Source organism: Pteropus medius, unplaced genomic scaffold, assembly GCF_902729225.1.
Source record: "Pteropus medius unplaced genomic scaffold, Ma_sr-lr_union100, whole genome shotgun sequence".
Taxonomy (NCBI): domain Eukaryota; kingdom Metazoa; phylum Chordata; class Mammalia; order Chiroptera; family Pteropodidae; genus Pteropus; species Pteropus medius.
Window position 1 is genome coordinate 954,272 of NW_024345916.1, and position 144,179 is coordinate 1,098,450.

The following is a 144,179-nucleotide window of genomic DNA, read 5'->3' on the forward strand; positions in this document are numbered from 1 at the left end:
TTCCATCTTGACCTCTATGATCTTCATGCCTCCAGGTTCCTATTGTATCTTTTGAATTATTCTCACTGTCCCGGCTCCTTCCTCCATCCTTCAAATGTGGGTGTTTCATAGAATTTTATCCTACTTTTTAACGGAGTATTATTTTTAATTCTTTTTCAGTTCCAAAGAGTCATCTATTTTTGTATTTAAAAGACTTCTAAAATCCATATATATATATATTTTTTTCTAAATGTATATTTGAAGCTCATTATATTGGAATTTTATTTATTCGATTATTTAATTAATAACTGTTCTCCTGCAAGACCGTTGTGAGTGGGGGTTGTTTTTGTTTTCTCACCACTGGCCCTAGTTCTTGGCACAGAGTTATTAATAAATATTTTTAGATGAATAAATGTTCAGTGTTAATTTTTTTTTCTAAGAACTAGATCTTATTTTTCTGATTAACTACTGGGCATTTTCACTGGACATTCCTCTTAGCACCTCACACAAATTTGTTTAGTTTAACAAACATTTACTGAGTGTCTGCTGTGTGCTAACATGGTACAGGGACTGAGGATGTACCTACTGTAAAGAAATAAGAAGCACACTGTGTGCATATGTTTTTAATTAGTACGACCTGCTCATCAGTCTGGGATAAAAGTCACATATTTCATATCATTTATTTTTCTAATTACTTGCCTAGTTTAGGTTCTTATTGGGAATCCAGTATCTTTTCTTAAGCCTGCTTCTCTCACGTAATTTACCAAAAACCACAGGAGCTTACTCAGTGCAAAGAGGTTGTTGAACTTATTTGCAGATAAGAGAGGGAACTCAAGCTTCCTAGCAGTTTGTTGGCTAGACATTTGGCTACCAAAAACCTTTGACTGCTAGCTGGTATTGCAATTGCAAGCTGGCTTCCCTCAAGTCCCAAGCATGGTCATAGAGTGGCTAAAGCATGGACTTTCAATGTTTCTTTATTCTTGTACATTGTTCCAAAAGAATATGGGTAGTTTCCAGGAGACTGAATTGGGATGGGCTTCGTGGCTTAGTCATGTACTCTGCTGGAACCAGTTCTCTCTGTGGCCATGAGGCTCTGTTGTTGAACTAGTTTATCAGCCCAGACTTCCTATTCCACCTGAAGAATGAAACAGAACTTTCTCAGTCAATAAGAGAGTTTCTAATAATGTTAAACCACAAAAAGAAAGAGATTGAGATCTCAATCTTTCTTCCCTAGGAGGTTCTCCTAGGCAAACTTTCTCAGTATTGGTTTGGGCTAAGGCTATTTGGAGGAGTGGCCTTGTCAGGATGTCTTGTTATATACTTTCCCTGGTGCAATAGGTACTTAACTTTCCTTCCATTTGTATCAGTAAGAGATGTTTTCAAGTGACTCTTTCCTAAGCAAAGATGATCTATGTTTCTGGTGACTTGAGGTATTTACTTTGTCAGAGAAATAACTGGCAGTTTTTCTTTAAAAGAAATCTTAAGACCTGCCTCCCCAGACACCTTACTATACGTAATAGAACTGTATATGAAACAGTATGACAAAGGAGGAAGTGATTAACTTGGCAGGAGAGATGTAGGGGGAAGTGGTCAGAGAAGACAATTTGAAGTAGGAGACCATTAATGTCACCTTTTAAAGGATGAACTGATTGGAGTGAGGATGTTAGGGAAGGAAGGGATTGGTATGTCAGTTAGAAGAAATAGCATATTCAAGGGAAGACAGAAGAGGTGAACAGCAGTGTGTTCTTATCTCCTGAGGCAGAGGTAGAGTGCATCTATTGAAGGAGAAGAGTGGCAGGAATTCATAGAGGTAAGCAGAGCTTCTATCAGGTAAGTATCATCATCCTCTCAGGCACTCAAACAGGATATATCAGAGCCAATTGAAAATTTTTCTTCCCATTAAATAACAAAGTCGCCCAATCATCCAATTTAAATCTCTAGTCCTTTCCTTCACAGTTTGCTCTGCGCTGCCCTGACTCATTATTTCAAGGGTGTTCATACTGGTCTTTCCACCTGATGTTCTCTCCTTCTAGCCATCCTACACATGGCTACTAGCGTGGTCTTCCTTAAATAAAAGCCAGAGTTACTACCCATTCCCAAGCCTGTAATACTCCTTCTTTCATGCAGAATAAAATCGCACCTGGTTAATTTGGTGTTTTAGATCTTTCACAAGTTGACCTTCATGAAACATTTCAACCTTTTCTCTCATTTCACACCCTTCCTTGAACCTCTATCCACACCAGACTTAATCATCTTCCTGAATCCGCTTTGTACCTTCTTGTCTCTGTATCTTTGCTCCATTATACCTTCTGCTATCCCCCCTTTTTTTCTGTCTATTTTTTAAGGCATGGCCCAAATCATATCAGCTGTGTAAAAAATTGCCCCAAAATATAATGGCTTAAAACAATGATAAACATTTATTATCTTCCACAGTTTCTGAGAGTGAGGAATTTAGGAGTATCTTGGCTGAGCGGGCTGGCTCAGGATTGCTCTTGAGGATGTAGTCTGCGGCTTGACTGGCGATGGAAGAGCTGCTTCCAAGGCTGGCAAACCGGTGCTCACTCTTGGTGGAAGTCCTCAATTCTTCTCTGTGGCAGCTGGCCTCCCAAGAGACCAAATCAAAAGTGACAAGGCCTTTTATAATTTGGTCTCAGAAGTCATACAACATCATCTTTACCATACTACTCTTTTGGTCACACAGCCCAGCTCTGATGTGAGGGAGATTAAATAGGACATAAATGCCAGGAAGCAAGAATCACCAGGGACAGTGTTGGAGGCTAACACAATATCTCTTCAAGAGGCTTTCTAGATTCCCTAACTCCATATGCCCTTCTCTCTGTTCTCAATAGCTCAAATTCTTTAAAAATCAGAGCTCCTGCAGATCTCTCAATAAAAATCACATTTTTTCTTAAGTATTTACTATTAAAATGTGTAAACCTGAAAAATCGCTTTGGTTAATTATCAAGGGACATAGTGCTGAGAAACCTTGTTGTCAGAAGTCCTAGGTTTTCGGAAACACGGTTGTTTGGAGCTCATATTAGTGAGAATAGAAACTTCCTTTCTTGCCCAGGGGATGTAGGCTATCCAAGTCACTTTGACTTAGAGAAGCAGCCTTAACTTATAGTGCAGAGTTTCAGATGAGTAGCTTGGGGACATAATATTCTACATTAATCTTAAATTTGTGTTTCCAAGAAAACAGAACCCTGAGTCTGCTTCTCAATTCAGGTCTCATGTTAACCCCTTTACATATAGATCTGATGTGCTCTATTAAGTACTGTTTCATTTAGATTCTATCTAAACTCTTTCCTTTTCCTAATACTATAATGACCCCCATTTCTTCCCTTTTTGGAGACATGCCCACAGTTCCTCTGCTGAGTGGTATCCTTTGCTGCAGCAAGTTAATAAACCTAACTTTGTTAGGTTACAGGTCTGTATCTGGTAGTCTTTATCCAATGAGCTTTATGAATAGCTAAATTATTTGAGCTCATATTCACTAATTTCATTTTTTTTGGAATCCTCCATGCTTCTTGAACAAGGATACCTTTTAGAATATCTTTCCTCTGAACTATAGTCTACTTCCTAAATATATCTTTCCTCTGAAATGTATTTCCTAAGTAGACTTCATTTCGGACTAACCTTGCATTGTATTCCTTCACTGCTACAAACTCCAAGATGATTCGGTCACTTTCTCTCAAGGCTCCTAACACTTTTACATTACTATGCAATTTATTAGTGAATTAGTAATTTTCCCTCTTGCCCTCCTGAGCTACTTCTCTGGTCCTCTAGGATCCAGCTACAAAATCATCTGTGTCAAGCCTTAATTTAAAACTCAGGATAAAACTCAGCAGCTTCTTGCCTTGTTCTTATCTCTGAAATGGTACTTACCACATTTATAAACTTTCTCCATGTTTTTTTTTTTTTTTTTGGTTTCTACCAGCCTCTGGAGAATAGGGATTATAATATGTTCATCCTTGTAGACTCTGTGACAGGCGTACCTAAATGACCCAATTAATTATTAAGCGAGGTAATGAAATGTCTACATGGCAAATGGAAAAATCAGTAGAAGTTCTATTTTAACAAAATTAAAACTGTTGAACACTCCTACACACACATTATATATCTGGTTCTTGTGATTCTTGTCCTCAGTATTAGGCAACTACCAATTTATATTGAAAAAAAAAACACCTAGGAAACTAACATTTCGTGGACTACTTTAACGTGGGCTCCTTCAGAACACAGGCTAGTGTGTATATTATGCAAAATTTTATGTTCTGATACACTTTTCTCCAGCTCCCTCAACTGAAGAAAGGGACTAAGTCACTGTGCATATACCAGTTTTCTGCATCATTAGGGCCAGATAGGAAAGGAATGCTTAATCTGTAATGCCCTTCAGATTCTGGGAGTAAGGCCAGCTTTAATACAATGCACGACTGTTATTTCTGAATGTTCCTTTGCAAAGTACAGTTTCCCAAACTTTTTGTTTGATCAGATCCACAAAAATACATTTTATATCACTAGAGACACACGAATACAAAAAAACTGGAATATTTCAAAACGACTCCACTCTCAGATTTTCTATGGTGTTCTACTGCTCCCAATTCCATTAAAAAACAGAAAAGTGGTGGTCTCGATCTACCAAACTAATTTCAGAATCCCCTAAAAATTATAATTCATAGTTTGGGAAAACATTGGTTTGGAAAAAGGTTTTAGCTTTGTAGTCCTTCCCAGCGTCTCCCTACTCCTCTTCGGAGTTCCCTAAGGTTGCTTTCGTCTAAATGACTACAGCGCCCTGTTTTATGTAAATACTCCGTGATAGGGCCGTTCCCCTTTATCCTAGATGCCTTAAGAGGGTGGTAACGGCCCATCGCCGCGGGTGGAATGGCAGGTTCCACTAAGTTTCCCGTCCAGGCCAGGCCCACTTTTCCAGTTCTCGTGAAAACCAGGGTGTGTGTGTGCGCGCAGGTGGAAGCAGGGAGGAGGCAGGGACAGTGACCAGGCCTCAAAGGAGTGAGGAGGCCAGGAGTGAGGTTCCGGAGGTCGCCGCGCCCGCGTTCCCGGCGACCCTGCGGGGGGCCGCGCGTGCGCAGAGAGCGCCCAGCACTGTTCCGGCCTCCGTGGCGCCCGCGCGCGCTCCCGCGCGGCCAAATTCCGAGGTGGGCTTCGGTGCGCGGCCGGCGCGGCGATGCGCGCAGGGGGCGTTTCTGCGCGGCCGGCACCGCCCTCTCTCGGCGCTCTCTTCTCCTCCCAGTCTCCCCCGCGCTTCCTGCACTAAGACGGTCATAGCCGCGTCCCCTTTCTCCGCTCGCTCGCGCAGGCAGTGCCATGGCGGCCTTCAGCAAGTACTTGACGGCGCGGAACTCCTCGCTGGCGGGGGCCGCGCTCTTGCTGCTCTACCTGCTCCGTAAGCGGCGCCGCGCCCTCGGCCTGCACGGGTAAGAAGGCCGTGGCTGCGCCTCCTTCCCGGGCCCGAGCGGGCGCTTCCTGCGCGCTCTCCCCAGCCCGTCGCCCGGCAGACGGATTCCTTTGCCGCGTGGGGTCAAACGGAGAGCGGATTGGCCGCGGCCGCTGCCAGGCTCCAATGTCAGGGTGTCCCGTGTGCCCGTGGCGCCCGCGTCCCCCATACTCCCTGCGTCCCCGCCGGCCTAACCGGCCCTTTTCTTTGCCCAGGGAGTGCAAATCTTTTCTCCTGCGACCACAGGCAAACCTGTATTTCTGCCCCGAAGCTGTCGACCCCCTAACTTCTCCAAACCACCTCCTTTCTGTATCAACTTTTCGGGTGTGTTCTGGTTTGCCATCTCATCTCACAGACCTTGTATTTGCTTCGTGGACGTGTATGTGTAGATTGAGGATGGAGATTGGACTTCCCTGGGTGGAGGCTGTTTAAGTCATTGGGACGAGGTTTGGCACGATTCCCTAGTAGTTGCTGTTGAAAGTCGCGGGGATGGTTCATGTGAACTATTCAGGATCCACTTGGCAAAATTGCTTTCTAAAGTGGTGTCGGCTTGAAGTTGGTCAGTGAACGCCCTGGCATTTCATCCGCAGAGGCAGAATCGGTTCCCTTCCCTGGCTTTTTTGCAGGTGGAAGGTGTGTGTTTTAGGTGAGGATCAAGATCCTTTTTGATTACACTCCACTGCTTCCCCATCGAGAGAATTTTAGTGTTTAAATTTAACTTTGGGAGATTATAAGATTAGAGGAAGGGAGAGAGAGAATTGAGTTACTGTTGCAGGATTATAGACATAAGTTTATTTGCTGGGAGACACTTGGTTTCAGCAAACCATTGAGGTTACTTTCCAAGCATTCTTGCCAGTTATCTGATATTTCATATTAACTTGGCATACTACTTTCACGCATTTTATTTCATTTATATCTCTGGTCAGATAACTGTTGCCCTCTGTTTTTGATTTGCCTAAAATATCTAATTAGTCGTAGACTTTGGACTAGAACAGTGAGTGATAAGTGGCCTGACTTTCCTCGTAATTCTTATTAACCTTTTCCTAGCTTCTGTATCTTACTAGTAAGTCTGAAGCAATGGTCTTTCTCTTCCTTCCTAAATCCTTTTAACAAAGTTGAAAATGATTGGCATCTTTGTCCGAACGGTACAGTACCTATTCACTTTTCTTCTATTTAATTTGCCTTTAAAATGATTAATTCTGGAAAATACAAGCATTTTTTTCTCTTGGATTGTATGCTTTCTGAGCCCCCAATTGCAAATGGAAGTTGTCTGAGAATATGCCAACAGAAAATGGTAAATGCTGTAAAATAACTTTGAATTACATTTTTGCAGAGAAGTAGTTCAGTGCATAGAACAGGTGTTTTAGTATGGGGGAAGGGAACTTGAGCCCTTAAAGCTCTGGCTTCCTTTTACGATTTTTTTTTAAAAAATGCTTTTTTGGAGTATTACTTACGTATAGAAAAGTATACGTATCACAGTAGAGCTTGAAGAATTTTAACAAATGGAACTCAGCCGTGTTGTCAGCACTCAGATCTGCACCCAGGTAAGAACATTACCAGCATCCCAGAAACTCTTCATGTCCTTTTTTGTCACGGCTTAGGAGGGTACTGGTTTTCAAGACCATAGATTATTGACCATAGAAAAATTTTAAGCATAATCTATTGGGAAATAATGACAATCGTAACAAAACAGTATAGTAGAATCTAACTAGTTTTAAGTATTTATTATTGTAAAATACTTTAAAATCTTTTTGATAAACTTTTGTGGGAGAATGCCAATTATGAGAATAAACAAAGTTTAAATTACTGAGATAAAATAATTGAATTATTTAAAAACTTAATTCTTAAAAAAAGAATTATTTAAGAATGGTGTTCAGTCTGTCTTTGTACATGTTATACTTCCAGAATCTTATGAATATCTTTATAGTCACTATCTTTGGCTTCACAGTTTGAAGATTAAACAATTATGACTTTATATTTTACTGGCTTTTTGAGTGTCTGGTTACAGCTAATTAATTTTACTGTCTGGTGCTTAATTAGGAACACGTGGCTGCTCTGCCTTTTTTTGTCTATGCTGTTAACAGTAGGTTTGTCTTAGAAGATATTTCTTAGAATCAGGTAATAGAGCTAATAAAACCACTTTAAAAGTTACAATGTCACATTATTTCAAACATTAAGAGAATGAGTAATTTAGTGTTCTGAATTACTTTTTATTAGTTAATGCAGTTTTTTCACCCAGTTTGACTAATATTTTTGACTTTTTATTATGAAAATTACACATATGTAAAGTCAGCTGAATGGTATAATGAATTCCCTCTACACTTAACCCAATAAGTACCATCAACATTCTGCCAGTCTTGTTTTACTTATAGCTCCTTGCTCCCTACCCCTTATTTTTACAGGTTTTTAGGTAAAATTTGTAGGTGTTGAACTGTACAAATCTTGTTATATTTATTTTAAATAAATGTGTACAGCAGCGTAGCACACCCCTGTCATAAATTAGAACATTTTCATCTTCCCAGAAAGTTCTCTTTTATTAATTTCCTGCCATAACTGTACTTTTTTCACCTTAGTTTTGCCCGATCATATATCTTATTTTGTTCCTTACTTATGAGGAATAGCGGAATCTTTTTACTCATGGATAAAGGAGACCATGTGTTCAGTTCAAAGGAAGCACCCGTTTAGAATGTTGTATTACTGTGCTAGGTGCTATGGGATGAAGAGAGAGAGAGAGAGAGAGAGACAGAGAGACAGACAGACAGACAGACAGACAGAGAGAGCGCGCGCTCGCGCGCGTATTGTGTGTGTATGTATTGCATAGTCAATAAATATATGACTTTTTCAGAGTGCTTACATACTTGTTAGAAGAAATTTAAATGTAAATTACTTAAAATGTAAAGTGATGACAGAATGCAATGTATAGACAGATATGGCTTAGTTCTGAAAAAGGAAAGAATAATATATTTGGGGAGAGTTAGGGAAGACTTTATGAAGGGTGTGAGCTAAGCCTATAAAGAGGGCGGGAATGGATAAGTGAAGATGAATGTTATAGCAGCCTTTATTGGATTTTTGTTGCGTTTTATGATAAGAAAAGAAGCTTTGTTGTGCCCTTTTAATTCATTTTTTACTACTTCCAGAGCACTTTTTAAAGAAATACAAATATGATCATTTTATTCCTTCATTAAAATCTTTCAGCTATTCTAAAATACAAATTTCTTAGTATGAAAGGATGGTGTTCATGATCTGGTCCTTTACTATTACTTCTCCTACTCACCCAGCTGTGTGGAATTTTCTGAGTATGACAGGCTCTGCCCTGTCTGATGGTAATCACTGTCATCCTCAGCTCTTCTCTCCATCCTTTGATGTTTATTTTCTTTTAAGACACAGCTCAGTCAACACTTTATTTTAGGTGTTTTATGTCTTTTCCTGATCTCCAAACTGATGTTGTCCTCAGCTCTCTTACGGTAAGCTTTCCTCTACTCTAGTAGTTACCACTCTGTATTGTACTAGTTTATTTTCTTGGCTTCTGCCTACCTCATACTCTGAGTTTCTTGAGGGCATGGACTGAGTCATCTTTAAATTCCTCGCTTGAACATGTCACGGGATAGACACTCAGTAAGTGTTTATAGGGTGGACAAATGATGTGGGATAGTTGAAGAACTTGAAAGGATAATTGCCTGACAGGCAGTTTGAGATGTGGGACCAGTACAAACGTGAGTAAAGACATAATCTTCATAGAAGTAATAGTTGTATCCCTAAGGGTAAGGATATGAGCTGGGTATTGGTAAATCTGTGGGTCAGTTTTAGAAGACAGGGAAAAGGACCATTCTGCCTGCCAAAGTATTTTATAATTGAGAAACAACAACAACAACAAAAACCTCAAAGTAAAAACAGAATAAAGCAGTTTCTTTCCCTTCCCGTGAATGCTTGTCAGAGTTCAGATTTCTCTTCCTGGATTTCAGAGCTTTCCTCCATCTGGTCTCACCTTACCTGGCTAATCTTATATGCCACTGCCTGCCAACGAGTACTCTGTTCCAAATAGGTAAGTTTCTGCACTGTTCTCTGAACAGACCACACTCATTCCTGGTTTGGGAGCTTTATTCATGAGCCATACTTGGAATATCTATCTCTGTATCCTCTGTTCTTCAACTCTTATCCTTTAAGGATTAGGCCAGGGTCACCCTTCCATGAAATATTTAACAAATCTTGATGATCTAAATGATGATCACCTCCTTTTTAACCTTCTGAAGCATAAATTTAGGTACCTTCTTTGTTTTATTTATCAATTGCTTGACTGGGTGTGATCTAGCTGTCAGCCTTCAAGATGTGGCTAAGTCCACAAGCTCATGGGGTGATCCTTCATCCTTTTCAAAGCCCCAACCTATAGATGATGGGAACACAGTTTCCTCCCCCAAATATTTCAGAGGAGTTCAGAGAGCTTGTGTTTCTCTCAGACACCCTTATTTCACTTCTTTGCTTCTGCTCTATTTTCGATCCTACTTAACATCTTGTCTCTTGAACCTGCCTTTTTAGTATCTGCCTTAATTCTTCTAAAGCATCAGTCTCAAAGCAGATTTTGTAGTAGAGTTTTATTAAAAACTTGAGAGTAGTGGCAGGGATTAGATCTCAGCGTAGTGAACAGCTTAAAATGGAGACTTTTTTTATTTACAAGTTTTTAGACATGCCTACTGTTGGAATTTCTTGACTATTTTTCCCTGGGCCTCAGCGCTGCAGCCTGTTGCAGGGTCTCTTCTGTACTCGTTGGATGTTCTCATATCTCTAGCTTTCCTCCCTGCACTTTCTCTTCACTAACCTTTCTACAACTTTACTGCATACTTTTTCTTCCTGAGATCTGCTCCTTTAAAATCAAGCTCCAGAAGGGGCTGGTTTCACTTTTCTCAGTTTCACAGGCCCACTGAATGTTTCGCAAAGCACAGGTATGAATCAGGTGAGGGGTTGGAGCTGCATGAGACCCTTAGAATGAACCATGAATAGGTCATACAGGGGCTGACCTTGGCCTCATTTGGATCCTCACAGTAAAAGGAGATGCTTAAGCAACCATAAGTGAAGAGAGCCTTAAAGGATTTGTCAGGAAAAGCAGCTGTGTACTGGAATCAACTGATGTAGGTTGGGTCCAGAAGCAGTGTTCTCAGAACTGTGTAGCTGTGATCTACTGGTGGGGGGAACTGGGTACAGACTGTTTAATCACACTTCTCAGTTTTTGGCACATTAGCTTCATTGGCCAGGCATTCTGTTTCAGGGTTTTTTGCACCTGCTATTCCCCTACCTGGAATGCTCTTTTCTCAGATATCCACTTTGCTTATTCCCTCCCCTTTTATAATCTTTTACCAGACATCTCACAGTGAGACCTTCCATTGCCACTCAGTTTAAAAATAACATCCTCTAACACACACGCTCTGCCCACTTTCCTGGTTTTACTTTTTCCTTAGCACTTTTCACTATTAAATGTGATATTTATTTTTCATATTTATCTTATTTATTGTATGTCTCTGCTGCCAGCATGTAAGTTTCATGAGGGCAGGGATTTTGGTCTATTATTTCATTGTTATAGCCCTAGTAACTACAACTGTGGCTGGTATATAGTAGACACTCAAAAAATGTTGACTCTCAACTATGCAATATTCATTTCTTAGGGCTATGGTTACTGTTTTAAATAACATACTTTTCTTGCTACAAATGTAACAGTTGTCTCCTTAAGTGTATTATGAGCTCTTTTAAGAGTTGGGGCCCTTTTATATTCATGGGTGAAGCAAGTCTTAGAAATTTATAAAAATGGTATCATTATTATTTTTTTAACCTGCTTTTGACAGTTGAGTGGAAAACATTAAAGACAATTTAAAAAAATTAAAAGTCATCCATAATGTAATTACTATAACACATATTATTTTTATTACCTTTTATTCATTATTTACATGCACGCATTTTACATAGTTGTAATGTACATGTTTTGCGATTTTCACTTAAAACAGAAATCTTCCCTAGGCTTCTACTTGAACTTCATAAGTATTTCTTTAATATTGCTTCTGTAATTTTTTCCCTCTCTTTAATTCTCTGTCCCCGACTTCCACCCCTGACCCATGGATGTTGCCTTTTCCCCTTAAGAATTGGATCTCTGAAGGTGGGGCGTCTCCTCCCACACGCTTACTGGTGCACCCCGCATATGGTCCGTGGCTCCACACCTGGGATGTGAACCCAGGACTTGCTACGTGCAAAGCAGATGTGCTAACCACTACACTATTGAGCCACCCCTGCTTCTGTAATTTTTATAGATAATACTATATATGTTTGCGAATGAACATTTCTGTCTCTGCTGAATTATTTCCTCGGAGTAAATTGCCAGAAGTAGTAGTATTGAATAGAAGGTTATGAACTTCTCTTGTTTGTAGAAAGTGTGAACATTCTGGGCTACACAAATTACACATATTAGCTTTTAAGGGTTGTGACATAGAATACTGTGAATGAATGCTAATTTAATTCTCTAATCATTTTTATGGGGTGTTTTAGCTTTTTGGACTGCTTCAGAGGTATAAAATGTTGCAAGATTATTTTAAAATGCACGTTTTTATATACAGCATTTTGGTCTTCATTATGGAAGCAGCTTGGAATAGTATAAAACAGTCTTCAGAGTTAATTGTGGGTTCAAGTGTTTTTTTCAGCTGTTTGCTAGATCTGTGACCTTGGTTAATTTATTTAACCTCTTTGAGCCTCAGTTTTCTCATCTATAGAACAGAGATAATAGCATGTGCTTAATTCAGTAGTTGTGAGGCTTTAAAGGGAAAATATCTTAACTCAGTAGCTTGAACAATAAATGAAAGATGACTTCAGATCTCCCTGTGCTTGCTAAAGGAAAACTAAAAGGACAGCAAAATCCCATTGTTAGATTTTCAAAAACTATTGAGCCTTCCTAAAAATTTCCTCAAGTGTGCCCATGAAAATCTCCCTACAGAAGCCTTTTTGAATTGACAGAATCATTTACTTTCAGAGTTAGATAGTATTTAAGGTGCTTTTTTATGTGGCATGGTTTCAGGCCTCTCTATTTTTTCAGTTGTTGCTTCTTGAATATTATACTCTTTATTTCTCCACCTTTTAAGTATGGTCTGACTGACACAGTGGAATCTGCTTTTGTAAATCCTAAGCTTTTGTTAAAATAGGTGAAGTTCCATTCATTTTTATGACAATATTTTCACTCATATTTAGCTGACACAGTTGTTTTCCCTTCCTTTCCACTCCTCAACTTGTGTTGATTTTTTTTTTTTTTTTTTAAACCTAAGTGCAGGTATTTACATTTATCTTTGGGCACATTGCTTCCTTGAAATCTTTTTTGATCCTGTACCTTTAATTAGTATTCCTTCTGTTTGTTTTCCTAATAAGTTATTTACTGGACAGGACTAAATATAGAACAATGTAGTTGCACCGCTATAACTTTTCTATTAACAGACACCTTTTGGGTGTTGTGTTGGTTTTCATCTTTAACTTACCTAGCACCTTTCCTTCTGTTAATGACCTGGCATTCTGACAGTAGGGCGAGGCATCTGATCCATGTTGAGCTGGTCAGAGTCCTCCTTTGGCTTGTTTTTACTGGAATCCGTAGGGAAGGATCTTTCTTTTGGGCCATGAACTGTGAGACCCTAGAGCTGTTAGTGGCATTAGTCTCTTTTACATAGAAAAGGTGGAGAATCCTCAATTGGTCCATCAAATGCTTTGTAGCATAATAAACTAAGTTTACAGAATTTTCATGATTCCTTCAGAGAAGAGAATGAGTTTGGTCTGACATGACTTTATGGTGAACTCATGCTTGCTCCTAGAATTTACCACTTTCTTCTAAGCACCTGTGCCATACTGTCAGTTTAGATAAATAAGTTGTAATTTTTTTCTAAGATTAACATCAAACTTATTCATGACCCGATGAATGAAATCTAAGTTGTTGCAATGAAATATAAGTTCAAATTATAAAGAAAATAGGCTTTTTGTGATTTTCTTTAGAATTATATATGCCAAATTAAATTTTATGCAAACTGAGTACTGTATTTCTCTATTGTTATTTCTTTTGGAATGATTTTTATGGAATGTTAGAGCTGCTTACAAAAGGAATTTGTAGTCATTTTTATAAAAATTAGGCATTCGGCCTTTGCTTAAGAAGAGGCTTTCATCATAAAATTTTTTTAATGAGGAAATTACTTTTGTTTTAGGCATCTCTGTCAAGAATATAGCCTTTCATAAGCATAAAGATAAAGAGCTTTAGATAACTAATGGTTGTGCTCTTCATTGGGACCTATTACACATATTAAGATGGTTTGAAGGCCTTGTTAGGTAAAACTGTGGTGAATATGCTAAAGCTGTTTTTTAAAACATGCATTTGTTTTCCTCTTGCTAGATTAGCAGTCTTGAATGAATACAATTAATAAACTACAAAATTGAAAATAAAGCTCATTAAAGCATAATCAGCAAATTTGGTATCTGTGAATAGATGTAGCAATCTCACATACCAATATAATGTTACCATAGTAGTACACTTAAACAGATTATATAATATACTCTATGCTTAAGAAGTTATCTGTTGCAATTAAAAATAAATGCACCATGTGGAACGAGGCACCTTCTCTAGGTAAATAATAATTTAGTCATTTAATCAGCATGTTGTGTCTACATGTCACTAAAACATTTGTACACTTACATAAACCATGAAGTAAGCAACATGAAACATGGTGTCTCTTTAGAAGGAAAAAGTACGGTCCTATAAGGTAATCTTACTTTAGTGAATAGGACTAGACCTAAAAATTTGTTTTAAAATTAAATACTACTTTCATGCTTCATAGTTTTAAAATTAAATATTTTTGCTTTATTAAATATGCACTATGAAAAGTTTGAATACTAGAAAAAAGAAGGGACAAAACACCTATATCATGATTATTGTCACATGTCATTGATTCTAAGATGCACTTTTTTCACATTTAAATATCCTTTTTCACATTTCAGATTCTCCAAAATTAGGTTGCAATTTACAGCTGATGTATTTTAGCTTTAATTAATGTGGCATTAGCATATTGTTGCATTTTCTATGTGCTATGCATGTTTTTAACTTGCCTGTAAAAATACTACTTGTCAGATGGACCTAGAGGTTATTATGCTGAGTAAAATAAGTCAGAGAAAGATCAATACCATATGATTTCACTTACATGTGACATCTAAGGAACAAAAAAGAACAAACTAATCAAAAACAGACTCACAAATATAGAGGACAATCTGGTGATGGACAGAGGAGGGGGGTTTTGAGGAGCTGGGAGAATGGGATGAAAGGTTAAAGAAATACAAATTAATCATTGATAGATAGTCATGGAGATGGGGAACATGGCATAGGGAATGCAGTTAGCATTAATGTATTGGCTAGATGGAGAGAGGAGAGAAAGAGCAATCAGAGGGATCGTTTTATAAACTATGTAAATGTCTAACCAATGTACTGTATACTCGAAACTAATAAAGAAAAATACTACATTTCAGCTTACATCAAACTCAAATCTTCTGGCTCCAAATTCAGTGTTATTGTCATTCTTCAGTACATCTTAGAGGCAAATGTAAGTTACCGGGAAGGAAGAAAAGGTAGAATCAAGATCTTTTTCTCATTCCAGAACAAGGACTGGAGGGAGTAGTAGGTTGGCCTGGGAATCAATGAAACCACTCAAGGAAAGGAACCCAAAGATCATGCTCTAACTCAGAAAATGTTGAGTTCCTGCTCTGTGTCAGATGCTGGGTTTTAAAATGTTCACTATAGAAGTGAATAAGAGGTCTTATTCTCAAAAATTGCAGGATATGATGCAACGTACCTTACCTCAACATTTAGTGCTAGGTGCTGGGGACACAATGATAAATAAGATAGGTCTCTTTCATAAATGGATTTTAGAGTGGGAGAAGATATAAAACCTACTTCATGCTAGTTTGGGAAGATTAAAAATTAAATTTGACTGTTAAGAAACTCACAGACTAGTGAAAAAGAATCCTGTATCTTAACATTTCACACCAAATTTCTGATTTAAAAAAATCTGGTAATATTTTGTTTACAGTCTTGTTCTCCATTAACGTATGAATACGGTTTCGTTACATCGGGAAATTAGAATTAAGGAGTTTTCAACTATAGTGTTAATTTACTTTTCCCTCCCAATAACACCGGAGATGTGCTGCTTAGTAAAGAAGTGAATAGAATCTATGGCCATGCCACCCTGAACAAGCCCGATCCCGTCTGATCTCGGAAGCTAAGCAGAAGCAGGGTCGGGCCTGGTTAGTACTTGGACCAGGTGCTATAGGTGTAAAAAAAAAAAGATGAGTGGAGAGAGCAAGTATCAGACAGAATACAAGGTGTGATTTCATTTGTAAGTATCAAATAATTCCCAATTTAACAATTGATGGGTGAATACATTTCTGTATGTATTTTATCATTGATTCAACAAAATAGCTCCTTCTCTTCCCTCTATTAGAGAAAATAAGAAATGTGGTAGGAAGGAAACATAACATTTATCCAGTAGATTCTGTTGAAAGTTTGTTGTATGTCAGTAGGCTAGGCATTGAGATACCAAATTGAATGAACATTGTTTCTAACTCAAGTCATGTGGAAATACAAATACTTAGAAAGTTTATACAACTCAGTATGACTAGACCTGTGGTAGGAACAAAAATCTGTAGGAGGGATCACTGATTTGGGAATGTTTAATTCTTCAGGTTGTTACCTAGGGAGGTTTCACGTTTGTACCTGACCTTAAGAGATATATAGTGTTTTGCTAAGGAGTAAAAGGCATAGGTGGGGAAAACAGCATGAACAAAGGCATGGAGTTGATGGAGTTATGATTTGAGAAGAAGGAATTGCGAGGACAGGAAGTTGGAGACAATACTATTAACTGTTTATTGAGTACTTAATTTTAGGCGATGTTCTAAATAGTTTATTCCTCACAACAGTTTTTTTGAGATAGTTGTTTTATTATCTTCATTTTACCTGTGAGTAATCAGAGAGGTAAAAATAGTACCTGATTCTAAGAGATCTTAAGTTTGAATTAGCCACGTGGAAGATAATAGACAGAATAAAGCATTTTTATTAAATCTTTCAGTGGACTTAGATTCAAAGAACAGTCAAGAATTATTCAGGGATTAAAAAGTTTTATGTTAAATTCAAAGTGAAGTTAATTTTAAAATTTTATTATAGTGTATTAATATTAAAATATAGTCATGGTGAAATACTCTACAGTTTTTTTAAACCTTTTAATTTTATATTATATCACAAACAAGAAAACTGCATACAACACGTGTATAACTTAATGATTTTTTTTAAAAAACAAACAAAATACTCTTGTAACTACCACCCAGGTCAAGAAATAAATCTTTGCCATCCACTCTAGAAACCTTACACAGGCCCCTTCTCAATCATAGCCCCTTCCTTCTCTCCTTCTAGTAACTGCTATCCTAACTTCTACAGTAATTGTATCTTTGCAGTTCTTTATCATTTTGTCACCCAGATGTTCATTCATTAGTGCTGCAATTTAGCTACGTTTGTGTTTATTTGTTTAAGTCTCGTTCTGTATGACCCAATGCCATCTCCCCCCACCCCCCACCTTTTTTTGACAGTTTATATGTTGAAGCAACCAGGTATTTTGATTCCATAATCTGGATTATGTTATTGCATAATTTTTTTTGATTCTATATATTTCCTGTCAAGTGATAGTTGGATCTAAACACTTGATCAAGTTCGGATTTTGTGTTTGGATTTTGGACAAGAATACTTCCTAGGTGTTGATGTGGTCAAACCTCTAAGGGGTATATAATGTCTGGTTGTTCCTCTTTTTGTGAGTTTAGCAGCCACTGATGTTTGATGCCTAGATCAATGAATTTATTAGGGTTTGTAAAATGGTGATATTTGATTTCTGTTATTTCTTCACTTATAAGATGGATCGCTTCCATTAAAAGAAACTTTTCTTCATCTACTATTTGGTTCTCCAGTGGTACAGTTCAGTTAGGAAAGGCAGGGTAGATATTTGCTTCTTTAGTTCTCTCTTATTTTCTGATGGTGATCAATCTGTTCTTCTTAAGTGTCATTCTGAACCTATGGATTTACTACAAGTAAATAAATACTTAATGCTAACTATTTCATAGATGGTTTGGAGGAACCCTGTTTTGTGAATGCAGTGAATCTTATAAACAAAATATGAAAGTGCCTCAGTTATTATCTCTTGCATTGGTATTATTTTTATATAAACTTTAGAATCAGTGTACTGAGATTTTGATGAGGATCATTTCTAATCTCTATATCAATTTCTAATATTGGTTATATTGCCTTCTTTTTATTTTAATCAGTCTTGCTATGAGTTTGTAAAATGTGTTAATTTTGTCAAAAATCTAACTTAGTTTTGCTTTACCTAATTGTCAATTTTTTATTTCATTATTTGTTTGCTTTTATCTGTATTCTTTAATTTTTTGTACTTCAGTTAATTTTGTTGTTTTTTCTAATGTTCTGTGATTATACATTTTCAGCATTTTTTCTAATGTATAGCTTTAAGGTCATAAAGTTCTCTCTAAGCACTGCTTTAGCTGTATCCCTCAGGTTTTTTGATATGTAAATCTTATCATTTTTGCAAAAATATCAGTTGATGTGTGTATCATTCATTTCAAAATATTTTTTGATATCTTTGACCTATGACTTTTCACAAGCATAGCTCTCTATTTTTGTCAGTTACGTATAGTTGTATAACCACCCCAAGACTTAGTGGCTTAAAATAGCTATTTTGTCCCTTAATTCTGTGAGTGAGTGGGCAGTTCCTCTGCTGGTTTTGTCTGGGTTCCCTTGTTAGGATGCATCTACCAGAGGATTGGCTGCACTGGAAGAGTCATATATGGTAGTTGGTGCTAGCTGGAGGCTGGGGTTCCTTGGTTCTTATCTAAGTGACTTTTTATCCAGCAGACTAGACCAGTACCTCACATGGTAGTCTCAGGTCAGCATTTCAAGAGGTGAAGGTGAAAGCATAAACGCTTTCACCGCATTCTGTTGATTAGAACGAGTCACAGCCTGGCCCAGATTCAAGAATGGGAAAAATAGGTTACTCCTTTTTAGGAAGAACACAAAGAATTTGTCTCTATATTTAATCTACCACAATTTCCAAACATTTGGAAATTTTTCTTGTGTTTTTTTTCTTTTTGTTGTGGTTATAGAGTCTAGTTTCCTGTGTAGTTGATTATTTTTGATTATAGTCTGGACATTTTATTTAAAATTACTTGTAGGAATAATTTGGAGGCTTATAATAAACATACTTTACTTTTAAGAGGAAAGTTTGCTTCTTGAGATGTCTGGGAGCAATATCATTCAGGAAACAAACCAAGTTCTTTAAGAGTATGTTATAAAATTTTTAGTATAGCATCTTAATAAACAGATACAAGACTCAGATTTTGTATTTTTGTTCCCCAAAGGAGTTATATATTGATATATCCACATCATTGTCTTTCACATCAACCTCTCTACTCTTGAACTTCAAATCTAAATAATTTCAAAATCATCTTCTGGACAGCCCCCTGTAGTTATCTTACTGGGACTTGAGATTTAACACTTTCGCAATGAGTACAAATATAATTTCCTTGAATTCTTCTTCTACCTTTATTCTTTATTATGGTTAATGGAATTACTCTCCTCTGGTCACTCAGGGTACAAACTATGAGACCTGAGGAAAAAGATCTTTTGTCTTTCAGGGCATCAGTTTGGAGCTGAAGATTTCTAATACTTCCTCTATCTTTATGTAGTTCTTTAAGTTTTTGCTCCTCTCCTCTCATTTCCATATTCAGTTAGTTCCAGCTCTTAAATGTTTTCTCGCCCTGTCATTTTCTAGCAATTTTCCTGTGTCTTTCTTTCAAGTCCTATGCCCAGTATCTTTGTGCAAGTCTTCATCATCTCTGGGCCCTGATTGATATTGATGTGTGCATTCCAGGCCAACTCAGTCAAAACCATAATAGCAACTATTAGCTGTTTGCTAATGACTCCCCCAAACTCTAGTTCCCCCTTTTTTCCTGAGCTCTTGACTGAAATATCTGTTTTGTTTTGTTTATAAGGTATCTGGATCTGGATCTCCTGAAGCCATTTTAAACTGGACATGTCTTCATTTGAATTTACCTTTCTACCTCAAGTCTATTTTTTCAACTTCTCATTCTGAACATGGGCCCTAACTCAGAAAATGTATCTCTAGGGCCTAGAGATAATGGATCTAAAGATGCAGTCTTTAAGGGTCCTAAAGTTTTATGAGAATTTTTTAATTTTATGTTTTCATTTTGGTGATAAATTATAAATAAGTTAGTATAAGCACAGTCTAGGTCATCTGAATGACTACCATATTATTGACGATTTTTGTGCCTATATTTGTGTTCGGATTGTTGTTAAGTGATCATCTAAAGAGCCACGTGTATGGAAAACTAGTCTGCTGCTTTAAGAACCTACGTGAGGTTTAAGTGTAGTAACCTAAAACTATGAATGTTTCTAATACCTCCTCTATCTTTACATAGTTCTTTAAGTTTTTGCTCCTCTTCTTTCATTTCCATATTCAGTTAGTTCCAACTCTTATATGTTTTCTCGCCCTGTCATTTTCTAGCAATTTTAACTTTAGTACTCATACTGAATTATTTTGCCATTAATTTTTTTTGTAGTGATAATTACAGGTGAAAGGTGTTTTTATAGCATTTCTAAGAAACTGAAATAAAGAAGCTTTGGTTTGAAATCATGAAAATGACAGAGCTACAGAAATATACCACTTTAATTGTCACAGACTGGGAAAAGAATATAGAGCTTACATGTAGATTATGAGTTCAGGCCAAATGAAGGCCTTATAAGATGTCATGGTACACTCTGAACAGGGTATTTCTTGGAAACTTAAAGAGAGAAAATTGATGGAAGAGCTGACTGATCATGTGGCTCAGTGTGTATGTGTGTGTGTGTGTGGAGGGGGTGAGCTGTGTATGTGTTTATCTTTGCAGTGTATATATGTAGCAAACAAAATACTTATTTTCATGACCAGTTGCAGTATGTGGATCCCCATTTGTCTCTATAAATATCAACTTGTAACATTTATTAGTAGTAAGTGCTATGCATTTTCATAGAATATTTTAATTTTTAGAATTTTGTTTTGAGATGTACTAACAAATTAGCCCATCAACATTAATAAAGCAGTGATTTAAAACCAGTTCATTGTTTACAAAAGAAAATAATGAAGATTATAAAAAATTCTTGGACATCAACTGGAACATATAACACATAAATAATTCTTTCGCCTCTTACCCCAGCACTGGCGATTAGTTGTAGCAGTGTTTTCTTGCCTATCACTTTAAATGAAGATTCTGATTTTATTGACTTTAAAATTTTCACTTGTTTTTAAGTGATAAATTTTATTTTGCAGTGTATAAGAGCTATAAACAAAAATAATGTATACTTAATATTATGTTATACATATTTAAGGAAGTACCAGTTTAATTTAAGGCAACAGTGGAGTCTGTAAGAATTTTTTTTCTCCCCCTTCAGAATAGGTTCATACCGAATCTAGGAAATACTGGCCTAGAAAAATGAACCAAGTCAGAAAAACTTTAGGGTCAAAATTACTGTTCTTGTTAACTAAATTCTGATTAAAGTTTTCAGAATTGTGTTCTTTTTTTACTTAGTCTGAAAGCTCTAAAAATGTCTGTATTTTAATCTTTAGCAATTTCTTAAACACTTGGCAAAGTGTTTAAAATGAATTGTCTTATTCAGTTGTAAGAGTTTTTTATTTATTCTGAATAAAAGTTTTTTCTTGGATATGTATTTTGCAGATAATTTTTCTCCTAGTTGGTGGCTTATCTTTTAATTTTCTTAATTGTATCTTTTCAGAAGCAGACATTTTAAGTTTTGATGAAGTTCAGTTTATTGATTTTTTTCCCCCTAGTTTGTCCTATTTTATAAATCTTTAACTCAGGATTACTAAGATTTTCTCCTGTTTTCTTCTAGAAATTTCAAAGTTTTAGCTCTTTCATTTAGGCGTATGTTCCACTTCTAATTAATTTTGTGTAATAAGGGTTGAGGTTCATTTTTTTGCTTATGGCTATCCATTTAATCCAGCACAATTTGTTGAAAGAATATCCTTTCCGCATTGAATTACATTAACATCTTTGTTGTAAATCTATGGCTTTATATATGTGGGTCTGCTTTTGGACTTTTTTTCTTTCTTTCTTTTTTTAATCTATATTTGTACTTCAATATCAAACTCTTCATTACTATAGCTTTATGATAAACTTTGAAATCAAGTACAATTCCTCCAACTTTGTTCTTCTTTTTCAATTTAATTAATAAATTCAGTTTAATTTAATAAAATTTTCAAAATTTATTGATTATTGTAGTTCCTTTGCATTCACATATGGATTTTAGAATCTGCATGTCACTCTCAACAAACAAAGCCCGATAGGATTTTGATTGGGATTGCGTTGAATTTCTAAATCAGCTTGGGGATAATTGATGTCCTAATGATACTGAGTCTTCTAATCCATGAGCATGATATATCTCTGTCTAGTCTTTGATTTCTCTGCAATATGTTATAGTTTTCAGCCTGCAAGTCTTGCACATCTCCCCCCACCCCCAAGTTTATCCTTAAATATTTAATATTTTGATACTTTTGTAAAAGGTATGTTTAAAATTTCAATTTCCAATTGTTCTTTGCTCTTATATAGAAATACAGTTGATATTTATATATAGATGTTGTATCCTGGAACCTGGTTGAACTACTTAGCTTTTTATAGATTCCTTAGGATTTTGTATGTAGATGTTTATAGAGTATACAATAAAGATAGTTTTACTTCTTTCTTGCCATTCTATGTGCCTTTTATTTCTTTTTCTTATCTTATTGCACTGTATATATCCTCCAGTAACAATATTGAATAGAAGTGGTAAGAGTTGGCATCTTTGCCGTGTTCTAGATCTTAGAGTCTCAGTCTTTCATTAATAAGTATGATGGTAGTTATAGGTTTTTGTTGATGTCCTTTATCAGATTGAGGACCTTCCTTTTTATTCCTAATTTGATGAGAGTTTTTATGGTGAATAAATGTTGGATTTTGTCAAAGGCCTTTTCTGTATCTATTGATATGATCATACGGGTTTTCTTTTTTAAAAGAACTGTTAATATGATAAATTACATTTGGTTGATTTTTCAAATGTTAACTTGACCTTCCATTTCTTGGGTAAAACTCTCCTATAAATTTTATAAATTGTTGGTTATTGGTCTTGTCTTTCTTTTTTTGTAATGTCTTTGCCAAAGAAAAATAAGTTTGCACAAAGCACTTCTTGCAGTATACCAAAGTGCAGCCTACCAGAGTGCAAAGATTGTCTTGAAGGAAAACACTTGTGTCATTGTTTGAGTTGTGAACTGAACTCACCACTTTTTTTTTTTTGTGGAATGTCATTTTTACTTGAAAGAATGACTGAATAACTGTGGTTATTCAGCCTTGAATATTGCAGGCATTTTTTTGTAATGCCTTCAAAGAAAAGCAGCTGGCGATGTTTGTTGCTAATGTTACAATTTAAACTTTCAAGTGAATTAAAATTTGGAAAACTTGTCTCTGCCACTATGAGCCTGATAGTTCCCAGTGCTTAAGACTTTTTTGATGAGATTGGTGGCAATATTAACCAATGTAATTTTATAAAATATTGTATAATAAAATGTATTACATTTGGAAGGTCTACTACATAACTCTAAACCAGTATTTTTCAAATGACTAATGAACGATGTTAGAAAATTTTGCATGGGTAAAAGATCAATTGAAAATGTAATATGGACCAATGGATTTAATTATATAAGAGTACAAAAGTTCATTGATATGGTTTCAGACTGCATTGCAACAGTTTAGTATCACAGAAAAATATCCACGATTACTAAAATACACTTGTTTTACAACTACTTATCTATATTGCAACCGATAGAATGCAGCAGAATCATTTGAGAATCCAGTTGTCTTCCATTAAGCCAGACATTAATGAGCTTTGCCAAAATATGAAAACAATGCTACTTTTCTTACTAAATTGTTTTGTTTGGAAAATATCGCTATTTTTATAACATTTTATTTAATGGGTAATGTGTTTAATTGTCTTTAAATGAATAAATATTTTAAAAAGTTTCCGAGGTTGAATTTTCACATGATATTAAATATCCATAGATATAATACAATAAATAAAAGGTTTTTGGGATCCTGAGACCACAAGGTTTGAAAAATACTGATGTAGAATAGTGCCTAGTATTTAGTTAGCTATTAGTAAACGTTTGAATGATTCTTGACCCTGTCAATTTTATAATTTATCTATTTCTTTAGTAATGCATGTATTGATGTATATCTTTTCTTTGTACCTTTCTTTCATACTCTAGCAATGAAGTTGTTCTTCTAATCTTGTCCTGGTACTGTGATTCTCTTCCTTGCATCTACTCAGGTAGTGCTATTGGGCAGACAGTAAAAAGGATCGATGCGGGGACTGCTGTCATCTTTTGGAAAGTTTGGTGATTTATTGAGCAAGAAAAAAATAGATGAGCAGCTCCTGACAGAGCATGACATTGCTATTTATATAGACTGGTTATATAAGTGGCCATGATTTACATAGTCACAAAATTAGATTTAAAAATAGTTTCAATTGGTTATACCCTGAAATGTAACAACACAACTGATAATTAGTGACTGTTGTAGATACCTTGCCATTAGTGTATATGTCACAACACAACTGATAATTAGTGACTGTAACAGATACCTTGCCATTAGTGTATATGTCAGTAATATATTTTGAACATGTGAATACCTTTATTTTAATGTAATTAAATTGATCTTTTTGGTAATCAAAAGGAGTACGCAAAAGTAGAAGACATATCTTTGTCGTGGAACCTTTTCACTTTCATAGCATAAAAATCAAGAAAAGGAAAATACTGAGTTTTTGTTAGACTTGAGTCTGCCTACTAGTAGATCATGTTTCTGATATTAACTTCTCTCCAGTCTTTAGCATGACATTTCAAGTGAAAAAATATATATGATCCATTAAATGGAATTCTAGTATACTGCTCTATTTTATCCTAAGCAAGCTCTATATGTTTATATAGCTAATATCTTCAAAATTGAGAACGTCTGTGGAAAACATTTAAAAAATTCTTTAAAAAGAGAACTTTAGAAAGCCTTTTAAAAGGGGGTTCATAATTAACTCAGTGTGCATGAACATATATAAAAGGCATTTTCTGAAACAGTTTTGCAATCTCATAAAAATTTAAAAACAGATAAACAATTCTGTAATGCAATTGAGATTAGAAACAATAATAAACCTAAGCACTTTTAAAATAAGCATCAACTCTTACTGAACTGTAGTTAAGTTTGGCTTTCCAGCCTTATTTAGCGACCTAGTATTTTATTACTGAAATGTTCATTTTACAGATTGTGGAGCTAAATTAAGTGTTGAACATAAAAAGTTGAATATTATATTACCCCTATAGTAGAGATGGAGATATGCTACCCAGATTCCCCTCAAAAGAAGAGTTAGTTTGACCCTGAGGAGTACACATCTGGTAACACATTCTGCCCACACTTCCGGATCTGCCTTATCTGCAGAGCCACCTCCCTGACTTCCTTGGAACAGCAGGCATTTGTAGACTGCGCAAGGAAGATATATAAAGAATTGATCATTTCAGCCCATCACAGAGCATTCTGATGGACAATACTTGCTTCATAGCGTCCCACCTAATTGGCTGAAATTTTGGGCCTGTAATACAGTTTAAGTTCTACCCAAACTTGCTTTTGTCACCTTCTTTTCTCAGGTGTTGATCCGTAATAAACATATTGTATCCCAAACAGCACTTCACCTGTACTTTGGAGGAGCTGCCTGCAATAGCTTCTGATCTCATGGAACTAATTTTTTGGGAGGAAATATATGTTAAACAAGAGATTTAAAATGTGATCATAACATAGGGTGCTATGTAGTGTTATAAAAAGAACCTAAGCTTGGTCATTACACTGTTTAGGGTGATAGCCTGGATCAATAATCAAACCTGGGTTCAAGTGCTAGATTAACTTCTTGGAGTGGCATGAAACTTGAGTATGCTACTTCCTCTTTTCCAAGTTAGTTTTTTCATTTGTAACACAAGAATGACACAATGTCTCTCAACCATTAGGCAACTAACCTGGGATTGCTCACATGGCTAGGAAAAGATTCCCAGCATCAGGAGAGAGGATCCAATGCACAGACGTTTTCAAGCCCGTGTCTGTGTCATGTGGCCAATCCTTGATTCAAGGATGGAGAAAAAGACTCTACCTCTCCATGGGAGAATTTGCAAAATAAGTGTGTATGTATGTGTGTGTGTAAAAATGACCAACATAAGGCCTGATGCATGATAGTAATAGTTAACATTTATCTAGCACTTTCTGTAAATTGTATTTAGTAAGAGGCAGCTGGACTATGGTGTCTCTATGATCTGTAAAAGAAGAAATGTTTGGAGAATTTGTTCTATTTTGATATCTCAAAACAATTTTTATGTTCGGAACAATTTGCAAATAAAGCTTTTTCTTTTTTGTCTTTTTCCTGCAGTAAGAAAAGTGGAAAACCACCATTACAGAACAATGAGGTAAAATTTTAAATCATCTACTCTGGGATTTCATGCATTTATTTAATTTATTTCATTATGTAATTTTGAATTGGGATAAAATAGAATTTTTGAATCAGAAGGGAACTGAAATTTCATCTCCAGTCCACTACATATTATAGGAATTCTTCCTGAAGTAGGAATCCTTGATAGGTGTCTTTTAGGATTTACTTGAATCTCTGTTCATTTGATGGAGATACTACCTACCAGGTAGCTGTAACTGTATCAGTTCTAGTCCATGATGAGATTAATTCCCCCCTTTAGCTACTTAGTGATTTATTCTGTTTTGTCTTTTGTAGCAATACTACTAAAACAAGAAAATAGTTATATCTTCTGAGTCTTTTTTCCCATGCTAAGCAACCCTCATTTTTTCCCAAGTGTTTCTCATGTGGCATGGTTTCTGATCCCTTTTCAATTCTTTATAAATTCCTCTGGACTTATCCTACTCATTAGTTTCTCTACATATTGTGCTTAGAATAGAATGTAGTTGTCCAAAAGTGGTCTGACTAGCATGGAATATGTCAGCATTATTGCTAAAATTCAGCCTCAAATTGCTTTTACTTATTTAACCATAACTGCTATATACTTTAAGGAGAGTTCAAGGTAAATTATAACGTTTAGGTATCTTTCTGATGAACTAGTCAGTTGACAGATTCTCTACATCTGTATCATCATTGATTTTTCTATTTTTTTAAATAACAGCTTTATTGAGACACTATTTATATACCATAAAATCCACCCATTCAAATGTACAATTCAGTAATTTTAGTATATTTAGAGAGCGTGCGGCCATCACCACCTTCTATTTTTAGAAAATTTTCTTCTCCCTGCCAAAGAAATCCTGTACTCATTAGGAGTCACTCCTCATTATCCTCTCCTCCTGTGTCCTGGCAACCACTAACCTACTGTTTCTACTGATTGACTTGTTTTGGACGTTTCATGTAAATGGAATCATGTAATATGTGGCATTTTGTGACTTAGCCTGATGTTTTTAAGGTTCATTGTGTTGTTGCATGTATCAGTATTTCATTCTTTTTTATTGCCAGATAGTATTCCATTTTATAGATACACCACATTTTATTCATTCATCAGTTGAGGGAAATTTAGGTTATTTTCATTTTTTGGCTATTATGAATAATGCTACTATAAACATTTCATGTGTAAGTTTTTGTGTGGCCATAGGTTTTTATTTCTCTCAGATATATACCTAGGAGAGAATTGCTGGGTCATATGGTAACTCAGTCGATTTTAAATAAACATTAACATCTCCCTGTGAATGTTAGCTTAATTGGGTCTATACTATTAGTATGTTCTATAGTATGTCTGTATTCTTCAACTGTAGCAAAACCTGGTCTTTATTTCTCTATTAAGGCCACAATAATTTTGTAAGAAACATCAAATTTCTTGATTAATTTTTAAATTCACTTATTAGTCATTCTTTCAACAAATGTTAATTGAGCCTTTCATATATGGTTCTTAGGTCTGGGTACATAGCAGTTATAAAAATAAGTCCCTACTCTTGTGGAGCTTACATTGTACATGTCAGCTAATATAATAGTATAATCTCCTTAACAAAGAAGAAAATTAGAATTTGACATGACTTATTCTTAGATCGCTCATGCTGGTTTTTAGTAATTAGAGTCTCTTAAGTATTCCCCAATCCTCCATATTAATGTCTATTCTCTAACTCTCCTGGAGATTGACATCAAAATTGCTTTTCTTTAGTTTCCATAATCTTTTTTCCAGCCTTTGAAGAATGGGACAAGATGTGTTTTTCTATAGTTGGCATATCTCCATCTTCACAATATTTCATCTCTAAATGAGATCTGAGCAATCAAACTTTGGTTATCTTATTTATATCTATTGTCTGCATATTGTTATCTACAAGTTCTAGTACATCATTGAAACTAGTTAGTACAGCTAAATTCATTCACTCATTTTTTAAACTATTTTTTTTTACAAATTTTTTTTAGCAAATACTTATTTTCTGGTTGTATAGTATGAGCAAGATAAATTTAGGTTAATTAAAATGGTTGGCAAAAAAAGATATAAGACAGTATTCACACTGATACCACATTTGTAAAATTTATTGGAATGTACACATATACGTATATGCTAAAATGAAATCTGGTACTATATGTGCCAAATGTTAACAATTGATATCTCTAACTGGTAGATATAGGCTTCTTATTTTTGCTAATCAGAATTTTCTAATTTTTTCATTGACTATATTACTTAGGAGAGAAAGCAATTAAAAAGGAAATTTTTTTCATTGAAATTTTTTATAATCTTTGGTAGGTTGGGATGGGATGAGACAGTTTTCATAAGACATGAGATTTAAGGAGAAAAAGATATAATAGAATTAGTAAATAGTATAAAGAGACTACTTGATTTTAAAATATTCATTTAATTTTTGATGTAAATACATAATATAAAATTCAAAATACATAAAGGTGAACACTGTGTTGGGTTTGATATTTAGCATTCCATACATATTTTTATACTTTTGAGGTGTATGTATATATATCTCCATAAACAATGTAGCAGGAATTATTTTACATATTGACAATTTTTATAAATTGAATCATTGTGTGTATTATTCTACTTTTTTTCAGCATGTTTTATAGATCTATGTTGGTAACTGTAGATCATTAATTTAACTATATAGTATTCTGTTGTATGAATGTGAGCTGCTTCCTTTTTTACAATTGTGTAGAATTTTTATTGCATAAATTTACCATAATTTATATAATACTATTGATGTACATATAGGTTTTTAATTTTATGGTTTTATAAACAGTGTGCTATGGCCATGCCACCCTGAATGTCCCCGATCCCGTCTGATCTTGGAAGCTAAGTAGGGTCGGGCCTGATTAGTACTTGGATGGGAGACCACCTAGGAATTAAAGGTGCTGTAGATATATAAACAACAACAACAACAACAAAAAACAGTGTGCAAGTTTTTTTTTAATTTATGTGTTTAAGCACATGTGCAGAAATACCGAGAGAGTAAGTTCTTAAAAGTAAGTTTGGTGGGCTATTTTACATTTTATAGTCAGTATACATTTTACATTTTGATAGATACTATATAATAGTTGTACCAGTTTACAGTTTTCTTCAGCAATATACAGGAATGCTTACATTCTTGTCAGCACCATATGGTCTTTTATTTTATTTGCTATTTTAAACATTTTTTTCAGTCAATTCTAGTTCATCTCACCTAAGTGATTGACACATCAGTAGGAACTTCTCAATGCCCTTTGACTTTGTTGCCTCCTGAATATTAGGTACATTTTTTTTCTTGTTTTGTTATTACTTTAACTTCTTAAATGGTCTTTAATGGTTTGTTTGCTTTTTCTATAATTTACATGTTAAATTTATATCATGAAAGTGTTTTCTCTATTTTTAGAAAATTACTGAAAAAATCAGGGAAAGTCAGTTGTGAATTTAAAATAAGTTCTTAAGTGAAGCTGGTAGTATTTATTTCTTTGCAGAAGCCTTCTAATGACTTTAGGAAATATATATAGTTCCCTGGATTGAAATGCAAGGAAAATCAAGTCTTTCAGACAGGAAAGGAATGCAAGGAAATGCAAGGAAAATCAAGTCTTTCAGATAGCTTAAAAAATAGGAGCAGTGACAACATGAGCAGAAAAAAAAAAGTAATTATATACCAGGTATCTGCTAATATTTTAAAATGCTTTAATGTTACTATTTTATAACTTTTTTTTTTAACTTTTTCATTGGTAGCCTAGATCATTTCTGGAGCCCAGGTAGAAATAGGTAGTCCTCTTTTTAAGTCATAATTCACCTTGGAATTATTGTATCTAAGGTTCAAACTAGGAATAGAAAACTCGGTATTGACTACAGGTAGGATGAGGTGAAGAAGGGGTGCAGTGACAGGAGGAAAAAAGTTTAATTTTTTTGTTAAAAGTAGTTGGTGTATATTACCTTCTCTTTATTCTTTTCTTAATATATTTTCTTGGTTTGGGGAAGTAAAATGGGAGATTTAGGTTGAAGTTTAAGGTTTGGCTTGAGGATAGGCTTGCTAAGTCAATAGACTGTGAGTAGGGCTTTTTGTCTTTTTTGTTTACTAGTGTGTCCCCATCATTTACAACAGTGCTTGGACCAAGTTACTATTAAGTGAGAGTAAGTGCATTTATGTGTAAATGAAGTAGATGGGGCCTGTAACTCAGTAGGTTGAGGTGTACAGTCTTCATAAGATTTGAAAGATCTAAACTCTTTATCATTACAGAGTAGGCTGATTCTTAATCCTATTCTATCTTCCTGATCTAACTCTACAGACTTAAGACTTCCCTTCTTGGTCTATAATTCTGTGCTATGTGCCTGTTAGGATTATATTCTGTACTATGTGCCTGTTAGGATTATAAGAAACACCATTTCTTATCCTTGCAAACCAGTCAAAATGAAGAAATGTCTGAGGGTGATAAAGTTAATTACTACTCTTAAATATCTTCAGTGGTGTCTATAAAGCACTTAGTTCAGTGTCTGACATATAGCTTATTATTAGTCTAATTCAGTACAAGAACTATTTCCTTTAGGGCATCAAGTTAGATACTAATTTAATTAAGGCATATTTATACTAAAGTTTGTCTAACTAATAGAATTTACTATACCGTGGGTATTTGTTTATCAAGAGCATAATAGTTAACAAATAATAGAGCTGTGATTATGGGAGTTGGGAGAAGGGTTTAGGTAGGGGATGGGTTCCTTCTGGAGTGTCTTGCTTATTCCAAGAAGTTCCTCCTGCCTATTCTTTCAGATAGTCCAAGGGTAATAAAGTAAATAGCCTCCACTCTACCCAATTTATATCACTTTTTTCTTATCCTTGCAAACCAGTCAAAATGAAGAAATGTCTGAGGGTGATAAAGTTAATTACTACTCTTAAATATCTTCAGTGGTGTCTCTCTACACTGACAATAAACTCTACATCCTTACTATGGCTTTAAGGCTCTGTCCTCTATAGGCCCTTGCTTACCTCTTCAGCCTCTCTCACTTTTGCTCTCTTTGCATTAGCAGCACTGTCATCTTGCTCCAGTTTTATTCCTGCCACTGGTTTTTCTGGTTGGTGTTCTCTGTGCGTCACTATCTTCATCCTTTCAAGATTATCACATAGCTTTACTTTATGCCTCAGCTTAAATGTCACCTACCAAAAAGACCTTTCTTATTATTCTATCTGAATCATTCTTCTTTTTTTCATGACTTTGCCTAATCTACTGTAACAATTTATTAGTTTATTTTTATCTGTGTTTCCCCTGCTAGAAGATGAGCTGTGAGTGAAGAAACCTTATCTGTCTTTGAATTTATAAGGAAGAGAGAGTGATTTGGCAGATTGCATATTGGAAATACTAAAAGATAAATTTAGGAACTCAGAAGTTTCCTATAATTGATTCAGGGAAATTTGTGTTCAAGATTACAAAAAAAAACCAACCAGTAAAAACAGCTTACTCTGTTTTTGGTGGTATCTTATTTTTTTGAAAGCATGTTTGAATATGAAGAGCAGTACAAGTCTGTGTTCTGCTAAATGTGTTATCATCTTGATAATTGTTTCTGTTGACTTAGATGATACATGGTTCTTTAATGTAGATTTGTTATGGCTATATTAAAAGCTTTTTTTTTTTTTTTAATGTAGAAAGAGGGAAAAAAGGAGCGAGCTATGGTGGACAAGGTGTTTTTTTCAAGGCTCACACGGATTCTGAAAATTATGGTCCCTAGAACATTTTGTAAAGAGGTAAGTCTTATGAAATTATGTTAAGTGTTCAACTTTAAAGGTTACATGAAATCAGAACAATAAAATTATAAAGCTTTTGTTATACTACAGGTCAAATGTTTTCTATATAGGTAATGAAGACTACTAAATTTTTATCTTTAAATCATTGCTTATTATGCAAATACTCTTGCTGTTCAGTGCCAGTTTTTACATAGTTTTCTTTTGTTTATGAAATTTTATTATATTTTATGGAATATGTTAGAGTACTTAAGCGCAGCTACCCTAAGTGGTATAGCTTTATTATAGTATAATGAAGGCAAGATTAAATTTAGAAAGACAAATTTTATTAAGACATTAACAAGTCACATTAATATGGAATAGGCTTGAGGGTTGCTTCATCATATTTGACTAAATATGTTTTTAAGGTACCAAAATGATATCTAAATTCTTCAAGTATTTTCAGGAAGTGAGCTCGTTGTAGGAATAAAATTTTATTATCCCTTCCTTTGCCCTTTTATCAATATTATCTATTTGATAAGTATTTTTACTAATAAAATAAAATAATGCTGTGTTTTCTATCTTTAATCATTGTCAGCATTCTCCTTTAATACAACTGAAAATATAACCTTTGACTCTTCTCCCCATACCTCATCCTTTCGGTCACTGGAATCTGACAATTTTACCTTCTAAATATACTTATCTGGATATTATTGTGTTCTTTAGTCTCACTTCAAAGAATCTCCCCTTTTTAATCCTTTCCAGATTTATGTTCTTAAAGCATAATGTTTCCCTTGTTCAAATTTTAAAAGCATTACCTATATAATATTTTAATAGCAAGAAAAGGATAAGATGTTTTTAAAGCACTGTGATTCCCAAGGAGAATGAACATTCCTCCACTACACTGGACTTACTCTCCTTCCCCCTTATGTCAGCATCACGTGGTGGTGATTCCACCCTTAAGAAACTCTAAAAAATAATTTAGTAACATTTGTTTATTCTTAATTAGAGATAATATTTGTCCTGTAAAAATCGGAAAATGCAGATATCTTTTTCTTCTTGTTTTCTATTAGCCTCTCACTCAGAGAACATTTGTCATTATTTTGGTGTTTAGTCTTCTGTGTGTGAGCACAGATTTTAATAAAAATGAGATCACATTGCAACTTTTTAAACCTGTTCCTTCCCTTAGGTTTTAAATGTTTTTTTTTTTTTTTCCCAATTATCCTTGAGTTTCTTGAGTTATCCTTAAATTAAATTAGTCTCTCCCTTTCCATTTCTACTATTCTTACTATACCTACCCTGGATTATTATAATCTTTTAATTCATCTTTTTCTCTTCCTTTTCTAACTAATCTTCTTTTTTAAATTCTAATAACATTTGGCTTCTTTTTTCTTATAAGGTAAATCACAACCTTACTTTGCCCTTCCTATCAATATCATTTTCTTGGAACATTCTTTGCTGTCAGGTGTGTCCTCTCATGCGCTCATATGTTTGTGACAACCCACACCCCACAACAAAAACAAATATGTTTAAAATAGCTTAATGTTCATTATGTTTTTTTGTGAATGTTTCCCATGACTGTTCAGCCATAATTAATTGTTCTTTCATTCTACAGCGTACCTAACTTTTGAGATACTTATTTAAGATAGAGGCTTCTCTAGGAAGATTCGTATATTCCTTGCCTTATCACTTAACAGCATAATGCTCATTTAAGTGTTTACCAGGGGTTTGCTGATTGTAAAATGAATGTGAGACATTAACTAGATCTCTGGGAGTTAGTAAAGAGGTAGAAGGACCTAACTTGGCAAACCTCCCAGTTTTGTCTAGGTGTAGCCATGCCACAGAATCATTTTATGAACCATCTTTGAGGGATACAGAAATACTTTAACCCTGGTTCAAGACAGTGAAATAAACTCCTGTGGAAATCACAGAAGATTGGAGGTAGAGATAGATTAACTGATTTATAAAATACAGAAATGAGAATACTGCATATGAATACATGGAAATTCATACATATCATTGGTGGGGGTATGCCTAAATCAGTGCAGATCTTTAGCTTTTGTTATAGTCTACAAACCCATTAATAATGGGAGCAGTGGTGATTCTAAGGACATCCTTTGTATAAAGGCATTTTTCAGGACTGTCAGTAATTAAAGTTTGCCAGATTTTTCTAAAGCGAGACAAGTAAACTTGATACTTATTTTAAGGAAAAATTAGGCCAATAACATAAGATGAAGGAAAAAATAAGTTATCTTTGTCTAATGTTACCTTTATACTTCAAATGATTAATTTCGGATTGAAACTATATTTAAGGTCTGAATTAAAAGTCAGCACTACAGTTAAAGTGACATCTATAGTTAGCATTTATTAAAATCAGTAGGCTCATCTGTTGTTAGTTAAATACCTGACTTTGAGATGGTGCTGCAAACATTGGGGTAGCAGCTGTCACAGCTCCGTTACACAGACTTTCTTTGACATTCTTCTTTCTTATGGCTTCATTTATTACTTCTATGTTTATGACTCCCTGCCTTTTCTTTCATTTATAAAGAAGTATATTTTCAGTACCTTCACCTTTTTAAAAAACAATATTTGTTTTGCAAAAATTATACAAGTGTTAGATGGAATTGCTCCCCAGTTCTATAACTTTGAAATTAAGCACGTTATTCAACAAATGTCCTCCCTGCCACACAACCTCTTCTTTGGCTTTAGCTTCTGTGTTACAGTCATATTGTAACAATTTAGAAAGTTTAAGGTCAGCTTTGAATGTGTGTATTGGAGGTTGGAAGGTAGATTCTCATCTCACACAGAGAGATAGTTGCTTCCTAGCCACTCACTCAGCCCCTCAGTTTTTCCACATTACTTAAGTAGTGTTTTCTAAACAACACTTTTGAACATTTTGTTCTACCTAGAAGCTTGCAATAGTTTTATATTGTCTAAACCTTGTCAGATATGCTGTATCATAATTCATATGGTTTTAATGTATTTCTTATTTTTCATTGTCTTTTTTTTTTTTTTACTCATAATCCTCATTCTCTCCTTTGTTTTACTTGGTCTAGTTAATATATTTCTAACGTTTTAACCCTCTTTTGCTACCCTAGACCTTCCCATCCTGCTACTTAGCTCATAAAGTGATGCAAATATACTTACCTACATTGGCCCGTTTTCTTATGTTTTATGTGTAAATCTTGCCTTAATAACTAAAGTGAAAGCCCTGTGAGGGCAGGAGCAGTGTTAGAGATTTTCTAACGCACTAAACCAAATTTATTCTACTTAGGCACAATTTTAGACTTCGATATTTGTTGTTTAATTGACAGTTTTTGTCATTTTTCTTTATTAGAATCACATATTAAAAATATAAGACAATCACAATATATGTCCATTCAGGTAATCTAAGTTATACTGCTAGTGTTTATCATTGACTAATTGTATGAAGGCAAGCCATTTGACCTGTCTGGGATTCACATTTAAAGTTATATTAAATGATCTATAAGGTCTTTTCCATTTATATTTTTAAATTCTTTAAAAATTATATTTTAAAATTGCTTATAGGTAAAATGTCAACCAGCTGCATTAAAGCTAGAATAAAGCTTTGAATTTAGAAACCAAAAATCTTTAGCAAGGTAATGTTTCTTTTAACTTTCTAAAATGCATTTATTTAATTTACTATACTTGTTTTATTTTAGACAGGTTACTTGATACTTATTGCTGTTATGCTGGTGTCTCGAACATATTGTGATGTTTGGATGATTCAAAATGGGACACTCATTGAAAGGTACTTTTCTATTTACTTTCCTCCCATATGTATGAAATACTAATTTATCTCATATTCAAGCAATATCTTAATAAACAAGAAACAGATTCTAAATTAGATATACTTAGGTCAAATTATATCTTTTTTCACTTAACATATTTATTGAGTGCCTCCCATATGCTAGGCACTGTGCTACTGTCTGATAGGGATGTTCTGGTGAACAGGAGAGACCCTGTATCAAGCCCTGCAGGGCTGACAGTTTGTAGAGGGTTAGAGACAAGGAAACAGAAAATTAAAATTCAGTATAACAAATGCTGTAGCAGGCATTTGAAAAAATCACCAAGTTGGCTGTCTGAAATTAATGAGATAATTTGGAGGAAAATACCAAAGCATTTCAGGGAATCACATTGAGAATGTTTATTAAAAGGAAAAAAAATCTTAGACATTTCCTTTAGTTTTTGAAGCTGGTGCTTTATAAATGTTTTCATAATAGTCTTTCTATGTATTATTAATTACTGCAATTGATAATTTGGAATTTAAAAACAAATAACATTTGGGACGTTAACATGTATCTATTAATAAATTTATTTTGACATAAAGGTTTTTTTTTTTTTCTCTCATATTCTTGATTTGCTTCTTAGAGAATTTGTAGGAAGAGAAAGAACACTTTATGCACCTGTTTTTTTGACTCATCTGTCTAGGAGAATAAAGGTTATCTGCATAGGATTAAAACCCTAACCATACACCTCTGCTTATGTGTGAACTGTGAAGGCCTCCCATATCCAACATATGTCTCTATGAAACCTGGGTCAGTACTGGGCTTTTTTATTTTAATCAAAGTATATAAATAGCTTAAAAGTAATATGCAAACATAGCTTAATGTTAGATAGTCTTGCAGGACTTAATCAGAAACATATCAGTCATATGCACCATTTCTCTCACAACTGTCATTCCTGGAGCAAGTCAGTTTCTGTTCTTTTTACTGTTTCATCTCTTACTTTATTTCTGCCTTTCAATGTAACATACTTGTGTTACTGTTTCTAGATTTTTCAGTTTTATAAAGTATGTATTTCCTGCTTTGGAAGATGAGAATTAGCTCTTTGACACTCATACCCATGCCCAGGCTCATCCTCTTAGTGTTGTTATATCGCAATATTTTGTTAAATCAGAATTTGTTTACCTGATTGACTGTTGTTTAGTCTTTTCTGGCATTTATAAATTGCAACGTTTCGTATGCTCCAGGGTTTTGCCTACTTCTTACTAGTTCAACTCAAGCTTATTGACAGCACTGTAAAATCTCTGTATTGTAATATGGTCATACACACCACGTGATCTATCGATTTTTCTCTATCACCTCCCCACCCTGTGCCTCTTAATAGTTTCCTGTCTTCTTCTAATGAGAACTGATTGCACTTTAGGTCCACTAAATAGCAGTCATGTTTGAATTTACTTTTATCATGATCTTGGGAATTTCCTTCGTTTCTCTCTTGCATTAACCTGTTTTCTGGATCTTTCGTTTTCTTCTTCCTCAGTTTACTTTCTCATTTAGGCAGATGCAGTCTTTTTCTGAGCAAAGGGTACAAGGGAAGTAGTTTTTGAGACCTCGTAGATCTGATAAAGTCTTCTCTTACTTGAGTGATATAAATATAGCTGCATTTATACATTCCAAGTTAAAAATCAGTTTTTGCCAGAATTTGGAAAGCGTCACCCCATTGTCTTCTATAGCACTCACTGGTTTTTAGCCTGGGCTGCAGGATCATCAGAATCATCTGGGGAATTTTAACTGATGCCTGGGCTCATCCCCTAGATAATCTGATTCAATTAATCATTACTTTTAGACAGATCCGAGTTGATTCTAATGTGTAGCCTTAAAAACTCCATGCTGTTATCGCTTCCACATGAGTGTTGAGGCCCATTCCCTCCCTAGTTGCCCTTTCTCAGCAGCAGATCTGTTTCCCCCCAAGCTTTTATGATTGTTTATTATTGATTTGGTATTGCTGGTGTTTGGGAATTTTACTCAATATTGATGTGAATTTTTTTTCTTATTCATTGTGCTGGGCACTAGGTGGGCTCTTTTTAATCTAGAAACTCATTATTTTGAGAAATTTTCTTATGTTTTAAAAAATTCTCTATTTTTTCCTGTATTTTTTCTGGAATCCTTATTTGTTGAGTGTTGGACTCCCCTGGATGATCATCTGATTATCTTGTTTCTATACTCTTTTCATTTCTGATATTCCATGTTCTAGAAACTTTTTAAAATTTTATCATCCAATGAATTTTTGTTATAATTTTATTTCTAAGAGTTACTTTTTTGTATGGTTCATCATTTTTGTAAGAATGTTTGATTCTTTCAAGTCTGCAAATTTTTTTTTGGCTTCTTGCATTGTTTCCTTCATGGTCCTTTGTGTATTGTTCTGATCTTTGTCATTCATGTTACAGGCTTTCCTCAAGCAATTTCTCACTCTTGGCTGTGTATTCATATTTAAAAGTGAAAGCCTAAAAATTTTGTTAGAAGCCAACTTGAGGGCTCGTTGGCGGTCTGGTCTCCCAGGTTTGTAGGTGTTTATAGGGTGTTTGTGAGGGAAGTCTGCTCAGCTTTGTGTCTGTGTGCCCTCTTAAGGACTCCCCTAACAAATTCTAAGTTCAGCGTAAACATAATTGAAATGTACATTGCTGCTAGCATATCAGCTTTTGGAGGATTGATTTTATTACTGTTGTTTTTATGCTATGTGTGCAAGTAATTTGAGTCCTTTGTATAATTAATCTAGAAAAGACCTTTATGCTTTTTTACATGATAATAGAGTTTTATACTTTTGCCTTGAAGACTTTATTATTTAAATGCCATATCTGTTAATAAAAATACAGACTTCACAACTATAGCATTTTTCATTACCTGTGACAAAATTATACAGGTTATATCAACTGTGAGCAACACTATATTAAATATCTGTATAGAATCAGTCACATTACATACAAAAAAACTGCACAATCGTAGTATAGTATAGAAGATTAGTTTATTTTTAAAAGTTTTTTTCCTTTTATTTGAATTTTTTGATTTCAGGTTTTTGTAATACCAAAGAATATATTTACCTTTCTAAACTAGGGATTTCCAACTTTCATTGAATAGATGCTAATAAACATTTTCTCCAAGACTTAATGCCCTGGAGAAAATGCATTGCTAAGAGTAGGTGGTGCATTAATTTAATTGGAGATGATGGATAAGAGGAGAGTTTTTATGTGGCATGAGCCAAGTTATAATTCTCCTACAGTAAACAACTTGCTGGGTAGTCAGTTTTAAATTTTAGTTATGAGATATAGAAAAAATGAAAAACAAAAAATTTAAGTTTCTAAAAACTTATTTTGATACAATTTAAAGTTATAAAAAAGTTGTAAGAATAGCACAAGGAACTTCCTTATTATACTCTTAACCCAAATTCATCAATTGTGAAATGGTCTTTTAAAGTTAATTGTTAACTTGAGCTGCTACATATGAAATATTTAATATTTGATCAAATTACGAGTTTTAAAATATTGTGAATTCATAATATGGAGCAATTTTATTTGAAAAATTTAAAGATTTCTCTAACTTGCTACTAAAGCTACATTGTACATTGATTTATCTGTCATTTCTTTTTTGCTTCTTCCAAAGTGGGTTTAGATTCATGTATTTCTGCTAAAAAAGGGTCTAAAAGAGACTTGTATGGTCCTTAGTGTACTTCATTTTAACATCCTTTACATCTTTTAAGCTTATTTGTTAGCAGTGGTAATGACTTTGGAGTATGGGCAAATTTTAATAAGAGACCCATTCTTTAAGATGGAAATTGATAATTTTGTGATATGGAGGAGAATCTTTCTAACTTGTTGCTGCTACCTATATGCTGTTGATATATGTATGTAATTGTCAAGATATATTTTTTCACCCATTTGGCAACAAGCAGCATTTTAAAATTATGAAACTGTCTTTTATAAAGATTCTGATATGTATTAGAAGTTATAATGACTGGTCTACTGTAAAATTCTTTATTATTATTTTTTTTTGCAGTGGAATAATAAGCAGAAATAAGTTTTTATTTAAGAAACCAGTTTTTAAATTTATAGCTGCTATTCCAATGGTAAACCTTGAATGATGGTGTGTGTTTTACCAGAGTTTTATAATCTTGTTTTACCAGAGTTTTATAATCAGCTTGGGCAGCACTAAGGCACTTTGGTTTTATGTAAAGTTTGGTTCAAAAGATTTCAATTTAAACCTCTAAATTTTTTGTACTGTCTTGTTTTTTGTCTCTAATAGTCTTACTGCTATAAACAATATTTTATGTTGTATTTTAACTTTTTTTCTAGTGCAACTTAAAGATTACTTTTTAGCAGTTATATAAAATTGGACGATTAATTTTTCTATCAGTCTAAAGTTACATTTCCCAAAATATGTTCTTTGGAATCCTAGTTATGACGGAGGGTATGCTATATGCTACAGAGCCCTCTCAGTGAGTTACAGTGCCCATACTATACAGAAGAGCTTTGAGAAGGTCTTTGTTAGCTTTGTTAAAACTAGTTTTCCCCAAATTTATATGACCATAGAACTTTTTTTTTTTTTTTAAAAGACCAGCTAACATTACTTGGCATCATTTTTCTACTCCTTCATGGAAAGCAAATGATTTCTCTATATCATATACCTGTCAATTTTTTGTTGAGTGTGGAGTTAGGTTTAAATCATTTAGTGCAGTGTTTTTCAAATTGTCTTTTATTTACACTTGGGAGTATTAATAAATGTTATTTGGAAAAAGAGTGTGTGATCAAGTAAATTATATTTTTTTGCTAGGTCATAGACATATGGTACTTGAAAATTTTTACATAGTATAATGATTTTCAAACTTTCGAAAAAAGTAATGGAAGTTTTATTTTCAAAGTTCCTAATGGATATTTTCAAAACAAATATGTAAAGTAGATTAAAAACAGTTTAAGAAGAGAGAAGCTGGTTTAGTTGAAGTGCATTAACAGGCCTTGAGGCTCTGAGGAACCCCCCTGACATAATCCCTGAGTTATTTAGTCTCAGGGTCAGCAAAGGAGACCCGCAGGTCAAATCCCTATACCATCTGTTTTGGTAAAGTTTTATTAGGACACAGCCAATCTCATACTTGGCTATTTTATTTTTATTTATTTATTTTTATTATTATTTATGCCTACAGCACCTGGTCTCCGTAGGTGGTCTCCTATCCAAATACTAACCAGGCCTGACCCTGCTTAGTTTCTGAGATCAGACATTGGGCTTGTTCAGGATGGCATGGCCGCAGACCATGGACCATGGTGCGAACCCAGGACCTTCTGTGTGTAAAGCAGAAGTGCAAACCGCTACACTGTGGAACCACGTCCTCATACTTGGCTGTTTTAGCTCTGCAATAGCAGAATTGAGTAGTTGCAACAGAGACGTATGGCCCACAAAGCTTAAAATACTTGCTCTTGGTTTTTTTAATAAGAGTTTGCTAATCTCTCATTAGTCTCTCCCTCTAGAGATTAATTCTACAAATATGTTCAAACAAATGAGAATAAGAATGTTAAAATATTAAAAAAAAAAAAAAGGAATACCGTAGTTTGTTTTATTCATAGTAACCCATTCCTGGGTTTATAGAGTTAAGTGTTTTGCTATCTAAACCCCTTTTATGGCAACTTAAGCCTTTTTAAAATTACTGTTTTTACTAAGGAAAAAATTAGTTGTCATTTTAATTTAATTCTGCTATTTATAGAGTGATTTCAAGCAAGCTGTTTAAAATGGTAAAATTTCAAAAACTGGAAACATGTTTTTGTAAGAAAATGTTTTTTTAGCATCTTTTTTTCTTATTGATTTTTTTGATTCAATAAAAATTTCCAGGAGTAATTTTAGAGCTTTACAGAAATTTTCTTACTGTTAAATATTGCTTCTTTTACAACTAATACATTGCATGTGGTGGTTTGCAGTTGTATCATTGGTCGTAGCAGAAAAGATTTCAAGAGATACTTATTCAACTTCATTGCTGCCATGCCTCTCGTAAGTGGAATTCTTTAAAAATCTTTACACAGGGAAAAAATTGTCTTTTACTAAAATCTTTAAGGATATTTCTATTAAGTTATTTAAAGATTTATGATACTAAGTTCCTATTTTGAATTTAGTGTTATACCTTATAGCAGAATATTTCAATGTAAACCTTTACACTCAATAGAAAATTAAAAGGAATTATCCTTGGTTTAATTAGACATATGTGGATGAATTTTTTTTAACCTTTAGGCCAGGGTTTCTCTAATGTTTAGTAGCATCCCAGTAAATGGCAGTAGTATCCTTTCCTCAATGTGACAACCAAAAGTGTCTCCAGACATTGCCAAATGTTCAATGGGGGCTGAGTTTGGGGGCATGGGGTATGGCAGCAAATTCACCCTGGTTGAGATTTATTACTTTAGGCCATAATATTATAGTAACTTGACCTACTAATGTAACTTAAGTGAAATTGGAATTTATTATCTGAATTTATTAACAATAAACATAAGTGGTTTAAATAAGTAATTTTCTTAGCTCGATTCTTCTAGTTTATTGGCACTCTAAGAATTTTAGTACTTTAAATATAGGAGTAAAAATGAGGAGCTTGATTATAAAAATCTAATTAATTAGATTATATGTTAGAGATTTAATAAAGCTTGAAGATAGACATGCATGATTTTAGACCATAACAAAATTGAGATAAGTAGCTTAGATAGCAGTCAAGAATTGAGATTCAGCAGAAGACAGTGTTTTCTTGAGAACAGTTTTATATAAATGTGACTTCGGACCTATAGAAGAATTAGTTTTAATATAATGGTGGAAAAGAGTAATAAATGCAACTGTAGAAATAATCTGGAAAATTATTTGGTCTAGGACTTATACTACTTTTTAAAATAAATGCAGTATGTTTAGAATTCATTGTCTAGGATTGTAGTACTGGTAGTAGGAAACTAAAGATATAAGCACAAATGTCAGTACTCCTAAAAGCAAGTCCTTTACGTTAGATAGAAAGGTGACAGATTTGGCTTTTATTTTTGTTTACCAAAAAGGGTAGCAAGATGCTTCTCATATTTAATGATATTAACATATTCTAAAATTAAATTCCAAGTAAAGTTTAACAAATCAGGATAATATAGCCAATTGCATTTGGTTTAGCATATTCTCTTTGTATCTTTGTAAATTTTAAGTAAAACAGAACTGAATTATATAAATTTGGACTATCAGTTTAAAAATTCATAGGATTTGAGGACATAGCCAGTGACAGAGAAATAAATCGTCATTTAGTAAGTAGAAATGAAACAAAACCAATAATATGTTTGTTTGTTTTAGATCTCTCTGGTTAATAACTTCTTGAAGTTTGGGTTAAACGAGCTCAAACTGTGCTTCCGAGTAAGGCTAACTAAATACCTCTATGAGGAGTATCTCCAGTAAGTGATAACCTATTTTTATATTAAAAATACTTAAATTGAACAGTAATAACTTATGATATTGAGATGTAGAAGTTTTTCTTTTTTCCTGGTTATGTTTTTCAAGAAAATTGTTAGAAACATACATGGAAAGACTTAGATATTTGGAATCAAATCCTGGCTCTTCTATTAATTGGCAAGTCATCCTTCTCTGGACTTGCATCCTCTGTTTTAAAATGAATTAGGAGAATCTTTGGGACCTCTTCTACCTCCAAACTTTTCTATTCATTTGAACTATGTAGTATTATGTGAATTTTTAAAAAATCATTTGTTTTAAAGTCATTTTCTTATTGCTATTTTAGAGCTTTCACGTATTATAAAATGGGAAATCTGGACAACAGAATAGCTAACCCAGACCAGCTGCTTACACAAGATGTAGAAAAATTTTGTAACAGTGTAGTTGATCTGTATTCAAATCTTAGTAAGGTAAGTTTCTCTATTTTTTTTATTATTTGTTAATTTGCTGAATTTCTATTCTAAGCAAATTCACATAGAATTGATTTATATAATAGCAGTATATAAATATTTAATGCTTGTATAAGAGAGTTATAATAGTTTTAACTATAGTTATTTAATTTTTATCTTGTTTTTATAAGGTGCTTTGGCCAAGAACTGAGAATTTAGTGTCTTATAAAGATTTCATAAGAATTTTGCAGACGGATTTTAGTAAAACAACAGATGTAAAGTTTTATCTTGTGACCTGTGTACTTTTGGCCCTTGTTAGCAACTGATGGTCAGTTTGTGTTTCCAATCCCATATCTGTAACACCAGGCTGAGACTTCTTCCTGCCACTTTCTCTGTTTCAGCACCTCTAATTTTAATAGATCATTTTAGTAATAGTGAAAATTTTTTCATAAGATATTCATTTATTTCAGTTTTTTAATTACTATTTCCCCCCCTTCCCAGAATAGTGCCAAAGCTCTTGACTCCGATGACAGACCTTAACCAGTTTTCTTCCTGCTGATTTCCTCAGTTCTTACTTATCTTACTCAGCTTGTCTCACCACCCTTTGGCTAGTCTTCTCATTAAGCCATCTTTTTTTGCCATTACCTCTTGCATTAGATAGGACATGTAGTGGGTACCTATAAGATTATCTACCTAGCATTCTTTCCCCTCTTCATCTCAGATGGCTATTTCTAACTTTAATCCACATGACTGCCCTTGGTCTGGGTTGGGAGTTTGTTTTAGATGGGACCATTTATAATATCTCTATCTCCGGCCACAGTTGATCCACATGTCCACTCTTGAGACAAAAACAACTACAACAACGCCCCGCCCCCTTTCAAAAAAAAGAAAAAACCCATATACAAGAGACTGGATCTCATTGTAAGAATAGGAATGCTCCTGCCTCAGCCATGTAGATGGAGGGGGCATGGGCAGTTCTTAGAAAAGTATATGTATCCACAAGAACTTCCCCCCTTGTGATAGGCCCACTACTAAGATGCCTTTTCACTTCATACCAAACTTTATTCTTTATTCAGCTTTCCAGAAGCCTTTGCTAACTGATTCCAGACTCTAGGAACTCTGACAACTACAAATTGTTCAGCAATTCAGCTTTCTTTTCTGCTCTCATTACCACATTTTAAAATTTGTTCTGTATGTGTGTGTACGGGGGGGTGTATATAAAATTTTTCATGTAATTCTGGAGACATGTAGTCTTTACATTTTGGCACTTGAGCAAATTTGCAGTTCAGGTTTTATCTCATCTGCAGTAGGGTAAAATATCAATTGTAGTGTTATGCACTATATTTGTTTTTTGAATTACCTAATTGAATTCCGACTTAAATTATGAGTCATTATTTTCATCAATAATTTTTAAATGTACTTGAATTTTACAAGTATGTCTAGCTTCTTGATAACTTATAAGGCAAAAAAGAAAAGATTCATCTTAGTACAAGCCAATTAATAAACCATGTCACCTTTCCTAGTAATAATGCAGACATTAGTTAGAAAGAGGTGGCTATAGACTTGTGAATGAACACAATTTGAGTTTCTTGAAAAACACTTCAGAATAGGTACAACTTTTGGTACGTCAGTTGAGCCTGTGTGAGGAGCAGTGCATTAATGTATTATTTTAGTTCTAGAAGTTTGCATTTTACATCAGAAAATTAGATTCATATAGATGTTGTGATAAAATAATAGAATCAAACAATGTTAAGAGCAAGAAGAGCCTCTCATTTTTATAGATGAGGATATATAGAAGCTAGAAAAGCTGTTAGCAGATTTGAGGTTACAACTCAGGTCATTTTAATTCACTATCTTTGCACTTGGGAAATTACTTAGTTGCTAATGATTAATTATCACAGTAGAGCTATATCTTAGTTGATGGAAAGCAATAAATGTTTTTCCCACTTGATAGTCAGTAGTCATTGGTCAAGCTGTGTCCATTTTAAGTTTCTTGAGAATAAAACTGTCTAGTGCATTTATTGATCTACATGTTATTACAGTACATTATACATAATGGGAACTCTACATGTTGACAAGTATGTGTTAAATGTTGAATAGCATTTTGTATTTAACATATTAGTTTTCAATCTAGGTAACCTAGTTCTTTTTAATATTGTGTCTTCGAATATTTATTTTACAGCCATTTTTAGACATAGTTTTGTATATCTTCAAGTTAACGAGTGCAATAGGAGCTCAGGTGAGTTTACTTTTATTCTATATTTTAAATTGCTATAATGCTGTACTGTGAATAGCTGGATACTTTGTAAGAATTTTTATATAGCTCAAGAATATATTTTTATAAGATGTACCTAATAAAGTCTGGTTATAAAATAATAATGTACTAGAGATTTAAAAATTATTCTAATTTAGCCTTTAAATTTTCTTTAAATCATAAACTTGGAAAATTTTTGTGCAGTTTAACATCAAACATACATGTACTTATTTTCACAAAGTAATGTCTAAAAAGAGATTTGGAGATAGCCATTTTAATGTGAAATTTGAATGTTAAGATACCAGAAATACCTTTAGAATGGCTATATGAGTCTCAAGAATATTTTATAATAATATAAATGGTTAATTCGCCCATGAGCCTTATTACCCTGTCTCTCTGATATTTCCGTTGCTGAGAATGACCTTTAAATTTTTCCTGAGTAATCTCATTGAAGTCTAATTTTAGTCATTTAATATGTGATGTTATTATATATTTATAACACAATCACATGATAGTGTGGTTGCTTTATGTAAATAGGGTGGTTGCTTTTTGTGTATGTCTATACATTGTAGTTGATTAATAAATAATTTATATAGGAATTTTTGTTTCTTTCCAAAATGCTGGGGATAGAATTTTTTTATTTCAATTTTATTATCTACCTTCCTAACTTTTAAAGCTGTTTTGTGATCTAGATTAAATCATTCTTATTGCATGTTTTTACTGTAAGCAAGTGAATAGGGTTAACTCTTTTTATCTCTGTTGTAATATTTTTATGGTACTTATTACTTTTTTTAATACTTAAGTATATTTCTAGTTCTGTTATCTGATCCTGCATTTCTTGAAAGTAGAAACTATGTTTTAGTTATCTCTTTGTTCATGCTTGCAGTAATTGTTGAAATACATTGACTCAGTCATATTTAATTAAAATTTTTTTGAATACACACTGTATTCCACACATATTATACTGGATAGTAGGAATAAAAAGATGAATAAAATATAATTCCTGCTGGAGAAGGATTATGATCCGGTGAAGGAGATAGATATTCGGGTAATTAGAATGCAAAGCGATAAGTCCAAATAATAGAAGTTTGATTAAAATATTTAGTGTCCAGAAGAATTGGAGGCGATATTTGAGTTGTTTTGAGGAGGACGAGTAGGCATCCATTAGATATGTCAGGTTTGCCAAACATAAGAAAAACTTCACTGAATGGCATGTAAAGGAAACAGTTATTTCAGTATGGCAGAACATAGGATATATATGGGAATGAGTGAAGTACCTGTGATGAGCTTGGAAAGGTAAGCTTAGAACTTCACTCTTGAGATGGTCAGTGTGTGATGAAGTCACTTACCAAGTTAGAGAGGATGGAGCTGGAAGCAAGATGTATGAGAATGGAAAGGCATATGGAACTTGTTTGGGGGAACTAAGCTTGAGGTTCTACAGAGTAGTGAGGTGAAGATGAATAGTACTTACTTGGAAATAATGTCTTGGATTCTTAGGAGTGACCAGACTTGAGATTAAAGATTGGGAGGAGAAGAGAGCTAAGGAAGAAACCTCAGGGAATATTAACATTCAAAGAGAGGGTGAAAAAGAGGTCTGAGAGTTATTGTGGAATCTTAAGAAAATATCCAAAAGACTTCCATCAGTGCCATAGGAAGAGTGATGACTGCAATTAGAAGTTTTTGGGTGAACATATTTGGGAAAGCTGGGGGATGAACTGCAGTGGTGGGAGGAGTAGATGAGTAGCAAAATCGTAAAGCCCCAGTGTGTACTTATTTTCCCAGAAAAGACACAATTAAGAGGAAAAGATAAGTCAAAAGATCAATTTCTTTCTAAGTCACTGAGTTAATTTTAGAAATTGTGCACATCGCATCCAGTAAATTTATTAGATATCCTTGAACTTTGTGTCTTTCTCTCACAATAATAATAGGGTCCAGCAAGCATGATGGCCTACCTGCTGGTTTCTGGACTATTCCTAACTCGACTTAGAAGACCTATTGGTAAGATGACAATAACTGAGCAAAAGTATGAAGGGGAGTATAGATACGTTAATTCCCGGCTCATCACAAACAGGTAAGGAAAAATGTATTAAATATATTAAAGATTCATTTTTATGGATATTGATGTCCTATAAGTTGACTCCAAAAAGTTTAAGAACATCGTTACTGAAATTATGTCTGTGTGTATTTACCTCTTTTGAAAAGACATATTTGAAGGGTATTAATTTTGTAACCCTTTTTCCTAGTTAACTTTGTTATATCCCTGATTCAGCTCTTTATGTTGTTTATTGACTAATTTTCTCTTAATTTTATTTTAAACATAGTCAAAATACAATTCAGATTTACTTATAATACTTAAAATTTCATTCCATTATCCTAAAATATTTTTATTTGAGACTATGTTTAGAATACTCAGTAATTCAGTCTCACTATATGTGTCTCTACCTATTTTCCAGACAGTTTAAAAACCCAAAATAGGAGAAAAAAGTACTGTGCTTTCGAGCCAGCCTAATTTCAAAATCTACGTCCTCTACTTATCAATTATATATTCTATGACTTTTGGCAAGTTATTTTTAGCCTCACTTTTGTTTATAATAGTTAGATAACATAGGGTTATTGTGAGGATTAACCATTAAATATATATAAAGCTTCCAGCATAGTTTTTGGTATGTAGCAGATGCTTAATAAATTTCCTCATATGTTGATGTCAATCTTAAGTCATTTCGAGGGTCCTGATATTTATTTACTACCCTAGAGGTATTTACAAAATTACTTAGGAAATTACTCTTTTAACAATTTCCTCCTCCTTAATGTCTTTGAATTGCTACAATGGTACTAATTTTAAATTAGGTTTTGTATTCTAGGGAAACAGAGGGATTTGACAGTTGAGTTGAGAGGTGATTTGCCAAGCGAGTGAAAGATGGTCTCAGTTAGAATTCTCTCTATTGCAAGACACAGAAAACCTGACTCAGAGGGCTCCAACAATAGGGATATTTACTACTTCACATATGAACTCTTAGGATAAAGTAGTTCCAGCATGATCAAGGCTCTGGATCTTCTTTGTTTTTCTCTTGTCACTGCCCTCCTTTGTATGTTACCCCTTTCCTCAGGCTGTCTTCTTGTAATCACAAGTTGTTAAAAGCAGTTCCAAATCTCACCAGCCCTCCTCCCCTGCAAAAAGTCCAGAAATAAAAATGGGCCATCTCTTCTGCTGTCTTTAAGAGAGCAAGGAAACTTTCCCAGAAGCCCTGCAGCCAACTTTCCTGCATTTCTCATTGGCCAAAATTATCACTCCCTCGTGACTAAAACAATATATAGCAAAATGATTGGCTTAGACCATTTGAAACTCATCCCCTGTGGATGGGCTTGAGGCCATTCTAAACCATTTGGATACACAGAAAAGGATAGATAACTTTAAGAAAATCAGAGTTCTCTTGGGAAAAGAACAAGGAAGAGATAGATGTTGGATAGGCAGCCATCAGTACTATAGGATGTTTTGTCCTTTCACGTTCTAGAGTGGGGAAGTAGAATTCTCGCCTCATCTTCCTCCATAGGCTTAAATGTGCAGAAGAGATAGAAGGAAGTATAGGTGAAGAATTGTGTTTCTTAAACTGGGATTCTGATACCTCGGTGCTCTGTATCATTGTGTCAAGGGAGCCATGAAACACAGGTCAAATATGATGATGATGATGCATCTTTATGAAAAGTTAATTTTATTTAAAGGAATTGAAGTAGGAACTGCCTCGCTTTTATGATGAAAAAAAAAATACAAGTACATTTTGGAGTAGACTATAAAATTCACAGAGTTTAAAGGGAGAAAAGAGACTTTAAATAAATATTAAGTGTTTATTGAAGGCTGTTTTAACAGTGCCTTCTGGACTCCTATGTAAATTTTTACTTTTCTGTAATAGGTACTTTGATGGGAGATTTATATCATACTGAACAGAGTGAAAAGACTAGACTTTGGTATCATATGTGAGTTATAATCTCAGCTGCTTGACTTGCTACCTGTATGACTTTAACAAATTTACATAACTACACTGAACCTTTCTTTATTTATAAAAATGCCCATTTATTTCTAGTCAAGATCCTTATGGCCCTTGTGGACGCATTCAAACCAGTTCAGGAAAACTGAAGTTGTGAAGACATGGTGGGGTTCTAAGAATAAAAGTGACTATGCATCTAGGCCTCCTGAGAGTTGGCACTGAGAAGCTGTCAGGACTTAGTTTGGTTTTCTCTTTTTCAGAGGCTGTATGTCATGGCATCGCTATTATCTAGCTTTTGTTTTCTACTCCTCCTTCTACTGTATTTAATTTGTAGTCTATGATGGCTGTCCCAGCCCTGCTTCCCTATGTATCATGGCAACTTCCTTCTTATTTTTTATTGTTTTATTTAAATTTCTAAGAATTAGCCCAGCACATTTCAGCCAGGCTACCTATGGCACATGCATCATATAGTTGTAGTCTAGTCTGTGATCCAATCAGATATGTATTCCTGTGCTCTGAACTAGGCACAGAGTCTCAAGTACTGACCATGGATTGAGACGTACCTGGTAAGGTCTTAATCACAAACTATTTATTTAAATGCAGATATTCAGTCATCAAATACTGTATTTCAGTTATTTTACAGGCTTAGGTAACATTAAAATTAATTGCTAAATTATTTTTTTAATAGTGAAGAAGTTGCCTTTTACAATGGGAACAAAAGAGAAAAACAGACAATCTACACAGTCTTCCAGAAGCTGGTAAGACAACATGTTTGAGTCTCACATATTTATAAAAAGATTTTTTTTTATTTTGGCCTAGGCAAAAATATAAATATATATCTTTACTTTTTAAGGTATTTATTTTTAAATAGCTATAAAAGATTTTTATAATGTGTTTTCATAAAATAATATGAGAATAAAACTATCTTATCAGTATATTGTTGCTTAGTTATAAAAATTGATAGATTTATTAAAATGTCAGTATATTATTATATAGATAGGAGTCTTATTTAGTGATTAATTTAGTGATTTCTATAGAAAATTTGTTCCTATAACATTCATGAAAATACTGTGAAGATTATTTAGATTAGAGGTCAGCAAACTTTCTGTAAAGGGCAAGGTAGTACATATATAGTTTAGGCTTTTGAGGCTGTATGGTTTCTATTGTAACTATTCAACTCTACCACTCAAATGTAGCCATATACTATATATAACTGAATGTCTGTGGCTATGTTCTGATAAAATTTTATTTACAAAAATAAATAGCAAGCTGGATTCGGACTGTGAGTCATAGTTTGCTGACTCTTGAATTAGAATATAAACATTGTTTCTTGTGAAAACTGTACTTCAGTTTTTATTTACTTGCCACCTGGAAAACTTCAATTCAAGTAATTTTATTCATTCAAAAGATGTTGGGTACCATCTAGGTGCCTGTGTGTTTGTTCTAGGTGCTAGTGTGATAACAGTGGTGAATCTAATCTCAAAATTCTACCTTTATGGAGTTTACACTTTAGTGGAAGCTGGTGAACTTAAAAATATATTTGAAATGATTTAAAAAGATTAAAGTGGTTGTTATTTTAAATTATTTCATAAATTGAATTTTTGCTTTATTTATATTTAGCATGACTGAACTTTGATAGTGATCACTAAAATATATTTAAGGTAATTTTCCAGGAGACTGCATTTCACACCCCTCACTCTTCACATGGCTTGCTTATACTTATCTTTAGATTTCAGCCCAAAAGTTAACATCTGAGGCCTTGTCTTCTCTGATTGGTCTGTCTGAAACAGCCTTTACTAGTTATTTTCCATTTTAATGATTTGTTTCCTTAAAAGCATATATTGCAATTTATAATTTTCTTGTTTGCTTAATAGTTTGTCTCTTTCATTAGAATGTAAACTCCATGAGCTAAGGAGCCTTGTGTGTTCTATTCATTGTTCTATTCTCCAGCACTGAGCACAGCATATGACACATGGAATTCACTGGATAAAAGTTCCAGCCATTGTTCTTTTGCAGAAGATAGTAAGAGCAAGGTACCTTGTTCTTAGGAACCCCCCATTTTAGTGGTGGGGACAAACATATAAACAATTGGATATTTTATATGATTTCAGATGGTAATGAATTTTATAACCAAAAATAAAATGGAATAAAGTGGTAGAGTATGATGAGAGCTGTTGCCTACCTATTTTTAGCTAGGATGGCAAGAAGATCTTTCTTGGGGAGGTGGCATTTTATAAGAAACCCACATCAAGTGGAGGTTAGTCATAAAATATACATACCTAGGAAGACTATTCCTGGCAGAGGGCACAGCCAAAAAAAAAGCCTTAAGGCAGGAACATGTTTGAGGAACTAGCATTTCTGGAAGTCAGTGAGATGGAACAAAGTAGATGCAGATGAGGTTTAAGATAGAGCCCAGTGCCAAATCATGCAAGACTTTGGATAATCTGATAGATGGAAAAGTTGAGAACATTAAAATATAAAATAAAAAACACTTTTAGATTTCTAATTTTGATATAATACATGCTCAGATTACAGCTACAGACTTGGGCTGTGTGGCATTAATTTACATTAGCACATAGTTCAGATTGAGTGTAATGTAATTCTTAGAGAAAGCATAGACCAGGTATCTCCGACTAAAGCAAAGTATTGAGTGCCAATCTAGACTGCTAGCGTTTCACCTAAATTAGCTCATCCTTCTGTTCTTTTTGTTTTGATTATTGATCAGTTTTAGCATATACATACCTGATAGTATTATGACTGCATTGTCATTGTACATGCAAGGGACACCACATTAACATTTTTTATGTAATTTCCATTCTATTGCTATAAAAATGGTTTCATGAAGTGTTTAGTACCTGCTCTGTGATCAGCATTGTGCTCTATGAAATGTGATGTACAGTATAATCAGAAATCATATGCACTCAGTAAATATCTGTTGAATAAATGTACATTTTCTTTTATTATCATGATAGATTCATTTTTTAATACATAGAAAATATATATTTTTTTGTTCTTGCTTTCTGCCAGGTGGAACACCTACATACTTTCATTTTGTTTCGGTTTTCTATGGGCTTCATTGATAGCATAATTGCCAAATGTAAGTATGCTTTAAAAGAGATGGTGGAATGAGATTTGTGGAAAAAGTAAAGTATTGTTCATATTTTAATTCTTAACTGTTTTGTTTCAGATCTTGCCACTGTTGTTGGTTACCTAGTTGTCAGTCATCCTTTCTTAGATTTATCTCATCCTCGACATGTCAAGAGTACGCATTCAGAACTTATGGAGGTAAAGTAGTATTAATAATAACAATTGAAATTCAGATATAAAATTAAATAAAACCTAGTTTTTAATCTTAGAAATATAAGTGAAAATTAATATATTTTTTTCTGTTTAAGGATTACTACCAAAGTGGAAGGATGCTTTTGCGAATGTCTCAAGCTCTGGGTCGAATAGTTTTGGCTGGCCGTGAAATGACTAGATTGGCTGGGTAAGTAAGATTCGTAATAATGAGCAATTGCAGAGAACAATTTTTTAAAAACACAACCTTTAGTGATTGTGCCCAGTTGAGGTTAAGATCAGTGACAACTGATGCTACTAATTCTAGAAGCCGGTTTTGATAAAGAGTTAAGGAAGGTTATTTTCCTTATAGCGAACTGTTCATGTTTCCTTGAGATAATTGTTTTGAGCTTTAACTAGATTAGTGGTTCTCAAGCTGTCTGCTCCATGGACAGTGGTATTCAGTAAATTGGGAATTGTTGAATCATGACAGTTCTTCTTAATTCACAGAAAATTAACTTAATGACTAGAATCTTCTTATTTGAACTTTTTGTTTCCCACCATACATTTTTTCTTAGATCTTTGGTACTGGCAACCCAGCAAAAGATGAACAAACATGAAGTTGATTTTAATGGAAAAAAATGAAAAGTTACCTTGTAGTATCTGTAGGTACAGTTGTAAATGTGGTCATATTATCTATTAAAATTGTTCTTAGACCATAAAGTGGAATTTAATATTTTAGTATTTAAAGCTCTAGTATAAAAAGCTTGGTACGGTATGAACAACAATATAATGTAAAAAAGTCATCTGGAGAAATTAAGATCTTTTTCAGGCCTGTGATTTGTCTCTGCATATTTCTTCTTCTTTATTCCTTCTTCTCTCCTATGACAGAGAAGGTCTTAACGGCAAGATGGAAGAAGTTGTAAACTACTGTGTGGAGTCTCTTTCACTTGAAAATGCTAAAATCCTTCCTATTTGTTAATAGCTTTGTGCCTTTATAGTTCATGGCATATGGGGTGCTTCTGTTCCTTTATGAGATTGTTCCTTGTTATTCACGGAAAAATCCTGTTTCGCTTCTCTGATGTAGAGTGCTTTCTCTTTGACCATAATGTCTTTTCTATGTGCCTCAACTTCTTTTCATTAGTTTCAATTTCTGTCTCTTGTCACAGTGAGTTCCATATAATATTAATAACACTTCATCTTTTCCCCTCTTAAGAATATGAAAGAGAAATCTTCCACATTCTTTCACATTTGCAAGGAGGTAGCATTCATTTGAGATAATATATATATGTTATCTCAATATATATATATATATATATATATATATTATAAACCTTCCTCACATAGGAGGCTGTTTTTATACAACGCCTTATAGCTCAGTCCAGTGGGAACTCAGAGTCCATACCTCCTGGGTCTAAAGAATGCACTACTACTATTTCTTTTGTAGTAGCTACTAGAAACTTCTTTAAAATTCTAGTGGCAAACAACCTTCTTAACTTACCTATTAAAGAAGTAAGTATCTGTTGAGGTGGGAATCTTTTGAAACCTTTTCCCTGATCCCCACATTTCTGCTCTCCTGCTGAAACATTATAGTAAAACATGCATACTATCACTAATACTTTATGTTGATGAAAATTCTTTTAAGTTATTTCATTTAAACTAAATTATAATTTTAGAAACTTCAGTTAGATTTGTATAATATAAAAGATATAAACTTCCACAATGTCATATGTCAATTTCATCTCAAATAAATAAAATAATAAATATGAAAGACATGCTGGCCTTTGGAGATTTGATATGACTTTTTTTAAAATTTCAGTTTTACTGCTCGGATTTCAGAATTGATGCAAGTACTAAAGGATTTAAATCATGGAAAATATGAACGCACAATGGTCTCGCAACAGGAAAAGGGTAAATATAAACATATTAAGTCACATAGTTTTTGCTGACATAATATAATGCTTTAATATTTATTTTCCATTTAAGGTATTGAAGGAGCACAAGTCATTCCCTTGATACCTGGTGCTGGAGAAATCATCAGTGCTGATAACATTATAAAGTACGTATCGAAAAAGGTTTTTTAGCTCCATAAACATTTGTTAAACTACATAGTACCCTTTTCTTTTAGCTGCCTTTGCTTTGTGTTTGATATAAAATTATCCTCTTTTTATTAATTTCTTCTGTAGATTTGATCATGTTCCTTTAGCAACGCCAAATGGAGATATCTTGATCCGAGACCTTAATTTTGAAGTAAGTTTTTAAATGATTGTATAATAGCTTAATTCATCTTCAAGATGTGAAATGAAAAATGGGTGTTTGAAGAATCAAAATAATTTTAAGGCTTAACTTAGTCTCTGAATTCACAAAATTGCTTTAAAAAGTGTTTAAATACTTAGAAATCTTATTTTTCTTATTTGAAAGGATTTTAAAGTTTCAAGTATTAATATCAAAAAATATTTTGCAAATCCATTGCTAGTGCAACTGAGAAACTGAATTTTAAGTTTTATTTAATTTTAATAAATTTGATTTTAAGTAGCCACACGTGACTAGTGGACAGCACAGCTCTAGAATTCCTCTCTCTATGCCTGTGTATATGGCCTCTGTAATTTGTTTTATATATAGGATTCTTTTCAGCTGCTTTCATAGAAAGAATGTTGTCTGATAGTTTATAAAATAAGATATATAATTATTGGATTTATTTTTAAATTGTTAGAATCTTTGATAAGTCTTCAATTTTTCTATTCAGTAATGTATATTTATTTAAATACATTTCTACTTTTTAAGGAACTGTAAATGAAAACAGTTATGCACAGTACTTTGAACTTAGTCAACAATGAGTATTGTATATTATATTCATTTTAAAGCCAAGAAACATGAGACGAAGTAGAGAAAATGTAAATATAGTTGGTAAATGTTGAATGACTATAATATTACAGATACTTCAGTTAGTTTGGTGTACTCCCTTAACACAGTAGGTAGCCACCCATCAGGCTTGATTTCATAAATAAAACAGATCAGAATCCTATCTTTGTTACATTTCTAGTAGCTCCTTTGTTTAAGCCTCAACTCAAGGGTAAAAAGTGCCATGAGACTTCTCCATTGAAGAATCCTCTTGGTCCTTTTTTCCACTTTCTTCACTCTGTCTTTATGCAGAAATAGATTACACCAACAATACAGATACACACATGGCTTAAACATAATGAGAAGGGATTTGGGATCTGTATGTACAGCTACATGGAGTAGATAAGATTATGGTTCTGGTCTGTGATATTATTTACTCACTTTGTTATAATGTTACCACATTAAAGCTCTTGCTTTCTTTTCAGTCCAAAAGCCCTTCCCTTTAAAGCCCTTATGTTTGAATTTAATATACTTCTAGCTAGAGCCTATAACTTCACTTTTATAATTTCAGAAAGGCTCTTGATTTTTTGCTCTTATTTTGGTTTCATTTGGAAAGTCTTATTTGAGTACCCAGTTATGCCTTTTACTTTGTGATCATATTCCATACCACCTGTTGTTTATCTTGTTTTGTTTCCTCCTCCACTGGGAGCTGTGTTTTGACTTCTGTCCTTTTGGTCTACTGTAATGAATTCCTCTTCTGTCTCTTTTTCACTTAAGGTATTTTAAGTTAGACTTGGCTTTTCTCATTTATTCTGTCTTTGTTTTGTTTTGTTTTGTTTTGTTTTTCTTTAACATAGCCTTCCTTTATTTAACAAACATCTTTCAGTTCTTTGTAACCTCCAATTTTCTACCCATCTGGCTTACTTGAAAAAAAGGATTCCTTTCTCCTAGATAGAGGCATGGTAAAACAGACTTGGCCACCAAAAACAAATGTTTCATATTTTATGATTAGTTTTTCTCAGGTTACATAATAACCAAATAATATAAGCTTATTTGAGATAGGCGATTTTATACCTTATTCCTATGTAAACTCTCCAGCACAGGCATATTTATCTAAATGTAGACTGAAGAGACCCTAATAGATAACAACTTGTAGGTTATATATAATGTGGATGTTAAAATAGTACTTTGTAACTTATTCCAATTTTTACCTTTTTAGTAAAGGCATATTTGTAGTGTATAAGAAGCCTATAAATCTTCATAAACAGCATTCTTTTATATAATTTCTCTTTTACTTAAATCATATATATGTGTAGTTTTTTTAATTTATTATGGTAAATTCATAGGAAGTAGGATTTATCAAGAAGTGTTATTTCTGGGTAAATAACTGGTAAAAATGTGGTGGCTCAAAGCATTCACTGCTCCATTAAACCAATCTAGGAACCTCAATGATACAGAACTCAGTTTATCAGTGAAAGTTACTCTTGGTTTTTAATCTTAATTCAACCCGTAAAAAAATACATTTTTATAAATCTTTAATATGGAAAAATCATTACTGGCTTACCATGACTAATGTCATAATCGTAAGTTTTGTCCAACATTCTCAAAAGCCATAGAGTAAAGAAAAGTTAATGTTGGATTTAAAACATTTGAGCATAGGAGAGTACCTAAAGATGTCCATGAGTCTAGTTATTATTTTTACACATCATTACAAACTTGGTTTGGGTGTTTCCTGGCATATTGCAACAAATAGTGTGGAGAAATATTGGATACCAGTGTCACAATGGGCAGTTAGGGGCAGAAAAAATTATATTGCTGACATTACTCAAATAAAGCATAGTAGTGTGGAACCATTTAATTAACAGTTCTGAACTGTAGGAGCACCTAAGGACATCACTTACAGTAAAGTAAAATTATTATATAGAATCTTGCATTATCAGGAATATTCATTATATTCAGTTTTACAGGAAAAAGAAATAGATAATTGCTCATACAGAAGTCATCTAAATGAGTCTTTAAAATAATTTCTCAGAAAAAGGGACAGTTCATTCATCTAGAAAAGTCATTTAGAAGAGTTTATGCTCTAACATTGATGTGCATAAGGTGTGAAATTTTATTATAGATCAACTATGTGGTAAGCCAGTTAGGGTAATTCTCAGCCTTTTTATAGAGGTTCATTTTTTCTCTTTTATTGTGGTAAAATATACATAACACAAAATTTAACCCTTCTAACCATTTTTTAGTATACAATTCATCAGCATTAAGTACATTTACGATGTCATGTGACCATCAGCATCCTCCATCTCCAGAACTTTTTCATCATAACAGACGGAAACTCTGTACCCATTAAACAATGCATTTCCCTCCTTCCCCAGCCTCTAGTAACCTGTTCTACTTTCTGTCTCTGGGGATATGACTACTCTAACTACCTCATATAAGTGGAATCATGCAATATTGGCCCTTTTTTGTCTGGCTTATTTCACTTAGCATAATGTCTTCAAGGTTCATCCAAGTTGTAGCCTGTATCAGAATTTCATTCCTTTTTAAGGCTGAATAATGTTCCATTGTATGTATATGCCATATTTTGTTTATACATTTATCCTCTTGGGTTACTTTCATTTTTTGGCCATTGTGCATAATGCAGATGGTTCTCCATTTCATCAGAGTAGAAGCCAAAGTCTTTTCAGTGGCTTACAATGTAGAATTCGCCTGCCGCTACTCTAACCGCTCCCACTTACCTCTCTGAGCTCATTTCCTACTTCTCTTCTCTCCTTATTTCCTCTTGCCAAATCAGCCTCCCTTCTTCTTCTTTTTTTTTTTTCGAATTGAACAGGTACATTCCTGCTTCAGTGCCTTTGAATATGCTTTTTTATGGATAGGGTGGGGCTGGAATAATCTTCTTCCAGATAAACTCCTAATTCACTCCTCCTCTCAAAGTTTTGCCCATTTGCCTGGCCTGACCACCTTAGAAGTGTGACCTCCCCCACCCACTCCCAAGTTTCCTTACCCTGATCTGTTTTTTCTCTGTAACACATATTTTCAGACATATTATTTAATTGGGTAATTTATTATGCTTATTCCTTATTGTATGTCTTTCCCACTAGAATGTAAAATTGTAAGGAGAGAGTTTGGGGCTTTTTTTGGTTTGGGGGTTTTTTGTTCTCTTATTCTAATGTAACTCCATTGCCTAGAACAGAACCTGATGCTGAGAATTCAGTAAATATTCACTGAATTAAATAATAGGAACCTCAGGCTTGACAGTTAAAAAATTGTCAAAGGCTGGTCCCAACAGCTAGGATAACTCATATCTCATTGTTGTCCTTCTTTCCTGTTGTGTACATTGCTGTGTAACGTGAGCTAGGTTATAACTCCAGGTTTTCGTAGTCTTCACAGGATTGATTAACATGTAAGATCATAAGTTTAGAACTTAGCCACTCTTTTTACTATTTATCATTTAACTCTATTGTTGCAGAGCAGTTTGGTAGCATGTGTAAATATAATGTATATATACTTTGATCCAACACTTATAATTTCCAAAGAATCTGATCTATAGAAACATTTCTCACTAGTGCATAAATTTGCTCACTGACTCAGAATTAGCTAAGAGCAAAACAAAATGCAGATGAATTAATATTTAACAAAAGGAGAGTATTTAAATAAATTATGGTGCGTCCTTACTATGGAATACACTGCAAACATTAAAAAAAAAGAATGAGAGGAATCTGAATACACTGACCTAGAAGAATATATGTTATATATTGTTAATCAATAACAAATGTAGGACATATATAGTACGATTCCATTTTTAAAAGAAAATTATGGATACACACATATTTAGTGTTTTCAAGAATTCTCAAATTTTTTAAGCTTTAGCTCTTTGTATTCTGACTGAGATGAAGTTGATAATATCAATAATGATTTTTAACTCTTCTTGTTTAGAAAAAGATTTGCAGCTCTCTGCCAGCATTAATTTAACATCATGCCTAGGAATGCTACATTTTCCAGGATTTGATATTTTCAGTGATCAAGAATTACTGTATTTTGTAAATGGAAGTACTACTACTAAAAACAATACTGTAAATAGAATGATGTCATTTGTTTCCAAAGACATTGATATACTGGTGCAATGTAAAAATAATAATAAAAGCGAGATATTTTGTGGCAAACTTTGGGGATAAGGTTAGGACTGTAATCCATGAGTTATCTCGGGGTAAACGCTGCACCTGCAAGCAGTGGTAATGAGTATTCTTAAGGCAAACGGGAAATGGGTTAAATTTTTAAAAAGTGAGTAAAATTTGAAAGTAAACAAAAACAAAGGGTCCCTTCAACCATACCATCCACTGCTTCTACCTCATATCACATTTATAGACAAAACAGAAAGCTAGTCATTAGCAGAGAACTCTCAGTAAATGTTCATTGCATATATATTCATTCTATTTAATTAATTCATAGACCGGTTTCCTTTCAGGTTCGCTCTGGGGCCAATGTTCTAATTTGTGGTCCAAATGGCTGTGGGAAGAGTTCACTTTTCCGTGTTCTTGGTGAAGTAAGTACAAATTAGCCTCAAAATTTTACAGTCTTATTTTGCCATGTGACCTACTACATCGTGGAATCTACAACTGCTCTTTTACACCTCTTTTTTTTTTTATCCAATAGTTATGGCCTCTTTTTGGAGGACGTCTAACTAAACCTGAGAGAGGAAAGTTATTTTATGTTCCTCAAGTAAGACCTTTCTTGAGTTATTTTGTAATCTTTAATATAAAGCTATTCTTATTGTTTAAGAATTCACTTGTGATGATTTTTGCTCTCCTACTATCAGAGACCTTATATGACTCTTGGAACACTTCGAGACCAAGTGATATATCCAGATGGAAGAGAAGATCAGAAAAGGAAGGGGATATCTGACCTTGTAAGTAAATATTTATATTCGAGACCTGCTGAAAATACTGTTTAAGATTCTTTTTCTTAATCAGTTAAGTAGTTTATCCTAACCTGTAAAAGCCTCCTAAAGCCTTGTCATTAATTATAATTTCTAAGATACGTTAAGATATGAACCACTTTGCTTAAATATGACTTGATGAGTATTTAACCTTGTCTTTAAATGATTGTTCTCTCATTGCCCTTGTCCTTTAATTACACATAATAGTGTTATTCTCTTTAAGCTACTAGATATATTTTGTTAGATTTAATATAGATAGGAAGTAAAGGATTTGGGGCTACCTTCGTGCCACATTCTTTTGTGAAATGTGCCTCTTTAAATGATATTGGCAATAGACTTATAGTGATTCTATTGTAAAAAAAAAAAGTAAGATAGAGAATGTTGGTTTATTTTAAGCTTGATTTCACCTTTAATCATTTTGCTAAAAGGTACTGAAGGAATACTTAGATAATGTCCAGTTGAGTCATATCCTTGAACGTGAAGGAGGCTGGGACAGTGTTCAGGATTGGATGGATGTACTCAGTGGTGGAGAGAAGCAAAGAATGGCAGTAAGTATATTGTGAAGACATTGCACAACAGTGCAACTGGTTGATTAATCAAGGCACACAGTTTTATTTTAATCTTTTCAATTAGTAATGGTTTTTGTATAGATTAGTTTAAATGATAATAAAGGTGCTTGAAAGTGTATAACTTGCATGTAAATTTTGGAATTCGGAAAAATTTATAAATTTTCCTGTGAAAGGAAAAGCTGCACATCCAATTATATACCATTACTACATTTTTGTAAAAGTTGGGGAAACTTTGTACCGCATGGTCCTGGGATATATGGTAATCTCGATTGGGTTTTGAGATCTCTTTCTATGTCTTTTCCCTATAGACATCTCTTTGTCTTACTAAGGCTTTTCTCTCTGATATTAGAGATGATCAGTTTTAATTTTATTATCATTTTATTCTTTATTCTGTTCTTGCCCTTTCCTCTTACCATTATATGTATCCTTGTTTCAGGGATTAGTATCTAGTTCCTAGAATTATTTAGAATTTAAAATTTTTTCTACTATAAAAAAGCATTTGAAAGGAACTATTTTAATTTTATGATTGACTAAACTTATTCCTTATCAAACATGACTATAAAACTCTACATATTAGGAGTGAGTACTCTGTTAAGAGGAATAACTTTTAAAGAGTTATTTTCTAACTGTACATACCATAGTTTGAGCAGATCCAGAAGGATTTTTCTTTCCAGAATATTAACCTTATGGAAATTAGAGAAAACTGTAGCCAAGGAAAGAGTAAAAGAAGCGGCTTATTGCAGAATTGCTTATTCATTATCTTCAGGTTATATTCTACCATTTTGTTGCCTCCTACTCCCTAATTTTGCATGTTTTGTTTTTCCCTAAATAATACCCATTTTATATGAACTTGATGTAAACCTAATATTGTGATTTTTCTGATTAGAACTGTTAATATAAGATTAATCTAGAGTGAAGAATAAATCATAAACAAAAGAAAGATGTCAGCCATACTCAAAATGGAAACTGAGCTGAATGAGTGAGAATTTGAAATGATTGGGCATTTCTTGAATCAATTTAGGGGATCGCTATAGAAAGAACTGCAAGTCAAGAGAACAAATTTAAATTTTATACTTTGATTTCAAAGAAAATGGAAGGCTAAGAGTCACAAGTGGACACAATAGCAACTTAGATAAATAAAAAAAAATTCATAACTAAGGAATTCTGTGTGTGGGGTATAAAGGTACAAGTCGGATAATTTTTATTTGAAGATAAGAAATTCAAGGTCTTCAGGAATGAGAAGATATCTTGGAAGAGTAAGGTTGTAGGGGAAAGAATCCTGTAAAACCATATGAACTATGATAGAGTTGTTTGGGAGTGAGAGAAAGCTCTCCTGTGGCCCTGCTGCTTGACCAAGCCATTGACGGTGTGTGTTCTGTATAGGCCAGTGTTTGGAGAATTAAACGTAAAGTTTAAAAGAGAGCATATTGTTTTGCTACTTTCAAAGGGTTTGTGGGGAGAGAGAAGAGGATAATACAACCAATATTAATGTTGATGAAGTTGGGTGAAGATTATGTGTGTTCATTTTACTGTTCTTTCTTTTTTTTTTGATTAAAAGTTTTCAAAGTAAAAAGTTAAGGGAAGTGAAGACAGTTTTCATAAATTACAAGAATTTATCAATATTAAAAACTAATTTTTAGGAAGAACAGACTTGAAAGGTCTAACCATCCAAATTAGAGAACTTACAAGAGTGAGGGTTTGTGTAAAACTGGTGAACCAAAGGAACTTTTGGGTAAGCAGAGCTAGGATTTGAATTTGAGAGAATGGAATAATACTATTGAATAAAAGGAGGTCTGGTGACAGATTTCTAAAAGCGCCTTGAAAAATGCTCCTTCAGTCTAAATGTAGAGAGATAAGATGATTATTCCATTATTTTAACAGTGAAAAAAACAAATTCAATGATGATATAATTTGGATCTTCTAGTTAGAAGATCCAAATATTCTCAACTAACTGTAATACAAGGCAGTCTTATAGCTACAAAGGAAATGCACTGGTATAAAGATGGGAAAAAGTTGGTTTTGAATGGCAGATCCTATTTAATTCTCCTAGCAGCCTTGTAAAGCAAGGTATAGACAAGGGAAAGACTTGGCAAGCTCAATCAGGTTACTAATGCCATACAGCTAATGAGAGGCAGAACTGAGCTTCAAGTGCAGGTGGGTCTGACACCAGAATTGTTGCTCTTAACCAGTCAGTACTTTATAGCCTTCGGTGTGCATGTGGGCTGTCTATCCAGTTCTCTTCTCTCATTGTCCGGTGAGATCTCAAGTGATATTTCCCTCCATTGCACTCATTTGGTCCCAGCCATCATCAGCCAAGGTGGTTCTATCTAATATCATAATTTAGTATATCATATTTCTCTGACTGATAGTTGTCTTTCACAACTCTTCCTATTTAGTCATGGAGTTCTTTTTGTGAATTATGAAAAAAATATATGTGATAGAAAAGTTGGAATATGTATAAAATTATAAAGAAGGAACAAAACCCCCTTACCAGAAATACCACTGTCATAAAATTTTTAGTGTCTTTTTAAACCATTTTTATAATTCTTTCTCTTTTACCTAATTGGCAGCTGTTGTCTTCAAACTCAGTGAGATTTCTTGAATATTGTTCAATATTCTTACAATTGATCAATCTTTTTCTTACAGTTGATATATCCTCTTCTGACTCTACCTCCTTTCCTGTCTAGTACAGACTTAATAATCCAGGACCTGGCATGGGGCCTGGCACATAGGAGGTATTCCGGAGGTATTTCTTAAAGGAATGAACAAATTATCCCTTCCACTTAACTTCCTTTCCCACTTTTTGTTTTCTCATATTACTTAAACCCCAATCAAGAGCAGTTGTTTGCCTTGGCATTTCTGTGCGTAGGCTTCTGAGCACAGCTGAAAAAATCAGAATGATATGGATTGGTGCCAGCACACTTTCATGGTTTCCAGTCTTACAGGGGCTTGTAGCATGGCTTGGCAATCATGTTACTTATTTTTCCCCCTCTCTTTCATTTTTCATGATAATCATTTAAAAACTCCAATCTCAGGCTTTTACCCCATTTTCTACTCTACCACTCTCAGCAGAATAACTTATCTCCTGCTTAAAAAAGAGAAGCTATTATTTCAGTTAAATGACAGCTAATTTTTATTGAGTACTTAATAGGTATTATGCTAAGCACTTTACACAGATTTTCTCATTTAATTCTCACAACAGTCCTGTGAGATAAGAACTATGAAGTCCCATTGGACAGGGGAAATTAAACAGTTAAGTAGCTTGTCAAGCAAGGACAGCTAGTAAAAATTAAAGCATGTAGGGGTGAGGGTGTTGGCTTGTCAAGCTCAGGTAGTATGACTGCAGTGTTCATGTACTCATTCACTTTACAGTCTTGTAGTATCAAGTACCTGATAGCATAGTGGAGGGAGAGACGCATGATGTGAGAAGTGTGATGACGACATGCAGCGAGCTCCATGGGAACACAGGGGGCATGTGTAGAATGCCTTCAGATAGCCATTTCTCTTAATTAACTTTGCGCCGGGCAACTGTCTTGTCCTCCCTGATATACTTGACCTTGTGTCCTAGTAGTTAAGAGGAGGCGATATTGGCTAGAATGTGGAGGGTAGAGAGCGAGCAGGAATAAGATTGTGCAGGGCCTTGTAGGCCATGGTAAAGAGTTTGAGTTTTATTTTAAGTGAAATGGGAAGTTGTTGAAAGATTTTAAGCAGAAGAGTGAAATTTTGTAATTTATATTTCTAAGATCTTCTCTGGTTACATGGAGAATGGATTGGAGCGGAGTAAAAGAGGAAGTAGAAAGCTATTTGTGGTCATCCAGGCAGGAGATGACTATGTTGTGGGAAAAAAAGCATGATTATGGAGATGGGGAAAAAGTGAGTGGATTTTAAACTCAACAGGACTTGAAATGGACTAAAAATGAGGGGATGGAGGGAGTGAAAGGGAGGAGGAGAGGGGAATGATAGAGAAGGACTCATGGCTTTCTAGGTTGAACAACTGTTTGATAGTGTCATTTTCTGAAATGTTTATGATTGGGAGGGTAGATGAATGGATTTTAAGGGGAAAATCTAGAAAATCTATATGAGTTTTAGATTTTTAAGTCTGAGAGTCCCATGAGGTATCCAAGTAGACAAATCAAATAGAAATTCTTACATATCAATCTGAAAATTAGAAGAGAAATATAGATGAAAGATATGTACTGGGAGTTTGCAGGTGTAGATCATGAGATTTGAAATCGTGAGATTCAATGAGATGCAATATAGGAAAAAGAGAAGAGGACCTAGGCATTAACCCTGAGGAACCTCAACATTTAGTGGTCAGATGGAAGAGAAAATGCTGGAAAAGAAGCTGAGAAAGCAGCTTAGGAAGTGGGAGGAAACTTAAGACCCAGTTTCACTGTCACTTAAAGAGCAGGGAGTGGTCATCTGAGTTGAATGTTGCAGAGGAGGTGAATTGGGTAAGGATAGAAGAGTGTGCATTGGTTTTGCAATGTGGAGATCATTGTTAGTGGCAGATGACAAAATGGAATATCTGTTAGACAAAGGATCAAGATACATAATTCCCAGAAAATAAAATACATGTGGAAAATAAACCTAAGAAAATGTTCAGTATTTCTGCTAATCAAAGAAATGTAAGCTTTAACAATCTGGATGTTAGTTTTTACTTATAAAATTAGCAAATGCTTTAAAAAAAATGGACACACTCAGTACTGACCACAGGAATATGAAACCAGGTACACTCAAAAAGTTTGATGGGGATATTAATTGGCAACTTAATGGGCATTACTTAATCAACAAAGAAATAGACACGTTTTTGCACTTGTGCCATCTACAAGTCTGAATTCTAAGATTTGGTTAAAACATGTGCCCTTTAATCTTGTTTAGAGAACTTTCTTTAATATTAGTTTGAAACTCAACTTCATCTCATATCAGTCCTAAAAGGTTTTTTTTACTTTTAACATTTTATTACATTTTCCCCTTTGTTCGGCAAGATAATAAAAACAATGAGGTTTATATATTGTTTTTGTTTCTGGGAAATAGATTTTTTGAGTTAGAATAATTTTTATACTTGCTTTATGACTGTAAATGCATACTTAATTTATTTTAGCTTATTTCTGCATGTGATTATACAAAATATATTTATAATATATTTCTGTTTATTCCTCAGATGGCAAGATTATTTTATCATAAACCCCAGTTTGCCATTTTAGATGAATGCACAAGTGCAGTTAGTGTGGACGTGGAAGGCTACATTTACAGTCATTGTCGAGAGGTAAGTATGCCAAGTCCTCAGTTTAAAGGTCCATGTGCCCCTTCTTGTTTTATTCTGTGACTCACCAAATATCTATCCAAAGAGGAGATTCTAAGTTACTAAGTAACAAAGTTACTGTTAAAGGATGATATCTCACTTTAGCAAAGAGTGTTATATTAACTCAGTGTCAGTGTCCCCATGTGTTGCTGCAGAAACATTCATGTGTTTAATTATAGAATTCTGCCCCAGAACCCTCTGGGGGTGTGGTAAATACTACTTTTCTAAAATCTGAGTTCTAAGACAGATTCCAAAACAAGGTTTCCAATAAAGGATTATCACCCTGTATTTGAAAAACAAATTGGCTGTAGACAGTACTGTTTTGATTTAATTTTCTTGATTTTGACCTTTTGCTGTTTTTATCATCTTTATACTTTTTTTTACATATTTTTCACAGTAAGATGGAAAATGTACTAGGATATATATTTTTTGCCCCAAACAAAATAATACACAGCAATAGTACCTGTTAGTTTAGTTTTATTTTTCTTAAAGAACTTTGTTGATACCCATTAGTTTTTATTATGTAGTTGATGGCCTGTATTTTGTATTACCTTGAACATTTGTCATCAGTTGTAATTTTTTCTCTTTGACATTAATTTTAACTATAGCTACTGAAGATAGTCATCTTAAAGCTTAAAATACGTAGAGTGGTTTGATTTGTATTCTGTGTTATTTATAGCAATCTAAATCATTTTCTTTGTATTAGGTCGGTATCACCCTCTTCACTGTGTCACACAGGAAGTCTCTTTGGAAACACCATGAGGTTTGTATTTCTTACATTGAACGATACAGTGAAAATTTATTTAAATATATGAATTCAGCTGATTATGCTTTTAGATTTCTTGGTGTATATTCCCTTAGATACATGTACCTTAAGGAAAAAAGGTGATTCTATTTCAGTTTTATAAAATGAAATAGGATTTTCTTAGATATCATTGTAGTTGTTAGTTTTGAAAGCTTTAGTACATATAAACAATCCCTAGGTTATATAAGAGATATTAGAGAACCAGTTAGTGGTTCTCCGGTTTTATAAATGACTGTCGTATAATAATTGACTAAAATTTGCATACTCTTATCACAACTATGACTAAGCAATATTTTTCTTATCTTCTTATCTTATCTTCTTATCTTCTGCTGTATTGGCAGAAGGAGAAAGAGACGAAGGATTAGATGGCAAAAAGTTTAGGGACATTTCGAGTGATCAGAACTATAAGGAAGAAATTGAATAACGTCAGCTGTGTTTACCATTGCGCAGCAGTAAAATAGAATTCATTAGGTAGTCAGGATGATTTACAAAGTTATTACAGTGAGGTTTACACTGGTACAGATATTTTATTTATTCTGCCATTCCAGCAGTGCCATTCTCAGTATAACAGTTCTTTTCTACTCTTACTGTAAAGTGATCAAACTCTAAAAAGAAACCCAGTTTATTTCATTTTATATTCTTTTCTTTTTCCTTTTCTGTTCCCTCTTTCCTTCCTTCTTCTCCTCCTTTTTTCCTTCCTAAATGATACAGAAATCTTAGGTAAAAGAAAGGATTTGAGAAAAGTTAGAACAATTTTATCTTCTCTCATAAAATTCACACCTGATCAGGCACCTTTTTTGCCATGTACTGGGCTCACCGTCTGAAGGATACAGAGTACTATGTTTACCCTTTAGAACTTATGGTTTAGGCAATAGTGTACAAATGATAAAAAAAGAGCATAGGACTCAAAGTTAAGAAACTTGCATTCAGACCACTATGTCTGGCATCAGTTGCTACCTTTGTATAATAAAGTTTTTCATCCTTGTCAGCCTGTCTCATAGATTACCATGAGGATCAAAGAGGTAGCCTATATGAAAATATTTAATAAAATATAATGAAATTCTATAGAGCTGTGTGACTTTTAAATATAGTTTTTATCTTATGGCATGTTATAATCTGCTCATTTCTCATGAATTGAATGAGAAATTGAATAACTAGAAATCAAATAGTTTAAAATATATCCAAACCTTTGTATTTCCTCAAAGTTCATAAATATTATAGTCATAGGACAGTGAGAGGACTTGGGTTTTCGCTCTCTTCTTCTAGAGGTATAAACAAGTAGCCAAATAATAGGAAGAATAGCAATGTTAGTAGCCAGAATAGCTAAGAAATAACAGTAGAAAAATAGAAAACAAAGCTTTTTTGTAAATAAAAAGGCACTAAATAAAAACAGAAGGCTTTGTAACAGCTGTCCTAAGTGTCTTCATAGAATGAGGTATGTAGGCGCACTATAGCTCTTGATTCTCCCTCTGCTAAATCCAAAAATAGACAAAAAGCCTTAAGGTAGAGGTTTCGAGCTGATCTAGGAAACCAGATAAGGAAGTATTAAAAACGACCCTACTAAACTGGGTTGCACTTGGTGGTATATCAGATCCTTGGTTCTGAAGTTATAGGAGCATTCTAATTGTAGGTGTACTTATAGATTTGGTTCCTTTAAAATAATGAGGAAGTCTGATATTTTAATTCTTAGGAGGGAAAGCACTATATCCATTCCAAGCAGAATTATATTGTTGCTCTTTTCAAAATGAACATATGTCTTCATTTAGCCTTTACCTTGGAGAACTTTATGCATTTCTGTGTATAAACTTTTAAAGGTTTTAGTAGCTCTAAATAATAATTTAGATCATTTGTATAATAACCTCTACATAAATTCCTGACAAAAAGGAAATTCTCTTAGTCAATGATTTTTTTCTCTCCTTTTTTCTCTCCCTTCTTTCCCATAGTACTACCTCCACATGGATGGCAGAGGCAATTATGAATTTAAACAGATAACAGAAGATACAGTTGAATTTGGCTCTTAGAATCCGGAGGACTGTACCTGCTTCAAGGAAATCATTAACACACTTAGAAATACAAAGTACATTGTAACTTAAAGTTCAGCTTTTTTTTTTTTTAAACAAAGCAACAAATTATAAAATAATTGAGAACAAGTTGTTAAAAAGTTTAATATTATATAGGATATTGCTATTTGTGTATATGTTGATTTAATTATTAATATGTACTAAGAACGACCTTATTCTTGTGGTTAAAAAACTGCCTAAATTAAATTGGGCTTAAATCAGTGTAACCTGATTCATCCTGGGCTGTAAACCATTTGAAGTGAGCTAATTTGACTTTTATGGCTCTATCTTTTGCTTCAATGAAGAATCTTGTTTAAAACTGGAGTCATCACTTGTCCTGTGCTAACAAGATTGTCTTGAGATTGATTTTCTTGTGCCCCATGATGGTGGGAAACAAATCATAGTCTGTTATCAAAATGTACAGCGTCATTGCAAAATAGCATTTATTACACAGTGGCAAATTTCTTTAGCTGTCACAGTTATACTCATCCTTTGTATATATCTTGGGGTACATTTGACTCCAGGAAAGCCATTTATATTTTCTTTGGCCAAATAATAAATGTGCCCCTCTCTATCTGCAGTATTTGAGTTGCTTTGAGGGTTCTTTGTGGTTATGTAACAAAAATATACCCATCTTGCTTACCAAAGGGTGGTTACTGTGTTTCATGACTATTCTTCCCAACGTTTGGGGTATTAAAACACAAAGTCCTTACATGTCAGCTCCAGATCTTAAGAAGATTTTTAGATTTTTAAAGAATTGGACAGACTTGTGTATGTCAGAAGCCCATTCATTAGAAGTGTGGCAGTTACATGCTTTTAAACTCAGATGAGCCATAGGAATGCACTACATGAAGTAATGCACTGAGTATGCAATGTTATCACTATCTTCGACTACGATTTTGTTTAAAAACGTTATAAAACTATTATGTACATGGGTGAATTATGTTCCCTAGGTACTGGTTTATCTCTGTGAGTCTTTAATAACTTTTTTATATTTGGGTTATTATGTTGAACTATCCTAAGAGAAATGGATTTCACTTCACCAAACCACCATTAATGACCACATGTATAATTTGCACAGTGAAACTGAATATTATCAATAAGCTCAATATGAAATCAGTTTTATCAAATGGGTTCAGAAAGGGGCATTTTGTATTCTTGTTTCTGCATAACCTTTTTTTTTTTTTTTTTTTTTTCCAGAATTAACTGTAAGAATCACTGGCTATCAAAGTAAAATTTGATATACTGATTCCATAATACATAACATTCAGTTTTTACCACTCTTTAGCAAACATGTATATGTACTGATTTTCTTTTCAGATTAAAAAAACATATTGTATACATCTTTTGCTTGTTCTTTTTATTCTTGTATCTAAATACTGGGTAGTTCATTCATAGTTCATACAGTCTTGACTGGAAAAACACAAATAAATTAATATTTAAAATGCTTTTTTAGCACTCTGTCTTTCTTAAAAAGCTGTGTCAACTGTGATTTTAATGCAATGAATTTCTCTTTTAGAAAAGCCAGTTAAAACCCTTAGTATACCTCATGAAAGCTACCAAAAAAATAGAATTTAAAAGATATGATAAGTTCTGGGAAAGATTTTTAAGGCATGGAGGAAGTTTGAAATTTTCATATTTCTAAATTACCCTAAACCTAGTAATAGCTTCTTCCTAATTCCTTCTGTAATGGATTCTTGCCACTAAAATTATTTTTTTCTTCCTTTTTAATGTAACAAATGTTAAAGCACCTCACCATTTGAGGCACAGAGGAAGATCCTCCTGGAGAATCACGGTAAACACAGTAAACATTAACAGAATGATGATTCTGAGAAGGCCCACAATAAAGAAATCCACTGTTTCCAAAACGTGATTGACCATGGAACACCCATTTCCACATAATTTTTATCAGTGCCTTCTATAGATTGTACTGAGAAATGGCAGTTTAATTTGAAGAATACACTAAAATAAGAACTTTCATCCATGAGCAATATACGGCATACCAAGTGTACCATTCTGTGTTCTAACACCAAGTTTTTTATATAATGAGAAAATAGGAATGTAAACAACTAGGTTCTTTGCTATGCATTAGCAGAGTAAAACATACTTAGGGTTTGCCTCTGCAGGGGAAGCAAAATTTTACTTCTACCCTTGTAGGGTTTTTGGTTGAGTTTGAGAAATCGACAAAGACATTAACAGAAGATAATACAAGTTTATTTAAGTTTTATGTGACATGGAAGCCCTCATAAGGAAATGAAGACACAAAGAAGTGGCAGAATCTAAAGGCTTTTACAAATTAAGTTGAACAAAGAGGCAAATGGAGAAAGGTAAACTGTGAGGGGGCTAAAGGAAGAAAAGGAGTATTTTAATAGAGTTGTGTAGAATTTTAAGTCTCAACATCCTGTCCTTGATAAGAATGTTATTTACAGGGAGGACATTGTCCACATAGGAGTTTTATCTCCTGCTTTTGGGAAGAAAGGGGAGAATCTGAGTGCCCTTCTTGTACTTGCTGTTTTTTTAAGTACCTTTAGGTCAAAGTTGTCCTTATGCCAAAGTGCATATTTGGGGGTGGCATATTCTGCCACCCCTCACCTCTTTTCCTCTTTTTGGTGATTAGTGTTTGGCTTAAAACTGTGGTGGTAGTAGAGCATCTATCATTTCCTAATATAACTTTTATCTTTTAAACTTGATGTTTAAAACTGTAATTTGCCTAAAAGCAAAGTGAATTTTTTTCTCCTATTAGACTTCAGCCTTGCTAGTTGTAGGAAACTGTTTACATTTTTACCAACATCAGTAATTTTTCCTTTGTGAAAAATTGAAATGTTCTGATCTATAACATATATGCATGTCACTTAAATATCTAATACCAAAAGTTACTGAAAAACAGTCCCCTCCCCCGCCGAAAGGCAACCATTTTGAACTTTTGTGATAATTTTTATTTTTTAAAATAGGCTATTTCTTGATTTATCAGTTATAGAAATTCCTACCACCCATAGTTCTGCCACACCCTCCATATACAGTTAAATCATTTAAAAATTTGTAAGCGCTTTATTGTACTGTAATACATATGCAGAAAAGTCCATCAAGCTCAATACGTTTTCAGAAAGTGCATGCTTATTACCACTCCCGAAATCAAGATATTGAACACTGTTCACACCTCAAAGACCTTTACGTCATCTTCTAATTATTAGCCCCTAAAAGCCACTATTTTGACTGCTATCACATAAATTAGTTTGCCTGTTTTTGAACTTTATATATATTACATACCCTTTTGTGTATGGCTTCTTTCCCTCAAACTTGAGACTGATACACTGTAGATGTGGAAATAGTTCCTTCACTTATATTGCTGTATAATAATATTTTATTATGAAAAGGCCATACTTATTCATCTTACCAGTGATGAGCATTGCGTTTTCTGTTAGGAGCTAGTGTGAATAGTCCTTATAAACATTCTTATGTTTGTCTTTTGGTGTATACATGTATGCACAGAATGGAATGTGTTCAGCTTTGTTATGTACCCCCAAACTGTTCTCTAAAGTGATTGTACCATTTGTATACTTCCAGCATAAATGTATGAGAATTCCAGTTTCCCCAGTTCTTGCCAATACTTGGTACTGTCAGTGGTTTCTTTTTTGAAATTTATTTTTAATTTATTTTTAGCCATCGACAGTGAATCATTTGGTTTTCATTTTGCATTTCCCTTATTGATAACAAGGTTGAACTCATTTCACATTTATTGGTTGTGAATGACATTTGTCTTTTTCGAAGGAGTTTTTTAAATCTTTGGGCTCCCTTTTATAAATTGCCCTAATGATATTACATAGATATTTATATTATTGGTATGAGTCCTTTATTAGGTAAATGTTCTAATGTCAGACAAGGTAGACTTTAAGACAATGAGCATTTCTAAAAGTTTAGAGGGACATTGATAATGATAAAAGGATTTAACAATAACAGAAAACAAAACCCACATAAACACCTCAACACAGTAACCAACTTGACCTAATTGACATATGCATCCAGCAACTGCGGAATTCTTCCAATTCCTGAATATGATAGGTCCCTCCATTTAAGACTTCTTTAATTTCTGTCAGTAATGTTTTGTAGTTTTCTGTGTAGGATCTTATGTGCCTTTCATTAGCTTTATTGCTAGGCATTGAATGTTTGTTGATTTCAGCATAAATTGTATCTGACATTTTATTTTCAAATCGTTGCTACTAAATAGAAATGCAGCTAATTTTTATATATCGATCTTTGTGACAGTGTATTTGCCAAGGACAGTGCCATGAGTATATGTGCTCTTTACAGTGTGGTAGCAACATCCCCCATGGAGAGGTGAGGTCTACATTCATTCCCCTTGAACTTGCAAACTCTTGTAATTGCTTGTAGCAAATTCAGGGATTTGGGTGCTGACGAAGGAGGAGACAGAGTCATGAGAGGCAGTAACACAATATTTGGGTGGCGTTTGGACAAGATTGCGTGAGAAGGGAAGTCTGTCCCAGTAACATCGGCTCAAAACATCTAAAACCCAACAGAACTAAGGAAAACTTAGTTGTAGAGGTGACAGCATTGGACAGGAATGGGAAAAGGGGACTCTCGGGGAAAGGGGAAATCCGAGGGGCTCATAGATCTACATAATGTTGATCAATAGCAATGCTCCGAAGAGCAGCAGCTGTTTTGGATCTTTTAGAACTATAGCATTGTCTCACCTATAGTTAGCAGAAGTTCAATTCAGTTTTGTGGGGTCTGTAAAGTAGGCAGGCTCAAATTGGCTAGAAATACTTTTTGTTTGTTTGTTTTTGTTTGTTTTTACTATATTTAAAGCAGTTGGATGTGTGAGGATTTGAATTTGACACTGGCGGGCTACTGTGAAGAAGTAAACAACACAGAGGCCGTTATAGGCTAATACAGAGAGGCCATCTCTGGTCCATTTATAGAATACTTCTGCGACCAATGGAATGTAGGGAAGTTCTAGTTAAATCATTTTTTACTTTTCTAGTTAAATTATTTTAAATTAACAGTGCTGCTTTTTGATGAATTTACAGTAGTCCCCCCTTATGCCGTTTCACTTTCTGCAGTTTCAGTCACCACTGTCAAATGCAGCCTGAAAATACTATATTAAACATTCCAGAAATAATTCATAAGCTTTAAGTTGTGTGTCATTTTGAGTATTGTGATGAAATTTAGCACCATCCTGGCTCCATCTCACTGGGGACAGGAATCATTCCTTTGTCCAGTGTATCCAGGCTGTAGACAGTTAGTAACTACAGTTACTAACTACAGTAACCTACAGTTAGTCACTTGCTAGACATCTTGGTTATCAGATCCTCCTTCAGGTGTCACAGTGCTGGTGTTCAAGTAATTCTTATTTTACTTAAAAAAATGGCCCCAAAGCTCAAGAGTGGTGATGCTGGCAACTTGGATATGCCAAAGAGAAGCTATAAAGTACTTTCTTTAATTGAAAAGGTATGTGTGTATAGGAAAAATGTAGCATATACCATATAGGATTCGGTACTATCCACAGTTTCGGGCATCCACTGGGGGTCTTGGAATGTATCCCTTTGCAGATAAGGGGGGATCACTATATAATATTGTTCACTGCAGAGCCAAGTAGAGAACTGTGTTCCTTTTTTACTGTCTTTTCCTTCTAGTCACTGTTTTTTTTTTTTTTAAAGAAACCTTGCTCTATCTGCTATAATTATCATAACATAATAATCCTTAATTTTTTCCAGTCATGACATCATATCAGTGTTCCATTTCTTTCCAGAGATGTTCTTCCTGAGGTCTTCTGTCCCCCACCTTCACTCTGGTTCTGTAAGCTGGCTGAGCTGTCAACCTGACACTGAGCTCTCTCATGTTGGATCTCTTGGATGTCTTTCTCTTTTTTGGGTTTTCTCTCTTATTTAGTTGAACATGCCCTACTGTAGCTTCCTGGGGAAGGGTCCTGGAAGGAAAATTCTTTGAAGTGGTATATGTCTGAAAATATCCTTATTCTATTATGCTTGGTGGGAAGTTCAGCTGAAATGCCGAATTTAAGCTCAAGATCATTTTCCCTTAGAGTTTTTAAATAGTCATTTTCCTATTATGTTTGTTTTTTTTTATATCCAGTTTGCCATTATGAAGTTTAGTATTCTGATTCTTGTTCCTTTGCACATGACTACAACTTTCTCCTATTTCTCTCAAGAATCTCCTTAGCCTTATTTGGCAAGTCCCAGTGTTGGAGCCTCTTGAGATCTCTAAGGCAAATTAATTTTCTTTCTCCAATTTCCTCCTCTGCACACACAGGGTATGGCTCCCTTTTCCATGTAAGAACATTTTCTACTTCTTTATCCATTATTAACTGAAATTTCTAGTCAATTTCCTCTATCCTTTCTCTTTGTCCCTATAGATTTAAACCCTTTAAAGTTTACTTAGTATCATATTTACTTAGTCTTGAAATTTGGGTAGGTAGAAGCAGGGCACATGAATCAGTAGCATTGAAGCAGCAAAGCTTTTGATCTTTAGAAAGCTGTGGATTAAGGCAGAGGTTCTCAAATAACTGTCTTTGGGAAATGTGTAATATTTGCAAGATGATCCTGGCTCTGCTTTTACTTTGGCATGGATTAATAACTTGCTGATATTTAAGTTTAATAAATGGCATCTTCTCATCAAGGCTGTACAGTTCTATCCATTGGTGAGGTGTCTCTCTTCCACCCCGTTTGCCTACCCTGCTTTTTGTGAAGTCAGGAATAGTGAGTTAAATGGTCGGGGAATGCACTGAGAGCAGAGCTTCTCAGACTTCAGTGAGTTTACACATCACCTGGAAAATGCAGATTTTGCTTCAGTAGGTCTGGGGTGGGGCCTGAGAATTTCCATCTCTAACTAGCTCTTAAATGATGCTAAAGCTGCTGTCCTCATACCACACTTTTAAAGTAGCAGGATCTAGGGTGGGAATTCTGGTAGAGGACTAAAGAGACCAACACAGATAGAGTTGCAGCAACTTGGAGAAGATTCCTTGGTTCATTGATTCAGGCCACTCCTCCTCGCCATGTTCCTTCATTCTTCTTCTTATTTATTTATTTGTTTGTTTGTTTATTAACATTTTCATTTTTTATTTTTTCCCCCTCCCCCTTCTCCTCTGGTAACCACTAATCCATTGTCTATGTCCATGAGTCTCTGTTTATTTATCCTGTTCATTTGTTGCTTTTAGGTTTACATCCCACATATAAGCGATATCATGTGATTTTCAACCTTTTCTGTTTGGCTTATTTTGCTTAGTATGATTATTTCAAGGTCCATCCATGTTGTCGCAAATGGCAGTATTTCATCTCTTCTTATGGCTGAATAATATTCCACTGTGTATATGTACCACAGCTTCTTTAGCCAATTATCTATCATAGGACACTTTGGTTGCTTCCATGTCCTGGCCACTGTGAGTAATGCTGCTATGAACATCGCTGTGCAAATATCTCTTCGGATATAGGTTTTCAAGTCTTTGGGGTAAATACCCAGTAGAAGGACTACTAGATCATATGGTAGATCCATTCTTAGTTTTTTGAGGAACCTCCATACTGTTTTCCATAGTGGCTGTACCAATTTGCAGTCCGACCTGCAGTGTATGAATGTTCCCATTTCTCCGCATCCTCTCCAACATTTGTTATTTCTTGTCCTGTTGATTATAGCCATTCTAATAGGTATGAGATGGTATCTCATTGTGGTTTTGATTTGCATTTCCTTAATAGCTAGTTGAGCATCTTTTCATATATTTGTTGGCCATTTGTATGTCCTCTAGGGAGAAGTGTCTGTTCAAATCCTCTGGCCATTTTTTGATTGGATCGTTTTTTTATTGTTATTGAGTCATATGAGTTCTTTGTATATTTTGGATATTTGGCCCTGATCGGAGGTGTTGTTTGCAAATATATTTTCCCATTCGAATGATTGTCTCTTTACCTTGTTGACAGTTTCTTTTGCTGAGCAGAAACTTTTTCCTTTGATGTAGTCTCATTTATTTATTTTTGCTTTTACTTCCCTTGCTTTTGAGGTCAAATTCATAAAATCCTCTTTAAGACCAAGGTCCTTGAGTTTAGTTCCTATGTTTTCTTCTATGCATTTTATTGTTTCAGGTCTTATATTCAGGTCCTTAATCCATTTTGAGTTAATTTTGGTGTGTGGTGATAGACAACAGTCTACTTTCATTCTTTTGCAGGTGGCTTTCCGGTTTTCTCAGCACCATTTATTGAAGAGGCTTTCCTTTGTCCACTGTATGTTTTCAGCTTTTTTTATCGAAAATTATTTGCCCATATAAATATGGGTTTACTTCAGGAGTCTCGATTCTGTTCCACTGGTCCATGTGTCTGTTTTGCTGCCAAAACCATACCATTTTGATACTGTCGCTTTGTAGTATAATTTGAAGTTGGGCAGAGTGATGCCTCCAGCCTTGTTCTTTTTTCTCAGGATGGCTTTGGCAATTCAGTCTTTTGTGCTTCCATACAAATCTGATGATTTCTTGTTCTATTTCTTTAAAAAATGCTGATAGGATTTTGACAGAGATTGCATTAAATCTGTATAATGCTTAAGGTAGTATGGTCATTTTAACTATGTTGATTCTTCCAATCTAAGAACACGGAATATCTTTCCATTTCTTTGTACCTTCTTCGATTTCTTTTAATAGGGTCTTATAGTTTTCATTATATAAGTCCTTCACATGTTTCATTAGATTTATTCCTAGGTATTTTATTCTTTATGTTGCAATTGCAAAAGGAATTATTTTTTCCACTTCTTTTTCTGACACTTCATTATTAGAGTATAGGAATGCTATGGATTTTTGAACATTGATTTTGTATCCAGAAACTTTACTGTATTTGCTTATTGTTTCTAGTAGTGTTCTTGTGGAGTCTTTAGGGTTTTCTATATGGAGAATCATATCATCCACAAATACTGACAGCTTGACTTTTTTATTTCCTATTTGGATACCTCTTATATCTTTCTCTTGCCCGATTGCACTTGCTAGGATCTCCAATGTTATATTGAATGACAGTGGCAATAGTGGACAGCTTTGCCTTGTTCCTGATCTCAGAGGGAAGGTTTTTAATTTTTCTCCATTAAGTATAATGTTGGCTGAGGGTTTGTCATATATGACCTTTATTATATTAAGGTATTTTCCTTCTATACCGATTTTATTAAGTGTTTTGATTTTAAATTGGTGCTGTATCTTGTCAAAGGCTTTTTCTACATCTATTGATATGATCATATGATTCTTATTTTTTAATTTGTTTATGTGGCATATCACATTAATTGATTCGCATATGTTGAACCATCCCGGTGCCTCTGGGATGAAGCCCACTTGATCGTGGTATATAATCTTTTTAATATGTTGCTGTATTCGTTTTGCTAGTATCTTATTTAGGGTTTTTGCATCTGTATTCATGAGAGATATTGTAGCTTTCTTCTTTTATGTTATCTTTACCAGGTTTTGGTATCAGAGTAATATTGGCCTCATAAAATGAGTTGGGAAGTATTCCCTCCTCTTCAATTTTTTGGAAGAGTTTGAGGAGAATAGGTATTAAATCTTCTTTGAATGTTTAGTAGAATTCACTGGTGAAGCCATCTGGTCCTGGACTTTTACTTTTTGGTAGGTTTTTGATGATTGTTTCAATTTCCATGCTGCTGATCGGTCTATTTAAATTTTCCAGTTCTTGATTCAGTCTAGGAAGGTTGTATTTTTCTAAGTACTGGTCCATTTATTCTAGGTTATTAAATTTGATGTTATATACTTTTTCACAGTATTCTTGTATGATCCTTTGTATTTCTGCAATGTCTGTCATAATTTCCCTTCTTTTATCCCCTGATTTTGTTTATTTGTGTCCTTTCTCTTTTTTCTTTAATGAGTCTATTTTATTAACCTTTTCAAAGAACCAGCTCTTTATTGTATTTATTTTTTCTATTTTTTTTTACTTTCAATTTTATTTATTTCTGCTCTAATTTTGATGATTTCTTTCCTTCTGCTGACTTTAGGCTTCATTTGTTCTTCCTTTTCTAGTTTTTTAAGATGAAGTGTTAGATTGTTTATTTGGGCTATTTCTTGTTTTTGGAGGTAGACCTATAATGATATGATTTTTCTCTTAGGACCGCTTTTGCTGTGTTCCCAAAGTTTTGATATGTTTTACTATAATTATCATTTGTTTCTATGTATTTCTTGATCTCTCTTTTTATTTCCTCTCTGACCCAGTTATTCTTCAGTAGCATGTTGTTTAATCTCCATGTATTTGTGGTTCTTCCTGCTTTCTTTTTGCAGTTGATCTCTAGTTTCAAAGCAGTATGATCAGAGAATATGGTTGGTATGATTTCAACCCTCTTATATTTGTTGAGGCTATCTCTGTGTCCCAGTATGTGGTAGATCCTTGAGAATGTTCCATGTGCACTAGAGAAGAATGTACAAGCAGCTGTTTTGGAATGAAAGGCTCTGTACATGTCAATTATGTCCAGTTGGTCTAATGTGTCATTTAAGGATGTTATTTCCTTATTGATTTTCTGTTTGGATGATCTGTCCATACTCGACACTGGGATATTTAAGTCCCCTATTATTAGAGTGTTTTTAGTCTGTTTCTCTCTTTTGTTCTGTTAGTAATTGCTTTATAGATTTCAGGGCTTTCTGATTGGGAGCATAGATATTAATAAGTGTTATGTCTTCTTGGTACATGATTCCCTTTATCATTATGAAGTGTCCCTCAGTATCTTTCTTTATATTTTTTATTTCGAAGTCTATTTCGTCCAATATTAGTACCATTACTCTCGTTTTTCTCTGAATGCCATTTGTTTGAAATATCATTTTCCACTCTCTCACATTGAGTCTATCTTTGTCTTTGGAACTCAGCATATGGTTGGGTTTTGTTTTTTGATACATTCTGCAACTCTGTGCCTTTTTATTGGTGAGTTCTGTCCATTTACATGTAGGGTCATTATTGAAATATGAGGTCTTCTCATAGCCATTTTATCTTTTACTTTCTGGTAGCTCAGTGTTTCCATTGTTTCCTTGTCCATGTGTTTCTATTTTTTTTTTTTTATTTCGATTAGCTTTTGTGAGTTTTCCCTCTGGTCTTTCTTGTTTTATGTTATATACTTTGGTTCTGAATCTTCAGCCTGTGGTTACCATTACGAATATGTAAAGGGTAGTTATATAAATACAATCGTCCCTTTTCTTCTGCGTGTGCCTTATCTCCATTCTCCTTTGTGAATTTGGATCTTTGAATCCTCCCCTTTTTAGTCATTGTGGTCTCAATTTGTTCCTATGTATGCTTAATGTTCATCACTATCTTGCTATAGCAAATCTCTTTTTATTTTAAGCTTAGAATACCCTGTTACACTCCTCTGCTATTATCAGCCTGCTAGTCACCTTACTCCTAATTATGGTTTTTGTTTGTTTGTTTGTTTTTGTTTGTTTTTGTCATTTTGTTTTAAGTGAGCTGACCCTTTTCAGTATTTTCTGTAGTGTAGGACTCGTAGTGGAGAATTCTCTCAATTTTTGTATGTCTGGAAAGGTCTTAATTTCTCTTTCATATCTAAAGGAGAGCTTAGCTGGATATATTATTCTTGGCTGGTAGTTCCTTTCATTGAATAGTTTTAATATTTGATTCCACTCCTTCCCGGCTTGTAATGTTTGTGCTGAGAAGTCTGACAATAACCTGATGGGTTTTCCTTTAAAGGTTACCATCTTCTTTTCCCTAGCTACTCTGAAAATTCTGTCTTTGTCATTGATTTTTGATAATTTTAATACAATGTGTCTTGGTGAAGGCCTTTTTAGTTTGAAATAATTGGGGGTTCTATTGACTTCTTGAATTCCAAGCTCCAGCTCATTCCTTAGATTTGGGAAATTCTCATCTACTATTTGTCTGAAAATGTTTTCTAATCTCTGTTCCTTTTTCTCTCCTTTGAGAATTCCCATTATTCTTAGGTTTTCTCTCCTGATAGTATCAGCTAGCTTTTGTATTTCTCTTTTATTAATTTTCATTCTTCAGTTTCTCTCTTCTTCCTTCTAATTTATTTCTAAATTTCTGTCTTTGATATCACTGATCCTTTCCTCCATTTAGTCGACTCTATTTCCCAAGCTTGTTATTTCATTTTTCAACTCTTGAAGTATGTTTTTTATCTTCAGGTCTATTCGGTTCTTTTTGAGGGTTTCAGTCTTCTTGCTCTGCTCATCTAGTTGTTTTTTCAATACCTGAAATTGTTGATATGATTTGTTTTCTATCTCATTGAGTTTTTTCAGAAGGATCATCCTAAATTCCCTGTCATTTAAGTCACATATTTCTATGTCTGTAAGCTTATTTTCTGGAGATTTTTCTCTTTCTTTCTGAGATGCCTTGTCACCTTGGTTGTTCATGGTGTTTAATGGACTATTTCTCCACCTGGGCATTAATGGAAATGTGTTCTGCCTTTTATTTATTTATTTTTTTTCCAGAAAGAAGATTTATTATATAATGGTCCCTAGCCTGTTGCAAAGAAGGTGTTTTTCTTTTGGTTTCCAGTAGGTGGTGTCTAAGCCTCTTGGATCTCTGCTTTATATAAAGTCTTAATAATGTCTTTTTTTCCCCTTATAGATGTTTAATCACGCTCACTACCTTCAGTGTCAGTTCCTGTCAGTGTTATCGACAGTTTTGTAGCGTTTGCTCAGGTTCCCCGGGGGTTTCATGGTGTTCTGTCTCGGAGAGCATGGGGGAAGGGCCCTCTTGGTTGGGAGATGGGGGCTGCAGCTCAGCCTCTGTTTTGCAACCGCAGCTGGTAAAAATCAACTGTTGTTTCTCTGCCATCCCCACTTTTCTGCCATATCCATTTCTCTGTCTTTTACCCTGATTACTGGCCCTGCCACCAGTCATGTGGAGCTCACAGCCCAGGCAAGGGAAGTCGCCACACCTTCTTCTCTCCTCCTCCTCCTACAGGGAGCTCCAGCTGTGAGAGGCAGCTTCTCCCAGTCCACTGCCTGACACCCGGGGTTCTGACCTGTGGTAGCTCTTATATGCAGATTCCATGGTCAGATGTGCTGGTGGGCAGGTTGGGTGTTTTCTGTTGAGTTAAATATTCAGCTTATTGTTGTTTTAAGGGGAGAGATCTGAGGACGTCTGTTACTTCACCATGTTTAATCCAATGCTCATAACACTGGACTGTTTGATCGTTTGCCGGTTCCGGGCGCGGTTGGTAACCAGCTGGCAGCCAACAACCGCCCGGCAGCAAACAGCCAAACACCATTATTTGACAAACTGTTCATTCCTTCATTCATTTCTTCCATTCATTCATTCATTTCTTTAAATTGCATCCCACTCATCTCTTCCTCTCTCTCTCTCTCTCTCTCTCTCTCTCTCTCTCTTTCTTTCTTCTTTTATAATCCAGTCTAAGCATTCTGGTCAAGTTGTCAATCCTCCTTAAGAATTGAAGATGGCGCTACAGTCTTAGTAATAAAGGATGCTTCCAGTCCCAAATGCTATTATTATGCAAGGGAAAAGCATTTTTCTGATCATCTGAATGTTACATTTCTTATTCTCTAGGCTGATATGTGCTCAGAGAAGACACGTTACTTTGCAGGTGGAGCATAGTTTTTTGGCGGTTTTTAAAAATCAGGCTGGACAAAGATTGTATGTCAAGAAACTTTTCTTAAAGCTTTTTTAGAAACTTATTTTAAAAGTTTATTAAATTTTGTATATTAAAGATGAAGTGCAACTTGTCAGTTTCAAAATTTCTGGATTTTTAAAAAGTATTTTGATTTTCCCCAGAGAAAGTATTATTCTTAATTATTAACTATTGATGTTCTAATAATGTATAATCATGGAAATTGGGCTAAAAGGGGCTGAACACATTTAGACCAATTAGTGCACTTAATAAAAAACAGTCTTTACAATTTTGCTTAAGTTCTCTTGAAAGAGTTACTGTTCCTTGAAGAAAGAAAAATCCTAACAGACCCTGATGTGACAGCGTCTGTTACATTTCCTGAGGCGTATGACGTATACAGATGGAGAATTTTATCTATGCTTTATGTATTCCTAATTTGATTTTGGTATCATAGTAGGCTTTATTCTGACCTCTCTAAGGGCTAGGAATGCATTTGGGTCTATAGCTACTGTGGCCTCTCATTTCAGTAAGTAACAGATTAAGTCAGTGGTTCTCCAACTTTATTGTGCATTAGAATCACTTGAAGGGCTTCTTGTTAAAACACAGATTGCTGGCCTCTATCTTATGCCACTCACAGAAATTAATTTGAATTAAAAAGTTAAATCTAAGACCTGAAACCATGAATTCCTAGGAAAAAAAAAAACAAACAGGAAAAATCTCCTTGACATGGGTCTTGGTAATGAATTTTTGGAAAGCATACCTAACGCACAAGCAACAAAATAAAATTAAGTGAGACTACATTAAAATAAAAGACTTTTGCACAGCAAAAGAAACCATCGACAGCATGAAAAGACAAACTATGGAATGGGAAAACATATTTGCAAACTATATATCTGATAAAGGGTTAATATCCAAAATATATAAAGAATTCATACAACTTAATAGCAAAATACAAACAAACAAATAATACAATTAAAAAACGTACAAGTGCAAAGAACCTAAATAGACATTTGTCTAAAAATGATACACGAATGGCCAACAGGCACATAAAAAAGTGCTCAATCAACATCACTAGCGATTAGGGAAATGCAAATTAAAACCACGATGAGATATAAACTCATGCCTATTAGAATGGCTGTCATCAAGAAGGCGAAAGATAAATGCTGGCGTGGCGTGAATGTGGAGAAATCAAAAACCCTTGTGCACTGTTGGCGGGATTGTTAATTGGCACAAACCCTTTGGAAAACAGTATGGAGGTTCTTTAAAAAATTAAATAGAACTACCATAGCAATTCCACTTCTGGGAATATAGCCAAAGGAGATGAAAACAGTAACTGGGAAAGATATCTACATCCTCACGTTCATAGCAGCATTATTTACAATAAGCAAGACATGGAAGCAACCTAAGAGTCTATGGATAGATGAACAGATAAAGTTGTGAGATATACCCATATATATACAATGGGACATTATTTAGCTGTAAAAAATGAGGAAATCTTACTATTTGCAAGAAAGGATAGAGCTTGAAGGCATTATGCTAAGTGAAATAAGTCAGACAGAAAAAGGCAAATACTATATGATCTTACTTATATAGAGAATCTAAAAACAAACAAACAAACAAACAAACAAACAAAAAACCCATAGCAAGCTCATAGAAAAAGAGGTCAGATTTGTGGTTACCAGAGGTAGGAGGTAGGGGAAGGAGAATTGGAGAACGGTGGTCAAAAGGCACAAACTTCCAGTTATAAGATAAACAAGCACTGGGGATGTAACATACAACATGATGACAGAGTTAACACTGCTGTGTGATATGCAGGAAAGATGTTAAAAGAGAAGATCCTAATAAGAGTTCTCATCAAAGGAGAATTTTTTTTCTCTTCTTTTTATTGTGTCTATATGAGATGATGGATGTTAACTAAACCTATTGTGGGAATCGCTTCACACTATATGTAAATCAAACCATCATGCTGCACACTTTAAACTTATACAGTGATGTATGTCAATTATGTCTCAAAAAAAAAACAACTGGAAAAAAACCACACTGATTGCTAATTCAGTAAGTCTGAGGTCAGGGTTATGAATGTGCTTTTCTAAGAAGCTCTAAGATGATGTTAATGGGGACTACACTTTGAGAACCATTAGATTAAGCTAACACTGGAACAAAGCAATGATTTGGAAGTATACAGAAAAATGAACAAAATTTCTTCAGGGAATCAGATATGTGCACAGGATTTCATCTTTGCCACCATGCAGAGAGCTTCTCTTTAAAAGGAAATAGCATGGCTTAGCTGTTCTAGGGGGAAAATAAGAGGATATTAAAAATGTGGACAAATGGGAACCTAGGCATGGAGCAAGTATAAGCGGGGTAAGTGGGGGATGTCCAGAAGGCGTGGGGACTGTCCGACAGAGTGGCCAGATTTAGGAAAGAGAAGACTCCTCTTCTGCTTTCCTGCCAACCCCCCTCACAACAACTGATGGGTAAAATTCCACCATTACTCTCTCATTCTTTTTATTCTAAGAGTATGACTCTTGGTGAAACATTATTATGAGCCATTGACACTTGAATGTGAGTGATTTTTAAATCTTTTGTTTAGTTGGAATAGGGGAATGATGTCCTCTGAAATATCAATCTATGCTTTTTCCCCGGTGTGTTCTTTTTACCCTTGACTCTTCTCCCCATTCAGTTAGTCCGCAGTTCTGTGACCATGATCTCCGAAGGAATACGGTAGCTGAAAGCAAAGAAAAGTGGAGTTTACTCTTGTTCAGGACAGTCTGAACAGGATGAGTGCACAGACAATAGACTTAAAAGAGAACATGGACACAGGTAAGAGCAATGCTTCCCCACCCCAGCCCACAACCCTCTGAGTAGAACAGGATTTCCCAAGTTGGTGCAAGAGGCTAGTTAGAAGGGGATGGAGGGACCTAGAGAATGGGAACAATGGAAGAGGGCAGGGTGGACTTGGCACAACTCCAGGGAAAATGTGGATGTTGGGGAGAATCACCAAATCGCTTGGGATCGCTACCATCTGGTGGAAAGGGAGCCTAAATTGAAAATTAAATCGAGTCTTAGAAAAATGAAGAACGTTACAGTTTCTGTGTACATAGGCTATGGACTGCTATTTATACCACTACAAAGGTGTGAGGGCCCACAGCTCAGGAGTACGGAATGAGGGCTCAAAGGTGAAGGGCTGGGCAAGTGGCTCTAGTGCGCAGACTGGCTCTGCTCAGCAGCCTTTTGGTCCTTATGCTGCCAGAGCAAGATGATAGAGCCATGGGCTTACATATGTCACCTAGAGAGTGATTATTGATAGAGAATAAGTTGGAGCACTGAGGTAATCCAACACTTAGAAGTGAGAAAGAAGAGGATGGTGTCCAAGGAATAGGGAGCAAGGAGGAAATCCAGATAAGGGCTTTTAAAAGGTCCAGTGAAGACTATTTTTTCTTAAGAGAGAAAATAATACAGTATGTTTGTGTCCTGATAGGAATGATCAAATAGAAAAGGAGAACCTGATAGTGCTGGCAAGAAGGGATAAATTCAGGGCAAAGTCTTTTAGTTGTTGAGAAGGGAATGTTATTTTACATTATAAGCTCTTTATGGAATAAACTTACATTATAGGCACCTTCTTTGTCTATGTTTATATTCCATGGTCAATGCTTGCATAGCATCAGTTAGGGTGCTTTTTGACTGCAAGTCAAAAAAGTCAAGAAAACCCGAATCAAGCTTGCTTACAAAATTAACTGGCTTATATTGTGCGAAAAGTCCATGAGTAGGGATAACTTCAGGCAAGGCTTGATCCAGTAGTTTGGTGACTTAGTTTCCATCGCTCTGCCTTGCTCTCCAACAGGTCAGCTCCAGTTAAGGTTGCTCTTTTATGGTCTCAAGATAACTGCCAGCAGCCTTTGGGGCTACATGTTTCTTCATTATATTCATCAAGAGAGTATCCTAGCACTCTCAGAAAAGGCCCTGGGATTCACCCTTCCTAGGCTAGGTTACGTCACATGCCAACCCCTAAACTAATTTCCACAGCCATGAGGAAGATATGTGCTGAATGGCAAAGCCTGAATCACTTAACTCCCCAGCGGAAAAGCAGGGGCTATGAGAAAGAAGAACTAATCTTCACAGTGTATCTCTGAACGAAGGTCACATTGTATTAGTAATAAACCTTCACTGAAGAAAAATAACACATGCTAAGTATACATGTCCTAGCATAAGTAAAAATTGCGTTTGGGAATGAGTTTATTTACTATCTGATGGATAGGGGTAATTGTTTCTTTGTTTATTCAAGAGACAGATACTTAGATTATAGGCCATCAGCTCTAACTAAGGTAAGGTAAAAAACTAAGGATTCCACAAGTACTAGTTTCTTATATGTAAGTCAAACTTGGTCAATAATTTAAGATGGTAAAAATCTCTCTTCAAAGTACGAAATGTAGCTGACCAACAAATTTATGGGCTCCTTTAGGGCTGAGATAGGTAATACAGAATAATTTGGCTCATGGGAGGGTGGTAGTTTCTGGACACCAGCCAACAATTGATAGTATGTTTTTCTGCTCCTGTGCTCTTGACGATGCTGATTTTAGCAGTAGCTGTTTTGTTCCAGCGATAGGAGAAGTGAGGCAATCTGAGGCAGGGTTAGAACTGGAAGCTTCCTGACCAGTGCAGGGTGGCCTCACTCGGATCTGTAATGGATTCCTTCCCTGTGAACAGCCAGACACCTCATTACTACCCAGATCTGCTTTCATTTTGCCAGTACTTTCTCTAGTGGAACCATTCAAATTTCTTAGGTTATGAGGCCACGGAATTACATAACACTGTAGTGATTCCTGGCAGAGAAAGTGCAGGCTGATGGAAACGCCCAGCCAGATGTCCTCTCTGGGAGTTCGTCTGGGAGTTAGTGCATTGCGCTAAGCTCCTTGTCTGGGAGGCCTCGTGTGAGCGGGAATTCAAGATAATGGCCCACGCACACTTTTAGGACACGTCCCAGGCCAACCTTTGTCTTGTTGACTCTGCTGCAAACAAACCTCCACCTTTTCCCGGCATGACGACCACTGCAGCAGTGTACGATTCTTCTTCCCCAGCATCGATCGACACAGATTGACCATGGAAAACCAGCCAACGAAACCAGCCCCATCGACTAACCACTGGTCTGCTTCCCTTCATTTCTACAAAATTTTTACCATTTCTTTTTTTCAAACTACCATTTTTATGGGAACATTGAAGGTTTGTTTTGCCCATTCTTCCTTAGAACATGATGTTATATCAAACATTTCATGTTGAGAGTTTTGTTTCCAATGTTTAGAGTTCTTTTGAGCAAAGGAACAAAATGGACTTAAAATTTATGAATGGCTGGACAGTGAACCAAGTCTTCATTTGTACGCTTGCTCAGTGTCTCCTTGTGGGACTACATCCAGGCAGGTGTGCCATCTGGATGCTTTTCCTAGACTGTACTGGCCCAGCCTTCTACGGCAGAAAGCAAATAGGGTTTTGCCTCAACTAGGTGCCAAGAACCTCATTTTCACCTCTAATTAGAATCCCTTTTCAAAAAAGTTGAGAGAAAAAGACTGTTCTGCTATATTTTATTTGAATGGAGGACTACTGTTTCTCCATTCTAGAGGGAGGTTATGAAGTCACCTTGACTCCACCATGACTAAAAGCCCATTGGCACAGCCACCCCAAGGGAGCAGTAAACAGGAGCTGGACCCAGTCCTGCCTGCAAAGAACTCTCAATTTAGTTTACTTTTAATTTACTCTAGAAACTCCAATCTACTTCTCTCTGACCCTAGCTTGTATTGTCCTTTTATCCAATTTTCTTTTAAGACAATAATCCAAAGAATTTTTCTTCTTTTCGCCTCTCGAATCTTCACCTGCAACACAAACTAATGCCCATGGGAAGAAATCTCTCCCTTTAAATCTTTAGTAGATTGTACAATTTCTTTCTTCCCTGTAACGTTATACGTTCCTGCCTATTGCTGTGTCACTTGTGCTGCTTCCCTGTAGGCAGAGTATCGTCAGACTTGGTCATGTGTCTTGCTTGGGCCAGTGGCATGGGAGCAGAAATGACAGTGAGCCAGTATGGAGCAGAAGTTTTAAGAGGCAGCTTAAAGCTTGAGGACATGGCTGCCTGTTTCTACCAGTTTTCTGCTTTTCCCTCTGCCCTAATCCAAACAGCCTTCGCTTTTGGTTTGGGTCCTACAATGAGAAGACATTGGGAAGAGCTGCAATCAACCCATAGCCACAGAGCTGTAATGTAAGTGAGAAATAAAGATAATATTATCATAACCGAGTAAGCATTTTAGGGTCCTTTGTTACTGTAGCCAAGCCAACTAATACAAAGATCAAATAAGTAACAAATGGGAGATATAATAAATACAATAGTCACAATTCCCAGTCACCTTTATTTATAGAAAAGTATATTAAATAAATTATCTCAATATATACAAACAGAACAATATTACCTCTATAAATAGAAAATCCCCATGTATAAAACTTTTTAAAAATTATATATATATATACAATGTTGACAACATAAGCTTGAAGTACCTTAAGTCATAAACTCTATGTAGTATATTTGTATAGTAGTCTTATAAAAATATACTTAGCTGTCAAGTGTTTAATCAACAGCATTTAAGTCAGTTAAAGTGCTTAATTATGATGCATGTTAGGAACATGCCCAAAATAGAGGTCTTCTGCATTTAACACATTCATAGGAAAGTCTGCCAATTGTTTTGAACCTCCAAAAGAACTCTTAAAAAAAAAGCAGAACCAAAACACCATATTACAAAAAGATAGACATATGTTAGAAAGTCCACCCAATTTCCATTTTACTCTCCCACAGGATTTGAAGTCAGCCTCTTGAAAGTCCTCCAAAAGTCCACCCAGGATTTCTTAAGGCATTTGTTGATTTGTTTTTGCTTGGAGGACCTGGTTTCACCTTGAGTACAGAACATACAGTCTATGTGCAAGAGATGCCATAGTGTTAAAAAAGAAATAAAAAAAAACAACTTAAAATTGGTCGTACCACTCATTACATTCCAAAATGACTAATGCTGATATTGAAACCGGAGGGCTAATTGTGAGAACAGGTCGGATAATGAACTTTTTTTGAGCCCACTGGTCTTCATGCTTCAAAGTACTCATTTGTGTTTCCATATAGTCTATTCTCTTAAAAGTTATTGGTCACAGTGCAATATAAACTCTGCAGCAGCTGGCAGCTCCAACGGTGCATGCTTTATGCAACATTGAGCGGGGAGGTCTCCTTTCTGCTCCGCCTCGCTCTGGTCTTCTTGCACTTGTACAGAGACAAAGACAGGACGATGATGAAGATGATGACCAGGAACACCACTGCCCCGATGATGAAGAACATATCTGAAAAGTAAAATGTACCACATCAGCTTAGAGAGAGAGCTCGAATCCCATCTATCAGTGGGCAGAACCGAGGGCTCAACCCCAGATTACGCCATCGTGCTTTTGCATAACTTAAATTTTCTTTCCTTCACTTCCTCCACCACAATACATTTTGATTAGGAAACACTTTGTCAACTCCTAGATGTTTTAGGGCAATTGACAATGACAAAAAACATTAAACGGGTCATTTAGTAAACTGGATAATATTTGAAGTCTAGAAAAGACACACATAGATGGAAGCAAGTGCAGCTGTTAGAAACCAATGGCTAAAAATAAGGCTGAGTTTGGTGTCAGTGATAAACTATCAGCACAAAAAGAGAAGTAGAGTCCTTTTCTCCTGTCAACGTCAATAAATGTGGGAGAATTTATTTTAAAGTGTTTTCAAATTTTTAAATTTCCTCTTAGTAAGGAGCTAGGTCATCATTACTACCCTCTGACTCTTTTAATCCCTGAAAGTACTAAGAGCACTTTCCCTACAAAGCCTAGAGAGAGACTCATCGGCTTGCAGCCTCATGTACATGTCTGAACACCTGTAGCGCTTCTAGTTGGCAACCATCTTGCTTACACAGTGTCTGGGGCCTGGTGTGCGCACATGTGTGGACATACACGCACATGGGTATATATGATAGACTTAATCCCTTCCCTTCACAGGTTAGACTTGATCTTTTCTGTGGCAACAGCCCATTGTAGGTGCTCACAAATGTCTATCGGGTGCTGCTGCCACTGGACCAGAAGCTCCCCCCCAAACCCTCGAGATCAGAATTTAGATATGAAAACATGCCCAGAGAAATCTGTGATTGATGCTAAATCCTAAGCACGGATTGTGTGCCCGGTGCTCAACAGAGTGCTTAGCACATGGTAGGTGTTCAAGAAAACACTTGCTAATATAAGGGAAAACACAGAGACATTTCTAAATGCCTGAAATCGTAAGAGTACCAAAAACACCCACAAGAACAAGAAAAACCAAGACAGTTTCCCTCTGAACAAAAGCACATTCTGGTTCTGAGGGTAGTGCTAGTCCTCTGGAAGGCATCTGAGCATCCGTGTCTGCCCGGCAGAGCCACTTACCTCTGAATACACCTCTCTCGTGGGTAGTGCACTTAATGGGACTTTCGGGACTCTTCTGGTTAGCATTTCGTGATGGAATCACTGCTTGAACGCTGAAACAGTAGTTTTCCCCTTTATCCACGTCAACCAAAAACTCGTTAGTGTTTGTCTTGGCTGTTTTCTGTTAAAAGATAAAGAGTTCTTAATTCATCTGGTCTCAGAGTGAATTCTTTTCTCTTTACTAAGTCACTGTGGAAGTAAAAGCCAACATGGACACACCTGACATACAGGATTAGAAGTGACTCGGCCAAACAGGTTTCCCTGATAACTGCTGAGGATACTTTTCCCAAGACTGAAGATATCAATTTAGGCACATTCAACCCAAATTACCCCTTTAGAAGATATTTACAGTAAAGGGGAAAAAAAGGAATGACGCATTAATGGTTGAATGGAAAACAAATATTGTCTCTGTGATCCTCAATAGAGGATTAAATGTGGGAGCTGCCAGGAACCTTAGAGATTATCTGGTCCAGCCCGTTGGCTGAGGGAAGGGGTATCCAAGGGACCCTGCCCAAGGTCACAAGGCTGCTCAAAGTGACAGACAGAACCAGGACAGCAGGCATCCCTCCCCAGTCCAGCACGCTGCCCTCTCAACCACCCCATTCTGGCATTTTCAAATTAGGGAAGAAGTGGGCTATAAAATCAAAAATCTACCATTTAAAATAAGTCATTAAAACAAATGAAGGAATCCTCACCTTTCCTGTGCTTGAAGCTTTCCAATAATAAAGTATATAAGTTAAGTCCTTGCCGAAAACATCCCGGAGGCTGAGGAATGTGCCATTCTTTCTGACTAAAGTACGTGCATCTTGTACGGTCACATTCAGTTTTGTTCCAACTTGTTCGAAACTCTTAATTGTTGGTTGTCCGAGGTTTGCTGAAACATAGAAAATGAGCTTCGTTAGAACCAAAGAATTCTCTACAAAACAGAATCCCATTTAGTTATCACAGCTAACAACCTGGTCACCCCTCATAAAACATCTGCATAGAATCAAGTCCCTGGCAGTTGCTAGCTAAGTGGCACCAGAGCTAAACCCCGAGACATTCTATGGCCGTGCTGCCCAACGGAAATAGAATGGGAGCCACAAATGTCATTTTAAATTTCTCTGTAGTCACATTTTAGAAAATGTAAAAAGGAACAGGTAAAATAATTTCAATAATATATTTTATTTAACCCTAAATAGTTAAAATATTATCATTTTAACATGTAGTCAATATAAAAACTTTTGGAAATATTTTTCAAAATCCAGTGTGTATTTTACTCTTATAGCGTTAGCTATTTTTTGAGTGTTCAATAACCACATGTGGTTAGTAGCTACTATATTAAACAATACATTTGCATAAGATTCCATATTTTATATACAAGAAATTAGGGGATGTGGAAAGCCCAAGAAATGTCCTTGGTACTTCGAGGAACCAGTTTTAACCTCTGGGACTCTGGAATGGCTCAATTATTGTGTGTGCTTTCAACGAATGACAGTAAAATCAATCCCAATAATTAAACATGAATTATAAGCAAGTATGTGTATGTTTGTGTGAGTTCCTTACAAAATTAATGTGTAAAATTTTTTCTATCTTTCAGCAAAAAAGGATTTGAAGTGGCTTACAAAAAACTCAACGGCTATAACAGAAAATCATGAGGATGCCACCAATGGAAGGTGAATGACAATCAGTAATCCCACGGAGTTACCGGAGGTGGTGTGGATGTGGTGCCTACACTCCAGCTGAGTGCTGTGAGGGACACACAGGTAGAAAGTGCCAGAGGAGTCTGAAGACAGGGTCTGGCAAACAGGGGTTCGGGGAAGGCAGCTTCCTTTCTGGACCCCCAAAGTAGGTATGAGCAGGGAAAGTTTGCTCGACTGTCTCTCGATCCCTTCTCTATTGCTGCCTCGAGAAACTGTTCTCTCTCACAGGATAGAGGGGTCAATATAAAGGCAGCAATAACATGACACTTTCATTCTAACCTTTCATTCGAGGTCTTCCTAGAAGATCTTTGAAGATTTAAAGACCTTAACTGATTTCACTCTTCTCAATGTGCTATACGTGTTTATTTAAAATACCTAGTTCAGAACGATAGTCCTGAGAAAAAAAGGTATGCTCCAACTTGTCAGCAATCCTCTGCATTCCCTTAGTGGATGCTAAAGTCAGCTTACTGGGGCAAAGGCTTGGGGGGAAGGCATTCCGCACTTTCAAAGCCAGCAAGAAGGAGGCAGGCTGGGAGCTGGCTGGGCAAGTGCTGGCACATCATGGGACTCCAAGGCCAACTGATTAAAAAAGGTCAGCAAGCCCAATTATGGGCTCAGAGGGAAACTGAACTTTCCCTGTGGATTTGTGACTATTAAAAAATCTTAAACTTGACTTCTGCTCTGATGATGTGACAGAATGTTCAGGATATATATGTGTGTATATATGTAAATATAATCTCAGAAATAGGTATGGGAATATGCTGAAACCCCAGCCTTGGTGGATTTCCGGCTCCCCCGCCATCCTACCCAGCCAGTTACTGGTAAGGTCTGGGGTCAGAACGGTGGGGAAAGTTACTTGATGAACTTGTTATCAACTCTGAAGTTCACACTCTGTGAACTTCCCACCACAGTAGAGGACCGTGGCGCTTACCGATTCTGAGAAAAAAGATGTGTTTATGGAGAAATAATCTGATGGCCCCTAAGGGTCACAGGCTCACAAGAAGATTCAGAAGCTTTTAACAACAAGAATGAAAGGTTATTACAAACCAAACTACTTACTCTCTAAGTAAGGCGTGAACTCTGGGGAGTTTGTAAACACAGGCTCCGCAGCAGAACTGGTGGCATTTGCCAGCTTGGAAAGGACTCGCGCCAAGTATGTCTGCTTCACGTCCTTCACAATTTCATCAGTGAGGTCACACTCTGTCTCTGTTGTGGAGAAGCATTTGCTTTTCCAATTTCCTAACCTATGGCTAAAAGAAAGAAGGAAGGAAGAGAAATGGAACATTATGATTTGCATTCAATAACATGGATGGCTTTCTGGTTGTGGTGTTCTGTTTCAAAAATAGTGTCCATAACCACTCCTGAGTAGGCATTTGCTATGGGGCACTTTAAATGTGCTTGAGTCCTCACAGCAACCCGGGGTGTCTCTGTAATCATCTCTGTTTTTACAGATAAGGCAACTGAGGCAAAGTGAGACTGGGTGATCAGCTCAGAGTCGCACAGCTGGACATTGAGCCAGACAGCTGTTTGACTGCTGGGTCCATGCTCTTAACCATTTTGTTAAATATCTTTCTTAAAATGTAGACGATTTTTCCATTAAGACCCTATTATTTACTATTTATTATATCCTACTATATTCTATTTACTATATCACATTCTGTATTCTCAGTAGACTAGAGTCAATGTAGTAATAATAGAGCTTATACAATACATTCTGTATATTACATTCTATCATGGCCATTATTGGTGTGGTTATTTAACATTCACTGAATCTACTATGCACCAGGAACTGTACTGGGCCCTTTACACGTATCACTTCATTTGATATAAACCTTTCAAGAAGGTTTTGGATCTTTTTAACACGCACATGGATACTGAAACTCAGAAACACTAAGTAACTTGTACGAGGTCACATAGTTGGGACTGTTCGTCACATTATACTACATGCCTCCCTCACTTTTACAAGATATGAGTACATTCCATTAAAGATTAAAGAATACATTCCATTAAAGATTAAAGAATAACAAAACAGGTAGTATCTAACAAAGTCTAAAAGGGTAAGAAGCTAAAAGATCTCTCTCTCTTTTGTAAGATGTATTGAAGAGAAAATGATTTAAAGAACTTCTACTAAATATGAAATTATTTTAAAGGACCAAAACAATTCATAGATCAATGTCACTGCAACTCAATCCACACACTTCTGGCCCCATAAATTGACAGCTACACTGTTCTTCCCTTCTCTTCAGCATCGTCAACAGCCAGAGCCCTATCCATCATTTAAGGCTATCTCCAATCCCACTTTCCCCAGGAATCTCCAGATCTCCTTGTTCAGAATTGACCTCTCCCTTCCCTGTTCCCCAGCACTGATATTTCCATTAAAGTACTTCATTTTGAATGTGGTCTGCTTGGTAGTAGGGGGTCCATGCCTTTGTGTTTACTGTTAAGCAGCAGGGCTTTATGGCTATACACGGCCAGGCTAAGTAATAAATGGTTTGCATTTACAGCTTGAATCAGGAAGAAAACAAGCTGCCATATAAATTGTCTAAATCCATGCATGAGAGCCATAAATATGTTTTTTAAAAAAATCTTAACTAAATAACCAGGCTAAGAGGGTATGGTGAACACACTCTTTGTCCTAAAATTCATAAACTAAGATTGATACAGAAATATTTTTGGTTTCTTAGATTTTTCTAATTTTCTATGATAAAAGTGGAGAGGCTGTCTTAATTCCAGAGTGACCAAAATGCATTTTATAAAAATGAATGAGAACATGATTCTTTTCCATTGCTATGGCAAACAAGTTGTTCAGATAACAGGAGAAAGACTGCTGAGCTCTGGGGCTAATTCCCATCTAAGAAACTGGTATTTCGGTCCTCCCAGCTCATACCTAGGAAGCACAGTACTTACTCTGTGGCAAAACTTAGCACAAGCACCTATGTCACTAAAACTAGTAAAGTCATGTGAAACAGGAATGAAGGGGTATTTTGCAGTAAGTGCCTCTGGATGCCTTTTACCAGTATTAAACTTTAAAAGCCTTTGAAGGTCCTCCAGGTATAGCAAAATCTCCTGATTTGTAAAGAATAAAAGTCCTGCCTGAATAACCAAAGAATTCCAACAGAATCCAGACTCACCAATTTAGGTGGAGGCTGTTTTCTAGAAGCTTTGGAAGTTCAGTTTTAGAATAGAGAACATTCCCACCGAATCAGTGATACAGGTGATGTTTCAGTGCTTGAGCCAGTAACACTTTGCAACCATGACTGAAATTGTTTCCAAAGGGGAAAAATACAGTTGGAGCTCCAAGAAGGGGCTTCAGGCATAGCAGTGGCGCCCCATAGCTGGGATCAGGCCGTAAGTGGATGAAGAGGAGCTGCGGTTAAGGTGCTTCCTCTGGAAAAAGAAAACTGAGAGGAAAGGAAGACGGAGGAGATACTGTGGTAATGATTCTCCCTCCTCCCAGCTCTGGGGCCTCACTTCAGACTGTGGCAGACCCACGGGAAGAGGTGGTGTTGGCGAAACCCTGGGGAGACCTTGGTTCCAGACCCAGCTGGGCACTCACCATCAATGCAATCATGAATAAATACCTCACCTTCCCAGGGCAGCAGTTTCCTCATCTGTAAAATGATTGCTATGGGCCTTTTCACCTAGAAATCCCATGTACCAATGGGGAGGACAGAGAAGAGTGAGGTCTCCGGCAGGGCGGAGAGACCGCTCACAGGTTCTTTAGCACAGGGGTCCCTAACCCCGGGGCCGAAGACCGGTACCTGTTGGTGGCTTGTTAGGAAGCAGCTGCACAGCAAGAGGTGAGCGACCGGCGGGCAAGCGAATCTTCATTTGTATTTGCGGCCACTCCCCAGTGCTAGCATCACTACCTAAGCTCCACTTCAGATCACCAAGCATTAGATTCTTATAGGAGCACTGGTCCCTGGTGCCAAAAAGGTTGGGGATTGCTGCTCTAGCACACCTGCAAGGACACGGGGAAGATCCCCGGCTCTGGAGGAACCTTTGTGTCCTCGGGCGCCCCCAAGCGGCAGCTCGCACTGGGACGTTTGCACATCAAGGGCTGCGTTCACTTAAATAACAGCAGCCTTGGAAAAGTCCAAGAACTGAGAGTTAACAAAGGCTTATGTTTAAAAAAAAATCAGGTAAATTATAAATATGTTTCCACATGCACACCAAACATAAGATCGAGTATATTTAGGAGGTAAGTATTGCTCCTAAAATCTTATTTTCACTATTCAGAGGGAAAGTGTCTACTAAGGTAAGCTTCGGCTCTGTATTAGTGGAATTAATTACTTATTCTTGACTAGTAGAATCTGAATGGACAACTTTGACCATAATCGTAATTATTACCTCAGGTTATGAAGTTCCTTTCTCTCTCTCACTCTCTATCTATACATGCATGGGTGAACACACACAAATTTTCTTCTCTGTTGGTTTGGCAACAGCGATTGTGAAGTTCACTTTGAAAAAGAAGAACATCCACCTAAAAGACCCCCTCCATCCTAGGAGGTGCATACTTTTGTGTCTTTAGTCAGTGGTACTTTTGTGCCTTTATACAATTAGTGTTAAAATAATTTCCACAGTTGCTCTCCTCTATTTAATAAGATCTCTATCAAGTCTCTTAGAACATTTCGACAACCAAAAACTTGCAAGAATATGATGAAAATATCAAGGAAGACATGTGAACATTTTGACTGAATATACTAAATTATGGGCTCTTGGGGAGAGCTGTCAATCAGACACAAGGATAAATGAGCAGAGCAGACCTGACAGCTGAGGGTGCAGACAGAGGAGTATTTCTTTTCAGCTTGGTGAGTCACAAACTTGACCTCCTCCGATATTATGTATGTAATCGAATTTTGAATCGTGAGTCCAAAGATTAGTGAATCAAACACTGCTTCAGGGCACTGTATACTTCCGAACTCCTCCCTGCCTTTTCCTTAACACGTTAGAGCAGACTCACAGTCTAGACAGCATGGAAAAAGACCAGTGCACTTCAATGAGAATAGTTATCATCCATCCAGGACTCTATCTACCAGTGCCACCACAGCCTGCTCAAGAAGTTTCACCTCTCCGCAGCTCATACCACACTTAGGAATTTTCCTATCGTCTCTTGAAACAATTAAAACATTCTATCAGTTTAAGGTCTGGGAAATGTTGCATGCAGGCTTGATAGAGTATGGCTCTGGTCAGCAAATTACCATGAACGCCCTTTTCTTTGTCATCTATTAAATAGTTTCATCCAGTAATCAGCTCTAAAGACATTTGTATTCAGCACAAGAAAGTGGGAACATTAAAAAATTATTTTTCTTTTCTTTTTTTCTTTTTTTGTGCCTAGCTTACCTTATCTGAACAGTGTAGACATGATTGATGGGTTTGGGTTCCCACTCCAAAATTGTCTTGAAATTAGTTGATTTCCAAGTTAAATTATATGCTACCACGACACCTGTAGTGCCTTCAAATAACAGAGAAAGAGCTATTATTACATGAACTTCTCAGTACCTGATTTCATGTTGATGGTATAAAAAACTTTCCCGCCCCCTTCTCAACATCACCATAAACCTTGCATTATTTTTTTTTTCCAATCACAAAAGCTTCACTATTGAATTATCAAGAGAAAGGAAAACTTCAAATTTTTTCTAAACCTAGAATTTTCTCACAGCAAAATGTTCCTTGTAATCTAAGGAAAGAGGCAAGGAGCTTGAAATCCTTGTTTGAAATTATTCATGGGGGAAATCCTGTGATAATTTGATCTGGAAGCACAGCCCAGGAGCCATCAGTATCCCAGGATGGCCATGGCCCAGATGAGGAAGTGTGGGACTCTAAGGTTCAACTCTATCAGGGGAGGCTGGATATGGTCTTCCATAAATCATGGAAAAGGGCAAATCCCATGTGTGAGAAGAGTTAGGGTTGCATAAAATGGAAAAATCAAATCTTGACTTCTTTCATTTATATCTAAAATGTCTCTATATCGAAAGTGCCACAGACACCTAAGCAGACGTGCAGTCTGTCACACCAACGGATGCACATCGGTTAAGATGCTTTATTATTAAGGTCTCTTTGCCAGTACTAAGTAGATCAATTTCCGCCTGCCCTGCCATCCCCCACCCCCGCTCCCCTCCCCGTCCCCGCACACAATAGGCATAAGGGCCATGAACAATGTGGTGACTGCTCAAATCTAAGTGACATTTAGGATTGCCTTTAACCCAAACCCCCTCCCAAAAAAGATCAAGACAAGACCGAGGGCTGCTCTTTACTAAGGCAAGTGCACATTTAATTAAGGTTAATATCCAACCCTTGCACGCCGACCTGTGCAGGTGAGGACCTAAGTCCCACCACCTTCAAGGTCACTGGGAAGATCTTTTTCTAAACTTAAAGCTGGAGCCACAAATCCACTTAAGCAACAATGCGCAAGCATTGTCTAGTAGAAGGGGCAGGCAGGATCCCAGGCGAGAAACACCTATTCCCGCCTGCCCGCCCCGGGACCCGGTTCATTCAAACGCTGTGCGCGCGCGCAGCCAAGTCCGGTGGGCGCGGAGCGACACCTACGTACAGTAGGGCGAGACCTCTGCAGCCAGGACTGTACCCACTCCTCAGGGCAGCGTGCCCTATGGATTCAGGGGGCAGGTGCCACTCACCTGAGGCTCCGGCCAACTGAACGAGGACCCAGCCGAAGAGGATTGTCCGAGAGACGGCAGCTTCGGGGTGGGGCACCCAGGGCCAGGTGGGGGTCGCCATGTCCCTGATCTGGCGGCGAAGTCAGAAGAATGCCGTTGCACGCTGGAGGCTGTAGCGGTCGGGCTGAAGGCGCCCCAGGATGGCAGGAGGGAGCGGGACGGGGCGCCGGGAGCTCGCGTCTGGGGGAGCACCGAGTCTCGGGGCGCGCTATAAAGGGCCGCGCGGACACCCGCGCCTCAGCGGTCCCCAGCGCGCGCCCCGCCTCTCCTCCCGATTCCCCGCCCCCGCCGGGTCACTCGCCGTCGTTGTGGGCGGCCCCGGTGAGTCCACACCCCTGCCCCGCCTCCTCCCCGTAGGAAACTCCGAGACCCTGAAAGGGGTGATTCACCCGTGATTCAACTGCATCGCGGAGCACCAAGCTGCTCCTCCGTCGCTGGCCGCTCCAGGTGTCGAGGGGAACCAGGCCTCCCGCACCTCCTCACCCCCAGGTCCCCTGTCCCTTCATCCCCTAGGCCCCCGGGATCCCTAGGTCAGCGACCCCGCGGCCCAGCCTGAGTGAGCGGCAGTTCTGTTAGAAGTTCTCGAGGTGGCGGAGAGGGATTCTTCCCTTCCACTTGGTGATATAATGTTGTCCCGGCCGGTGGAGCAGCAACATTTACCAAGTTTAATAGCAGGTACCCGCTCCCGGCTCCGCTTGGACAGCGGAGGGCACCTCCCCAGCGCTTCGCTCACGCGGGGTTGAGCTTCGGAATTTGCAGCCCAGTAACCGCGTGAGGATGAGCACTGCCCTCTCCCAGCTGCAGTTTCGTCTTCTACCCCGAAGGCAATGATACCTGGTCTTCCTACCCTACAGGGACCTTAGCGTGGGTCGCATTCTATAGACGTGGTGCAAATGCAGGAGTCTGCCCACAGGTGCGAAGGTCAGTTAGCCCCGGCACAACCCAGCCGAATCCCGGGTAGCGACCAAGGAAAAGCAGCCGCAAACCTGGCAGTTTGCCTCTGGGAGAGTTCTAGCGTGACATCTGTAGTCCTGTGGTTCCAGAAAGAATTGTTCTCACATTGAAGAAGACATATGTGGGATTGAGTTAGTTCTGCTCAAGTGCAGAGAAACAAAAAATTAAAAATTATAATCAGATTTTCGTGCCACTAGTCTTAAGCCTTGTTTTCTTTCTTTTTTCTTTTATTTCTTTTCTTTTCTTTTTTTTTTTTTGGAATTCGTTTCTGGCTTCTTCTTTAGGGCTTTGCTGTAAAATGGTCAGGCAAGAGAATGTCCACTTCTATTCTACTGGGTGCCATTGTATACATTGTTAAAGCACTTTCTATCATGGGTTAATGATTACTCTGTAGTTGCATCCAAGACAGACTGGAGAGTTTTTAGGGAAGAGTGGAGTCTTTTTTTTCTCTCCTGATCCCGCCCCCCCCCCGCCCTCAGCCCCATATCAGCCTTGCATTTTAGTGCATACTCTATACACATTTACATATAGCCTGCTGAGCCATAGGATTGCACTCATTTCAAAAGAAATACAACTTTGCAAAAGTTTTATTTTCTCCCTTTGCCCGACTGAAGTAACACAACCGGGTTCAGTTCTTGTAGTCCCTCCTTCCTGGGAGCTAGAAACTGTACTTGCTGGTTTCCTCTTCGAGCTCTCTTCCAGTTCTAAACCCCACAAAGTTTATATTTGCAGAAGTAAGCCATGCAGTCCTCCTTTTTGCAGTCTCTGGACTGAGTCATTTTCTCTAACAGGTCTTTGGCCTCACCTGGACCGTGATTCTTTGTACTGTAGAGTTGAAGGTAGTTAGGAGAAAATGTTACACTTCAATCAAGTGCCTTAGAAAACCCAAGGAATTGTTGCTCTGTCTACAGCTTCTGTTTGGAGCCACTGACTGTCCTGAAATCATAAAGTGCTTTAAGCAGTATTAGGATAGGCAATTTAATAAGAAAAATATGTTTACATTAGATCGTGACACAAAAGGTGCCTAAAAGTTGGATAAATTACATGAATATCTATTTTGCGCATTCACTAAAATTATCAGGCAGAATATAGAGGAATTTCTTGGATGTTTGCATAGATTTTTGAGTAAATATAAAATAGCATTCTTTGAGATTTGAAAAACGCTGAAAATTTTTACTATTTTCAAGAAGAAAAGGGAGAAACTGTCTATGTTAAATAACATCTCATGGCAATTTTTTTTTGTGGTTGATCAGACTGTGGCCAGATGATTTCTGGATCAGCTGCTGCTCAGCACCGTTAAAAGTCACTTCTACAATTTCACTGTTGATGTTTATTGCACAGGAACAAACCGATTGTTAAAAATTTTCACTAATGTTACACAATTTTTTACCCCTTTCAGTAAAGTCGAGCTTAGCAGTTACCAAAGTTCCTTCCTATAGGATATGTCTTGGAGATTCTGAGAAGTTTGAAAAGTTCCTAAACTATAATGATAATCAGGCAGGCCTGACCAGTTCCTCTATGATTAGATGTTAGAATGTCAGAGCACTGGAGGGGACCCCATAGACATCATTTTACAGATGAAGATCCTGCGACCATCTGACCTGAGTGAACCGGCTTGCCTAACTTCACAGGGCAGATCTGGTTTCTGACCCCAGGAGCTTTCTTTCCACAGCCATATTTTCTTCTACTTCCAAATGCGTGGAAGTCAGATTGGGCCACAAACCCAGGCTTATTGGATTAATTATTCATTCATAGGCACTCAACAATTCTCTGCAGCTGGTGTAGAACATACTTGCAGTTTGGGAAACTCACTGTTCTCCAGTAGAAATATCTGGATGGCTATTCCTTGAAACATGCGTGCATGGAGACATGTACAAGTGGTTGCATTGCCTTTGCATAACCAGTGATGAAATGTGGTTGATGAGGAGTCTAAAGATGACTGAGGTGATGTTGCAGTCTTTCCTCTGTATTTCTGTAGTACTCTCCAACAATTTCACAGATATATTTTATTGAGTGCTTTACTTGATTTCAACGGTGTGTTTGTTGTCTGTCTTCCCCACTAGAGCTCCTTGGAGGAATAAAGATGGATTTTTTTCTTTACATCTCTCAACCCTTTGCACTATTGTTGTTTTTGAATATATTTTGAATCAATGAATACTTCTAGGAACCATGCATGCAGCCAAATATTTTCATTGGCATTCAGGAATTGAAATTTGTCGCTGAAATTTTTCTGTCTAGGGGCCAGGCAGCGAGTGTTCCACGATGCTCAGATCAGTAAACAACAACAACAACAACAACAACAACAACAACAAAACAGATCCATTGTGGTTTGTAAGGCATCACCTGACACCAAGCTCTTGCTGTCTAACTAGTGATTACTGATCCTTGCTACAGCCAGAAACTCTAATCAGGAAGAGAGGTAGCTGAAGAGCAGAAAACAAATGTGGAAGTTTTGGAACTGGTTAGCATTTTTTAAAAAGACTGGATTCTCTAGTGATTCAGCCATGTGATGAGGCTGTTGAGAGCTTTTCTTTCATAGAAAGGCTTAATGACTTTTCAGAATAAATTGCACAAAATGTATACCTCCCCTGGAAAGGCATATAGGTTAAGCTTATGATAACAGGTAAAATTGAGGGTAATTCATATAAAATTATTTTATGCAAATGAAATGGTAAAAATTGCTACGAAATCATTTTACTTAAAATTCAGGTAAAAGGAAAAATATGAAAAAAGACCAAAGGGAATTAAGAGTGGGAACACAGAGTTCTGGAAAAAAAAATGTGACTCAGCAGAACATAAAACACATCTGGCAGGGTATAGTTAGTCATGGAAAATTTGGCAGTCATGATTATGCATTTCGTAAAAATAATTATGTACTAGTCCAACAGCTAACATTTAGACCAAGATTAAATAAAAACAATTAAAAATGGGTTGAAAGCCCATACAATGAAATCTATTGTCCTGGTCATTCAAATTCCTTCTATTAACTATCTAGAATAGTTTAAAGAAAACTTTGCCAAATAAGCGTCGACATAGCACCAGCATTCTGAAAAGGATAATTTTAGAGAGAAAGCTTCCAGTTCAAACCTTAGACAAGGATTGGTATTTTCAGCACACAACTATCTTTATAAACCTAAGGCTTATCAAACTACCTGTTAACTTTCATTTTGATGAACATTAAATATTACTTTTATTCTCTGCATACAATGGTGACAAAATAGATAAAACAAATATAAATCATGGATATTGTTTTAGTAACAAAAAGTCATTTAATATGAAAACTTTAACATGTTATTAATATAACATGATTTGAAAGTTTTTACATGGTATCATTTTTATGTAAGCATCCCTTAATTCTCCATTTCTATAATTCCTTATACCTGATATATCACTAATTTAATGAACTGAAATTCATTTATTCAATAACTACTTAAATATCTACTGATGCTTAGTTCTCTGCTAGGCTCTGAATATACAGAATAAAACAAGAGTCCTTTTCCTATGAAATATATCATCACTCCTACTTACTGTCTCGACTTTAATGGTTTGAATGATTTTCTGTCAGTATTTTAGATTGGATATAAAACAATCTTAATAATGTTATTTCTTAATAAATTTTGTTCCATGCAAATAAAAAAGCATAAGATTTAGGTATGTCATGGTCAGTTCATCAAAGAATTATTTTTAACTCAGAAAATTCTTTGTAGGCTTGAAGTATATAGACTTCATCAATTTGAATGTATTGATGAACTTGTTTTACACATGTGAGAAAAAAATGAATTCCAATATAAAAAGACAACTTTGTAAAAAGGCAAGTCTAACAAAAAAGATAACTAGGTGTGAGATTCCTAAAATGAAGAATTAAAACATTAGTGAGGCTTCATTTTTTTAAGGTAATTTATTTGTTGACATTTTATAAAATAGCACAGTTCACAGATGTTCCAAAATTTTAGCTCATTGCCCATTCAATTGCTTGTTGCCTTTAATAGATGATACTCCGTCCTATTACACCAAATTCCTCTATTAAACAGCTTTCTAGCCAGGAAGTAATTTCTGGATAAGGGAAGTTATTTCCACACTAGAAGCATGTTAATAATGTTTGGCTAGTGTAATTGCCATCCTAAACCATTAACTTTTAAGTTTATGATACTGTAGCAAATCACAGTTCTAAGTCAGCTATAAACCATGAAATGACTCATATTCCCTATCATAATGGAAATAACAGGAAATATACTATAGAGAGTGTTTGTGTTACCGTGACAGTGACTGGGTTGTTAGAATTTGGCAAACTATAGATACAACTGTTAAAATGACCAAATCAAAAGGATCGATCTGAAGTCTGGACCTTAATTTTAAGAATAACATTTGTTTTACACCTCTTATCCTTTGTTAAGCAAGACCTGCCTTATATGGGTTAATAAATATTTATTGAGGGATTACTATGTGTAGAGCAATGTGTCAGGAACTGTTTTATGAGTCCCTTTTCTAAAATATCTTGGAAGTTAGTCAAGGAGCTGAGACAAATCTGTCAGCTTCTACAGGAGAAGGCAGTATACATGAAGTGGGGACAAGTTGCATGTCTCTCACTGGTAGATTGAGAGCTCTGTGCCAGCAGAGACGGCTTATCTTTAGCAATATCCCCAGAGCCTGGCATGGGGATATCTGTACATAGTAGATCCTCTGTATCCGTAAGGCTTTGTTTAAAGATATAAAAGGTATTTAGGACCTCCAAGGGGAGAGTTCACTTTTCACTGGGGTGATGAGAGAAGTTTCCCTGAGGAAAGCAGTATTTGAGTTAGACCACAAAGGAAAGCAGAGCGGGAAGGGGTGAGCCAAGGGCTGAGGTATGGGTGGGTGGGTGAGGCTGCATAATGGGTTTAGAGAGCAGGAGTCTTGTAGATGAGAAGTGTGGTTGGAAGCTGGAAAGATGGCTGGCGGGCAGTTTTATGGACTCCGCTAAGTCTGGACTTGATTTAGCGGACAGTGCCTTAGGAAATTTGCTCTTCAGGTCATGGTATGTCAGAAGAATTGAGTCAGGGGGACAGAGCAAGAAGCTAGGCATCTACCTGACATGGTGGCTGAAGAGTAGAAAAAAATGATAGCTGTAGGAAACAGTATGGAAGCAGCAGCAACAGGACCTAGTGCCTGATCGTGGGTGAGGCAGGAAGGAAAGAGAGAAGTAAGGTCTTGGGATAGAGAAAGGTGGCACCACAGGTCAAGATAGAGCCTAGAAGAGAAGGCTGGCTCAAAAACAATGAGTTTTGAAATATTCAAGTTGAGGGACAGTAGACCTCCAGGAAAAATGCCCAGCATAGAGTTGGAAATGGGGTCCCGAGGCTCGGGGAGAGATTGAGGCTGGGGACAGAAATTGGGAGCCATTTGCCTAGAGGTTTGGTCAAAGGTGTAAAAGTGAACAAGGTTTCTAAGGGAGAGTCTATAGTGCCAGCACATCCCTAAACAAGCAACAGCAACCCACATGGCCTAGTCAAATTAAAGGGAGAATGTATAGGTTTATGAGTCTGGGAAGCTCATAGCCCAATAGAAAGGCTACAGAAGCCAGGGCCTCTGAGACCGGGTGTCTCTTTTGCTCTTGCCTGCCCTCTCCCAACTCAGCTGGTCTCCATTTTTCTCTGCAGATGCACTCTGTGTAGTAGGGCCTGGATGCTGCCAATAGCCCCAGAGCCACATCCTCTCAACTTCATCACAGCAGGGTCCAGCCATCAGCACCGGCGAGGGACTTTGATTGTTCCTGCTTGGGGCACATGCTCACTCCTGGGTCTAGGTCACGTGTTCAGTCTCGTGTCATGTGTCAGCTCCCGGGGTGAGGGGTTCTGCTACTGGAGGGAGCAAGTTGATGAAGTTAGGGGCTCAACAGAAACAATAGCCCAAGACTGAGGCTCGGAGGTGCCCATGTTATGCTGCTGGAGGAGGATGACGATCCAGGGAAAAAAATAAAGGAATGTCCAGAGAGATGGGGGAGGACAAGATGGGACCCTAACACTAAAGGAGGGGAGTTTTACTAAGAAAGAGGAGGTCCTGGCAGCTAAGACTGAGCAGAAAATCAGCTACATATATAATTGAGATGGGGACTAAAAGACCCACTTCCTAAAAATAACTTGGCTACTGATCTCATTAAGTTTCTTACTTCTTTGAATAAGTCAGTTACAGTTGAAAAGGTCAGAGGCACATTAGGTTTTATCAGTCATTCAGATCAATTCAATAAACATTTGTTGACCCCCTGCTCTATGTTCTAGGCATGATGTTAGGTGCTAGGGACACAAAAAGAAGAATATGTGTTCTTGCTTGAAGATTATGAGATAAAGGACAACGTGAGTGCAATACATCACAATAGGTGCTGTATCCATTAATTCAGTGAACATTTATTGAGTATCTGCTATGTGCCTGACCTGTGCTGTCACCTGGGAGGAGTTACAAGGCTGTTCAAGATGCAGCCTTCCACTTGGTCAACAGCCACAACCCCACACTCACCCTCCTATCACATTTCATTTTCCTATATTTAGGTTACTTATGTCATTCTCTTCTGCTCTGGTCTAAGCATCATGCAGGTAGGAATGTGTCTACTTTGTTCCTTCTCTGAAGGACAGCACCTCTAATGCTTAGTTTCTACCATCGAATATTTTCCAAATGAATGGATGATCAACTAGACATATCCTGAGATGACAACATTTTCTGAGAATCCAGGAAATCTGAAAAGTAACTTTATTATCTGTACATTTAGCTTCTTTTATTTCTGCTTAGTTGATGTCATGATACCAGTAGAAAAGCAAATGATCATTTGGAAATATTTAGTGATCTTCAATAGCAATCTATTTCTATTATTTGCAAGCGGTAAAAATGGTCAGAAAATACTTTTCTAGCATCCTCTAGGTAGTAATTTCTTTAGTCCTCACGACAACCCTGTGAGAAGTAGGTAGAATTTTATACACGTGAGTTAACCCAAAGCCCAGAGAGGTTAATAAACTTGCCTAGGGTTACATAGCTGAGAAGTGGCAGAGCTGGGATTCGAAAGCAGGCACTTGAGCTGCAGGGTGCAGCTCCATAAGCACCAATGGAAACCACTGCATGGGTTCAAGTCCTTTTCCTTTTCCCCTAATGTTCCCTGACTTGTGAAGGTGGCCCTCTTTGAAGTTACTGGCTTCAAAATAAGGAACATTTCCAAAAGAAAACTAAGCCAAAACCTGGCCTTACTCGAGAATAAAGGGTGCCTATTTTTGCTTTGTTTCCAACTCATATGATCTTTAATGTTTTTCTACATTCAGATTTTTTTCTTTAGAGCAGAAAAAAAGATTCTACTTGAAAATGGCTTTCCCCCACCCTGACAACATAAAATAAATGCTGCTCAACATTTCTGTTATTCATAAAACAATATAGATCATGATTACAATTAATATACTAGAATTTGGGTTAGGAGGGCCCTTCTGACCTATTTCTTGCTTGTGGCATAAATGAGCTGATGAGTTAGTTTAATCCAGAATCACTTCTGCTTATCTATCAGCCTTCCTCATCACCTTTCTCACTTAAATCTGTTTCCTGTTTGTCATTATGATACAAATGTCCAGGTTCAAGATAGACTTGCTGGAGCCAAATGTATTTCCGCAGGTCTCTGTATGATGATTTCTCCTTACTCGAGAGCCCAGTGGGGATGCTTCTGCAGGTCAGCTCCCTCCTGCGGGATCCACGGCCTTCTCTGCCAACGGCCTGATCCTCTACGGTGTATTGCTTCCTCAGACCTAATCTAGGTTGCCTCATGCCAATCTCTGAACCTGCGTCTGGAAGCAGGTCAGGTGGCACCAGTTCCTGGGCATCTACAGCCCTGCTTGGTTGAACAGTCACTACCTTTGGGGCCTGCCTATGGGGTCATTTCCACATCGCCTTAAATGCAGCTTAGTAAAATGTAGCTGGTGTCTGAGTTCCCATGGCTGAAGTTGATCCCAGGAAGAATCACTTTGGGCTCTTTTTCTCCCTCCCATCAGAAATATTTTTATTGCAAGTGTGCAAAAGGCACACCATCTCTGTGGTTCTCTTTCACAGAGAATTCCGCCTACCCTAGATTACCCAAGAGAGCTGCTTCCTTCATTGCAGTTGGCTTTGGCCACTGTAGTATCTGGTGCCTCCCCAGATAACTTCCTCTTATCTCTGTCTCTGCTTTGATCTTTGACTATGGAATGCTGGTTCCGACATGAGCTCTATGAAAATCTGGTCCCTGGATCTCTGACCCAAGCACTTTCGATTGCTAAAGAAGTCTGCGTGCTGGCTCTTTGCTTCCTTCAGTGCCTGGGTCTGTTGGGCAGGACACTAATTCTCTAAGTCAGTATTTCAAAGCGAAGATTAAGAACAAGTCAAGCCTTTAGTTTGAATAGTTTACTTAATCCAAGAACAAAACAAACTGGGTTTTGAGGCCATGTGAAGAGCCAAGTCTTAGAATCATAAATGGGCGTGGAAAAATGGTATAAACTCCTTCCACTAAGGGGGAGAAATTTATATGTGGTGTGTGCATGTGCGCCTGTGTGTAAGCCATTTGATTTCTCAGGGTTTCAGTTTCTTTAAGTGTGAAATGGGCACAGTGAAACACTGGTACAGATCTCATATTCTGTGTTTTGCTACTTTAGAGCCTTGGGCATGTGGGCCAGAGCACATTTTCATGGCTAATATGTTATACTAGTTGTACCAACTAGTACTATTGCCAATTCTTTTTTAAGTTTTTAATTAACAGTTATCTTCTTCGAAGGATTATAGTTCATAGTTTCTGTGAACACACCTTCTAAATTGACTTGATTCAAAGCATCATATGTTTCCAGATATAAACTGGTTATGAGAGTTCGAGACCAAATTCAGACCTACTATTTTTTTTTTTTGTCACTGGATTAACTGAGATATTAGTGGCCATTTGCTTGTGGGTCTGTTTATTCTATTTCGGGATTAGCATGTGCAATAATTATGGTTATTGCAATCTTGTCACTGTCCATTATTACTGGGACATAGCCATGCAGTTGGTGCACAGCTCTCAAGGCAGAATACCCAAAGCAAGTACTCCTGAAGGGGAAGGGTAGGTGGCAGCTGGTTGTATGACAGGCTCTGTACCTGCTCCTCAGTGTCCATCCCTTTCCAAGCTCAGCAGAGATGTGTTGTTCTGGGAAGGGCTTTGGGGAGGAGAAAACTAGATAGGGACAATTCAGAGAGTGAGGCACAGAGCCGTATTCTGGGATTCTCCTGCTTGCCTATAAGACTCTTCCAGAGAAACTCTTTGGGTTCTCCCTTCAACTAAGAGGTCCTAAAACTGCAGTTCTTTAAAGTCTTCTTTTTTTTTCTCTAACTTATTTATTTGTTTGTTTGTTTGTTTGTTTGTTTATTAGTTTCAAGTATACAGTGCATTGGTTAGACATCTATATAGTTCATAAAACGATCCCACCAATTGCTCCCTTCGTCCCCTGGCCCTCCACCTAGCCATCGTATTAATGCTAACTGCATTCTCTGTGTCATGCTCCCCATCCCCGTGACCATTCTTCAGCTACTAATTTGTATCTTTAAAGCCTTCTTGATGATACTGGACAAGTAATGGTGGTTTTCCCTTACCCACCTTCTATCATTCCCATCTTCTCTAAGTGCTAGTCTACAGGAGTACGTTTCTCTTTGCCGGTACACTTTATAAATAAATAATTGTTTACCAGTATTGATGAACATTTCTGTCTAGATCATTACGATTTGGCCACTAATAACATCTTAAATGTTTTGAGTTCTTATTATGTACTAGGATTATCTAGTTAACTTCTCATGAAAATCCTGGGAAGCAGATATTATAAACAGTTTTAGCAATGCTAAAGTAACTTGCTCAAGATCACATAGTAGGATGTGGCAGAGCTGGGGCTCAAAGCAGTTGTTTGGTTCCAGAGCACGTACACTTGACCATGACCCGGCCCATTAGCACCCCACCTTAAGCCCTCACCGTGTGCCGGCGCAGGGCGAGGTACTGTGGAGGTACCGAGAAGATCAAAATGTTCCCCCTGCCCCTCAAGGGGGCATAGAGAGGTGAAGGCAGAAATATGTGCTATATATACTACGGAAGACATTGTGCTAAGTGACCCAAGTAGAATGAAAAGTGCTGCAGAGTTCTGAGAAAGGAGTGCTCAGTTCTGGGTGGGGAACTATTTTATCATTTCAATCTCACCCTGCATATCAAAATGACCACCCAGACTTTGAAAACTGGAAACAATGCCTTTACAAAAACAAAACAAAGCAACAACAATAACACAAATGGTTGCATGGCTTGAAATAAAATTCCAGAGCCTATTTTCGTATTTGCATCCCCTGGCGAGTGGTAGGTAGCTCAAATATTTGGATGCCCTTCTGTCCATTTTGTTTTTTCTTTTATCGCCTATTCTCTTATTCTCTCCAAAGGTGAGTTCAGCTTGCTTTAGCAGCAAATTTCATTACTTTCCAAGACATTCATCTTTATATAAATCTTTTAATTAATGCAGGGGATGGGCCTGAATCTGATCCTGCCCTCCCATACCTGTTAAACTACTTTAGCCGTTTGAATGAATAAGCAAAAGAAGCAAACAAAACAAAAATCCACCCAACCCTCAGGTTCAGCCCCAAACAATTGTTGGATCAATGTGTAAAGTTCTGACTTGGTTGCCCTAGCCAATGACAAAAATTTCACAGTTTTGACTTTGTGGACAAAGCCTAAAACATTACTATGTCTTCAGATGTTGAAAGTGTTAAAAAAAAAATTCATCTTCATAAATTTGAGGATCTAATTGACTCTATTCAGTGATTCTTGAATCGGGCAGCATCCCATCTAGCAAATAGAAAGGAGCTTCAAAGAGCTACAGAAAAGGAAAGGTTTTAAAAGACAGAAACGGAGTAGGACGAGAAAGTCATAAACGAAAGGAAGGACTATTTCAGGTAAGGGCGCCTTTCTTTGGGGGAAGGCAGGGGTCTATCAGGCAGATTACTGTACTAGTGCTAGGCAAGAAATTCCAGACTGACTGGTTAAGCTTATATTCCTGGGAGAAGCTAAAACAGCCATCAGATTAGGTATTAAGTCTTGGTTTGCTGATGTAGGGCTTTGTACAAGTGACTCCGTTTTGAGACTATTTCTTTTTAACTAAAGTAACACAATCCCTTAGATTAGTGTCATGTTCAAAATGCTAATTAGTAACAGATCTGGGTAGACTAACTTTTTTTTCTAGACAAATTCACTCAAAATGAGGAAGCAGGAAGCCATTGGGTAAGGTCAGAGAGAAGATCTGTCCTGAGCCAGAATGGATGAGAGGTGTTTCCTGGGCAATTCTGCAGAGTTCCAGGCTGCAAATCTGGTCAGAGTGGAGGGCAGGGAAAGCCACAACAGTCCTTATCCTTTCTGGAAAACACAAACAGATCGAGAGCTCTGTACAAATTGCTACATGATACCTAATATCCTGTGACTGAGTAAATGGACACCCTTGGCTAACTAAGACCTTGATTATGCTTAAAAATTTAATTTTTCAAGGCAAACAGATATTCCATAAAGCAGAGATTTTACACCAAGGATGTCCAGGTTTGGATTTGACTTATTCTGTCTTATGAAACAGAAATGTATCTTTGCTTTTAAGACACAACAGTACCATCCCAGGAGAGTAAATCTGAGCATAACACCAGAAGAAAAAATATCTTGAATAATAACTAGAGTCTTCTTTTTCCTTCTCAGTCCAGAGAAACACATCAAAACAATTTTTATAGTGTAAGAAATTTGTTCAGATGTATTTTCCCTGTAAATATTAATAAATCAAAAAGTAAATTTTAGTACTAGACTAGTTAAAATTTTTAGGTGTTTTATACAAAGCTTTAATATAACAGGAGAAATTTAGACTAACATATGTCTCCACTCCGTGCTCCCTTCCAGATGGGGAGAGATAGACTGTGAAGGCTTGTCGTGGAACTGTTAGCATTGTCTCAGGCCCCTGCAGAGATGCTCAGGAGCCTGTCTCATTTCTGTCCGGCTATTCCAGGGAGTTTACTCAGCTGTTTTCGTGCCTAAACTTTTTCTTCTCCTTCTCTCCCTTCTATTGTCATTCTTTCAAAATCAAAACTTTATTTTTTTTTTAAGAACAGTTTTAGGTTTATAGCAAAATTAAGCAGAAAGTGCAGAGATTTCCCATATGCCCCCAAGCATGCATAGCTTTCCCCATTATCAACATCCTCCACCAGAGTGGTCCATATGTTACAATAGATGAAACTACAGTGACACATCATTATCACCCAAAGTCTATAGTTTACATACGGTTCATTCTTGGTGTTGTACATTCTCTGGGTTTGGACATTTATCCATTATTATGGTATCATGCCGAGCCCTAAAAGTCCTCTGTGCTTCACCCGATCACAAAAATATGGACTGCTTCATGCCGATCTCCCTATCATTCTAATTTTAGTATATGTACTGCCAAAGAGAGCACTAAATTTCTTTTCACAAGGCAAAATCTAAAGAGCTATTCCTTGTTGAAAATAAGGCCTCAGACATAGTGATCAGAAGGCTGCAGAGCTGGATCAGGTCAGTTTCATGTTGCCTTGACTGGTATCACCACTGCTTTGCCCTGGTGGGAAAAATATTCTCCACCTTCCGCATAAACCTGTGGAGGACTCAGTTCTCTGGCAGCAATTTCCAGACTTGAAATTGCATGAATTTGGCATTCCTTCTATCCTGAGGGCAAAGGCAATGCTTTTTAAAGAAAATGTTCATCTCTGTAGCTCCAGTTCCAGACATTGAATTGACACACAATAAATATTCGTTGAGTTGAATCGAATAAACTAGAATACAGGGGGAAATATCATTGTTCTTTTTAGTAATATCTTTATTAATGAAGCAGATGCTTCCCTATTGCATGTTTAACTGTCATAAGTGTGTCTGCCAGAAATGGGAAAAACAAGTAGGGGTTGAGGATTCTCTTTGACCATACCTTGCCAGGACACCCTCTACCTCTCCCTCCTCCAGATGAAATGGACTGTATTGCTTTGGCTCGCACAAGGGGTGGGAGTGTTCTTATTATTTGCCTGTTTCTATTCTGTAATACTTAGAATAGTGCCTGGTACATTGTAGGAGTTCAACGAATTTCTGTGAAATGCATAAATAAATGATGTTTACTGACCCCAGAGACAAGAGGGCCTAGCACAATTGCAATTTGGGCAATGCCCTTCACAGTCCTGGACTTAGATGCATGGGGATCCAGACATACAGCCTTCCACCTTCCACCAGAGTCGGGGTGACTCTGTCCTGGTTTGGCTGTTCCTCTTTAGTCAGTTGCTGCTTTCAATCTGCATCTATCTAGACCAGCTTTATTACAATGACTTGTGTCTACAAGAAGTTAGTTCTGTACTGTTTCTAAATCTTCTATTTTGCAAACCAAGCATGCATTATTCTTTAGGACTTCCTTAGAGTTCATGCTTCTTGGATTTTAACTCATTATTATGACGCTCTTCTTCATGTTCCTAAAATGCTTTCATAAGTTTTCATAATCACTTTTGTGAGTGTTGAGTGGAAAAGTCCTCACATGCTACCTCCTCATTAGTTAGTGACCTACAGTAATCCTTTCAATCTCTCCTTTCCCCACTTTGCCCCATCCATCGCCATGTTTGCAGCCTGTTCACCACCACATTGTCGATTTCTCTGTAGTGCACATTTGTCTTTAGATTCAAAATTCTTTCTTCTCTGTCCAGCCCTGGATGATAGGGAAGTGCATTTACCAGGCTCCCTTGCCCTCCAGCTTTTAAGTTCAGTCATTGGGAAGAATTGCTAGAAGACTGGAGGGCAAGAGAAAGGGAGAAGCCGGAGTATTTCTCTCCATCTCCAGCTCCCACTTAAGTTAGCGTGGCCTCTGTTGACTACGTCTCTTCCTTGGATCCAGCAAGGCAATCCTACCCCTGGGATCTGGTAGCACTACCTGTTGTCCCTTCATCTCTAGGAGTAGTAGCTGATGTCTGCTCTTGCTACGCTTGAGGTTGTCTCCCTGTGTCCTCTTTGATTTCTCAGCTCTTCCGTTACCTTTGTAATCAATTCTCTGTATTAAATCTACTTTGTTTGAGAAACCTGGAGTGGTTTCTGGTTTCTGACTGCACTCGAATATATAGAGCATGCAAATACTACTGCTGACTTTATGTGCTCTCCTTGTTTTCCTTCTGACTGCCTTGTGGAGTGAAGCACCTACTTTAAAAGATAATGTCATAAGCAGTTTATGGAAGATCTCTGAAACACTGGAATGGCTGGTAAGTTATAAGTAAGTGCATTATGTCATTAATTAGCATGCATACAAATACTCTCTGAATGCTACAGAATGTTTAATTTCTATTCCTTTTGGAGTAATCATTTGAAAGGTCCCTGGACGAAGCAGTGGGAGTACTCCCTCGACAATGATTTTGCTTGCCTTTCAAGTCTGGAGGTAGCTGTGGTACCTGACTTGCCACTCACTCAGTGCTAGGCTACTTTGTACCTATGCCAAAGCCATTTCCCCCTCAGCTGTGGATACCAGTGTGCACCCAAAGCAAGGTCCAGGGCAGATATACCAAGAGACCTAGAAGACATCTCAGGGCTGCAGGTTTGGGTAGATGAAGCTCATTGGGAAGAGCATGGCCTTTGGGTTTGAATCTCAGCTTTGCACCTCCTGAGCTGTGTAAGTGTAAGTTTTGAGAAATTACTTCACTACCTTAAACTTCATTTTTTTCTAATGTCAGATGGAAAGAAGAAAGCTTTACATCAGGCTTTACATTAGGTGGTTGCCTCAGAGAAAAAGACTTGCCTTAAGGCCGCAGCCAGCATTTACAGATCTAAGACTTGGCTACTAAGAGCTGGCTCTTCTCCTTTCCCATAAGGTAGTTGATATTCTGTAAGTTCTATCAAGAACTCAAAGCCTGCTCCCATTCATTTCCAGATATGTTCAGAAGTAACCCAGAACCTAAGACTTTTCAAAGAACAAAATAACTGTTCCTACTAAATCGTCGGCCTCCTTAATTTGTTTATTTTCCTTGTTTACTCATCTTGCCTGTTTATCAAACACATATTTGATAGCTTAGTCTTTTCAAGTAGGATATAAAAAGAAAGAGATCAAGAATGCTTAACTGCATAGCTCTGAGCTCAGACCTGGTAAATATTGGATGGTGTTGATTGATAGAAATACAGGTTCTGCATGTTTGACCTTAAAGGACTAGACAGGTGTTTTCCATTATGAAATGTAGTCTAAATTTTGGTCTGACCAAACTCTAAGCTGAAGGGCGTCAGAGTTATGCTCTTGCTATGAGCTCCCTTTAAAGGAACTGATTTCTGCTATTTGGGGGAATGGGCAAACTACGCCATTAACTTAATTTTATTAAGTAACTGTTAAATGTGTTTAGCTATTGCTTTTACTGCTTAAAAGGGAAAATTTAAGCCAGTTGACTCACATTGTGATCTTCTAAAAAGCAAACCCAAGTAGATGAATGAGAAACGTGGGGAGGAGTCCTGCATCTCAAACCATGCTACAAGGTACTGATTTGCATAGATTCGAAGATCATGGTTAGGAAAGAATCTGGAGCAAAGCTTTATCAATGAGCTATCACAGACAAAAGAACTGAGATGTGCTGAGATTAAGAGGCACAGAACTTCGACCTCATCAAAGAGGGACTTTTTCTATGGGAGGTGGTCAAGGGACTTTTGGGGTAGCAGAAAGAAGCCTTTCTCCTTCTTTCCCTTTAAGATGGGGTGATGGGGAAGGGCAGGCCAAGGGTTCGAGGAGTCTGTTGGCTTGTCAGAATGCATATGGTTAAACAACAGCAGTGACAAAGTACTTCTGACTCTGAAACAATAGTTCCACAAGCAGCGTATATGTGGGGACTTGTCCTGAAGTAGCTTCTAACGGGAATACAATGAGGGCCCAAGTGAAACTGCCCTTATTTAGAATAGATGTGATCAATCTATTTAGTGTCTCTTTTTAGTGCTCTTCCTTGGTCTTTAGGTTTTGCATATTAGCCTTAAAGAACCTGTTTATTCTTATGGGCCCATGCTCAAAATGGAAATAAATCAGACAGCACTTAATTGAGCCCTTTTAGTTCTAAATCTGTTCATCAAGCACTCTCGATTCTCCTGGCTAAAAATTCAGTGTCTTTGTCCTCTTTACGACTGTAGTCTACATAGCTGTCTAAAGTGTGGGGCTGTGGTCAGCTGGTTGGACTTTCAGATTCCAAGTTGGGCATCTCAGCCAGATTGAAAAATGATTCTTTGTATTCACTGCAGAAGAATGTACTAAAAGGCAGGGGAATTTTAGTAACAAAAGGTTCTCAATAGAAGGGATACACTAGCTGGACTTAGTGAATTTGCCACTCAAGTAAGTCTTGTAGACTCAGAAACACAATTCATTTATGTGCTTCATTCTGTGAGCTTTATGCTTAAAAACGTCATGCTTAAAAACCTATCTCCAACCATAAATCCAAATAACTTACCAGGCTGGAAAAATATAACTCTTAGGCAGACTAGATAATCTAACTGAGCTTATTTGCATGGTCTATCCCATCGAAAAGCTGCACAAGAAGCCAAATTATCAGCTTGGTGATACTGGATTCAGAACCAGGGAACGTAGCTCTAGGACTCAGATGATGAATGGCTCAGGCTCTGACAGCTGGATGTGTCCTACTCCATAGCTGGGAAATCTATGCTTTCATTGGCCTGCAGTCCACCTCCAGTCAGAACACCCTCTAATCTCCTGGGATGGTGCAAATGGGCACAGCCAAAGTTTGCTTCTGAAAGTCCCCTTTTTCTGTGCTTCAGTGTGAGATTAGCACATTCCCCCATGAAATACGTTGCTATTTCAGTCTAGTCGTTCTTTGACCTGGGAATCATTCTGTCTCACTAACTCTTAGATTAGACATGCATGCAGACCATGAATATTACTTGAGTGTTCACTCCAAGTTAACCAATACAAATGGCTCTTCTCTGACATAATGGGTGATTTAACTTTATAGTTTAACTCTTCAGAGGGAATTTACTTTTCTCTTTCCCAAAATGTTTGCAATACCCTTCTATCACTCTTAGTCACTGCCTTTGTCTATTGAGCAAGCTCCAAATTCTATTGGATTGCTCTCCTGAGTGGCCTCTCCCACAGAGAGCAGAGCAAAGGGACTCTCTAACCCTAACATTCCGATGCCTGACAATTTTTCTTTCTGTAAATCAGTAAGATGCCTTTTTAGTGTATATGGCCACCTCTAGTGAACTTGAACAGTTCAACTTGTTCTTCAAGAGTTTGATCATTCCTGGGAAATGAAACATTGGAAAGTCGCCTTAGGATTGGGGGAGAAGCGACCTGAGCTAAGTTCATATCAGTGGTCGTCTCTGTGAGGGACCCCACCCCATTTCTGTACCACAGCTTCACTTGTGTAAGCTCATGGCCTTTAGAACCTCTCCGCCCCTATGCAGTGGATCCACCCTGTGGCTTTCATTGCCCTGCCTGGGTTTGGGGCCCAACCCATGACATGTACATCTTTGGGAGGTGAAAAGATAAATTAGCAAGAGGCCAAACAGAATGACCCAGAAAAGCCTGTTTTTCTGGAAAGTCACTGTTCTCACCACATCTTGAGCAATGTGCCCCTAAGATCTCAGCTAGGAAACCTATCGAGTTCCTGTTCCAAATCAGTGAAGCTGAGAACCCCAGACCAGGAATCCCTTCAAGGGCAGAGCCAGATGGAAGGGCTATTTTTCACCATCTTCACGACAATGGGGCCACTAAGAAATGTTTAGAACAAAGTTTGGTGGTGCAGAATCACTGACACATTAATTGAAGTAAATTCAATGATATTAGCTATGCTTTGCATAACTTTGTTTACTAAAATCAGAAGACAGACAAGACATTTTTGAAAAATTTTCAATCACCTTGAAATAACAAAGGATTTCTCTGTATAATTTGGTTTATAACACCAGCGTTGTCCAATAGAACTATAACGTGAGCCACAAGTATGAGCTTGTGATTTTAAAATTTCTAGTAGTCATGTGATTTTAAATTTTCTAGTAGTCACATTTAAAAAAGTAAAAAAAAAAAAGTTTCTAGCTACTTTTGTCATGTTCTTGTAAAATATAAAACAAGAAGAGAAAATAAAAGTAAAAAGAAACTGGAGACATTAACTTCAAAAATATTTTTTTCCAGTCCAGAAGAAGTCTTACCCTCTCCCTGCTACGGAACTAAACCTTAGTCCTAAAGTCTGGATTCCACAAGCCCTAAGGCAAGTCTTGTTTCTATCCATGCTTTTCAGCAGGAGATGTCAGGACTGAACCCTGTCACAGGGACGCGCTCAATGTGGGGACCTTAGGATTGGGGGAGAAGGAGAGGTAGCAGGAGAAAAGGAAGAGCCTATAACCAAAGCCTTTGACTTCATTTGAGAAATGTGGTCCTAATTTAAAAGCGATATTAATTTCCTTTATCATTACTTGGCCAAATTCATTCCTTTGAATATATATATATATTTTTTTTATGGCAACTGGCGTATTGGTTGCTCTATGAATGATCTTATTAAGATGAACTGGATCTTGATAATGCTGAGAGCAGCTTGCCAACAGCTCGGCATTCACGACCTTCTCTTCAATACAAGGTCAAGCATTTTTCAAAGCACATATGGTGAGACTAACAGGGTACAAGGCTCTATAATGTATAAAGGAAAAAAAATACAAGCTTTTGTCCTTTTATTGATGTTAGGCTTTTGCTTGAAAACAATACAAATATAATAAAATGCTACCTTATGTGACCTATACACTATATATAATAAAAGTTCTAAGAGGAGAAAAAGAAAAGAGTATGTTTTACTTAACCTAACATATCAATACATTATCATTTCAATAGATAATCAGTATAAAAATTATTAATAAGATATTTTGCATTCTGGGTTTCTTTTGGGAGGAGTGGCATATCAAGTCTTCGAAACCCAGTATAATTTATATTTATAAATTATCTCAATTGAGGCAAGCTGCATTTCAAGTTCTCAAGAGACATATGTGGCTGGTGACTACTACATTGGACAGTGCGGTCATAAGACTATTCCATCCTACAGATTTTCTGATTAATTGAAATTCTATGGCTTTGAAATCCAACTCAAGGATTTCATTATCATCTCACCTTAATCCTGGCTTCCTAGTATGGATGATGAAGCTCAGTTAACAGTGTGCTAACGGTGGACCACCCTGGTCTCCTCCCAGGGGTATTCCTGCTTCTACTCTGTTTTGTACACACAGCCAGAGTGATTCCTTTAAAGTCTGAGTTAGATACCATCACTTCTCTGCTCAAAGCCTTTCCACAGCTCCCATCCTGGTCTTTTTGTGGCCTATGAGGCCTGAAGCCCAAGGTCCCACTCCATCTGGCCTCTGCCTATACCTCTGGTCTTATTTTCTACTATTTTTCTCCTTCATTTACTCAACCACACAATCTTGTTGCTGTTCCTTGACTGTGCCATGTATACTCCTGCCTCGGGGATTTCACATTTGCTTCTTCCCTTCTGTCTGGAACCCTCTCTCTCTCACATCTTTTTGGGATTTACCCTGCACTTTCTGCACTAATTTCACTTATCAGAGGGGCCTTCCTTGACCATTCTATCTAATAGCCCTTAAAGAGATTTTTCTTAAGGCCCCCTTCTCATCACCCTGCACCCTCACTCCTATTACCTGCTTCATTGTTTTTCATAGCACTTGCTTATTTCTTTTATTTTCTTTCTCCCCCTACCTTACCCTGCAACCGATAGAATGTGATGTCTGTGAGGGCAGGGACTTTCTCTATTTCCTGCACTGAAGACCCAGCAACAATAGCATCTGGTACATAGTAGGTGGTCGACAAATTTTGGTGAACGAATAAAAGGAAAGAATCCAACCTTGATGAGAAATGCCTATGAGAATTACAAGCTCTCAAAGCAATGGCAGATTTAAATCTGAGGCACTTATTTGAGTTTAGTCTGAGAACTGAACAAGTGATGAGTAACTTGTCTGACCAGTAATACAATGGGTACTCATTCAGGACACACGGCCCCACTGGGGTCTCTCTCCCTGACTCCTTATTGCTCTACTTATTTCTCACCTGTTGCAGGCCCAGATTAGGCACATGTTTTTATTTCATAAATCACAAATTAATAGTCATCCAACAATCTTAGTTGTGGTTCTTTTCTGGTGGCTCTTAACACCTCAAATTGCTTAAAACCAGATCAATAATCTCTCTTCAAGAATTCTTGTCCCATGATTGTCTTTCTCTTTTTAATATTTATACCTTTCCTTCAGGAATGCAGGGAGGGACGCTCCACATTTGTTTTTTCACTCACTGGAATTCACAATAATTTTCCTGTCTGGGTTGGGCGTGCACAGACACAGCCATCAGTGGCTGCTTTGTGCCTCTCATGTCCCTACATTTCCTTTGTCTTGCTTCTGAGAAGATTGGGGGAGCTGCCTCAAAATGAACCATTTGTTGGACTCATAAGCATCTGCCTGTATTAGCTCTGTGAGGTTGTGAAGAATCCGCCCTAATCAACCTACTCTTTCCCATGGTCTCCCACAGGACCTACAGCATAAGTCTGTGAAGTCACTGGTCAGGGGTAGAATGAGGCTTGTATCCAGGGGACTGACATGGTCACCAACCTGAATGTCTCCCAGGCATTCCACAGATACCATGTGAACTGCGTGACCTAAAGGGTTTCTGATATTTGGCTGTGGGATTGGATGGATGCGAGCCCTCGGAAGTCTCCGTGCTTGGAACTGCTCAGAGGGATCAATGTCATTAAGAAACACAAACTACAAGTGCTGTCATACGACCACTTCAATGAATAACAGTGAATATGCTCCAGGGAGATGAAGTACAGAGCGGCATCTCCTTAGTAGATTTTTTTTTTACTTTACAACAACGTAATTGACTGTAAACACACAGTGAATCCTGATCAGTTGTAGGACAAAGCTGAAAAATCTTTTTTATAAGAACATAGAAAAGTAGAATGGCCACAAGATAATGGAAACCACCTGTCAGAATTAAGAAAAGCATTCAGAATTTATTGAAGGCTGAGAAAGCCATTCCTTTTTCACACACCTGAGTCAAGGTTTAAATGACAGGCATCCTCTAACCACACTATGCAAAATTCTCTCTGTTTTGTATTCTATATGCCATATATTTCTTTAATAGAGTGTGTTGTAAGCAGTAATTATACATTTATTTGTTTCTTTTCTTGTTTTTTTACCTGTATCTCTGACAAGACTGTAAACTCCACAAGGGCAACAGAATGTGTGTATTTTATTCGCCTTTGAATGCCCCGGACCAGGAACTATACCTAGCACATAAAAATGTTTAAAACATTAATTATTTTATGAACATATTAATGACAGTCTTTCAACAAATATCTTTAAACAAAACTACTCAATCAAGATAAAGTGATTTCCACAAATCATTTGTTAATATTAATTTAAAAGTTTAAACAGTTTATGAAAGAGATAATTGACAATTTCAATCCAGGAGTTAAAGCATGTTAATTGTTGAAAATAAAAAATAGTTATTCTAACCAGGCAAACAAAAATTTGTGTTCCAGAATATTCATGTGATATTGATTTATTAAAGTTTGTAAACTTTGGTAAATTTTACCCAGGGAGGACAGGAGTAGAGAGGACCCTGACTTAAGATTCAGGAGTGTGAATTAAGGTTGGATTAGAGCTCAACAATGGATCACTCTACCTGCCAGATTAGGACTCTAAACTTCATTCAGTTCATTCCACAGACAGTTATTAGTGACTTGTGGTATTCCAGGCAGCCTAGCATAAATTAGATAGAATTCTTGTACTCAGTGGCCTCATTGGAGGGAGACTAACTTGACCCTTTAAAAGCACTCAAATAAAAGTATGGACACTGTGCTTTAGTCACTCACGGGAGAGGTGGCTCGTTTCCCTGGTGTGCTGGGGAGACTTCCCAAAGGAGTCTACCACCCGTCAAGGGCCCCCTATCAGGGCCTTGACAACTTCTAGTCCCACTCCTAAACAGATCCTCGTTCCAGATTTTCCAGACCACCTCAGAACACCTAAGGTCACCCCCTCGATCACTATTCCACAGATTTTCTTCTTGGCACTTACTTTTATCTGAAATTATCTTGATATTTGTTTGTTTGTTCATTTGTTTAGTGTCTGTCCTATTCTTCAAGAGCATAAGTTCCCTGAGAGCAGGAACCTGGCATTCGTTGTGCATTAGTGTATGCACACTACCAAGAAAAGTGCCTGGGGCGTAGGAGGAATCCAGTAAATCCTTGTGGAGGAATGAAGGGCTTAGCTGCAGTAGGGAGCCATTGGAACTTCTTGACTGTGAGGTGACATGATGAAATCATTCTGGAAAAATTACTCTGGTTGTGGAGTTCAGGGTGAATTGTATGGGACACAAACTTGGGGCAAGAAGAATAATGAGAAATTCCTGAAATAATTTAGACGCGAGTGATACAGAAAAAATTGTGATAGAAGACATAGAAGGACAGATTGCACCCAAGATATATGTTGAAAGAAGAGACTGCACTCACACTGGCCTTCTTACTATTCTTCACAGGCACAATCCATTCCTACCTCAGCTTTTGTATCAGTTGTTCCTTTTTTTCCTTAACTCTCCTTCCTCAGATCTTTGCATTTTATTTAGGTTTCTGTTCATATGTCATCTTCATAAAGAGTTCTTTCCTGACGACCTTATCTAAAAGCATCCCCGCCCTATACCCTGGCTTTGTCTTTCTTCCTAGCACATTCACTTTCTGCCATTACTTTATGCATACTGCCATTATATTATGCATGACAGTACACATTGCATGTAAGTTCCCTGAGGCCACGAGGACAAGAACTGCATCTGCCTTGCACTGCTCTATTTCCAATGGATGGCGCATAAGGGGAGCACAACACCTATTTGCTGAGTGAATAGATTAGATTAGGTATGAAGATGGCTAATGAGAGAGACTGTCTATCAGGAGAGACCTGAGTAATTAGGAAATTAAAGTGACAGAAATAGAGAGCTTGCTAGAAGTTATAGGTTCACGAAGGAAGTTCTTTATTAAGGCAGATTGAGCCAAGTCTCTATTTTGCAGCAACAAATAGTACCTGACACATAATAGACCCTCAATTAACTCAAAGTAAATGAAAGAATATCTTATTTGTTCTTCCAGTTATTGTGTATTGAGAAATTAATAAAAATGACATTCTCAATGAACAATTATCTTTCTGCAGAGATTTTACTACCTCCCATAGTAAAATTTTCATTTCAGTTATACTTTCCAACTCCGGAATTTCTATTTGGTTCTTTAAGAAAAATAATTTCTATTTATTTGCTAAGGCATCCTTTTCATACTTTCCTTTAGTTCTTTAGAAATGGTTTTCTTTAGTTCTTTGAATATATTTAAAATAGTTGGTATAAAGCCCCTATATAATAAATCCCACATCTGGGCTTCCTCAGGGACAATTTCTACGGACTGATTTTTTCTCCCCCTGAGCATGGGCCATATTTTCTTGTTTCTCTGCATGTTTCATAAGTTTCTGCTGAAAACTGTACATTTAAAAAATGTAATGTGGCAACTCTGGAAATCAGATTCTCCCCCTTCCCAGGACTTATAGCTGGTTTATGTAGTGACTTTTCTGTAGTTTGTGTACTTTGTCATGTGTGACCACTGAAGTCTCTGCTCACTTAGCTTAGTGGTAGGCTAAGAATCGGGCACAAAGGCTTGGCACTGGTAAGTCTCACAGTCTTTGCTGGGGAGCTTTATGTGACTGTTTGGGACACATCTTCAACATTCAGACAGGCAGTTTTCACCTCTGTCTTAGCCTTCACTTTCTGCTTTTGCAGAGCCTCAAGGTCAGTCAGAGGTGAGAATTTAGGGCCTCCTCGGGCCTTTCTTGAACTTGTGCACGGCCTTGGGCATGCATGTCGTCTTCTAGACTCCCCAAAATATGTTAAAGCTTTTCAAAGCTCCCTATAGATACCCCATTCTCCAGCTTTTTCTTTTAAGCCTTTTCGTTGGCCTATTGTGTGACCCAGCTATTAGCCATCACCTTAGACAACTGTGATGTTTTTAACTAATGCCTCTGGGAAAAGGCCCTTCACAGTGGGTAGGCACCAAGTCAATTCAAATAAAGACAGCTTTGTGAGGGGGATCCTCCAAAATCACCAAATAGATCGAACAATGACAGTTATCTGGGAATAGCGCTCTATAGGAGCGCCAATGCTGTGCTGCCCCCTCCAGTGGCTGCCAGGCTGATTTTCACTGCATTTGCGAGGTGTTAGGTATCAAGGCTACTTAGTGCTCAGTTGGGGAGGGGAAATGGAGATAGATCAAGTTAAAATATCACACATCTCATGTTTCTTACTCAGATTCAGCCTTTTTTCTTGAATAAGCTCTTCTCGAATTGTCACAAGCCTTTAATAAATTTCCAGAGTTCTGAAAAAGTTGATCCTGACAATTGTTGCCAGTATTCTCACTGTTTTTATAAAGATGTTCAGAGGTCCTTAATCTGCCATTTTTGCTCTCATCCCTCTTTTCAGTGGAATTTATCCTTTCCTTCACATAAACTATTATTTTATAAACATTGACCATCTGAAGCCCCAAATAGTTTAGATTAGATAAGTTTTCAATAAACAAAATTTCTGAGACAAATGTTTGTTCTTATAAAACCACCAAGGAGACAAGGCAATTAAAACAGACAAGCCACAGGAAAAAAGATAATTTGCTCATGGCTGTCTACAACGCTCATCATTATTTATGTCTTTTTGCTTATTTGTTTCAGCATGAACCTGATTAACTTGAAAATACCTGGTTAAGGTTCAACCATCTCCTCCCCGAGACCAGACAAGTCTGGAGCAGAATGAGACTGAAGCAGAATTGGTTTCCAGCAGACTCCTCCCTGTTGGCCATCTCTGTAGTATTAGCCATCTTTGGCTGCCATAACAAAATACCACGGACCAGGTGGCTTAAGCCAAAGAAATTTATCTTTTCACAGTTCTGGAGGTTTAAAGTCTAAGATCAAGGTGCCGGTGGGTTTGGTTTTTCCTGTGTCTTGTCCCCTTGGATGGCCACCTTCTTGTAGCATCCTCACGTGGCTTTTTCTCTGTGTGCACGTGCCCTTGTTGAATCTTTCTCTTCTTATAGGGACACCAATCTTATTGGATTAGGGCCCCACACCAACTCCTACGACTAAAACATCCTCACTTCAGCCTCTTTGTAGTATGTCTAGGGGTCAACTAATAAAATATATCATGGAAAATGCACTGATTTAATAGCTCTGAGTTTCCATCTCTGCCCAGGTAATATATGCATTTTGAGAGACGCTGTCCTTGCTGTTGCTTCTCAGGCAAGAGTGATATCAGCATTGTTGGATAATTTAGTCCAGAAAGGAAGAGAAGATGCATTGCAGGAGAGGGCTAGTGGAGATGTAAGCAGGGGTACACCAGAAGCTGCGGGTTCCCTCACGTGTGTTTACTCAATCAACTTTTACTGAAAATCTGCCTTGTACCAAGCATAGTGCAAAACAATGGGCTAGAGCTCACGTCGGGTTTTCTCTGATGTGAGGATTGGACTTAGCATGAACTATAGGGTTGTAAAAAAAATGTTTCAGTCTTAGATTTGTCGTTCATTTCTTTTTGACCATAGGCAAGCCACTTGCTTTTCAGAGCCTCAGTTATTCCAGTTTTTTTTCAAAAAGGGGCAGATAAGGTGTTCTATATAGTTAGTTCTCCTGCTTTGGCTCTCATGTTCTCGAATTATGTTCTACCAGGAGTGGAGGGTCGATCCTGCCTAAAGAAAAATCTGTATTTTTGAGCTTGATTTTGGCATAAGCTGCTCTAGCTAGAAGATGGGGAGAGAGAGATATACATGTGGTAAAAGTTTGGGAGAAAAATTAACCCTACAGTTCACTTAGAAAATTTGGAAATGAACCTGTAAAGAAATCAAATATTTGCATCCTTATACTGTCCTTTGATGGTGGTATTTATGCATACCTCACATCTGGTAGGAAAAAACTCACTTAGCATTTTAGTCTAAGAGGGTCTATTGTGGGTTATTAATCCTAAGGAAATGGACCAGGTGTTCATAGTAGATGCAGGCTCTAAAGGCAAAACTATCATTTGCCCAGTGTCACAGGTACAATAGTCACATGTTTATGTGTTTTGATGCAGGAAGCACATTTTGTTAACTTCTTTCTTCCTAGCACCTAACAACACAGAGTAGACATTCAATGAACATAACAGCTCATGTTCTCTAAGTGGAATCCTCTTCATGTCACCTGCTTAAAAAGAGACAAAACCAAAATTGAATACTGGCATTGTCCCCTAAATTGTTGGAGAACCAGATTTCATTATTTTTTAACAAATCCAATGGAAATTTTCTTCCTCTTTGCCTCTGGTGCCTGTGGTAAGGCTAACTCAGCCTTCGTGTCAGCCTCCATGGGCAGCTTGTGTGTGCAAAGGCCCTGGGAAAGGGCAGTGGTAGAGGATCAGGAGGGAGGCCACAGCTGGATTCAAGTTCCAGCTCTGTCACTCACAGCCTTTTAATATCGTCTTCATAGTTTTGCATTTTAAGCCTCCCTATGAACTTTATCAGGAGACTGAGATTCTCTTGAACCACAGCACAGGTACTTACTCAATCTGAGAAGTCATTAATTCATGTTCCGGATGTTCTTTTAGAAACCACCATCTCGCATCTGGGGAGTGTTTACAAGATTTGGAAAAAAAAATAAAAAATGAAAAAGATGTATGCGGTCAAAGAGAGGTGGGAAAAAGAAAGAAAAAAAATATATTTAAAAGCCTTAAAAAAAATGTTAGCAGTCATCTCAAACATTTGTGTTTATAAACACTAGTATATTCTTTACGAAATGATACTTTAAATCTTTGAGGCTATACATTTAATTTCTTCAAAACTGTGCCAAGAAGTGAAACATAAATAAGTTCTTAATCCGCTATAAATATTTTAAAAGTCTTTCCAAACCAAGGAGTCTAAACACTACACATCCTTCTATTTTCCCAGCCTCCCTCCTTGAAGTGAGTGCTCTTGTTTTCTTTAGATCCCAAAGGCATTTCGAATGCATGAATTCATGTGGTGATCAGAGGGTAAAATTTCAAGAGTTTCCTCTCTAAAGTATTCAGGAATATTTTAAACAATTTCACCCGACAGCAGCAGCGACTGTAGGGAAATAAGCTAGCTTTGCCACAAGTTATTGGAAACCCAGTGTGCAGTTAGCGTTTTACAGTTTCAAAAAGAGATCTTAAACAGGGTCATTGCTGTGCCCTTGGAAAAGATAAAAAAAAAAAAAATCAGTTATGTGCTAGAGAAGGTTATATTGGAAATAGGAAGGTAAATCCTCAGAACCTGATTTTCATTGAATTAAAAACATGGCTCATGATCTCACTTTTTCTTGAAAAGTGGGGCTGAGAAGTGGCCAGATATCAATGCTTGTTGAGTTGCTAGAAATAAAGTCACAATAACTTGGGGTTAAGTGAGGTGTCCCAGCTGCTCTGAGATATTTACAGAGGATTTTCCCGGGACCAGAGGCTTCTCTGAAGTTTACATACACATGCAACTTCTTGTGTCCATACCTGCAGACCCAAGGTTCTCCCTCATTTCATGGGACTCCAAATCTCATCCTCCTTGTGACAGTTCTGCTCTCACAAGCATAACTCACATTTTTTCCTGAGTCTGGGAAGTAGGGTGGGGAAGCAGTACAAAACAAAGCTAGAGGTCTAAGCAAGTGAAATGGCCCCTTTATTTTCTTTGTTTCTTTTTGTTGGCACAAAAGTCCCTTAAGTGTCTCTCTCAAATATGCTATTGCTTTTTTTTTTTTTAAACTTCCTAAACCAGACAATAACCTTTGGTTTACTATAGACCAAATGCCCATCAGAAATAGAAAGAATAAGCTGAACTATATTCAAAGTAGTGGAATGCATTACAGCAGTGAGAAGAGACAGCCTCCTGCCAATGCAACAATATGGGTGGCTCTCATGAAACGATGTTTAGTGAAGGAAGCCAGACACTAAAGAGAGCACACTATATGCTTCCTTTGCTACTAAACACAGAAACAGGCAAACTAACTTAAATAGGTAGTTTAAGTTCCCTTTGAGAGAGAAGCTAGAAGAGGGTCTTCTGGTGATATTCTGGGAGTTTTTTGTTTGTTTATTCTGAGTGCTGGTTACGCAACTGTGTTCTCAATAAAATTTCATTAACCTGCACACTAATAATAATATGTCCCCTTTTTGTATCTTCAGTAAACACAATCAGTGTTCGTGATTTTGGGAGGCTTAATGATTTACAGCTTTCTGTATCAAGGATTTGGGACACCGTTATTACAAACTTTTCAAGGTCCTCTTGCTAGCGTCATGTGAGCTGTCAGCTAAACCATTTCTTTTGTTTACAATGATTTCAGGAAGATACGGGTTGTTTTATGGCAAGATTGCAGTTGTGATTATCAGCAGGCACGGATCTTATGTATTTACTTAGTGACATGAGATTGTCACTTAGAGGGAAACTGGAATAACTCAGATGTGAGGATGCTGGAATGCAGGCCACAAAAAGCCTTTCGAGCACTGATGTGCAAGCAGTTCTTAAGTGTTCCATTTGTTTTTTATTTTTGTACTGATTTTTCCATATTTTTTAATAAGCAAGAACAGAAAGCAGGTATGTTAATTGATTTACTTTGATGTTTATTCAGTGAAAGACCAAAAATGGTTTTAAAAGTTGTTTTATGCTAGTAATGATGTGAGAATCTGGACATATCTTGAGCTCATCAGAAGGAATTTCTCGAGGCAGTTTTAAAATGCTTGTGTCTTGAAACAATGTCAAAATGAAGTTAGCAGTGTATTTTTTCTTGATTAAAAAATATGTTTAAAGGAAAATGGAATATACGTTTTTATTAACTAATATTGAAAGTTTCCAAAACATAATTCTAGGTATTATTATTATATATGTAAGAAAATTATTAAAGCTTTAAAGAATACTTTTTAAAATTTCTTCAAATAAGAAACTATGCTTTGCCAAGAAGGTAATTGAGTTTAATCTTAAATTCTTAAACAGATTACTATGCATACCACAGTAAATACATTCTTCGTATAATAGGCCTCATGTTCCGAAGTATAAAGGGTAAAAAGCTGCTTTATCCAATTTTTTTTTTCTTTCTAGCCTCATTTAATGATGGGTTAGCAGCCAAAAGAAGTAATCTTTTCTTCTATATTTTTATAAAACTATTAACGGCTTTGCTTTTAACTTCAAATTATGTAATATGTTATTGGACACTAAGTAAAATGGAATTAGAAAAAGTATAGTTGGACCTTAAATCAGGATTCAAATTCTAGTTCTATGTGGTGCTGGAGGTCAAACAATGGAGTTCAGAACACACCACCCCAAAATGTGTTGGTACCACATACTGTGGTAGACAACGTGACATATCGAATATTTTAAGCTGAAGGAGTTAGAAAAATTGGCAGAAGTAGGAAGGCCTTTCTGACTTTCCCTTCACCCTTCTCAGGTCGTCTGAGACTTGAACCAAAGGGGAAGGAATGCACTTATCTCCAAGATGAAAGGACACTAAGAAGAATCCAGACAAAAAGGCCTCGTCAAGTTTCACCCAGTTTACTACACTTACCCCGTTTCCTGTCCTAGCTCTCCATTATTATCTGCTCTTCATCAAATATAGCGTAAAAACACTCACTGTTTCTTCAGGTTCGTGTCACATAAAACTTATGTTAAATAAAGTTCCGTGCTTTTCTCCTGTTAATTTATCTGTCAGTTTAATTTTCAGACCCAGCCCAGAACCCGAAGAGAGTCAAAGAAAACTTTCTCCCTCCTCTACAGAGACAGGCCTTCTATTCTCTCTGAGTTTCAGTTTCTAAATCTGCAAAACGGAGTTAGTAACTACTGCCACGGTGAAGTTACAGGGCTGTTTTATCACTTGAGTTCATGTAGTTATGAATGTTCCGAAAATTATTTTTTTTGAAAACTAGATTTAAAAGTTGCTACTGATTATTTAAAATAATAAAAACAGTAACAATATACCATAAAATAGATAAGAACCACTACTAAATGAAAGGACCTTTAGTTTCAAAAAGAGTTGGCTTTTTGAGGCAGTGAACTTCAGGTTACCAGCTTCTCCAGGCAGAAGCAGCCTTTCTCGGGCTGGCTTGTGTTTGACACCCTGCCTCCATCTCACGTAGGACAGCTGCTGTGGTATCAGGAAATATCAGTCCTCCAACAGCGAATGTCCATTTCAGTTTACCGATCACTCTCTTCTGCTAAGAAACATGTGATATTGTGATTTAAAATAAGAAGTATATGTATTTCAGTGTTCGTCCACAGATCCTGGTTCACAGTCTCAAGTCCCTTATAATTTTCTTATTGGTTAGAGCAATAGAGGCATATTTTATTATAATATTGGTTTTTGCCCTCCGTTTCTGAAATAACTTCTGAGCGATAAACGTGTAATGGATATCTTTTATTATTTAAAACAAACTCCTTTCAACCACTTCTGAGTTTACATTAATGGGGTGACTTTTGGAAAGCCCCTAGATAATCACAGGATGGAGGCCGATTGCCAAGAGAACCAACCACGGAAATAGGGGGTTGAAACTTTCAGTTCCTTACCTCCCATTTCTAGGGAAGGGAGAGGGGGCTGGATTAATCACCTGTGGCTAATGAATGTATCCATCATGCCTATGGAATGAAGCCTCCATAAAAATCCAAAAGGATATGGTTCAGAGAGCTTCTGGGTTGGTGAACACATGGAGGTGCTGAGAGGGTGGTACACCTGGAGAGGGTGTGGAAGTCGTGCTTCTTCCCACACACCTTGCCTTATACATCTCTCCCATGTGGCTGTTCCCGAGTTACATCCTTTTATAATAAATTGTTACTATAGTAAGTGAATGATTTTTCTGAGTTCCGTGAGCTGCTTTAGCAAGCAGTTGAATCCAAGGAGGGAGCCATGGAAACCTCTGATTTATAGCCAGTTGGTCAGACACACAGTGTGAGATAATAGAAATATATATATTGGTTTCTGCCCGTGGGTTCCTGGCACAAAGCTCCTAAAACTCTTGCAATTTCCTCCTAAGTGATGAGAGCACTACTTTTGTTCTACTTTTTGGTCTTTGACCCCAGTTTCTGATATAAAGTTTCTAAATCTCTTGGAATTTCTTGGGTGATAGGAGCATCTTCTGTTTTAATGAGATGACTCGTGGTGAGTTCCTGGATGGGGGCTGGTCACCAACCAAGCCATAATTAGAAGCTTGGAATTTTCAGCCCTCTCTGCCAACAATTCTTCAGAGAGGAGAGAGAGGCTAGAAATAGTTAATGATTGATCATGCTTATGTGATGAAGCCTCCACAAAAATCAACATATAGAGTTTGAAGAAATTCCAGGTTGGTGAACGTGTGGAGGTGCTGAGAGAGTGGCAAGGTCAGAGAGGTCATGGAAGTTCCCTGCCCCTTCCCATACATCTTGGTTTATGCATCTCTTCTGTTATTCTGTATCCTTTAACATATTCTTTTACGATAAACTGGTAAGCAGTAAGTAAACTATTGTCCTGAGTTCTCTGAGCCACTCTAACAAATTGATTGAACCTGAGGAGGGAATCGTGGGAACTTTCCATTTATAGCCTATTGGTCAGAAGAACAGGTAAACACCTAGACTTGAGATTGACATCTGAAATGTGGGACTGAGTCTTTACCCTTTGGGATCCAGGTAGAGAGTGTCAGAATTGCGTTACATCGTAGGACACTCAGCTGGGAAGGTGTCTGAAAATTTCTGGGCGTGGAGGAAAACCCATACACATTAGGCGACCATGAATGAAGTGTTCTGAGTATCAGAAGCAAGGTCCCCAAATGTGATTTTTCTAAAAGAACACACTGTCGTTGTCAGACGTTCCTTCAGGAACAGATAAAGTAATCTGTCGAAGATGCGTGGCATGTGTGAGTGGGGAGAGTGGCAGGGTGGGGAGGGCCTCCAGCCCACCCCTCAACTGGCCTCAGTCATTCAGTGTGGCAGTGTGATGGGGGACAAGGAGTTTTCCTTCAATTAGACCCCTAGGTTTGACAGTCCCTCTCCCTCGACCCTGGTCCCAAGATCTTCTTAGTTATCCAAAGTTCCTTGGATTCAAAGTAAAGCAAGAGAGTTCCTTTCCATAGGACCAGGATGCCTGTATCCAAAGTTGTGACACTCTGAGCCTATTAGTTTTGTGTGACCTCCCAACCAGCATCTTGCTTAGATTTGGTCCTTCACGAAGACCTGAAATTCCCTGAACACTGAAAGCACATCACAGTTTGTCTGCGTCTGTGCCCCTGAACATGAAAAAGATTTTATGTAAAATGAAATAGTTTCTCGGGATGCTTGTCTATCCAATACTGATTGCCAAAAACTGGTCAGCCAGAGGCAGGGGCTGCCTACATTAAACACCATACACTCAGGCACTCAGCCATATCTGTACACAGGATCCTCTTTCTATCCCTCTTTCCCCAAGACGCTCATCCAGCCACAGGAAATGGCCTGTGATGGGCCATTGACCCAGGGTCATGAATAGTCTGTCTAGCAAATTCTGACATGACCTCACTCAAAATGATGAGCTCACCCAGGAGTTTCAACTAAAAATATCGAGAGGATGAGTTAGCAAGCACCAGTTGCTGAACCCAAAAGGGACACATTGAGAAGCAGATGAAGCTGGGGCCATGCAGAATCCATGGCCATGGCATCCAAAATTAAGGGTGGGCAAGAGGCAAAACCCAAAGGAAGCACCAGCCAGGAGGCAAAAATAAGACCAAGCAGAAGAAAAGAACCTGGTTGAAGGTTCAAAAGCAGAAAAAGAGTAGTTGAGAAAATTTCCTGAATATTCTGTTTCTTTTCTTGGGTTTCTGTGCACTCTTGATAATAAACCCCTATTCTTTTCATGTGACCTGAATAAATATCTATTTCTTTCACCCTAAAACCAGAAGAGCAGATGCCTGCATTCCTGACTACCTTCCCTGCAGACGCTGGTGTGGGGGAAATCTCAGATTATTCTTCTTGTGGACTCTGGGGGCTGTTAGGGCTTGGTAACTTATCAATGACCCTACAAACCTTCCAGGCCTCTAAATTATGGGACCGAATAATTACTACCAACCCTCTTCATTTCCAGTTCCCTCAGCAGTTTGCAGACAGGGCTCTCCTTCTGGTTGAGAAACGAAGAGAGAGAGGTCTTTGACTCCCATGGCTTTTCCCCCAGGATTTGCAAGGAGGGGGAAGACGGGCTTCCTGAAGATTTTGGATGTCTGCACTGTTGGAGGAGGAAAGTAGAAAAGGCCCATCACCCTGTGACTCAGACTATTCTTTGATTTGGTATATTGGGCTGTTGGACAATAAGAGAAAAAAAGGCTCAGGCAACAGCTGTGAACATCAGGGCAGTGCCAGCTCACATGAGGCTGGCTGATTAGATTGGAATCAGTCAGGATGGCCCCCAGCAGGATGGGTGTAAATCCATCCCTGCCCCAAGGAGCAGAGGTGCCCATACCTGCTGGTGGTCAAAACTGCCAAGATTCGGATGGATTCGCCCCGTGCGCCTTTTATTTTTCTATTTTGAACGCAGAGAATCATTGCATAGTTGAGTGCTTTATGGTTTTTCTTTTTTTTCTTTTTCTTTTTTGTACTTAGAAGTTCACTGAAAGTTGATTCTTTGGCGAGTTGCTTTTAAAAAGAGTTCTCTAATTGTAAACTTGCACTGTGAGATGAATTTAAAACCTGACACGCTGATATGACTAACTCTGCTTCTTTCATTGTTTTCCACCTTGAAAAGCATTTGCAGCTACTTACGGAGGAAATTCTGTTTTCTTACAGTGTTATAGCTCACTCTTTTCGATCTTATGGAAAATCTAACTTGAAGACTCACTGCTTAGTGCTTTCAACCAGCAAAAGCAGTTGGAATCCAGGCTGTGTACTGAAGGAATAAACAGTGTGTTCCCTCCCCAGAGTAGAGGAGACCAGACAGCTTTGGGAGTCTAGCTCAATGGGAACAGAAATCCCTAACTCACAGGTCACTTCAAGTGTGACTCTAATGTGAGGAGTTCTGGCTCCTCTCTCCTAGCCCCACTTCTGAGAGGCTCTGGAGCCCATTTCCTGTCGTGGGGGCAGCACAATGACTGGAACTAGACTTAAAAAGGGAAAAAGGAGTCTTGTGCTCTCTTTGCCAAGCATGAAACAGAGGCCCATTTGTGCAGCTTCTCTTTGGTCATCCTGCCTCTGTTCTGGACTCATTCGCTCCATGAAAAGAGTAGGCAGGAGCCCCAAATTGTAGCTCTCATTCACCCTCATCCCTGCCTCTCTGAGCTTTTCTTTCATACCAGTGGTAATTCCCATTAGAGGAATGTCCCCAGTTTACCTCAGAATAAAACCCCCTTCAGAACAAATGTCCAAATCATTCTCAAAAACAAGAGCTCTGATTAGCACGATGGCATGCCTTCCCTGGTGGGAATGGGGAGCCTTGGGCCTGATGGCTCCGCAGATGAATCAGCACCGTTGCTAAGCAACCATCTCTAACCCCAGTCCAGGACTAGCAAGATGAGAAAGGACAAGGCCACTTATTTCCCAGTCTCTGCTCATTACCAGTCACAGCTTTGTCTGAACAGACTGAATACACAAAGTTGTCATTGGGCTTGCTCTAGTGGTAAGAGTGTCTTTCGTGACAGAGCGAGAGATCATTGATGACCTTAAAGCAGGCGGGGTCATTTCCCGGAGCCCTGATGAGTTGTGCAAAAGGGAGCAAAGTGGTACCAGGATTTCACTATGCACAGTACGGTTTCATGTACATTAGTTCACTTAAGCCACACCACTTTGGGGAGGGGGATTAGCTCTGCCTTACAGATGATGGACTTGAAGCTCAGAGAGGTGAAGTGACTGCGGTAAGATCACACAGGAAATGAGCAGATAAGCCAGGCCTGGGTCCTGGCTCTGTCTCATCTAGAGCACTGGCTCATTCTTCCACTGCACTGCAGCTGCTAGACTTCTGCCTCACTGGTGGAGAAGGGAGTGTGGCAGTTGGTTAAACAGGTACTGGTATTTATTCATAGATAAATATTTGCCAATGAAAAACTATTGTGTTGCTCACTGGCCGATCATGATTTGATTTCTGTTTGGCCGCAGTAGGTTACTGTTTATCCACATAGTTATGCTCATCTGGTGTTTATGGAACAAACCGAGGCTCCCCAGCTGCACACGGAGGTTATGAAGTCAGGTCGTTGTGTTCTCTCACCTCTCTCCCAGTACGCCCACCCCAGTCCACTGGACAACAATAGCCCCTTCATACAGTAGCTCAAATGAGCTTCCTCCTTTTTCTTTCCAAAAGCTCTTCTCATCCTCTCAGACTCCTCTCAGCGAAGCCTTCATGATTCTCCCCGGCAAGTTTATTGCTCCCCTCACTGTTCTCATAGCACTTTGGATGATGTGGTGGGCACTGTGATACACCATACAGACCCCCCTAATCTGAAGACTTGTTACCCCAGCTGCTGGGCTGCTGTTGGCAGATAGCCTTCAGCTGTCCAGGTCCCAGAAATTGCCCATTGATGCCCAAGTCATGCCCCTTTCTGGTGGCCCTTACCCAATGATTAATCAATGCAGAGTGTGACATTATCTCACCTAACTCTGACGGGCTTTCTAGCACCAGAGCTCCCTGTGTGTCACTGAGGCCATCAGCAGGCCTATGTTGCAACTCGACATCTCCCTTTGTCCATTCTGCCTCTTCCCCCATCCCTTCCATAGATGTTGATCCCAAGGGCACCCTGCATGTACAACTCTGTCTCAGAGTCTGCTTCCTGGGGCCCAGACTGCCAGGTTCTCCCTTAGGCCTTCTCTGTATAGGACTGTTTGCCCTTTTGACTCTGAACTCCTCAAGGGCAGGAGCTGAAACATTTCTTTCCAACCCCAGTGCCTAATCTGGGCCTTGGCATACAGTGGGTGACGTTCGTGGAATGAATAAATGTAGTCACTTAAAAGTTATTGTGAAATGACAGTTATTGTGAAAAGAATACCCAGTTAAGATAAATGTTTTGCTCACATCTGGCCAGGTAATATCTGCTGGGAGTGCCCATAATGCCGGCCCAGATGGAAGAATGTTATGTAGAGATGGGCCAGAGTTAGCAATCAAGGCGAAGAACCTGAGAAGAACAGTGACTCCTTTCCCTTCCTTGAAGGCAGTTCAGAGGCAGAGGTTCCCGTCTCTATTACCTCTGACAGAGTAAGGAGAAAGGAGCCACCCTCCAAGTGGGAAAGCTCTCATAAACTAGATCCGAAGACCTCACTGGGCACTTCGAAGCGCCATACGTCTCAAGTCTTAACTCTTAAAAATCTCGGGATTATTATGTCAGGTGCTTTGGGATAATTGTCCCATGTCTACTTTTGAAGAAGCCTGGACACAGCCGCCACAGGCTGTAGAGGGTCCTTGCTGGGCTGCTCGGGGACTGGAAGGAACTTGGCCCAAAGGAAAAATCGACAGTCTTGTCCCCTCAGGGGGGGTCTGCATCCTCCCCTGAGTAGGCCAGGCACATTCCCCATGTCATCTCAAACTCAAAATGACTTCCTCTGACATGACAACAGGGGCCCTTCCTGAGGGAGGATGAGTCTCTGATTTGCAGCTGTGCAGCTGTGTTTGTGTGACCATCAACATACAAACAGGATTTGCCTGTGTTCTGCATAGCAGACTCAGAAGGTAATCAAAACACATCTTTATTTGTAGTTCCTCAGCATTCTTTACAATCGTTTACTCTCGGTGATCTTTCTCTGGCCCTGGACGAGAACCCCAGCAAGCCTCAAGAATATTTTGTTTATTTTTAGGTGAAGGCCAATCCTAGAGTCATTTTAAGCAGGAATTACTGACTCCATTAAGCAATGAACATGTCCACTCCATGAGAGCAATCAAAACTCTGAACCTAATTAGATATCAGACCCTGTCTCCTTCCCCAGTGGGCCCGCTGTGGGCTGGAAGCAGCTGTGGAGAACTGGGTGATAGTCTCGCTGACTTCCCCGCAGCCCCTCTGGGGCTGGAGCACATGCAGGGAAGAAGAGAGAGGTGAGGAAAAGTCTCACTTCAGGTGGGATTGTCATAAGCTGGCCTCACCTTTCAGGGCCTGCCATTTATCTACAGCTGGCTCTCCATCTCTTCGGGTGCTTTCCTGAAAAATTTATAGGTTCCCCATCAGGTACCCCTCTCTGGCAGTGCTCTTGTCCCCAAGTCAGGGCATCTCTATTTTGAGGGGTTACTGGCACTCCTCCTTCAGCTCTGGGGCATTCACCTCCAACTTCCCGCTGCTGAGGTCTCTCCTCCAAGAGACTCTTAGGCCAAGATCCTGGATGCCCCCACGTGAGACCTCTTTCCTTACAGTCTGTTTCCCCAACGCTACACAACTCTCACCCCAGCAAACAAGCCAACCCTGCCACAACGGCTGTCTCCTGGCTCAGCTTCCAAATCAGGTGGTCAGATTTTTGGCCTCCCGAAGGGAACCAAAGCTTGGTCCTTCATTATATGGGTCACATAAGGAGCTCTTTGGAAGATGAGGAAACAGCAGTATCCCCTTCCTCAGGAAAGAGAGGTGACGGGCCCATAGCACAGCATCCTCCATGAAGTTCCTCCTCCTAGAATCCTCTCTCTTCCCCACCATCCTGGCTCCTTTCTATTCTCTAAGTGGTGAGGAAGTTCAAGAGTCACAGAACAGGCTCTCTGACATTTCTAGTGAAATTGTGCATGTGGAGATTTGACACTTTAAGCTGGGATTGCAAATCCACTGTTTTGGTGTGTAGTCGAAGCTTCAATTTAATGTCTAGTTACATAAAGTTTATGAACATTGCTTATTGGTCCAAATGTTGATCCTTACTTTCTAATTACTGCCAGTTATTAAAACAAAAGCCATAAGGCTCATAGGGAAGACACTACGAATAAACTTGCAGTTTACCTGGTGAAGTCAAAATCACCAGAAAGTGGCCAGAGTTCAGTTATGGCCTTTTCTACAATACTGCTTATACAATTGAGGGACTTGAGGAGTGCAAATTCATGACCACAGCCTCTGCCCTCTGTGCAGTGAAGGGGAGAAAGGAGAGCTGGTGATCGATCCAGATGCTGGTTTAGGTGATATCAGATCTGGAAAGGGGTGAATAGCAGAGAAACCCTTCTGCTTTCCCAGCCTTCTGCAATTTGAGCAGCAATGTGGTCAAGGGCATGAATTCTAGAGCCAGTCAGCTCTGGAATCAAATCCCAGCACTGTCACTGGTGATCTGTGTAATTTTGGGCAAGTTTTTCACTTTCTTCAGAGTCTTCAATGAAATGAGAATGTTGCTTACCTCATGTGGAACATTTGTGATAATGACACGAGATTTTAGATGTAAAGAGACTGTACAGTTGACTGGCATGTAGCAAGCCCTCCATAGGTCGTGGATGTTGCTATTTCTGCTCCACCGGATGCTGTGTCTCACGTTGAATCAGGAGAACTCTGGGGAGGACATACATGTTAAAGCATCTGGTAAAAGTCATAAGAAAACCTCTCAACCCTGAGCTAGAAAAGAAGGGACGTAGGAAAAGGTAATTATTGGTTGCAACCTAAGTGTCGAGCTAAGACTTTAAGAGTCTTCTTTAAGAGCACTTTAAAAGAAATTTCTCATTTAATATTCAGAGTAACTCTACGACATTGGTAGTTTTCATAGAAAAAAGTCAAAGCTCAGAAATGTTTTCCCAGTTTGGTTCAGATTTGGAGGCATGTAGCAGAAAAGCCAAAATAATAATGACTTAAGTAAGATAGAACTGTATTTCTCTCACACTTGAAAGAAGTTTGGAGATAGACAACACAGAATTTACGAGGAATTACACAGTGTTAGAAGCCAAACTCTAAGGCAAGGCCCTTGGAGAAGTAAAGTGAGATGAGAGGTCAGAGTAGGGGGTTGGGGAAATGATCAGGGAAGAGAAGGCATCTGAGCTTGACTTTGAGGAACAGTTAGAACATTGATAGTCAAAGGGCAGCCCCCAAAGAGGAAACGATGTGAGCAAGAAAAAGCAGAAGGAGCCAAGGAAAAGTAATTAATCTAGAACCATTGGAGATTGTGGGGGGCAGGGAGGCTAAAGGATAGTTATGAACATGGGGGTGTGGTGAGATGAGATAAAAGTTAAGACTGGACAGACAGGCTTGAACTAGCTCAGACTTCACATACTGCAATAAGACTTAATTATGAAAAAAAAAAAGACTTTATTATGTAGGAAGTAGGGAGTCATCAAAAAGTTTTGATGAGGGATGACACAATGGCCTTCCCTTTCTGGCCTATTTTCTTTTAATAGTATTAAACAGCAGACATTCTCTAAGAGGGCCAAAGACCAATAGAAATCATCAATAGAGAGGGCTTAGAGGCATTTTCAGTTTTCCATGTGGAAACATTGTGTATTTCAGCGATGACAAATTCTCATGGAAAAAAAACTCAAAGTGGGGAATGAGCACCTTTCTCTTCCAAATAGGTTGGCAATGGCAACGTCACTGGGGAGAAGGCTTTAGTGACATGTTCAGATCTGGCCTCTCTCTCTGTGAGTTAGACTTAGCCTGGCTACCTAGGAGCAGGGCAGCCTCACTGGAATAGTGGCTGAGCAGGTGAGTGTCTACAGGGAGGTAGGAACTTTCTCTGCCTGTGCTCAAGGCATCAGGAAAGCAGATCTCCTCTCCTGGAGGGAGTGAGGATGGTAGGGTAAGTGACCTCTGTGACGGACACTCACATTCCTCATGTCCCCTGTCATTTCCACTTATCATGTTCCAGTACCTGAGAGTGGGTTGTCAGTTGACTTTCTCCTTTCATTTAAATACTGTTTAGTCCTCTAAGGAGCCGTAAGACTTGGTGATATGCTTTATTTTACTGTAGAAAATTTATTTATTTCTTTGGCACTCACTGAAAATATGATGCATGGAGACCAAAAAAGAGTAGGAAGATGATTTGAACCCATGAAAGACATAAGTCATAGCAATATTTCACTTACTGCCCACAATTTGAGAATTTTGGAGGCTTGCCGGGTAAAAGAATATATATTTTTTTCATTTTCATAGGAAGAAACACTATAGTCTTATGAAAAGTTTGTAAATTTTTTCATTGTTTAAAGTGACAACTTTGAACAGATATTTTTTAAAAACATTGTCTTGAAACTTAGGTTTGAAAGATCAGTAAATGCATATAGTAACATCCCATTTATCTGGACCATCAGAGAACGAGACATTTCAGAGAAATAAAATATTCAAGTATTTAAGTTGTATCCCTTGAGGGACTTAATGCTTGTGTTAAACATTTTTAATGGAAAATTTCCCCAAATCTCTTGTGTGCTCATTGCTTTCTGAAACAGCAGTGCAGTGGGTATCAGGTCCTATTTGCCTTGCTGACTTAATATTGTCCTTATGAAAGCCGGGTAAGGGATCATCCTACCCGAAGCATACTGATTGTTTGCCCTGCCAGTGGTTGGGGTCCAGTAATGCTCTTATATCGTTACCTGGACAAGAGCCTAAGATGTTTCGTAAACTATAAAGTGTGGTACCCATGTCTGGTGTTGGCATTAGGGGTCTCCGCCGCAGAGAGAGCTGGATTGCTTAGGTTGTTTTGCTTGTGATGGGAAGTCAAAAGATCAAAATTCAAATTCCAGTCTTCTCCTTGCTATACGGCCTGGGACAAGTCATTAATGTCTCTATACCTTGGTTTCCCTCTAACCAAAATGATAGCAATCTCACCCTACCCAGGGTTGAGGATTAAACCATGTCATTGTCATAAGCTATCAGATGCCATGCAAATGTTAGCTCGTTTAACTAAAAACATAGCTACCACACTCAACTCCCACCCTAGGAAGATATTTAATCAGCAGTAAGTTGATCAGGCACTCGTAAGTTTGGAATAACGTGGAGGGTGGTTGCTTATGGTAAGGGATGACTCTGGCAGATGCACCAGAAGAGTTCAAGGGAGAAGGAGTCTCCCCTAAATTTCCTACTTTGAAGCTTAGTGCTGGGGACATTGTGGCGGATGAGAGTTGGGGTTCAGCAGCATACTCAACTTCCCTTTCCCTTTGCCAGCACACAAAGAGGGGGATGAGCTCCCAAAACACCTCTCAGAAGTATTGTTAGTAAACTAATGTTAGTTTACCATTGCCATGCTTCTTGACATTTTTCAGGTGTTGTTAAGTGTCTCTAGTTAGGGATGTGTTATTATTTCAGCATTACTTCTTCTTTAAGAGCTCCTAACACCTCTGGAGAGCAGCCTGTGGGCTGCTTCAGCACTACATGGGTCTGAGCTATAATGAGATGACCTCTGACTCGAGCTTAACTCCCATCTGGATTTATGGGCTCCCACCGGGGCACAGAGGGAGGGGTCGAGGGACCGGTCAGGTTCACCAGCTGGCCAATCAGCTTAGGGAGATGTCCAACTGGGGTTTGTTTCATAAACTGGGAATCCGCTCAAAGCCCGGACTTGATAACATTCCTTGTATAACCTTGCAACGACAGCCACGTTCTTATTGTATAAGTTCAGGTTTAACCACAGACCAAGTAAACAGCTATGCCTTGCTAGGCAAGAGGCAAGGCAAGGAGGGGTCTGGCTCATTGAAGAGTACTTTCTTTTAATAAGGAGGGATGATGTATGTGGGAGAGGGAGTTTGAATGAAAACACTATGTAAGATTTTGAGTCCAAGGTGTCGGGTCACTGTTCCAGTTTGTGATCAAAATGATCGCGTTTTTAAAATGCTATTTTAATGCTATTATAAAATAATTTAGTTTGAACACCTCCTTAGAAAAACCCAGACTCCTCTGGCATAAAAACTAATAAAACAATTTGTAAAAGAAACACACAGGTGGAAATTCTAAAAGCTGACTTGAGGGAACAGTGGATGGTAGAAATAAACTTTTTATCTTGAAGTTATAGTAGAAGTCAACATAATAAATTAAACAGCCTAGAGAATTCATAAAACCGAATCATAAAAAAAATAAACACAAAATCCTGTGGTTTGGTTTACATAAAGATAAGCAATTCAGAGTCTGTTTCTTTAATAATAGGTTCTTTCCTGTTATAAAGAGAACATCGAGGAATTGATGCAAATGGGTTACTCTCTACTATTCTCATATTTCCCTATTATCATTAAAAGTGCCTACTTCACAGAATGTGAGAATTAAATGAGATGCTATGTGTCACTAAGCTTGATGCACAAGCAAAAGTAAATAAGTACAGTTAATCCTCTGAATTGAGCTTTCCTTCTCTCTCCTTCCTCCTTCTCCTTTTTTCATCCTACTCTGCTTTGTTGGTTCTTATCGAGAACTGATTGCATGCCCAGGGCGGGTGCTGAGGTGGCCTTGTTCTCCAGAATCTTTGCTCATTCATTCACTCAACCAATGAGCTCCAGCTATGTGCCAGGCTCTCCTCAAGGCCCTGGAGACTCAATTTTGAGAATGACAACAAATCTTTGTTTATATTTGAGGGTTAATAAACCAATTGATGAATTAATTTAAGTTATAATTTCAAGTACTGTTAAGTGCTATGAAGAAAGACAAAGGAGGATAATGGGATAGAGAACAGCAGGTCAGGGTTGGGGGCTATTTTGTGGGAAATACCAGGGAAGCCTCTCTGGAGAAGGTGGCATTTGAGCAGTGTCCTGAATGAGGTAAGGAGTAAACCTACAGGAGGATCTGGGCCAGGTATAAAGCAGAAACAGAAGGAACAGCATGTGCAAAGGCCCTGTGGTGGGAACAAGCTTGGCATCACCTTAGGAAAACAAAAGGCCAGTGTGGCTGGAGCAGAGTGAGCTGGGAGAAGTTTGTTGGAAGTGAGTCTAGAGGTATGGTCAGGGGCTAGGTCATGGAGGGCCTTGTGGGACATGCTAAGGAGTTTGTTCAGATTGTATTCTAGGATTGATGAGAAGCTATTAGAGAGTTTTGAGTCATGATATCATTTGCGTATTTTTAAAAGATCACTCTGGTTACTGGAGAATACAGGAGAGCAAGGGCAGATTCGGAAATAACAATTATGGTGTTTATAAAGGGATGCAGAGGCAATGCAGATAGTGGTTAATGCTCCAGAACCAGATGGCCAGGGTTGGAAGCATGGCTCTGCTGTTGATGAGCACTGTGGGCACGGACAAGTTAAATAACTCCTCTGTGCCTTGGTCTCCTCATCTGTAAAACAGATGATAATAGTAAGGGCTCCCACTTTGTACAATTCTAGGTAGACTCATCCCCTGGAGCCCAGCGAACACAGTGTGAATGGTACCACTTGGAGCCGTGTAACACAGTAGTCTTGATCATGATGCCTACCTCATTGGGCTAAACTATCAAAATATGGAAAATGCTTAGAA

At 37.2% G+C, this 144,179-nt stretch overlaps 2 protein-coding genes and 1 pseudogene across 2 annotated transcripts; 2 read left to right on the top strand and 1 right to left on the bottom strand.

Annotated features, from left to right (window-relative positions):
* The first annotated feature begins 5,220 nt into the window (after positions 1-5,220).
* ABCD3 (ATP binding cassette subfamily D member 3) lies at positions 5,221-69,550 on the top strand. The gene is made up of 23 exons (XM_039874806.1): positions 5,221-5,411; positions 26,031-26,067; positions 31,736-31,834; positions 35,494-35,582; positions 41,511-41,580; positions 42,895-42,992; positions 43,334-43,457; positions 45,619-45,675; positions 47,619-47,761; positions 50,362-50,431; positions 52,701-52,770; positions 52,861-52,958; positions 53,069-53,160; positions 54,769-54,860; positions 54,936-55,008; positions 55,136-55,199; positions 60,259-60,336; positions 60,447-60,512; positions 60,610-60,699; positions 61,158-61,277; positions 66,463-66,567; positions 67,310-67,366; positions 69,352-69,550. The coding sequence occupies exons 1-23, from the start codon at positions 5,302-5,304 to the stop codon at positions 69,427-69,429; spliced, it is 1,980 nt and encodes a 659-aa protein (XP_039730740.1). The 5' UTR covers positions 5,221-5,301; the 3' UTR covers positions 69,430-69,550.
* Positions 28,888-29,006, top strand: LOC120612383 (uncharacterized; annotated as a pseudogene).
* A 19,871-nt stretch (positions 69,551-89,421) lies between the features above and the next one.
* Positions 89,422-100,051, bottom strand: F3 (coagulation factor III, tissue factor). The gene is made up of 6 exons (XM_039874807.1): positions 99,878-100,051; positions 98,583-98,694; positions 94,299-94,489; positions 92,253-92,431; positions 91,519-91,678; positions 89,422-90,411 (listed from the first exon to the last, which is right to left on the bottom strand). Exons 1-6 carry the CDS (start codon positions 99,975-99,977, stop codon positions 90,275-90,277), a joined length of 879 nt encoding a protein of 292 aa, XP_039730741.1. The 5' UTR covers positions 99,978-100,051; the 3' UTR covers positions 89,422-90,274.
* Positions 100,052-144,179: the final 44,128 nt, after the last annotated feature.

Coding starts and splice junctions, on each gene's coding strand:
- F3 (XM_039874807.1), bottom strand. CDS start 99,977: ATGGCGACCCCCACCTGGCCCTGGGTGCCCCACCCCGAAGCTGCCGTC. Junction 94,490..98,582: donor GTCTACACTGTTCAGATAAG/GTAAGCTAGGCA, acceptor TCTTTCTTTTAG/CCATAGGTTAGGAAATTGGA. Junction 91,679..92,252: donor AAGCTTCAAGCACAGGAAAG/GTGAGGATTCCT, acceptor ATCTTTTAACAG/AAAACAGCCAAGACAAACAC.
- ABCD3 (XM_039874806.1), top strand. CDS start 5,302: ATGGCGGCCTTCAGCAAGTACTTGACGGCGCGGAACTCCTCGCTGGCG. Junction 31,835..35,493: donor CTAGAACATTTTGTAAAGAG/GTAAGTCTTATG, acceptor GTTTTATTTTAG/ACAGGTTACTTGATACTTAT. Junction 42,993..43,333: donor CTCTATGAGGAGTATCTCCA/GTAAGTGATAAC, acceptor TTGCTATTTTAG/AGCTTTCACGTATTATAAAA.